Source organism: Rhinopithecus roxellana, chromosome 3, assembly GCF_007565055.1.
Source record: "Rhinopithecus roxellana isolate Shanxi Qingling chromosome 3, ASM756505v1, whole genome shotgun sequence".
Lineage (NCBI taxonomy): Eukaryota > Metazoa > Chordata > Mammalia > Primates > Cercopithecidae > Rhinopithecus > Rhinopithecus roxellana.
In genome coordinates, this window is record NC_044551.1 from 37,379,263 (window position 1) to 37,523,441 (window position 144,179).

Here is a 144,179-nt window from a genome sequence, read left to right on the forward strand (position 1 = left end):
CTCATCTATATATAAAATGGAGGATTAGAATAGTTCTTACCCCATGTATTTGTTGTGATGATTAAATAAAATTACCTGTAATGGGTTTAAGTGCCTATGGCAAAGGCTCCATAAATTTTAGCTCTTATTATTAATAATATTATTATTCTTTCTTTTTTTTCCTTTTTTTTTGAGACAGAGTCTTACTCTGTCACACAGGCTGTAGTGCAGTGGCATGATCTTGGCTCACTGCAACCTCCACCTCCTTGTCCAGGCAATTCTCCTGTCTCAGCCTCCCGAGTAGTTGAGATTACAGGCTCCCACCACCACACCCAGCTAATTTTTGTATTTTTAGTAGAGACGGGGTTTTGCCATGTCTCGAATTCCTGACCTCAGGTGATCCACCCGCCTCAGCCTCCCAAATTGCTGGGATTACAGGCGTGAGCCACCGCACTTGGTCAATAATATTATTATTCTTAAACTGTATGCAAACAACATACAAATAAATCCTGTGGCTCCCCTGGATTTGTGGTTGGATGGGGTCTTCCGATAAATTCCTGGTGGCTTCAAGTGCCACTAGTGAAAGCTAATAAGTCATCCCACCATCATCAGAAAAACCATCCTGACCCCAGCATTTTGGGAAGCCAAGGTAGGAAGTGAGCCCAGGAGTATGAGACCAGCCTGGACAACATAGTGAAACCCTGTCTACACACATGCATGCACTCACTCATGTGCGCGTGCCCCCACACCCACACACACAATTAGCTGGGTATGGTGGTATACACCTGTGGCTCCATCTACTTGGGAGGCTGAGGTGGGAGAATTTCTTGAGTCCAGGAGGTAAAGGCTGCAGTGAGCTGTGATTATGCCACTCACTCCAGTCTGGGCAACAGAGCAAGATCCTCTCTCTCTTTGACTCTCTCTCTCTCTCTCTCTCTCACACACACACACACACACACACACACACACAAAAGAAAAACCATCCTGACATTTCCACAATTCACAAGGAAGGTTTATAATATTTCATCATTTGATCAATACCCATGAAGTAGGGAACACAGAAATGCTGACTACCTTCTTCATATGTAAATCTTGAGTCACAGATAGAAGTGGGACAGAAATCTTAAAAATTTTTGTAGAGATAGGGTCTTGCTGTGTTGCCCAGGCTAATCTCAAACTCCTGGCCTCAAGTGATCCTCCCGCCTCAGTCTCCCAAATTGTTGGGATTATAGGTGTGAGCCACTATGCCTGGCTCCCTTTAAAAAAAAAAAATTTCCAAGCCCAGACCTTTTATCTACTGTGTCATGGAGAATAAAAGTGGGTGAGTTTTATGGAGAACTGTGTCTCAGTTTTATATATATGTTATATATATGTGTGCATATGTGTGAATACATGCACATATATACATATATATGCATATGAATATGTAGATGGCTATATTAATGAGGAAAGGGCAAAGAATAGGCCCTGGAACTTTCCTATTGCAGGAAGGGATGCATTCAAGCTAGGCTCCATGCTTGTCCCCTCTGCAATTTTTAGAAATTTAATTTCTGGACTACAACTCAGAGTGACTCCCCAACTCTATCTATTTCAGCTCCTGGGCTGTATGTACCAGGACCAGGCCAAATTCATTCCTCTCCTGCAGGCTTTCTCCAGGAACTGGCGTCCATCAAACCCCATTGTGGATTTATTGAAATGCTCTCACCTTGGTGTGTTCCCTTCAAAAAGCTTACTCAATATGGGCTGCAGCTGATGTCTAGGAGCCAACAGGGTTGGTGTTAAGCATGAGGCTCTGGGGGGAGATAATAAACATGTTTCCACGCCCCAGTTGTCCGCCTTGCCACCTAGGTGCCGGCCTGCTGTTCCCACTCAAAACTCTGCTAGGCCTGCTGGCTGTGGAAGAGCAGCTGCCCACTCTCCTGTCCATTCCACGATACAACAGCGGCCTCTTGTGGCCATCACCAGCTCTACAGGGACTATTGTCTGGTGTGTCAGTGAGTTTCAGGGTTTTCTTCACTCTTTCCATTTATACTTAGTGAGCTCTACTGTGTGCCAGGCATGGTCCTAGACACTATGGACAAAGCAGTAAGCAGAACAAAGTCTTTGTTCTCCTAAGGGTGGGCCAGGTGGGCCTCAGAGGTGCCTCATGGCCAGTGTGGGGGCTTTGGCTTTTATTCTGAGAAGCGATTGGAAGTTTCTGGCTAGAAGAGTAGCACAATGTGACTTAAGAAAAGAAAAAAAAAAAAAAAAAAAAACCATGCTTGTGCCTGAGTCCTATCCCCAGAGATTTGGATTACACTGGTCTGAGATATGGCCTGGGGATTAGAATTTCTAAAACTCTCCAGGTGTTTCTAATGTGCAGCCAAGGGTGGGATCACTCTGGCTTCTGGAATACTGAACGGACTAAAGGGGCCAAGGGAAGAAGCAGGAAGTATAGTTGGGAGGCTATTGCTGTAACAGAGGTGAGACGTGTGACTGGCTCAGACCTCAGTGAAAGCAGTGAAGGTGAAGAGAAGCGGTTAGATTCTTGATTTATCTTAAAGGTAGAACTCTTAAGGTTTGCTGGTGGATTGGATGCAGGGTGTAAGAGAAAGTGAAAAGTCAGGATGACTTCCAGAGTTTTACTCTAAGCAACTCGAAGGAGGCAGTTTCCATTTGCTAAGGTGGGGAAGACTGCGCGAGGACCAGGTTTCACCAGAGAGGGGAATCAGGAGTTTGACTTCGTGCATGTTAATTTAGAGATGTCTATTTGAGATCCAAATAGAGATGCTAAAACAGTGTGTTCAGGAGAAATGTTCAGGCTGGATATCTAAGTTTATGTGCCATCAGAGATGGTATTTAAAGCCTTATGGCTGGATGGGATCAGTTAGGGAGGAAGCAAAGATAAAAGAGAGAAGTCCAGGGGAGCCCCCAGGGCACTCCAGTATAGGAAGGAAATAGGTAGAGAGCCAAGGGTGAGTGGTGCTCCAGGAACCCAAGTGAAAAAGTGTTTTAAGAATGAAGGAGTTATCAATAATCATGAGCTGCTGACTGGCCAAGTGAGATGAGTACTGAGAACTGACCACTGGAATTAGCAGCATGGAGGTCACAGAAGACCACAACACCATGGGAGGGTTTGGGAGAGGGGCAAGGGCCTCTTTGTAGAATGGGAGGAGAAGATTTGGGGACAGAGAGAATAAAAATTCTTTTGCAAAATTTCACTGTAAAGGGAGGGTGTTAGAGAACAGAATCAAGAAAGGTGTTTTTTTGTGTGTCTTTTAATATCAGAGAATTAACATGTTTATATTTTTGTTGGAAGAGATCCTCCAGCACAGGAAAAAATGAGTAGATACTTTAATAGAAACAGACATTTATTAAGCACATTTTTATGTTCCTGGCACTGTGTTTAATGCTGCACATAAATTATTTTTCCTCACATTTCTTTCTCACTACAATCCTATGAAGAGGTTTTATTATTATTATTTTTAACTTTTAATTTTTGTGGGTACATAATAAGTGTATATATTTATGGGTTACATGAAATATTTTGATTCAGGCATGCAATATGTAGCAATCATATCAGGATAAGTCCCCTCAAGCATTTATCCTTTGTGTTACAAACAAGTCAATCATACTCTTTTAGTTATTAAAAAAATGTACAACTAAATTATTTTTGATGGCAGTCACCCTGTTGTGCTAGCAAATACTAGGTCTTATTCATTCTTTCTTTGTTTTTTGGAGATGAGTCTAGCTCTGTCACCACCCAGGGTGGAGTGCAGTGGTGTGATCTCAGCTCACTGCATCTTCTGCCTCCCGGGTTCAAGCAATTCTCCTGCCTCATCCTCCCAAGTAGCTGGGACTATAGGTGCACACCACCACACCTGGCTAATTTTTTGTATTTTAGTAGAGACAGGGTTTCACAGTATTGCCCAGGCTGGCCTTGAACTCCTGAGCTCAGGCAATCTGCCTGCCTCTGCTAGGATTACAGTCATGAGCCACCATGCCTGGCCTCATTCTTTCTATTTTATTTTTTAATACTCATTAGCCATCCTCACTTCCCTCCCTCCCCCACTACCCTTCCCAGCCCCTGGTAATTATCCTTCTTCTCTCTTTTTTTGTTTTTGCTTTTTTTTTGTTTTCTGTTTCTGAAACAGTCTTGCTCTGTAGGAGATGGGTCAGACTGGTGGGAGAAACTACAGGGAAAGGAGCAAGCCTTCTGAAAGGTCGGAGGCTCTGCATAGCTTCCCGGGAGAATAGCTGAAGGCAGCTGTTCTCTGACCCTGAGGCAGAAGGCAAGGAGTAGGTACAAAGGAGTGTAGGGGAATTTATCTTGATCAAACTTGTTTACTTATGTTGACCAGGAACTGACCTTTGATCATCCACACAAGATGTTCCCTGAAAGGGGAACAATAAATGTTAATTACCTACAGGTTGTGTTGGCTCCAGGTTTTTGGCATTGTGCCTACACTGAATAAAAGCAAGCAGCTCCAGCTTCTCGGGACTGTTCTCTGGTCACTAGAGCCAGGCAGTCACCTAGTTGCTTATACTGCATACCTGTGTCTGAGTACTCATTTATTCCATCAGCAAGGGTCTGCAGGACAGACCTGGCATTGCTGTTGCCCAGGCTGGAGTGCAGTGGCATGATCTTGGCTCATTGCAACCTCTCCCTCCTGGGTTCAAGTGATTCTCATGCCTCAGCCTCCCAAGTAGCTGGAATTACAGGCATATACCACCATGCCCAGGTCATTTTTGTATTTTTAGCAGAGACATGGTTTTGCTACATTGGCCAGGCTGGTCTTAAACTCCTGGCCTCAAGTGATCCACCCACCTTGGCCTTCCAAAGTGCTGGGAGTACAGGTGTGAGTCACCACCCCTGGCCCATCCTCCTAATCTCTATCTCCATGAGTTCGATTGTTTTAATTTTCGGCTTCCACAAATAAGTGAGAACATGAAAAATTTGTCTTTCTGTGCCTGGCTTATTTTACTTAACATAATGATTGAGGAGGCTCTATTACTATCTTCAACTTATAGACAAGGGAGCCTGAGCTTTGAGAAAGAAATGAACATTTCCATAGACACATAGCCAATAAAATGGGAGAGCAGAGGTTCCGCCCTGGAATCCCCTTCAGAGCTAGAGTCCTTAACACTTGCTCTGCACAGCTCAGCCATCAGCCTTCCAGTATGTGGGATACCCTTTTAAATGCTTGAATTTTTAGTGTTCAGTTAGAAGGGACGAAATGACTCAAACGACCATCAAAGAAATTGACAACCAAAAGTAATCATGACTACGGCACTATCTTACAAGTCTCCAAGTGTCTAGAAAAGCTTCCGCAATTATATTACTCTTTACTCTATCATCCCAAACACAGTGTTGCTGTTGCACAGAGCTGTTTACTGCCTGGAACATCCTGGGCACTCAACCTGACCATGCTTGTAGTGATGTACATGTCTGCAGGGCACAGCCGGACCGATTCCATTAAACACACCCGCTCCTTTGTTGCCAGCCTTGATGCTCAGATGTACTCCCTTCCTCTTCCTCAGACCCATCCCTCTCTGCACTAGGCAGCATGACCTTCCCAGCACAGTGTCTGTGGATGAACACTGTTGGAATAGTCCATATCCTTGGTAAGAAGCCAAAAGAAACAGTAGCTAAACTAAGTTGAATAGTGTCCCCCTATCCAAATTTCATGTCCATCTGGAACCTCAGAATGTGACTTTATTTAGAAATAGGATCTTTGTAGGTATAATTAGTTGAGGTGAGGTTATACTGGATTAGAGTGAACCCTACTTTTGAACCTCAGAATGTGACTTTATTTAGAAATAGGATCTTTGTAGGTATAATTAGCTGAGGTGAAGTTATACTGGATTAGGGTGAACCCTACTCCAGTGACTGTCCATTCTTATAACAAGAGAAAACAGACACAGACACACAGGGAGAACACTATCCATGTGACAATGAAGACAGAGACTGGAGTAATCCAGTTACAAGCCAAGACATGCCAAGGATTGTTAGCAACACCAGAAACTAGGAAGAAGTGAGAAAGGATCCTTCCCTAGAGCCTTCAGAGAGAACATGACCCCTGTCAATGCCTTGATTTCAAAAGTCCAGCCTCCAGAACTGTGACAGAATACATTTCTATTGTCTTGAGCAATCAATTTTGTGGTAATTTGGTATGGTAGCTCAAGGAAATTAACATAGTACCCATTGGTCAGAACTTGGCAATACATCTGTGAAGAATTTTGTGGTACCCTCATGTGCCATGTACATAAATCAGTGCTGCACTGGATTGAGATCACCATTAAGAATGCATTAAGAGGCTCGGAGTAGTGGCTCACACCTGTAATCTCAGCACTTTGGGAGGCCGACATAGGTGAATCATCTGAGGTCAGGAGTTCGAGCCCAGCCTGGCCAACATGGTGAAACCCCATCTCTATAAAAATACAAAAATTAGCTGGGTATGATGGCAGGTGCCTGTAATCCCAGCTACTCAAGAGGCTGAGGTAGAGGTTTCAGTGAGCTGAGATCATGCCATTGCACTCCAGCCTGGGCAACTGATGGAGACTCCATCTCAAAAACAAACAAACAAAAAACACACCAAAAAAACCCAAAAAAGAATGCATTAAGGAGAGGCATAACAATGATACATCTGGGGGGGATCTTTGGAGATAATGTAGTTCAGCCAGCTTATTTTAAAGATGTGGAGAGTAAAGTCCAGGTAGGGCAAGGGGCTTGTCCAAGGTCACACGGCTATTTGATTGCAGGCCCCACATAGGTTTGGTTCATACTGGATCCTCTGTAACCTGGAATCCTGCTTGGCACTTAGCAGGTGCTCAATAAACATTTGTTGACTAAATGAATGAACAGAATGCAAATACACTATCTCCAGCTCAGGATTCCTTCAAATAATGTTCTCATGATACTTGCTAAGAGTAAAATTAACATTACTTGGTTTAAGTTGGCAATCACTTTTCTTTACATACTCAGGCTAATACCTACCAGCTACAAATTGATTTCATTTTGTTGAAAATGTGAAGGCTTCTTGGAGACTTAGCCAGAGAAAATGTCTAATATTGAAGCATAATGTTTTGTAGTTTTCCCTTTACCATCTAAAAAGGACTTTCTCGTTCCATTTGGACATTCCTCTTAATTGCTGAGTTTCCTAAAATAAAGTGCCACCTAAAATTAACTAATATTATACCAGTCCATTGACTGTAGTTATATTTAGCCTCAGGACTTGAAGATAAAATTTGACTGGTTGTTCACAAGGATAAAGGCAACATAACTAATAGCTACCATTTATTTGGCAACAATGATATGCCAGATATTCATTAAGCACTTTGTTATATTATCACAAATCTTCACAATAAAGATTAATAACTTTTACAGTATTGATTTTTCCCTTGTTGTCCAATAAGGCAGCCACTAGCCTTGTAAGAAGCTTTTTGGAGGCTGACATTAGCAGTGATATGTTCATGGTTTGGCAAACATATAGGAGGATGCTCTTCAGAGTTTTGAAACTTTGAAGAACGTATCTTGCAGATAAAGTCCTTCAAGTGTGCAGTGACATATCTCCAGAGATGTTTGTAAAAGCAAAAGATTGGAAACAAACATCCAAAATGTCCATCAAGAGGGGTTGGCTAAAGGGTACATTCCATTACAAGAATGCCGGCAAGTCACTCAAAAGACTCAAAAGAATGAGGCAGATCTATGGGTACTGGTATGTAAAAATGTCCAAGATATAGGATCTGTGGAGTATAGTCATATTTGTATAAAAATACAATTATACAGAATGTATATAGGAAGGGAGGTGGGAAGTAAGGATGGTATATTATTTGTGTAAAGTAAAGACAGGGAGCATATATATAGAAAGGAAGGAAGGAAGGGAGGGAGAAAATTCCTGGAAGGAAGCATAAAATACCAAATATATGGGTAGTATAACTAGGGAGCCGGAGGTGGGAGGCAAAGAAAAGAGTGTTTCTTTTTTAACCTAAAAACCTTCTACACTATTCATATTTTTAAACAATGTGCATGGATTAAATTTATAATTTAAAACTGAGTTATTTAAAAATAATAAGAATTTAGAGGGTATGTGACTTGTCATTAATATCCCTGGGGGCTGCAAAGAGACCACAAAGAAACCACCCAAGCTTATTTCTGCACTGATGCTCAGAAATGTTTAAGAAGTTGGCTCTTAGCATAATGTATACTGATACATGAAAGCTCAGGTTAATAACATGCTCAGAATAGACCAGGGATAGCAGCAGTGAACACATTCAAAGTGGAGTTGGCCAAGCTGTTAGAGGAAAGATATTCCAGAGAGCAAATGTTGGGCAGATGGATGGTGCAAGATGTTTCCCAAAATGTTACCAAGTCTCAAAAGGATACAGAAAAATGTAATATGTAACATGAATTCTTAATTTGCAAGGGGCCTCTTTTTCTCTTAAGGAAACATTCATTTCCAAATACTCTCTCCTGACTTAGTGTGTGTGAGCCACTAGATAGTAAGCTATACAATCACAGAGTGATCCTAATGTTTACTGATTGCTTTCTGAGCCCTCACAACAACCTGACGAGATAGGATTTTCACAAATAAGTGAAGTGATAAAAGTAATAAAAACTTGTCTAAGGTCACTTGGTGAGCAAGTGGGGGAGTCCTCTTTCGACCCTCCTACCTGCTAATAAAGTACGTGCATTTCAGCATTCTAGAGAGGTGAGGGTCCCCTGGGCATCATCTTAGTCTACCAGTAGTGGCCAAGGTGAGCCTAGGACTCAGGTGTCCATTCCCAGTGCGACTTCTTTCACCCTAACCATCTTCCCCTTAGATCTCCCAATATGTATATAGGTGTCTTGGACAACGTTGAGTGGAATTTAATTGAGGATATTACATGTCCAGTAATGTAACAGAACTCCAATAATGAGGTTCCTTTCTGAAAATGGCATTCCCCTAACCTGAATACCCACTTTTATTTTTGCCCTTTTCCCATGTCCTTGAGCACCACCTGTTAGTTCCATAGTCTATGAAAGGTGGGTTACTGAGGCACCACTTACTTTAACTTCATCTAAACCAAAAATATATATGAAAGTAAAGGTTCTTTAGTTATTTAGCTTTCTTCTAACATATATTTTGAAGTGTAACACTGATCATGTCACTCCTCTCTTTAAAACCATTTAATTTGTTCTTAGAATGAAGATAAATTCCTAGCCTCAACTTATGAGGGGGCTCTGCAATTGGCTTTGGCCATCTCTGAAATATCGGGAGCCATGCTGGTCTTCTTTTGTCTGCTCAAATGCACCTGCACCTTGGCTCTTCTCTTCTATGGCCTTTGTACATGCTTTTACATCTGTCTGGAACATTCTTCCCCTGAGCATCTCCTTCACAGCAATCAGCTAAAAGACTGCTGCTTTGCAGAGGCCTTCTGCAAGACGCTGGGTAGACATTTGAGACTCTTGTAACATTCGTACTTACTTGATCATGACATGTCTTCCCCAGGAGATTCTGGCCTCCAGAAGGGCAGGGACTACTACATTTATCACTCTGGGTTTAGCTGTCAGCAACCAGCCTGGTATGTGCTAGGTGCCCTATTAATAGTTGTTGATTAAATAAACGAGAGGAGAGGAAAACCTATACAACACACATAAGACAGCTTAGAAAGCCTAACAGTTTTACACATCTGTGATTGCAGAGCTTCTCACTATTTTATACCCAGACATAATAACATTGTTTATAATGATGTCACCGAGTTACTGACAACAGCTCTGTTCAGTATGTTGCCAGAGAAGGTGGTACTGAAATTCATTGGAAAACTATTTCTGTTAAAATGTTCAAATTGAAAAATGTCTTCTTCCAATGGGAATATTAACTATCTGAAAAAACAAAACATTTAGCAAAATACCTACTGATGCCAGATGAAGTGTTACTGTATTTGAATTAATGTAAGCTGTATTTATAAATTTTTATATTGCAGATGGGTACATTTTATTTTTCTCCACTTTACTCAGTCCCCAGGAGGTTCATGGATAAGAAAATAAATGAAGCCAGGTATGGTGACTCATGCCTGTAATCTCAGCTCTTTGGGAGGCTGAGGTGGGGAGATCAACTGAGGTCCAGCCTGGCCAACATGGTGAAACCCTGTCTCTACTAAAAATATAAAAATCAGCGAGGTGTGGTGGTGGGTTCCTGTAATCCCAGCTACTTGGGAGGCTGAGGCACTAGAATCACTTGAACCGGGAGGAGGAGGTTGTAGTGAGCCAAGATCATACTACTGCACTCTAGCCTGGGTGACAGAGTGAAACTCTGTTTCAAAAAAAAAAAAAAAAAAAAAAAAAAAAAGGCTGGACACGGTGGCTCACCTCTGTAATCCCAGGACTTTGGGAGGCCAAGGTGGGTGGATCACAAGGTCAGGAGATTGAGACCATCTTGGCCAATGTGATGAAACCCGTCTCTACTAAAATACAAACAAACAAAAACAAAACAAAAAAACCATTAGCTGGGTGTGGTGGCATGTGCCTGTAATCCCAGCTACTTGGGAGGCTGAGGCAGGAGAATCACTTGAACCCAGGAGGCGGAGGTTGCAATGAGCTGAGATTGCACCATTGTACTCCAGCCTGGCGACAGAGCAAGAGTCAGTCTCAAAAAAACAAAACAAAACAAAACACACAAACAAAAAACAAAAAAAAGAAAAAGAAAAAAAGAAAATAAATGAAATTCTTTCTCCATTAGCTTGTCATTGCCATTTTCAAATGGCTTGCCCATAAATTCCAATATTTTTCTCAAAATAAAGTGGTAAAATCTTTAGTCTTTTATTTTCTTACCCACTTCCTTTGTGTTCCAGAACAGCTAAGTAGATTACCTTCATCTTCATCAAGTAAAAAGGTACATTGAGGCCTAGGTGCTAAATGATTTCCTTAATGTCACATAATTTATCAGTATTGACCCATCCACTACATCTGATGATGCAACAAGTATTTAGTGATTGCCACCTTGGTGCCAGGCTCTGTTTTAGCTGCAGGGAATATAAGATAGGTAAGGTCTCTGTTTTAATGGAGCTCACGTTTTAGATGGGGGAAATAGAGAATAAACAATAAATTAAAAAATTAATATCAAATACTGACAAATACTATGATAAAAATAAAGGAAAAAAAAAAGAAAAAGAGGGTATTAAAACCTCATCCTAACCCCAACCTAGGAACACCTACTTTAGTATGGTCAGGGAGGCCTCTAATGGTGATAAGTAAGCTGAGATCTGAATTCTGAATGCTCAGAAACATCTGGGGAAGATCATTCTAGGCAGACGGGCAGCATGAAAAAGGTGGGGTTTTTTTTGTTTGTTTTTGTTATTTTTTGAGATGGAGTCTTGCTCTCTCTCCAGGCTGGAGGGCAGTGGCGCAATCTCGGCTCACTGCAACCTCCACCTCCTGGGTTCAGGCAATTCTCCTGCCTCAGCCTCCTTAGTAGCTGGGACTACTAAGTCCATGGTGCGTGCCACCATGCCCAGCTTTTGTATTTTTTAGTAGAGATGGGGTTTCACCATGTTGGCCAGGATGGTCTCGCTCTCTTGACCTTGTGATTCTCCCGCCTTGGCCTCCCAAAGTGCTGGGATTACAGGTGTGAGCCACTATGCCCAGCCCTGAAAAAGGTTTTAAGGTGGGAGCAGACTTGGTGTGTATGTTAGAGGAACAGCAAGGAGGCCAGGGTGGCTGGGATATAATGGGTGAGGTGGAGAGTGGTGGGCAATGAGTTTGAACCCATAGGAGACAGCCAGTTCATATTAGCATCCTGTAGGCCATGGCAAGGAGGATGGATTTTCTTCTGAATTTTTTTTCAGTGAGGATAAATACTGTGACATGACATGATTTATTACTTTGACAATTCATTCCGGTGGCAGTGTGGGGAATGGATGACCTGGGGACAAAAGTGGAAGCAGGAAGCTCAGTAAGGACCATCAAATGGTACATGTGAGAGATGGCAGGGTCTTGGGCTAGAATGCTATCAGTGGAGGTAGGGAGAAATGGATAGATTGCGTATGTTTTTTGAAGTGAGACAACAGGACTTGGGGACATAACAGATGTGGAGAGTAAAGCAAATAGAGTCAAAGATGGTGGTTTTGCTTGAACAAACGAAATGATGGTGTCATTTACTGAGAGAAGACAGCACGCGTGATAAAGGAAAGGAATAAAGAATTCTATATTTGACATATTAATTTTGAGATTCCATGAGATGTCTGGCCAAGTGGAGATGTCAAGTAGGAAGGGATTAGATCTACAAGTCTGAAAGGCTACATTTGGAGCTGCAATATACCTTTGGGAGTCATCAGTGTGAGGATGGCATTTAAAACTTTGGAAGTAGGTAATGCCACCAAGGAAGAGTGCTATGGAGAAGGGGTGGCCATACCTCCCAAGCCTTCATTCTTAATTCTCACATCAACTGATGGACATAGTTATAGACCACAGGATAAGTTCACTCCTTCTGTTCCATTAAATGCAGCAAACATTGTCTTTTCTGTATGAAAGGTGCCCTAAGATACAGAAGCTACAAAAATAGGTGCTAATATATTATGCCATCTGTCAAGTTGCTAAAAAAATTGGTAAGGAGAGAAAATTCTAATGGAAAAGGTAGAATACGTTAACGTATTTGCAAGGGAGTGGGGAGGATCTTCAAAAGATAAATTTGGTAAGACAGGATCAGAACAGATCTTGGAGCGTCAAAGAATTAGATTTTTCCTGCTTACAGAACAGGGCACCATTGAAAATTTCTGATTTCCATGATCCCATTAACACTTTTCCTTCTGCATCCATGAATAATTCATCCTTCCATGTCTAGCTCAAATCTCACCTAGTCCATAAAGCATTGCCTATTCTCTGCTCACATACTCTTTTCATCTTTAAGTCCTCCTGCACTTATTGTCTAGTGCTAATCCATTTAGCACTTGATACACTGACTCTTTCAGATGGTTTATGACAGGAGCATCTTATTTTCTCAACCGGTCTGTAAATTCCTTCTAGGCAGGATTTGACTTAAATCCATAGCTCGGGCTCATGGCTAGGAACACAAGCCCTCAAATAATCCCTGTTGTGGTAAGTATCACCTCTTCAGGGAATTCTTCTCTGACCTAGATGAAGCTCTTTTGTTCTAGGAGTCTATAGAATAATTTCCTTTAGCACACTGCTCAGTTTTAAACTATACACTCCCATATGTCACTATGTGAATTGGATCTGCTTTCCCATAGGATGTAAGTCCCCAAAGAGCAGAGGTCATGTTTAGTTTTGCTTGTGGTTAGTGTTCCCAGTTTGGCTGCAACAAACATCTGCTAAAAATTAAATGAATACGCGTGAGCTTAGGTGTTCAAAGGATGAAAGGGCTTTAGAAGAGTGACCTCAGGAATGGTCCAATTGTCTGTTTATAGTTTCTGAAAGACTGAAATCCACAATGAAAAACTGCTACATGAGTGGGAGTGTCTTCTGATGAACTCCCTTCTGTTTACGGACAAACTATTTCCCAGAGGGTGGCCTTCTATCTGAATGAGGCCCCTTAAAGGCTGATTTATCCTCACTTAGGACACTTGAGTCCTCCCTATGGCATAGCTGAGTTGGAGGCAAAGCAGAGTGTTCCCAACTGTCAGGAAGAATAAGCATGCTGGCAGCAGCCTCAGATCCTCTAGGCAGATGGAGTGACATATGTGTATTTACATATATATATTTCCTAATCAATAGGTTCCAGCAAAAACATGAAAACTCAAGAAAATGATTGGAATTTAAGGGACTCTGAAGGAGTTTAACTCCTTAAAGAAAATTAGGGCCAGGTGCAGTGGCCTTCATGCCTATAATCCCAGCACTTAGGAAGGCCGAGGCGGGTGGATCACTTGAGGTCTGGAGTTCGAGACCAGCCTGTCTCTGCTAAAAATATAAAAATTAGCTGGGCATGGTGGTATGCACCTATAGTCCCAGCCACCCGGGAGGCTGAGGCAGGAGGATTGTTTGAACTGGAGGTCAAGGTTGCAATGAGCCAAGATCGCGCCATTGCACTCCAGTCTGGGCAACACAGCAAGACTCCATCTCAAAAAAAAAAAAAAAAAAAAAAAGAAATCAGCGTAATTTTTTTTTTAAGCTGCAGATGACTTTAGGAATAAAAACTAAGAGTATGCTTGAATGATCAAACTTTCCCCACCAAATATGTAAATCTTCTTTTCCAAATGATGTACTTCTAGCATTTCTTCTAAGAAATGCATTTCCCGGGCCAGCCAAAAGGAGCTTTGAAATCTTCTAACCGTATTTTTGCTCCCCCTGCCTGCTTCTGTGACTGTCTCCCTTCACTAGACACACAGGCCTACTTCTTCTGTTTCTCCAACAGGCTGACCTTGCCACTGCTCTTTCCTCTGCCTGGAGTACCCTCCTAACTTTTGAATGTCTTGGTCCTCATAATTTGGGTCTCAGCACAATGCCCTTTTTGAAGGCGGTTTTCTGACCCCAGTGAATGGATATACACTGCCAGTCACTCTCTGTACACTGTGGAGTCCCTGGCTCATGGAAGAACACTTGGCATATAGCAGGTGGTCAGTAAATACCTGTTAATGAATAAATAGGTTAAGAAGAGCCAATTATGCCCCAGCAGAATCTGATAACCTGTCTGCCGTTTGAGCTACGTGTACTGGAGACAACAGAAATGATGACTTGAAGATTTAGCTTAGCATTTATTGCTTCTGATTGTTGTTTTGCGCATGCATGTGATCATCTTCAAGGAACATGGTTTGCAATTTCATCCACCACAGAACCACATTTTGCTCCTGTCATTCATGTGAAGCTGACCTTGTCACACACTGCTTATTGCCCACAACCTCCCTTTTTCCTCCTTTCTTAATTACGGAAGCCCAAACTTTGTGACAATGTGTCCAGTTAAAAATAAACACACTCCTCTCCGCAGGCTTTCTTACAGTACAGCAGGTAGCCACGTCTCCTAGTTCTGGCTGCTGCACAGCAGAAGTTGGGTGAGGCTTCGGGAAAGCTATCACTTTCTCGTTAAAAAGGTACAAACTCAGCTGCTGTGTCCTTTGTCCTTTGACCTTCTACCCTTCTGTCTGGAATGTAGATGCGATGCTGAAGGTAAAAGAGTCATCCTATGTAGCAGGTGCTGTCAGTGCTCTGCCCATAATTTGTTGACACTCACCATTCTATTTACCACAGGCTTCCTGTTGAAAACTCCTGTTCTCTACCCGAGGGTTTTTGCTAGCTGCAGAATCATGCTGAGCCTGTAGACGGCAGCCTGAAAGTGCCGGGGGTTAGTGACCCTGGGAGCAGCCTTTAACTAATGACAGATGGTAGTTGGTGGATAAATATCCCAGCTCTTTGGCCTTGAGGTGGGATAACTCTGAGGCATTAGCTACATACACCTGGGGCAGAAAGAGCTCCCTGAGGTCCCGAGTGGGAATGAACACTAGTTGCCCACAGCAGTAATCCACTCATTAACACACCCTGTGTGGGCTTTCTTCCTTTGCCTGTCTCACTTCCCCATTTCCCTACCTTCCTGGGATCACTTCCCAAATAAACTACCTGCATGTGAATCCTTTTCTCAGGAACTCCTTCTGGGGGAACCCAAATTAAGACATCTTGTGACCTTGAGGATGAAAGCCACATGCTAAGGACAGAGAGTGGTCTAGAAAGAGCCGAGTCCCTCATGCCAGTTCTTACGCCCCTGCACCAGCCTTGGACTGCCTCTCTCTGGATTTGAGAAAAATAAATCTCTTAGCTATTACAATAAGCCACCACAATCAGGTTTCTATGGCATGCAGCCAAATGCAATTCTGAGAGGTGTGGAGGAATTTTTAGTTGACCACAAATGCAAATATAGTCATCAGTTGGACAAGGCAAGGCTACTAACAAAGCTGACACCGGCTGCATAACTAGCCCATTACAGTGTGGTAGATCAGAGCTAACAGTGTTTGCTTACCGGTTGCTATATTTAATCCTTGTGTTAATTCTGTGAGGTAGACATTATCAATTCCATTTTACTGAAGCCGAGAAAGGCTGAAGCCCTTGTCCATGGTTACAAGGCTAGGGGTGAAATCAGGATTTAAAGTCCAGCAATGTTTTGCCATAGGGAGATAAAGGCTAGATTTTCATTCTAAGGAGTCTGTGGCATTTAAGTAATGAGTTTCACCTCCCATCTGTTGCCTTTGCGTTCTCCTAACCTTGTGCTTTTCCATGCATTAACCATCACCACTCTTCATCCTGATGGGACTGCAGACTTTTGCTTCTACCAGAACTAACCCTCCTGCCCGCCAAATCTCACCATAAACTACACACTATAATCACAAGCTCTTTTAAAATGTACCAAATCCTCTTTTTTTCCTCAAGCTCTTGCCTTTGCCAAGAATGCTTTACTTCAGAAGAGTAAATTGCTGTATTTAGGCCTAGGGAGGATAGTCTGGTATCTGCAGGCCCGTTGTGGGCAGGATATCCATCTCAGTGTAGCTCATAGCACTGAAAACATACACAGTGCTTAGGTGTAAATATTAGTAAGGTCAAAGTAGATTCCAGCCATACTGGCTCCTATGCTGCGGGCTGTGGCTCATGATTGCAAACTCAGCAGTTTGGGAGGTCCAGGCAGGAGGATTACTTGAGATCAGGAGATAGAAACCAGTCTGGGCAACATAACGAAACCCATTTCTACATACACACACACACACACACACACACACACACACACACACACATAAATTAGCCATATGCATTAGCGTGCACCTATAATCCTAGCTACTCAGGAGGCTGAGGCAGAATTGCTGAGCCCAGGTTGACACTGCAGTGAGCCATGATCATGCCATCATACTCTGGCCTGGGTGACACAGTGAGACCACCCTCCCCCCCAAAAATTACCCATTTAAAATCATTAACATCAAATTTCATCAAACATACAAATTTCATCAAACATACAAATGAAACATACTCTATAGAAAATTTCAAATAGACTATATACTCCATTGAACGTTTAATAAATTATATTCAAGTATGACTTTTTTTAAAAAAAGAGACAAAATTATAATGCAAATATTTATTAAAATGCCGACAATTTAAATATCATCTGAATCATATGAAATACTTTCGTGAAATGCATTAATGAAAATCTAGGAGTTTCTATGTAAGGCTGAGCATTTTCAACATTCCTGCCCTAGATAAGAAAAGAATGCATTCTCTTACTGGTACTCAGGAAGTATTTATGCAATACACTTGGGTTCTACTTGCTGGTGTGTGGAGACAAGGCTAGCACCCATGACTGGCTGGGCTCTAGAAAACAAGCATGCAGTGCTCCTGTGCCATCTGGGACCCAAGAGACAAAAGTCTATCTAGGGTGATGCTACATGCAGAGGGTGAAGAGGACTATACCAACAGGCTCACGTGTCTGGAAGAGCAAAAGGAAAGCCGTGCACAGATATTGCTTTGACCTTAAGATATTTGTTAAGTGAGGCAAAAAAGAAGCCAGGAGTCTTCTCAAAACTGTTCCAGGTCTGCAATTTCCAAGATATTTCTATCAAGGTACTTGGTAGAAAGTACAAGGTACTTTCTAATACAAGGTACTTGTATTAGAAAATACAAATGCGTGTTGGCCCTTACTCAAGAATTAAACCATCATAACATATACCTACACAATTTGGAGGACAGGCAGTTATCAAACAGCCTATAAACTCAAGTGGGGCATCACCTCAATTGATACCTGTCTATCTGGCTTCAGCTGGTAAGGAATCATAAAGATGTTCAAATGTTGATTTTTAGTGAATGTATTTCACAAAGCTACCATTTCATAAGGACAATAATGTTCACTATATTACAATACATGACAAAATTTACAAATGAGATGACAGAGTTATTTTAAATACATTTTGTAAAGGCATTTTCCACTAACTATAAAATCCAGTGGGACAAAAAGATAATTACACTATAGTTACCATCAAGACTTTCAGACTGTAGTTGAAGTTCAAAAGGTTAAGGATTTTACAAAAAGATAACATGAGGCTTAATTATATGTGAAGAGTATTTGATTAGATACAGAAAATATTAGTGTGGTTTTCTTCCTCTTGAAAACTAGCTTTATGAAGTAATATCAACTCCATTTAAATTTTGACCTACTTTAATTCCTCATCAATGGCACCATAAGCTGGTACACTCAAAGTAAACCAGTTACTTTGGCCACCAAATTAGGCCACCTCTATGTTTCTAAAATAACCAGGATACAATGGCGTAGCCTGCATTTAGTTACTATACAGTATTATGCAAACTTACAGATTTTAAAAACATTTCCTCCATTTTTCCAAAGTTCTGTTTCTTAGGACTTTGATTTTAAACATGTCTACCTTAAGGTTCCAAATAATAATGTCTCCTACGAGAACACGTGGGGTAAAACCATTCTCTAATCTGACAAGCTATATTCTAAGAGATTACCGCAAACCTGCTACGTTAGGACAGGGTTGAAAGTACTATCTGAAATCTGAGGGATGTTTAGAAGACTGACCCCAGACAAGGGATTTAAAATTTCTTCTGGCCAGGCACAGTGGCTCATGCCTGTAATCTCAACACTTTGGGACGTGAGGCAGGAGGATCATTTGAAGCCACAAGCTCAAGGTCAGCCTGGGCAACAAAGTGAGACCCCCATCTCTACAAAAAATAACAAAAATTAGCCAGAAAAGGTGGTACACACCTGTAGTCCTAGCTGCTTGGGAGCCTGAAGCAGGAGGATCGCTTGACCCCAGGAGTTGGAGGCTGCAGTGAGCTATGATCTTGCCACTGCACTCCAGTCTGGGTGGACAGAAAAAAAAATTTAATTTTTCAAGAGAAGCACTGTGGGAAGGGAAAAATGTGTTCCATAATCTAGGATATGTTCAAGAGCCTTTGCTCTCATAGCCAAATATATAAAAACAATTTTCCTTAAAGAAATATCAGTCTATGAGCCAAGGCAAGCTTTGGCTAAATGATTGGTTAGCTTTTATTTGGCTCTAGAGGTTCCCATGGAAACAGCCTGAGAGACAGAAAAGGCAGCATTATCATCTTTATCCATGATGCCATCTGATAAAACTGCACATTGATTCATTCATGTTATTCAGAGCAGATGTATTACTTCTGATAAGCCTGGACAAAGGGAGGCATGAGTTTTATCTGGTCACACTTTGAATTTCCTGCCTCTGTCTGAAACCTTAAATTAAAATCCCAATAAAAGCTCCTCTGAACATTCCCTCAGAAGCCTGTAGCTGAAGTAATGCTTCAATAATCAGAAGTCAAATGAAGAAACGTGAAGCCCCAAATGGAGCTCCACTGCCAAGTTCTTAAAATTATATGGCACCATGCTTCCTGTAGCTGAAGAAATTGTTCTGAAGAGTATTTACAATTCCATTATATCAGATCTCAGGCAGGCAAGAAATGTCATCTTAAGTGTTTATTATATACAGTTGAACCAGGTGGCATCATCCATCATTTTTCTTCCTCTTGATGTCTAGATCAGTTGTATGTGTATTTTAATATAGTAACACACCCTCACAATTATCCAATCTTATTTCAGGTTAGTGCTTCTCGGAAAGGCTACAAAAGCAGCCATAGCTCAGAATTATGTATCTGAAGTAAACAAAAACCTCAACAACAAAATATTAACCAAACAAACACGATAAAGAGGCATGCAACCTATAGCACCATACTTAAGACCACAGAGGGCAGGAGGGTTGACAGAGGTCTTAGGAGGAATCCAGTTCTGGGTTTTCTCCTAGGATGAGATCCCAAATATAGAACCTATTTGTAGAGTCCAAAACTTTTAAAAAGGGAAAGCCTGAGAAATTCTATTAAAAGAAATATCAAAATCCATGAGTTTCCAGAAGACAGATGATTTGACACTGTTCTTATTCTAAAAGCATCAAAGACGTTATTCCTTAGAAATAAACTGCTCACTTTGGAAGATCAGCTGGGAAATCCCTGCCAACCTCAATGAACTAAAATGACGTCTCAGTAAGTTAAAAAGATGATACACCCCCAACAAGGACCAATTTACTCATGGAAAGTAGTTTACAAATGAGCAATTAGCTACCTGACATCTGTATAACCATACAGACATGTGCTACATTGAACAGATTCACCCTTACACATATCATCATATGCTCCACATGGCAAAACATCTGAAAAACACCCAGATGTTTATCAAAAACCTCTATGCATTATGACATTGGTGTGGAAATTCAGATCTCAGCTTAATCCTTTCCAAAAGAAGGGAGTAAAAGTCCAGGGAAAGGTTTACTTAGAGAGATGAGTGAAGATTCTGGTAATTTAAAGGTGATGGGTTAAGAAGCTATAGAGCTAGAAACAACCTCAGATCTCATCTAATCCCTCATCTTATTGATGGAAAAACTGAAGTCCCAAGATATGTATCAGATCCAACCAATGGAAGAACTGTGACCAGAAGAGAAACCATGGGACTCTTAGTTCAGTGCTTTTCCCATCATATTTATCTGAGGCTTCTTTAAATCTTAGCATGCATAATTTAATCAAGCTCTAAGGAAAATGACTGAAAAGTATCAGATAGGAAAAACGCTGCCTTCTAATGAAGACTTTGGCAATTCACGTTCTGAAGTGCTTAATATTAACAAAGGGAAACCCCCAAAACTTTTGGCAAAATGTTACTTCTTCTAAGAAACAGGTTCCTTTTCTGAGAGCTGATTTTGTAGGTACTGGGTTACAGCACTGTAGGTTATAGCTGACAGTTTTCATATGCCCCATCTTTGTAGTTAGAGTTAGATTCTGCAGATCCTATATCATCAGGCGGACTGAAATGACTGCTGCCTTGAGACTCTGTATCAATACTTTTGGTTTCTGATTGAAGGTGGACAGAAACCTGAACTGCTATTTCCTGGCCTTGTTCATTCAGAGAGCCATCATCTGAATCTCCTCCTGGTGAATTACTCCGTCCCATCTCTGGGTTAATGACATAGATGCCACCTTGAGCATTCAGGGCAGGTCTCTCTTTAATTCTTTCACCCAGGTCATCAGGGTCATCCACTCGCACAGCCTCAAACATCTCCTCAACAAAGGCTCGACAGTTTAGAATAAGAGGTGGAAGAGGGACACTTCTTGCCAGTTCTTCAATATAACGAGCAAACTCCATGGTCTTAAATTGTGTGACTTTGGCGAGCTCCAGAGTTTTGGCTGAGGTAATGATGGGGATACGTTTTGCAATCTCAAAGGCCTTCTGAAGTTTCTCAGCCCCTTCAGTTCTAAAGAACTCATTGATGGCCTTCTCAGTCTTGCGAAGATGGCTGCTCATCATGCACAGCCGTGTGACATTCAAGATGAGTGTGATTGTAAAGGCAATCAAGCAAACAATCATGTAATAGACACTCATGTCTCCTGAGGTGAAGATAACACGTAGGGTGACAGAGTAGGAGGCACGAATTGGAGAGGTGACAAAACAGGTATAGAGCCCACGGTCATCAAAAGCTACATTGGTGATGTTTAGGAAGTTATCAGAAACCAACCACTTTCCACCTGATAATCGAACAGAAATGAAAAAAAAATTATAGCAAAAAGAAGATTACTAAATATGGCCGCTGCCTTATCAATATTCCTCCACTTCATTAAAGTACTTTAACTCAACTGATTTGTTAGATTCTACCGTCTGTTTAAATCATGTAAAAAACAGGGCAGATTGTGATGTCCAGAATCAGAATTTAATTAGTTTGGATCTTAAAAGGAAATCAAGATCTTCCTTCATGACACTAATAATTAACATAGCTTCCTTTTCACTGTTAAGACTTCAAAAGCCTTTCTGTGAAACAGGTATGTGTACAAAATGCTAAATGACTAATCATAAAAAAAGCTTATAGTTTATACACATCTGTGTGTCTACATCACATTGCAACCAATACATTTTCATATATTATGAGGGTATGTCTCAGAAATATAAAACAATGATTTAAAATAATGATATTTTAAATTTTTATGAGTAATTTTTATTTTCTTCTAACTGTGTTTACTCACTTTCCATAGTGAACTTATATAACAAGAAGAAATTATTAAAAAAAAAAAAAAACCCTAGCAATTTAATGCATTTGTTCAATTAACTGCCCAATCTGGTATGCCTTGCACATATCCATTTTTTTTGTTGTTAAGAAACGTTTGTTGATGGTGATATCTTGATTTTCTGGCAAGAGTAACTGAAACACAGGCCAAAAAATACATCTCACAAGTCATGGTAAATGAAAAGCTTGGCAAAAAGAATAAAGTTACCCTTAAGATGCCTATGCTTCCTTCTATTTTCAACCTAAAACATACTGCCTCTCTTACACATGTGAAGGTATTTTCATTCAGGGAACATGTATATAGAAATACACAAGTGTAAGAAAAGCAAAGCATATTGATTACCCATCTTGATTCAACATCCTTCAATAACTTGGCTCTGCTTGCATAATTCCTACTTTTGTGATACATTCCCAAAGCACTCTGTGCTTTAACTATGAAAGCCATTCAAAGTTGGAATGCATGGGCTAACCTGCAGTGTGGGGATGCATTCCAATGACTAGAGGTGGTGTCCCAGGGGAGGTTAGCGGACTGCTTGTTAAGCACTGACTTGAGTGCCCAACCTTCAAAATCTCTTTCATCCCCAAGATTCTATGGTTCTGGATTATTTTAGTGGCACATAAATTAGTAAGGACTCTGGATTTTGTCCATTTTCATCATCATCCAAACTTACCTCAATCCTACAGCTATTAATATATTTAAGAGCCATCACTTCACTAATACAAGAAGACGAAAACATGTAGTTATGAATATAGCCATTTTCTATAAGCTTCTGTTCTATGAACTTGGAGCTATGGAAACGACACCATTTGAATCCAAGGTATGATGAACTACAAAGACTCCATTCATCAACCATTGCACTACAACCACAATCTAAACTCTCTAGTTCACTTGCTGATAATAGCTCAAGATTTATGAACCTTATACTAGACTGACATGCTCTTTAAACTCCTCTCACTTGAGATTCATAAAATTAAATACAATTTTCCAGAGCTGCTGCTGAAAGCATCAATGATAGATGTTAGCGGTTTTCAAAGTAAAGGCAAAATAGAAAAATAAAACTGCCATTCCACTCGGCTGGTCTTGTCTTAACCTAAGGCTTTGTTTATGCAGTCAGTCTACAGTGATGACACTGAATGAATAATTCAAATCTCAGAGGTGTTTGGTCAGGATATCACAGAGCCCAGAGAAGATAGGAGTCTGGTTCAGTGGGTCCAAATATGGAACCCCAAATCATGTTCAAAGTACACATTCCAGGTATCACTCTAGATATTCTAATTCAATAGTTATGTATTTTAAACATGCTGATTAAAAATACTCTAACAATTCACACTCTTCAATTCCTTGGTGACTAGTCACTCAGTCTATAGATGAAAATATTTAGTGCATATGTCTGAAGGAAGTATCACCTGTCTCCTTTTGTATTTTCCAGCCTAATATGAATAATCAATATCCTTTTATATTTCAAAAGGCTACAGTATCTTCCTAACAAAAAAATTTCTTAAAGTATAGCTTGTGGGGATCTTAGAATTTAATCTTCATCCCTTTGGCTTTTCATGGTGATTTCTTTTTGAGATCCATTATAACTCAAGTACTCATCAAAAAGATCTTTAAAACAGAACACTGGTTAGGAGTAGTCTGGATTAAGATATATTCACAGATCCATGAATAGCAAAATTAAATAAAAATCTGTCAAAAAGTAGACCTTGAACACATTATCACTACGTTTATGTGATTTTTAAGACAGAAACAAAAAAATGCAAAAAAAATTTCTCTTTTCCAATAAATTAAGGTATAGCATAGAAAAAAAATGAGCTGGAAGGGCTTACACGTTCCATAGTGCCGTTCTAATTCTCTGAGACCTGACGTCAAAGTTTTACACACAGATTGATACTCATTTTCAAAAATGTCCTGGATTTCCTCTAAAGTTTACAGTAACTCATTTCAGAGCAAAACTTTTTTATTTATAACAAATTTTCTTAAGTCTAGCCAAAACCCTTCTGGATGTATTCACAAAGGGCCACCACACTGCACTACTGACATAGTAGTCTAGGTGAAGGGTGCTCCTAGAGTTGTGTTGTATACCCTCTGTACAGTTGTATGCAGCAGCCCTGATTTACTCTATCTTCAATGAAGAAGAAAACCAACTGATCAGAAGGAGAGAAAATAGTTCATTGCCATCATGTGAACATCTTTTAAATTTACAAGGATTCTTTTTTTTCTTCTTCTGGTTAAATAATTATAATTATTTTGCTTTTTCTGATAGGTGCAACACTCTAGACCTTTCAAATGTTTTAAACTATTCACTTTGGCACCTTATCTTTGAGACTTCTTGTTTAACTTGTTAAAAAATAAGAAGACAGAACAGGAAATGAGTAACCTTGATTCATTATATCCTGACCAGTTACCTCTGCCTCTGCCATCCAGTTGCTGTCCTTTTGAATTGTGCCAATGGACATCTTCATAGTGACTGGCTGTGAGAAGACACTCAATTGAAACGCTAGTTCCCTCTTTGGCTATGATGACATCATCATCCGAGTGGGAACTTGCTGACAGTTCAAAGCTTGAGGGAAAGGATGCATTGTAAGAACTACGATTTGCTTCCAGTGAAACCATTTGGTTGAAGTCCACATCTTCCAAAACAAAAGCAGCTGGCACAATACTTGCCACTAAAGTGAATAAGCAACAATGTAGCTTCATGGGAAAATGGAAGAAAATCTTGTTTAGATTTGGAGAACTCAAAAACTTCTACACTACAACAAGAGCACAGCGGGTAATTTATTGCTTGGTAGAGAAATTTTCCACAAAAATGGTAGATCCAGTTATATTTTCTAGTCTTCAAGATTAAAAGATGTGAGTGGAGAACAACCTAAAAGAAAGCCAAATACAAAGTTTAACCAACTGAGATTCATAATGGGGTGAAACTCTGTATGTTCCAGAAATGAATAGATGTGAATTAGAATAATTGGTGCTGACACTGGAGAGTAATTAGATGGAACAGGACCTAAAAATCTCAGAGACAGCAGAAAAAGCAATAAACTGGGAAATAGCAGACCTAGATTTTGGTCCTAACTTTGCTGCTAACTAGCTGTACGACCTTGGCAAGCAGCATTCTCTCTGGGCTTCTGTTTTCTCATCTGTCAAATAAGGGACTGGATGAGATAATCTCTAAGGACTCTTCCAGTTCTGAAATGCCATGATTCTATTTCATTCTGACAAATTTTATGCAACAGGGAGCCAATGAAGGCTAAAATATTTATCTTAATGATCTTTTATTTCAACATGCACCATTACCATCTGTTGTTATATCAATAATGTAAATCAACTCACATATCATAACCACAACCATGGAGCTCAAAATTTGAGTACTTCAAGTATAAAGATATGTTACATATAAATAATGCAGGGACACTTGAGGTGGGTTGTTTTAACATTGGAAAGAAAAGTGCATTTACTGCATACATATAAATAGAATTATTGACCTCTAAAGCTATGGAACCTCCTTCATGGACAAGAACGCTAGACAACAGAATTTTCTTTTAATAGTTTCTCCAATACCAAGAGACAAAATACACTGTATTTAATAGTTTGTAAAAATTTCTAGCTCAAACTCTGTAAACTAGCTAAGGGAGGAATTGACATCTTAAGTGTCTAGTTAGTAGAAATGCAAATATAAAACTACAGGGACAGATTGTTAGAAAAATTTAAAAGAAGAGCAAAATATCATGAATAAAAGGCAAAATAACATCCTACTCCAAAAGTCTTTGTATTTATGATCACCTTCCTGGTAATCTGATGCCCCCTTTAAGCCACCGACTCTCAAAGAAAAATTTCAACTTTTATTTCTATAAAATATGGGATGAAATGCCTAGCTTCATGTCTTATAAAGCCCCAAGATAATTAGTTTTGGAAATCACATTTACTCTCCTTTATACTTATATGAAGGCTGCTTGATCACAGAACATAAAAAGCAATGAATCACTGTATTTTGCCATTAAATATCTCAAAGTCAAATTACAGTATGGTGCAAATGTCATTTAATTTTCATTAGCCCTTTAAAGGATGGCTGAATGGTGACAAATACGTTTCTAAATCTTTAAAATTTAAGGATGGAGTATATAGAGTAAAATAAAAAAACTTCAGACTTTGGCTATACATGACATACTCAATGTGTTTATTTCCATTTCCTCCTAAAGCCGTACTAAAAGGACACTAAAGGAAACAAAGACTTAGGCAGAGAGGGGATTTTAGAAGTAATATAATCTAATTGATTCAGTGCACAGTGATTTGCTTCTTATGATATGCTACAAGTTAGCAGGAGAATCTAGCTTAGAATATGGTCTCTTTTATAGGAGAGGGTGATGGGTAGAAACAATGGAAATAACATTTATTGAATGACTGCCATAAGCCAACCACTGTGCTAGGGGCTTGACATGTAAGTTTCCAAGTTCTTTTTCACTACAAGATATACAGCAATTGGAGGACATAATTCTGTACTTTATTCTAGATCAGTGGTTCTCAATGGTTATAGGCTATGAGTGTGCTGAAAAAATGCTCCAAGCTTTCCCCAGAACTTTGATTAGGAGTTCCTATAGCTTCATCCATGGCAGCATTTTCCAAACTTCATTCATTCCTTCTCCTGCCATTTTTGTTTGTTTGTTTTTACTATATCCATGAACCAAATTATCATCATTTCTGCTTTTCTTTTAAATCAACTCATTTTATCTTTACTTTCATATTTATTTAAAAAGGAAATTCTATATTGGTTCTGTGGACAAAAGTAACCGTACACATAAACATAATGAAAACAAAGAAGTGTTATTAGCTTCCAGAGATACTACTCCCTGCTTAAGGCTCTGAGCTGGAGGCTTGCTCTCTCTGTAGTAAAACCAAAACCAAAACCAAAACCAAAACCAAAACCAAAAGCCCCCCACAACTCCAGTTTATTTTAATGCCATTTTGTTTCTTATCCTGCCATCTCCTTCCTTTCTACTCTTCCCCACCACTGAGTTTTAGATTGGAGGGATACATTTTCATATATTCAACAGTATCTACTGAGCACCTACCATGTGCCTACCTACTGCCCCACAGTCTCGTCCTCCATGAAGCTCAGTCTGGCAGACGATGGACACTAACTACATATATACAAAACATACTCAATGTTACCCAAGGGAAAATACAGATGCTACAGGAGGACCCGACCTGGGGAGTTAATCTCATCATGGAAAGCCTCTGAGAAAGAGAGGTGTACAGCACCAATATTCTTCAGGTGCAGGACCTGAAGAATAAAGAGGAATAAAAATTGGAAGGAAAGCACTCAAGGTAGAGGGCCAAGGGACAGGGAAAAAGGAGAGGGGTCACTGGTCAGGAGTTGTTCACGAAAAAGAGCTAAAAAAATTGTGGTAAAGAGAGGCAGTGGCCAAAAATGCTGCGTCTGATTCCTGATTCTGGAGGGGAACTAACTGGGCCAATGGCGAAACTGGAGATGGACTCCGGAAGCCGCAGTGGCTGAAGTGAGTGAGGGAGATATTTGTCCATGATGAAGAGGTCAAAGAACTGACAGGCTCAAACGTGGGCAGATCACCTGGGAGTATTGTCACATTCCCCTAGTGTAGAAGAAACTGGAAAGAAAGGAAATGGACTCGGTCATCCTGCTCTGATATTCAGGAACTTCAGCAGAATGAACAGCTGTTACAGGCGAGGGCTGCAGGGCAATCAGTGTCCTCACCAACACAAGGCTTGGCAAAGCATAACTGCCACATGGAATTCTGCCTTCCCACAAACTTCCTGAACCTCCTATCAAGGCCTTAGCTATTCCTCCTACATAAATTCAGAGTATAGCTGTATAAAGGATGGCTTCTCCTTTACCCCAGAGCCCTCCCCACCTACCCTACTCATCTGGTGCTGGTATATGCTGCTCTGCACTGCCAGGCAGTCTATCCCATCTCACCTACCCCTTAAGAACAAGGCCTATATTTTTTATTGCTATACGTCATAACTAGCACATGCTCAATAAATATTGATGGAGATTAGTTTAAATTTGATTCAGTATGTGACGGATCTTTATAAACTGAATAATGTTATGTAACAGGGATTATAATTGTTCAAACTGACATACAGTTACTTATTATAAATTCTCTGAAACAAAACCAGTCAATGCTAACAATCTTGAAAGACCGTAAAAGCACCTAATTAAAGGCATTCTTCTGACTCCCAATCTGTTATCTTCATTTACCATCTTGTCCTAGAGGATAATGGTAGGAATAAAAGATGAGCAAGTGCAGTTTCCAAACCAGGTTGAGTGTCACAATTGCCAGAAGAGCTTTTCAAAAACATGAATTCCCGGGTCCTACCCCAGAACGAGTAAGAAACTCTGCGTTTGCGCCTTGGAATTTATGACTTTTAATTGGCTCCTTGGGTGTTTTTGAGGCGTTGGATTCATGTACCGCATCTAAGGGCCGCTAATACAGTTCCTCAATTTCCTCTACAACTGACCTGCAGAATGGTGTTTCAGGCTGTTTGAATATTTCCAGTGAGAGATATAATCACTCACATTACATTCTAGATTTAGATTACTCTGGATCAGCATAATTGAAGGTCTCTAATAAAAGCTGCGTAGCAGAGAGGTTCAGAGTATAGGATTCAAATACTATCTCTGACTAACCAGCCTTGCAACTTTTATAAATGACTTAATCTCCCTGCCTCAGCCCCTCATCTTTAAAATAGGCAAAATAACAGAATCTATTCTCACAGGATTATTGCAAAGTCTGAATGAGGGAGTACATATAAAACACAGAGTCTGGCAATGGTAATCACTGAATAAGCTCTATTATTATTGTTCATGGTTCTTTCAGATACTGTACTAAAATTTACATTTGACAGTTACATCATTATAAAACACTCAGAATACCATGCAACCATTTAAAAATCTTGGGGGTTGGGGGGAAAGGGACACCATTATGCAATTTTAATCTTAAATTTAAAATTTCACATTTTTCTTTTTCTCAATGCAAACATTTTGCAATATTATGGAGCATACAGGCATTGTAAACTGAGCTTGGATACCAACCATGATATGACATTGTATGTGTTCTCAGTTTGTGGTAGAGAAGCTTTGTTGTGATCTACTTACCCCATGGCTCCCCTCTTTGATCCCTATCCCTATCTTCTTGGGCCTAGGAGGAAGACAATCCATTGGCAAAGTAAGGTAATAGAATCTTTGTTCTTGGAACTTGGAATTGAGACCCTTGTGGGTCAGGGTCATTTGAGGAAAAGAAGGCATGTGGGGGCTGAGGCAGTCAGGTTTGGACCACATACAAGCAGAAGCTGTGAGAAAGGACAAGAGGAATAGGGAAGGGAGAGAGTGGGAAGACAGGAAGAGAAGCAGGGGAAAGAGAGAAGCTCAAACATGCTGCTTTGGTGCCTGATAGAATTCAACTTCCTGGCTCTCCTATGACTCTTAAAAAAGAAACACCTTTATTAAATTTTACTCAAAATTAAAACCACAAAAGTGAAGACGAATGTGCAAACAATGCAATAAATGGGGAAATGGTAACGCAGGAGAAAAAAGATTAAGTTCACAAAAAGTGATTGACCTGTATCTGTGGCTGCCAGGCAATCTTCATCATAGATCTCTATTCTCTTCCTTACACAGTGGAGTGTGGCAAGCAAACTGCCCATGTGGCCAAGATTTGCGGTTCCTGTGTTGTACAGACACAGCCATTTGCCTCTACTAGAAGTTTACAGAAACCTACCAGACAGGATTTAGGAAAACACTATAAACTCCCTTAAATTGCTCTCAGGCCAAACATGGCAGAAGTAGCCTGATACACTGATTTTGAGTCACAAGAGAAAGAGGTTGCACAATAGCCTTACACATCTAGTTAATACTGGGCACTTCACTCATACCATGTACATCCTGAACACAGAGGACTTCTGATTTGAGAGACTAACAGATATAACCCATTTGCAGGTAACAGGCTGTTCAGCAGCTGTGAGAGAAACACTGGCAAAGATACGTGTCCAAGGAGGTGACAAAGCAGAAAAAACAGTGAGGGAAGAACAAATCATCCTTGGTATCAGGGTACTATTATTTCCTCACACTAAGTCTCCTTTTTGCTAAGTCAGCTTGAATAGGTTTCTGCTTCTTGCAACACAAATCGCATTGACTATGACCATTCTGCTCATTCTAGACTAATGACTTTAAAACAACAGCTCAACTAGGTCAAGGACCCATCGTGGAAGATGAAGTAGAGTAGGTGGTGCAAGAATTGCTAAGGAGAATTAGGATACTGTCCTAGACCCTCAAGAATTTACAAACCAGCTTGAAAGACAGCACAGAAACAACTAACTATATCTAAGACGATGTGACTGAAAAGTAATTATGCTGTGAATGCAACAGAGAAAAGACAAATTTTAAGTTTTAGGAATGCAATTCACTTACATGTTTGGGACCTCCTATAATAATATTAGGCCTGCATGCTTTGAACATATGATACTTTATACTACAGTTATTTACTTTCATTTCCAATCCTTTAATTTTTCCTCACATATAGATCCCCAGATGCAGAATTGTTCACCAAATCAGTTAAGTGGGCTGAGGTCACTAAGGCAGGTATATTAGATGCCATGGGAGACACAAGAGTACATGCATTTGTATTTGGAAAAAAAAAAAATTGATATATATATCATGCCTGCTATTTTTAATGCAGCAACTGACATCTGAAACCCAAGAATAGATTTCAAAAAGGAAAACCAAAGTGTCACCTTCTTGTTATCAGTTAAAAAGGGCTATACGATGTTTGTGGATGAAGTTACTTGGTAAAATTTTTTATTACCTTTCTTTCCTTTTTTTTTTTTGAGACGGAGTTTCGGTCTTGTTGCCCAGGCTGGAGTGCAATGGTGAGATCTCGGCTCACTGCAACCTCTGCCTCCTGGGTTCAAGCGATTCTCCTGCCTCAGCCTCCCGAGTAGCTAGGATTACAGGCATGCGTCACCATGCCTGGCTAATTTTTTGTATTTTTAGTAGAGACAGGGTTTCTCCATGTTGGTCAGGCTAGTCTTGAACTCCCAACCTCAGGTGATCTGCCCGCCTCGGCCTCCCAAAGTGCTGGGATGACAGGCGTGAGCCACTGCACCCAGCCTATATTACCTTTCTTCAGCATTAATAAATAAAAATGTAATAGATAAGTGTAAGACTCAAGTTTAATCCAACTCCTTTTTCATTTTTCAGGTATACAGAATGTAAGCTTTGCTAGGATCATAAAGAATCAGAAATGTAGATGATTTTACCCCAGAAAACCATGTAAAATATCGACTATATTATTTTAAAAAGAGAAAGAGAAGAGCCTATAGCTGTCGCCCCTAACAGATTGTCTTGTTGCTGTTCCTGCCAACTTCTGAGGGAAGAAATATTTCCATTCTGTTCCAATTTTCAACATAAATAAGGAAGTAATATGGCTGATTTCCGTTCTGGTGACTCAATATTAAGTTGGCTGAGGAAACCGATGTTTGCAGAAATAGTTCTGAGAAAATGCAAAGCAGGGAAACACATTGATGCCCAGGTGGTATTTTTTTTTTAACCTCCAATTACATTGGGATATTAGTACTTCATTCTCTATAATCAAATGTGTTCTAGGCTGCATTTACAGCTCATCCACTCTTTGCCTGCACTGTCACACTTGGAAAATGGACCAGTTCCTACACCAGGCACACAAATTGACAAAGCAGCATTCTGAATTGGCAAAGAGGAGAAAACGCAAATCAAGAGCAGATTGTTAGCACTACCCTATCCTTTGCAAAGAACAAACACAAAGTTGTTCTGCCTAGATGCAAGCATTATTATAGGGATCTGTAACATAACAAAGGTTAGTGATATTCAAACAGTAATCACTACTTTGAGGGCCATTTACTTAAAAGTTTCTAATTAAAATAGCCTTTATATTCCTAGTAGTATCTTGGAGCCATCATATGCCTCATAACTAGCATTTGGTCAGTCTGAGCTCAAACTTCAACATATCTTCTGGCACCCAGAGAAACATCTTCCGTATTTATCAGAGCTTTGCTTTAAATCCAGGATTATTTCAGTTATACCCATAACTTATATCCTTTTTTGCCATAGGTATTTGCTCAATAGCTACAGTATGCAAATGACAAAAACATCAATGAAACAGGCTTAGATTTATGACTTTCCAGGCCATTTTTCCCCTTCTATAGTCTGAAACATCTCTATTTGAAACTCAGTCTAATTAAGACAAAACTCCTCTTAGCCTCAGATCTACTTGTTCAGCTTATGAACAGCTTAGATAATAGCCAGACAATTCTTCCAGTTTTGCAGTATCAAAATTGTAAGACAATCATGGTTCAGTGGTTAGGAGAATGAGCTCTAGAGTTAAGGTGGCTGATCCTACCCCTGGGTGAAGCCATAGGCTTGCAAGGCCTTAGTTTTCACACTTATTAAATAAAATAATATTAACAGTAACTGTCTCATAAGGTAGTTGTGAGGATAAGATGAACTAATGTGGGTAAATTATAAATATATGCTATTGCTATTATTCCACTTTCTACATGTTTTTCAGCTAAGTCCTATTGTTCCTCTCCTACATCATACCCTTTTATCTCACCTGGGTATACCACACTATCCCTTTAATTTCAGAATGGATCTCCTTAACTCCATTCTTACCTCTATGATCCATCCAAACACTGTGGCACTCAGAATTGGTCCTAAACACAAATCTGAGCAATTCAGGATAATTTTACAATCTACTGGTGATTTCTCACTGCCCATGAGATAAGCTTAAAATTCCAATCTGGCATTATAATTCTCCAAGAATAGATTCAGGCAGCAGAACAGAAAGTCATGAGAAGCCCAGTGGTGCCTCTATGTACAATAATTGCTTGCAGGAGGAATGAATGGATTTAAACATTAAGTCTGGTCTTTAGTTGCACCTCTATCACAAATTAGCTATGATGTGCTCCAGTGGTCTTAGTTTCCTCACCTACAGGCTGATTATCATTATCATTCGTTTATTTGCTTAAATCCTATAATCTATCCTGCTTTCCTCCTATGGCTCAAAGCCTAAACTACGCTTGTTTTACTCTATTCTCTCTAACTTTTCACCTTAAAGTTCTGGTTCTAGTTGTTCCTTTTGCTTAAAAATCTTTCTGCCCATGGCTGGGCGCGGTGGCTCACGCCTGTAATCCCAGCACTTTGGGAGGCCAAGGCGGGTGGATCACGAGGTCAGGAGATCGAGACCATCCTGGCTAACATGGTGAAACCCAGTCTCTACTAAAAATGCAAAAAATTAGCCAGGTGCGGTGGCGGGCGCCTGTAGTCCCAGCTACTTGGGAGGCTGAGGCAGGAGAATGGCGTGAACCCGGGAGGCGGAGCTTGCAGTGAGCCGAGATCACACCACCACACTGCAGCCTGGGCAACTGAGACTCTGCCTCAACAACAACAACAACAACAACAACAACAACAACCACCACAACCACAAAAAGGCTTTCTGCCCCTTCCCATCAATATCTTTCTGAGGGAAACTGTACCCTCTCTATAATACAATATTCAACTCTAATTTCACCTTACTCAGGAAGCCCTCTCACGCCCGCCCTCTTGTCAGATGAGTTTTTTTGTTTTTTCCTCTGTCAGTCCCATAGCACATTGAGAGTATGCTATTGTAAGACTTACCAGTTTTCCTCTTAGCAGTTAGTTATCCGTTCAAAAGACTGTAAGATTATGAATGACAGAGTCTAAAAACCTTCTGTCCTTAGCACAGGGCCACTGCCTGTGGCAAGTGCTCAAAATTTTGACTTCAGACATTCATCGACTTGGTAGTCTGAAAGGTGTCTGCTACAAACTTACTAACTTTCCAGAGCTTCAGACTCTGGAAACCATTGATGGAGAGAGATGAAGATAAGGAAAGACACCTATCTTGAGTTTTAGTAGGCAGAACACTGTAGAGAATCATTTGACTGGTTTTCTCACTCTGTAATTTTTAGACCATTTATATCAAATTAATCTGTGGTGCTTGTTAAAGATGCAGATTTCTTGACACCACTGACTTATTGAATTGGGATCTCTAGGGGATGCCTGGGCATCTGCATTTTTAAAGTGCATAAAGGTTTATTGATTTACAAATCAAACTAATATTTCTTTTACTGGCATGACAATCACTGTAATTCAGTGTAATTCTTAAAGTGTGGTACAGGAACTCCTGGGTGTCCCTGAGACTTTTTCAAAACAATTTACATAATATTAGGACATACTGCTTTTTCACTTACATTCTCACACAATATGGTGTAAGTTTCTAGAGGTTACATGATGATTGATATTGTTAAGAGAATGAAGGTAGAAGTTACGAAAATCTGTCTTTTATTCAGCCATACATTAAAGAGATTTTTAAAAATGTAAAACAATGCCATTCTCAATAATTTTTTATTTTGGAAAATATCCTTTATATTTTTGTTATATATTTATTCACATATATAAAACATATATACACACATGTATAACAATATATATTGTTATATATTTATGTTAACATGAATTTATTTTAAAATGAATTTTTAAAAGTTGTTTTCTGAAATAGTAAATATTGATAGCTATTATAAACAAAAACCCTTTGAAGTTCTCAATAAATTTTAAAAGTATAAAGACATTCTAAGATCAAAAAGTTTGAGAACTGCTGCTATACTTATCAGCAGCATTTAAAAGATAAGTGGCTTCTCAAGATTCCATACTTTGGCCCCAAATTCTATCCATTTTCCATTACAAGAGAAAATCAGAGGAAATGATCCATTTTATATTTAAACAGGTTTTTTCGTTTTGGTTTTTGGACTTTTAACTAGCTTCCAGGTGATACAGATGAACCTAAATTTAGAGAACTACTGTCAAAAGCAAAGGAAAACATCTGCAGAGTTTTGCCAGTGACAATTACTCTTATCTGGGAATTAAGATGATAATTCCGAGGGCATTAAATGGAGTTGGAAAACATGAGTTCTTAAAAGGCTAAGTCCCTTCACCTCTCTGGGATTCAGTTTTTCCTATCTGTACAATAAGATTGATTTTAATATCTTCCTAGCTCTGTCAGTCTGGATTTCAAGCATTTTCACTGCTCAAGGGCAACAGAGGAGCTGCATTTTTCTGATGAGGGCCCAGGAGTAATCTTAAAGTCATAAATCAGATCATGTCACTCATCTGCTTAGAAACCTTCGATGGTTTTTCACTGGTTTCCAAATAAAAATCAAACTCTTTATCCTTGCTCATCAGCCTTACAAGATTTGGGCTCAAGTCCCTGGCCTCATGTCTCTCCATTCTCATCTTGCTCCTTTTGCTCTAGCCAGTGACCTTTGTCTTTTCCTTGACTTTGCTAAGTTTGTTCCCACTATATGGCCTTTGCACGCGCTATTCTCTCTGCCTGGAATGCTCTATTCCAGATTTTCTTACGGCTTATTACTCTCCCAGTTCGTTCCATCACATCCAGTCTAAATTTCTTTACAGCACTTACTACCACCTTAGATAATCCTGTTTGTTGACTTGTTTATAATCTGCTTCTCGCACTGCTTGAGAGCAGGGCCCTTCCGTTCGCTGACTGATGTATCCCTGGAGCCCAGAGTAGTGCCTGGCAGGTATTTGGCTCTCAGTAAGTGTTCGATGACCGAACTCCCGTACCCAGGCCAGACTTTCAAAAGGATGGCAGACATTTTCGCCTCCTGCACTCCCGACCCCAAGCCACAGCAATCCACGCCTAGGCGCTCCTAGCAGCCCCCTCGCAGCGACCCCAAACAAGCAGTCACTTACCCGACAGCCGTTCAGCTCCTTCCGGCCCCAGCGGCAGCTTAACCCGGAAGTTTTCTCGGACAGCCCGTCCCGCCTCTGCGCAGAAGGAGCACTTCCGGGGCAGTAGGAACGCCGAGTCGGCTGCGGTGGCTGTTCTGAGGGTGGCGGCCGGATAGGTGCGGAACTTCCTGGACGAGGCAGTAGGGATGCGAGGTTCAGGGGCCGGGCCCGGGCAGCCGAAGTCGTTAGTGATGCGGTGACTTGACGGTGGGCGGCTTACATCTCGCGGGAGGGTCGAGGGCTGTGAAGGCGCTTTAGTGATTGAAGCGCTACGTTTGTGTGAGGGAATTCTTGTTGTCAGCACCTGAGAACTTAGTTGGGAGCGGACGTTTACACCGGATCTCTCGTTTGGGACCCATTCTTGGATGTGGGAAGAAGTGAGAGCGCGTGTTTGCTCATCTAGAGACAGCCGTATTAATAACGATAATAAGGATACAAACTACCACCACACCAACTAATAGCAGCTGTCAACCTTTGGGCGGTTACGTGCCGTTCGCTGTTCTAAGCCCCTCACATATCATGTCACTGAATCTTTATAGGGACCCAGAACCCCATTTGACGGAACGGAGAGGCAGACAGGTGACCTGACTTCCCCACAATCGCTGCAGGACAGGAAGAAAGTTAACTCCAGAGCCCGTGCTTTTAGCTACTAAGCTGTACTGCTCTCTATTTTGGTAAATGGGGTGGGGGGAGTGTATATAATATATATATGTGTGTGTGTGTGTAGGCGTATGCGTTTTTATTTCTTAGAGATATGGCTCAGCCATTTAATTTTTGGTGTTCCAGTTATTGGAATCTTTCTCCTCCAACTGGGAAAATAACTGGAGAAGAAACTACAATTATTTCTACACGCTTACTACACAATGCCTGGAAGACTTACAAAACACTAAATAGTGCAGTTCCACGTACTTGGTGTTTATTGCTTTTTATTGTTTTACCTTTCTCCTAGATTATGAATGAGTTGAGAACAGAGATGGTACAGTCATTCTAATAACGATAGTAATGATAATATAAACAGCCATCACCATAAAAAATTCTCTTCTGGCTTAGCTCAAGTATCTGGCACAAATGAAAGAATAGAAATAACCAGTGTTTAATATTTTAGTAAAGGGACTGTTTTGGCCGGGCATGGTGGCTCGCTTGTGTAATTTTAGCACTTTGGGAGGCTGAGGCAGGGGAGGATTGCTTGAGGCCAGGCCTAGGGTTCAAGACCAACCTGGCCAACATAGCAAGACCCTGTCTTTAAAAATATATTTTGGAGTATGTCCTTCCAGTCTTTCATGGAATTATATAAATTTATGTAATATGTATATTATATATTCTACATATAGTATACTATATATATTTATGATGATGATAATGATGTGTTGCAACCTGGAGAGAGCGTAAGGAAAAGATAGGAAACATTTATTCATATACACAGAACATTAATTGAACTTTGTGCAAAAACTGTCTAGTCTTTCCTATTAGGCCCTTGGAGTGAATGGCTACATTAGTTCTCTATCTCCACAGGTATTATGGTACGTAGTAGGTATGCAAAAAATGTTTGCAAGTGAATGAATGGCTACTTCTAAGTTTGTTTGTATGTCAGTGAGTAGTTGTATCTGGATTTTTTCTCTGTGTGTTTTGGAAATGTATAATGTATTTATATTATATACCCATATATTCTGAACTCCATAGTGTTGTCTTAATCTACCTTTCTAGCTTCATGCCTTCCTATTGTTCTTCTCCCTGCCATGGTAACTACTCCCTACTGTAACTGTCCATATTCCATACTGTCAGACCTCAGGCCTTTGGCTGTACCCACATGTTGTTTCCATATCCTTGAATCCTGTCATTGGCATCATCGTCTGTCAAAATCGTATGCTTCTTTTAAGGCAGGTGTTGCCAACTCAGATGCCTACAGAGGTTAATCAGGTAGCATAATAGCATAATTTGAGTGAAGTGGATTTGCATGGGGGATTGTAGGGAGCTGGAGAGCAACTGCCCCAGCTAAAAGGGCCCAGCAGCTATTTGGCACAAGCTGGTTATTAGAAACTTGAATGTGGGCCCTGTGTTGCTAGATCTTTCAGTTTTACAAGTGAAAAGTTGGAAGCCTATATTTTTATATGAAGTCTGATTTTTAAATGTTGGCAACTAGTTTTTGCAAAGTTTATCAGGCCAAATAAAAACATCTTTAGGCTGGATTTGGCACTCGAATTCCCAGTTTGTGACTATTGCTCTAGGCTTATTTCAGGTACTTTGTTCATGAATTACATTGTCTGATTCTAATGGAGTTCTGTCTTTTTCAGCATTTTGTGTGTTGGATGGTCGGTCAGGGATGTTTCAGCATTTTGTGTGTTGGACTGAATGCAGCACCTCAGTTATAGTGCTGCATCCAGTCTGCCTTAGTTTTAATATGCGTTTCTTTTCTAATACATTAGAAACATTTTGATGGCATGGGTTGGGTCTAATTCTGCACTTAGTATATATCAGTACATACCTACGGCGTGTGTGTACATATATGTGAGATGTATTGATTTTCTACCCTGATAATCCTTGATTATCCTGGAAACTAGTGTCTGTTCTTTGTAGAAACACCAATAGTTTGTTGGCTTTAATTGCCGAAGAGCTCTACATCTGGAAGGAATTGAATTGAGTAACATTGGTATTCAGAAGTTGATCTGACATAAATCCTATCTGATGGCTTAAATTTAATAATGTCCTGAAAAAATTGAGGTAGGAATGATTAATAACTAAAAAGATTTTTAAGGACAATCAATAAAAGGAAAAATTGATAAATTATACCTCATTAAAATTAAAGACTTGTCTGAAAGGCCCTATGAAGACAATTAAAAGATAAGCTACAGAGTGGAAAAAAAAATTTATAAACCACATATACAGAATATATGAAGAGCTCTCAAAACTCAAACAGTAAAAAAAAAAAAAAATCTCATTAGAAAATGGGCAAAAGATACAAAGATATTTCACTGACAAGGCTATACAGATGGCATATAAGCACATGAAAAGATGTTCAACCTTATTAGGTCTTAGAGAAATGCAACTGAAATCCACAATGAGATATCACCACATAACTGTCAGAGTGGCTCAATTAAAAAAGGGCGACAGCGTCAAATGCTGGCAAGAATGCAGAAAAACTTGATCACTCATACATTGCTAGTGGAAATGTAAAATGGTGTTGCTAGTCTGGGAAAAGAGTATGGCAGTTTCTCGTAAAACTAAACATGAACTTAACCATATGACTCAGCAATTGTACTCTTGGTCATTTACCCCAGAGAAATCTTATGTTCCCCCAAAAACCTATACATGAACTTTCATGGCTGTTTTATTTATAATAGTCCCAAACTGGAAACAATACAGATATCCTTCAATGGATAAATGGGTAAACTGTGATACATTTTTCTATGGAATACTACCCAGAAATAAAAAGGAAGGAATATTGATACACACAACTTAAATGGATCTTGAGGGGCTTATGCTGAGTGAAAAAAGTCAATCTCAATAGATAACATGCTGTATGATTTCGTTTATATAACATCTTGAAATGACAAAATTACAGAGATGGAGAACACCTGTCCATCAGAGCGATCAGTAGTTGCTTTGAGTTGGAAGGAGTGTGGCAAGTGGTTATGGCTAAAAAAGGATAGCACAAGGGAATCCTTGTGATTGAACTGTTCTGTATCTTGATTGTGATGATAGTCGCACAAAGCTATACATGTGATAAAATTTTATAGAACTAAATACAAATAAGTGCATGTAAAACTGATGAAATCTGAATGAGATCAGTGGATTGAATTGATATCAGTTTCCTGGTTGTGATATTATATTTGTGTAAGTTTTACAATTTGGGGAAACTGGGTGTAGGTGTGTGGGATCTCTGCATTATTTCTTGTACTTGTATGTGAATCTATGATAATCTCAAACTAAAAAGTTTAAACAAATACTTTATACCAAAGAAGCCTATATAAATTTTTTTTTTTATCGGGGGTGGCTTTAATTTTACCAGGTGATGTTCTAATCATGTCAGATAAAGATGATATTGAGACTCCACTGCTAACTGAAGCAGACCCCATCCTTGAAGATGGAAACTGTGAGCCAGCCAAGAATTCTGAGTTTGTTGACCAAGGTGCCAAGCCAGAGAGTAAATCAGAACCTGTAGTTTCCACTCGGAAAAGGCCAGAGACCAAACCTTCCAGTGACCTTGAGACTTCAAAAGTTCTCCCTATTCAGGTATCACAGACCACAGACAAAATAGGGTATCTCTGAAAATACTAGGATTAAAAAGTGTTGGGGCTAAAAAAAATTTGGCATAAATACCAATTTAGAATTGCTCTTATTTTTTTCTCTTGACAACCCTAAAATATAGTCTTTTCCATGCTATAAATGCCTTTATGAGTAATTGCTTTTGCTACATGGTACTTACATACTGATAACATATATCTGCCAGTCAAGCAATACATTTTTTTAGCTAAATAATATATATTTGTTCACCCATGCTTTTGGCTAATAATTAGATACCTTGTCTGTACATTCTCATTTTCCTCTAATTTTTTTCATTTTTCTTTGCCTTTTGTTTTTCTGCCTACTGGGAAATTAGGATAATGTTTCCAAAGATGTACCCCAAACCAGGTGGGGTTATTGGGGGAGCTGGGGCAAGTCCATACTCTCTTCAGCCTCGGCTACGGTGGCCACAGTAGGTAAGATCATCAGTCATTTAGTTATTTTTATGTGTGTATTTTATATGATCTGTGTTGCATATGACTTTGTTAAAAATCTTTTTCCTTCCATGTTTACTCAAAGGCTTTATAGTTGGAGGATGCATTAGTAATGATGGGCTGATATATACTGCCACTAGAGTTTGTAGCATTTCCTTGTTAGAATATTGAAGTCTAGGAATGATTACTGTGAACTTACTCTTTGGTGATGATGAATCAATTTTTTTTTAGGGAAATAGTGTCAAGATTAGTTATGTATTGTCAAAATAACATGTCTTGTGGTCATAAATGACTTTATTTATATTTAAATCATTTAAGTCAACTTGATTTAAATCTTCAAGTTTGAATTTTGGTTTGTTTCTTCAGTTTTGGTGACAAATAGCAAAAAAAAGTTATCATTTTTCTCATTAGGACAAGGTATTTCAAATGTCATCGAGAAGGCAGAGACTTCCCTTGGAATCCCTAGTCCCAGTGAAATTTCAACTGAGGTCAAGTATGTAGCAGGTCAGTATATGGAAACATAAAGACCTAGAATTATGAATTGAAATGGAACAGTTGAACTAATTTTTCAGTAGGTATTTATTGGACATCTGATACTCAGGGCATCATGGGACTGTAGTGAGAAAGGATTTAGAATCTTTAGCTCCCAGTTAGACATCTATGTCCTTTAATTGCTTATGTGTCCCTTCACTTCACTTTCCACATCTGAAATAGAATGATATTTTATATCTCAAGTGATTGTTATAAACATTTAACAAATAAGGCCATGAATATACAATATAAAAATTGCTTAGCATTTTGCTTGGCTTAACTGAATGAGAGACCAGTAACAGCTGAATCTGAGTCTGTTGTGACACAAGAAAAATATTTTAATGTACTGTTTTGGGGGTGTATTCTTTTTGTGTTCAGATTTTTATGAAGACTAAGTTTAATTCTAGAGGCTGGCCTTGATCAGACAGAAACCTGCTCTCGAACCATGAAGGCTAGAATTATAACCAGAAATCTAGAGGGCCTGGGACCAGAAAATAGGAATCTTTTCAAGGCCTTGTTTGTATTCTTCATCTCTCATGGGCTTTATTGTCTTTCTTGTTTCTTTTTGTTGATCTGTCTGTCTTTTTCTTGAAGCAGACTGACTTTCGCTGTTTATTTTCCTCAGCTCCAGCTTTATATTGAATTCTGGCAACAGTTATTTCCACTTCTGAATTCCTAGGTAAAATAATTAGGTCAGTCTAAATTTGGGTCATGTGTCCATGTACTGCTTATGGCTAGGAGACAAGTTACATTGTATAAACATGGCTGCAAAGGACTATGTATGTGAATTGAAGGCACTGTTCTTAGTGATGCCTGCATCAGTTAAACTATTTTAGCTGCAAGTAACAGAACGTGTGAATGAAAGTCAGTGTATTTTTCTTCCACACGGACTCTAGAAGTAGGCTGTTCCAGAGTTAGTTTAGTGGCTCAATGATGTCAAGGTTTTGGGCTGGCTTCTCTACAGTATTCTCTGTTGATTTCTGTATAGTTTCTTTATGGTTGCCTGATAATACTGCAACTCCAAGTACAGTGTTCTAAAACAACCATGCTCAAAGTCAGGAATGAAGTAGATGGGAAGTGTCATTTCTCCTCATGCATCCCTCTTTCTTTAAAGGGGGGAAATGTTTTCCAGCAGTCCCAAGCATGTTTATTCTCCAATGCCATTGCCTGGAACAGGATCTCATGTTCTTGATGTAGCAGCAAGAGGTGCTGAGTGAGTGAGTTGTGGGCATTATCAGAAACCTCAAGATCAGGATATGGGTTTAGCAGGCAAGGAAAAAGGGGGTTAGAAGTGGCTTTGAATATGTTAACAGCATCTTCATGACACTGAAAGATACCTACCACAGAGGGCCATGTTTTAAGAAGGACTTTGAAAAACTGGGTGAATCCTGAAAAGAGTAAGCTAGATAGTGTAAATCAGAAAGTATCTGAGATAGGTCTCAATCAAGTTAGAGGTTTATTTTGCTAAGTTTGAGGATACACCTGGGAAAAAGGAACACAAACCACAGAAACAAACTATCTTCCATACTTTTTTTGAAGAGGGTCTGGAGACTTCAATATTTAAAGGAGAAGGAGTGGGCTGTAGGCGAAAGAGGAAGAAAAGAAAGGGGAGGGTAGGTAAGAGGGGCAAGTGGTTGCCTTCTTTTGAATCTTTGGTCAGTGTTCACTGAATCCACATTTTGTGTGTAAAAGGAAAGAGCAGAGGTAGAGTAAATTATGTATGTGTCTTATGCTCAGTAAATTGGCAGTTTACATGAGATAAAGTAAACGTTCAGTAGCTACCTGTGGAAACATCTGGCCTTCTGTCTGGCCTTTCTGCTTAGGAACAAAAGGAAAGGCAGTTTTTGTGTAACTGAGCTTTCAGCTTAACTTTATCTTTTGGGATAGTAAATTTGGGGTCCTGAGATTTTATTTTCTTTCACAATAGTGAAATGTCTAGAATTAAAGTCTTATGAGAGAAAGTCTTATAAGAGATATTGAATCTGGTAATCTGGAGAAGGGAGATTGGGAGAATATGCTGGTCTTTTTCTGAAGAATACCATGGAGAAGAGGATTAGGTTTATTATTCATAGTTTATTGGGAGAGAACTAGTAACTAGTACTACTCAGTGGAAGTTGTATGGAGTTAAGTTTTAGTTTAATAAAGAGTTTAACAGGGAGAACTTTTCAAAATTACAATGGACTGCCTTTTGATACTAAACGCCTTCTATCTTCTAAAGTTCCTGAGGAAGGGGGTTAATTCCTCTGCCAGGGATATGTCTTATAGTCAACATGTATCTTTTCAGAATTTTGAGATAAGTGTAGGCCACTGATGGAAGTCATTGATCATCTGTTAGGGATTTTGTTGTCTTCCTTTTAAGGGTGCTATCTTCTGCTTTCCTTTTGTCAGTGGGCAGTTAAGGTATTTGCAACTTAAATTGATGCTTTTAAGGCTTTTGTGTGTGTGTGTGTGTGTGTGTGTGTGTGTGTGTGTGTGAGACAGAGTCTCACTCTGTCGTCCAGGCTGTAGTGCAGTGGTACCATCTCAGCTCACTGCAACCTCTGCCTCCTGGGTTCAAGCTCTTCTCCTGCCTTAGCCTCCCAAGTGGCTGAGATTGCAAGCATGAGCCACCATGCCCGGCTAATTTTAGTATTTTTAGTAGAGGTGAGGTTTTGCCATGTTGGCCAGGCTGGTCTCAAACTCCTGACCTCAAGTGATTCTCCTGCCTTGGCCTCCCAAAGTACTGGGATTACAGGTGTGAGCTGCCATTCCAGGCCAAGGCTTTTTGTAAAGCTTGTTTAGGGTGAGTCTAGAGTGGCCTTTACCCCAACTAAGTACTATTTATCTTTACTGCTAAGGCTTGACTCTTCTGAAGTCTCTACCTTAATTCCCAGGTGTTTAATAAAGTCTCTGCTTTGGTGGTTGGAAGTCAGATGTTTCTCAGCATGATCTCTGGGGATTGCTTAGCTTATAGCTCTGTGGTAGTTCTTGGTACAGACTTGTGGAGTCTCCCAGTGCCTGAGCTGTGCAGTGTTTAAGCAAAGACACCTAAAGTTGTCTTTGGGCACGCCTATGCGGATTCTTAGAACTCTTTAGCTATGTAGCTTCCTTCTCTGTGGTTTTCTGACCTGCAAATTTCGATTGCTTCAGCATTCCCAGATTCCAGTCTCCGTTTCTTCCACTCATACTGGTTGCCATGCCCTACTTGGGTTTCTCCTCCCTCTGTCATGGCCTGGAAAGCTCTTCTATACAGAAAGCCAAGCCAGTTGTAAGGTTTACTTTTTTTTTTCTTGTGTGAACCAAAGTCTTGTACTGCCTATTGTCCTATGTCTGAAGACAGTTGCTTCTTATATGTTGTCCAGTTTTTCAGTTGTTGTGGCAGGAGGGCATATCTAATACCAGTTAATCTATTATGGCTGGAAGTGGAAGTCCTCTCTATAATATTTAATAATACTTAAATTATTTGGTATAATGGTTGTTTTCCTATGTGAAATTTTTAAAGTTAATAGATTTTTTTTGAAATATACTCATTTTTGTAATGTATGTCTATTTGATTTCTACTAATCATAATTTTCCAGAACAAAATTTAAAATAGACTGGATTTTTAAAAATCAGGTTTATTGAGTTATAATTTACACACAGTAAAATTTATTCTTTTTAGAAGTACAGTTTTACATGTTTTGACCAGTATATATACTTCTGTTTATACTGTGTAATCATAGTACACTGTGATTATGCAGATATAGAAAATATTCTTTATAGAATGATCAATACAGATATATAGAATGTTTCCTATATCTGTATTGATAATTGAGACATAAGAATATTTTTATTACCCCAAAAAAGTTCTTTCATGCCCTTTTGTAGTCACTCTGTTCCACTTACTGTCAGTTCTTAGCAATTACTGATCTGTTTTCTGACCTTATAGTTTGACTTTGTCCCGAAGATTATATAATTGGAATCATACAACATGTAGTCTGTTGTATATGTCAGCTGTTTGTTTACAAAACAGGATTTTATTTTTGAAATGAAATGAAAATGAAAACTGCCTATCTTAGCTTTCATTTTAAAATAAGCAAATGGTTTAAAATGATAAAAAGGGCTAAAGCCTTGTGTGTAGTAAGCAGGGTCTAGTTTTAAAAAATTCACATAGATGCTAATAAAGCATAAGAGTTAAGAGACCTGTGCTTCGTGTTTACACATCCCCTCCCTCTTGTAGGAGAGACAAATGCCAAAGAGAATGAAAACTTCTCCCCGGTGGCTGGGGCATTTGGTGTATTCTCAACTATCTCTACTGCTGTTCAGAGCACAGTAAGTAAAAAAGTGCAAGGTGGCCCATTCCTTTCCATAATTATAATGAACTTGCACATCTTTCTCTCTCTTTTCTTCGAACATACATGTGGACTGATTACTTTTAAAGGAGTCCAGGCCACTGAAGACCAGTCACTTTGATCTTATGGGTGGAGTGAATGCTACTTGAAAACTTTCAGTAAAGCAATAAGGATGAAAGTAGGAAATAAAGGAGTATCAATAAGGGAGTAGGAGTTACAGAGAGGCAATATATGTATTATGAATTCTTAATTTGGTGGCCCTAAAAAAATGTCTGTTTTACAAAAATACTTTTCTCATAGTTGCATCTTTTAGGCAAAGGGGAAATGTGATCTTTATGACAGATATTTGCGAAGCTATATATGATTAAAAACATTTGTGAAAGGATTGTCTAGGAAGCTAAATATCTTTGCTACATGAGGATAGATAGCTAGTATTTTTTTAAATTTTAACTTTTTATTGAAATATACATACAGAAGAATGAAACAATAAGTGTTGTTTGAATTTTCAGTGTGAAACACCCAGAGTAAGAAACAGTATTACCGTACAGCAGATCCCCCCACCATCTTGTGTCCTCTCCCAGTTTCCTGTGTCTTCCCCTCTCCTGCACCAAGATAACCATAATCCTGACTTCTACCATCATAGGTTAATTTTGCCTGCATTTCAGCTTTACATAAGTGGAATCACATATAGTAGCTAACTTCTTTCACACAACATTATGTTTGTATAATGTATCTATGATGGAGTTTGTGTGGAAGATTTGATTTTCTTTGTTGTATTTCATTGTGAAGCTTTGTCACATTTTATTTATTCATTTCATAGTTGGTGAGCGTTGGGGTAGTTTTCAGTTTGTAGCTATTACAAACAGATGTTATGAACATTTTTGTACATGTCTTCTGATGAACCTCTGTACTTATTTCTGCTAGGATGTAACCGTGAGTGGAATTGCTGGGTCATGCAGCTGTAGTAGATGTTGGCAAACAGTTTTCCAATGTGGTTATACCTATTTACATTCCCACAAGCAGTGTGCGATTGTTTTATTTGCCTTACATTCTTGCCAATGCTTGGTATTGTTAGCCACTATTTTTATATAATAATAAAAATATGCATACAATTATGTTTTCTCAATATTGTTGTAATGAGGTTTCATGTATTTTCTAGGGAAAGAGTGTTATCAGTGGGGGTTTGGATGCCTTAGAATTCATTGGAAAAAAGACAATGGATGTGATAGCTGAAGGGGATCCTGGATTTAAAAGAACCAAGGGTCTGATGAACCGAAATGCTACACTATCTCAGGTACTGATTATCTTTACGTGTTTACTTCCTGTTTCTGTTTTGATCTGTATTTTTGCCTTTGTTTACTTGAAACCTTGTTAGTGTTTTCTTTTCAAGAATTTTCAATAATATTTTTATTAAGGTGTTTTTTGGGGGGTCAGGGATTGGTGAGAGCTCTACTGTTTATAGAAATACGCAGCTGTTTTTTCCTCCTCTTTCCTTTCTCCTTTCACAGGATCCTCCCATCAGTGCAGTAGAAAATGCTAAACCTTGTCAGGGTTTTTTTTTTTTTTTTTTTTTTTTTTTAATGTTTAAATCACTTGCAGAGAAACACCTGGTTCCTTGGGTGTTATTTGCACTTTCTAGGATCAAATTATGTGACCAGGCCCGGTGGCTCACAGCTGTAATCCCAGCACTTTGGGAGGCCGAGTGGGTCAGTTGAGGTCAGGAGTTCAAGATCAACCTGACCAACATAATGAAACCCCGTCTCTTCTAAAAATACAAAACATTAGCTGGGCATGGTGGCGTAGGCCTATAATCCCAACTACTCGGGAGGCTGAAACACGAGAATAGCTTAAACTCAGGAGGCAGAGGTTGCAGTGAGCAGAGACGTGCCACTGCACTCCAGCCTGGGTGACAGTGAAACGCCGTCTCAAATTGTGTGTGATCATCTTTCTTTCTGTAGCTCCTTAGTCTACCAGATTTGAATTGCAATGCCAAGAATGAAAGGGCAATCCTCTGTACTGTAATATGTCTAAGCTTTGCTTCCTTCAATTCTCAGAACTCACCCTTGAGCTCTCATTGTTTGCTACAGTGTAATGCCTCCATCTCTTTTTAGGTTTTACGAGAGGCTAAGGAGAAAGAAGAGATATGGAACTCCAATGAGGTTACTATGGAAACAGACAAGAAAACTCATTATGGGTTACTCTTTGATGAATTTCAAGGCCTTTCACATCTAGAAGCTCTGGAGATGCTTTCCCGAGAAAGTGAAATAAAGGTAATTCCAAGCCAAAATCTCAACTGGAGAAAGTCTTCAAGTAAAAGAACGCTGCGTAGTTTCTTTTCTCTTTGTACATTTGGAAGATGAAATGTATTTTTGATAGCGGCTTGAGATGCCTTGGAAATACTACCACAAAATAAATTTAAAAACTGATGTTTGAACTAATTGCTAGAAATAGAATTAGTCAAGTATTATTTCTTTAAATTTAGACAAAAAAGGCAGATTAACAAAGAGGTCTTAATATGACATTTGTTGTTTTTTCTTCGCTTTGGTTTCTGTTTTGTTTTGTTTTTAGTTTTTTTGACCTAGGCTGCCAAGAAACCTGTTGACTTGAGCTGCCAATTTGTACAGTTACCTGTTAGCTTTTAATTGATTTAAGATTATCTCATTTTTCTGTGATTTCTAAGCCGTTGTTAAACACTGATAATTTCCAGAAATTTCTGGCTGGTATTACTTTTAGAAGTACAGAGTCTCCCTACCTTTCTGTCATAACCAGCCTCTTGTGTTAAGGTTCTTAAGGAATAACTTGTGCTGACTGGTGAGCTCGTAATTTTGACTTCAATATGGTCTATATATAGTCTCTTCCCTATCTGTGAATGTTTTTCTTTTCTTTCATACTCCTATAACATTTTATTCTTATATCCATTCAGGTGAAATCTATCCTTAATTCTCTGAGTGGAGAAGAATTAGAAACTCTAAAAGTTGAATTAGAGCAACTCAAAGAAGCGTTTTCTCTAGCAGAATTTTGTGAAGAAGAAGAAGAAGAGAAAAAAGGTAATATTGAAATTTAGTATCTGAGTGGAGATGATGCAGTGTGTTTGAATGCAGTGCATTGCCCTTGAAATAAATTATTTACTCTCTTATTACACTGGCTTGATTTTACTTTTTCAGTGAAAATTTAATGCAGATTCTCTGTGTAAAATTCTCTGCAGCCTTGCACCTGACTACGCATTGATGGGGGCAGTTGGCCTTATGCCCATGTCTCCCTACCTCCTTCCAACCAAACTCTTTGTGACTTCTCAAGGTCTAATCTTGCAACTCATGTCTTTGCCTGTTTTTGCGGTTAGAAAGCTATTCTCTTCAGGTTGTTGCCTCAGTTTGACTGGTCATTCTTATGAGCTTTTATATTCCTAGGTACTTTACCTCTGCCTCTGACTCTCGTAACCCCTGACTCTGTCTTGAATTGAGGCATGCAGGGTGGCAGTTATCCATAATGTGGGTGATAGTTTGTCTTTTTTTATTTTGAAAACCCTTATACCATATTTTAATATCTTCATTTCTCAGAAAATGTAAATGTAAATACTATGTGTATTAGCAAAATTATCAGGAAATGAGATGGGTAAGGAAATGAGATGACTGACATAAAGCATAATTGCCAGGCAACTGAATATTAAGTTCTAAGGGTTGTTTTATTAACATTTTAGCAGGAAATGTTTCTAAGATATACACTAACTGATCTTTTTTTAAAAAGTGGAATCTAACGAATACAGTTTTGCCTTTTGTTGATGAAATAATCAGTTATAAACTTTAAAAGTGAATGGAAAAATTCTCTTAGGTTTCATTAAGACGTAGAGACAATCACCCATGTAGTAGGTTAAATCAATGATGAACAAAGTGTGGTCTGTAGACCCTTGAATTCCCAAAATCCTTTCAGGGCGTCTATGAGTTAAAACTCTGCATCATAATACTAAGATGTTGTCTACTTAGGAATTTTTAAAAAATTATTATGATTTTTTTTTCTGCTTTGGCATTTGTGCTGATGGTGAATAACAATCATGCATAAAATTGCTGGTGCCATAACATGGATCAAGATGTTAGCAAAGTCTACTAGTGTCATTGCATTTTTATTGCCATTCATTGGCAGTTAAAAAAAAAAAAGTGCCAGTTTTATTTAATCTTGTCCTTGATGAAGCAGTAAACATTATTAATTTTATTAAATCTTGACCTTTAAGTATGCATCTTACAAATATTCTGTGTGATGCCTACTGAAGTATGATGTTTGTCTCAGGAAAAGCACTTACATTATTTGAGTTGTGAGCTGAACTACATGCTTTTTTCGTGGAATAACATTTTTACTTGAAAGGATAACAGTCACGGAGACTATTCAGAATAGGATAATTGGTACACATTTTCCTGAAAATGAATGAAGTGAGCCTTTTCTTCAAGGAAAGCAACTCATTTATTTGTGACTCATGATAAAAATGTACATGTCATGATAAAAATGTATGTGAAGGTTGAAACTTTGTAAAACATATTTGCTGCCGTGGTGAGCTTGACAGCTTCCCAGTGCTTATAGACTCTTCTGATGAAATTTGTGGTGATCATATTTGTTAAAATATCACTTTTTTATATTTTACAAGGAAATGTATTGGCATTTGGAAAACCTGCATGACTCAGAGAACCAATATTTTCTAAATGTCAAATCACCATGGGTAAAAGACCTAATGGATTTTAATTTAGTGTACAAAATTTTATGATATGGTTTCAGGTATATTGCAATATAGTTCATTGCAACTAATTTTTAAGAAACGACCACTTGTTGAGTTTTGGTGTGGTATTAAAGAATATTAATTATTTGAAAAGGCTATTAAAATACTTCTTCCCTTTCCAACTATATATCTTTGTAAAGTTGAATTTTCTTCATATACTTAAAGCAACATAACAGACTGAATATAAAAGTAGATAAGAGAATTTACCTATCATCTGTTAAGCTAGATATTAAAGAGATTCAACCATGATATTAAATGATGGCACTATTCTCACTGAAATTTTTCTTTTTTGAAAAATACAGTTTTTTAAAATAAAAAGTATGTTATTTATGTTAATAACTAGTGTGGGTTTACTGTTTTGAATGAATTAATGAACACTTAGTTTTGTATAAATATTTATAACTTTTTATATGTATATGTATATGTATAAAACTTACACTAAAAAAGCTCTTTAATGTTCTCAGAAAGTTTTACAAGTACAACAAGGTCCTGAGACCAACAAGTTTGAGAATTAGCAGATTAAATAACCTAAACTGCAATGCTTTTTAAAAATGTCTCTGATTGCTTTTTAGAATTGTACGTCTTTATTTCTTTCTGTTCATTTATCTGTTCATCTTTTACTTCACTGTTAGTGAGCTGACTTCTGATATTCCATGAATCTCATTTGGTTTTCTATTTCTAATCTGTGGCTGAGAAACAAGGTAACTAGTTTTATTCAAGATGTCTGTTAAAAGCAAAGAGCTCTGAGTGAGAGTCTTAGAGGTTTTCCCGTGACAGGAAACATAAAGTTAAGTGTGTGGATTCTCTACAAACAGGGACTTTTTTTTCTTTTTCTTTTAAAATCACTTAAGGAGAAGAAATATACATTTATATCATTTATAATTACATAGGTATCTTTACCAGTGCTGTTTGTCTTTTGTTGTTTTTTTTCAATGTTTTTATTTCCATAGGTTATCAGGGAACAGGTGGTGTTTGGTTACATGAGTAAGTTCTTTAGAGGTGATTTGTGAGAATTTGGTGTACCCATCACCCGAGCAGTATACACTGCACCCAATTTGTGCACCTGAGCAGTATACACCACACTCCCTTCCCATCCTTTCCCCCCCGAGTCCCCAAAGCCCATTGTGTCAGTCTTAAGCCTTCACATCCTCATAGCTTAGCTCCTACTTATTAATGAGAACATATGGTGTTTGGTTTTCCATTCCTGAGTTACTTCACTTAGAATAATAGCCTTCAGTCTCATCCAGGTCACTGCTAATGTGTTAATTCATTCCTTTTTATGGCTGAGTAGTATTCTATCTCATATATATATATATATAGTATGTCACAGTTTCTTTATCTACTCATTGATTGATGGACATTTGAGTTGGTTCCACATTTTTGCAAGTGTGAATTGTGCTGCTGTAAACATGTGTGTGCAAGTATCTTTTTCTTTTATTTTTTCTTTTATTATTATACTTTTAAGTTCTAGGGTACATGTGCACAACGTGCAGGCCTGTAACATATGTATACATGTGCCATGTTGGTTTGATGCACCCATCAACTCGTCATTTACATTAGGCACTTCTTCCAACGCTATCCCTCCCCCATTCCCCCACTCCCTGACAGGCCCCAGTGTGTGATGTTCCCCACCCTGTGTCCAAGCGTTCTCATTGTTCAGTTCCCACCTAGGAGTGAGAACATGTGGTGTTTGGTTTTCTGTCCTTGCGATAGTTTGCTCAGAATGATGGTTTCCAGCTTTATCCATATCGCTACAAAGGACATGAACTCATCCTTTTTTATGACTGCATAGTATTCCACGGTGTTTATGTGCCACATTTTCTTAATCCAGTCTATCATTGATGGACATTTGGATTGGTTCCAAGTCTGCTATTGTAAATAGTGCCACAATAAACATATGTGTGCATTTGTCCTTATAGCAGCATGATTTATCAACCTTTGGGTATATACCCAGTAATGGGATCACTGGATCAAATGGTATTTCTAGTTCTAGATCCTTGAGGAATCACCACACTGTCTTCCACAATGATTGAACTAGTTTACACTCCCACCAACATTGTAAAAGCATTCCTATTTCTCCACATCCTCTCCAGCATCTGTTGTTTCCTGACCTTTTAATGATCACCATTCTAACTGGTGTGCAATGGTATCTCATTGTAGTTTTGATTTGCATTTCTCTGATGACAGGTGATGATGAGCATTTTTTCATGTGTCCGTTGGCTCCATAAATGTCGTCTTTTGAGAAGTGTCTGTTCATATCGTTTGCCCACTTTTTGATGGGGTTGTTTGATTTTGTCTTGTAAATTTGTTTAAGTTCTTTGTAAATTCTGGATATTAGCCCTTTGTCAGATGGGTAGATTGCAAAAATGTTCTCCCATTCTGTAGGTTGCCTGTTCACTCTGATGGTAGTTTCTTTTGCTGTGCAGAAGCTCTTTAGTTTAATTAGATCCCATTTGTCAATTTTGGCTTTTGTTGCCATTGCTTTTGGTGTTTTAGTCATGAAGTCCTTGCCTGTGCCTAGGTCCTGAATGGTATTGACTAGGTTTTCTTCTAGGGTTTTTATGGGTTTAAGTCTAATATTTAAGTCTTTAATCTTAATTTTTGTGTAAGGCATAAGGAAGGGATCCAGTTTCAGCTTTCTACATATGGCTAGCCAGTTTTCCCAGCACCATGTATTAAATAGGGAATCCTTTCCCCATTTCTTGTTTTTGTCACGTTTGTCAAAGATCAGATGGTTGTAGATGTGTGGTGTTATTTCTGAGGCCTCTGTTCTGTTCCATTGGTCTGTATTTCTGTTTTGGTACCAGTACCGTGCTGTTTTGGTTACTGTAGACTTGTATAGTATACAAATACTGTGCTATATATACTATACTGTATATATATAGTATAGTTTGAAGTCAGGTAGCGTGATGCCTCCAACTTTGTTCTTTTTGCTTAGGATTGTCTTGGCAATGTGGGCTCTTTTTTGGTTTCGTGTGAACTTTAAAGTAGTTTTTTCCAATTCTGTGAAGAAAGTAATTGGTAGCTTAATGGGGATGGCATTGAATCTATAAATTACCTTGGGCAGTATGGCCATTTTCACGATATTGATTCTTCCTCTCTATGAGCATGGAATGTTCTTCCATTTGTTTGTGTCCTCTCTCTTTTATTTCATTGAGCAGTGGTTTGTAGTTCTCTTTGAAGAGGTCCTTCTCATCCCTTGTAAGTTGGATTCTTAGGTATTTTATTCTCTTTGTAGCAATTGTGAATGGGAGTTCACTCATGATTTGGCTCTCTGTCTGTCATTGGTGTATAAGAATGCTTGTGATTTTTGCATATTGATTTTGTATCCTGAGACTTTGCTGAAGTTGCTTATCAGCTTAAGGAGATTTTGGGCTGAGACAATGGGGTTTTTTAAATATACAATCATGTCATCTGCAAACAGGGACAATTTGACTTCTTCTTTTCCTAATTGAAAACCCTTTATTTGTTTCTTCTGCCTGATTGCCTTAGTCTGAACTTCCAACACTATGTTGAATAGGAGTGGTGAGAGAGGGCATCCCTGTCTTGTGCCCGTTTTCAAAGGGAATGCTTCCAGATTTTGCCCGTTCAGTATGATACTGGCTGTGGGTTTGTCATAAATAGCTCTTAATTTTGAGATACGTTCCATCAGTACCGAATTTATTGAGAGTTTTTAGCATGAAGGGTTGTTGAATTTTGTTGAAGATCTTTTCTGCATCTATTGAGATAATCTTGTGGTTTTTGTCTTTGGTTCTGTTTCTGTGATGGATTACATTTATTAATTTGCATATGTTGAACCAGCCTTGCATCCTAGGGATAAAGCCAACTTGATCTTGGTGAATAAGCTTTTTGATGTGCTGCTGGATTCAGTTTGCCAGTATTTTATTGAGGATTTTTGCATTGATGTTCATCAGGGATATTGGTCTGAAATTCTCGTTTTTTGTTGTGTCTCTGCCAGGCTTTGGTATCAGGATGATGCTGGCCTCATAAAATGAGTTAGGGTGGATTCCCTCTTTTTTTTGTTGATAGGAATAGTTTCAGAAGGAATGGTACCAGCTCCTCTTTGTACCTCCAGTAGAATTCGGCTGTGAATCCGTCTGGTCCTGGACTTTTTTTGGTTGGTAGGCTATTAATTATTGCTTCAATTTCAGAGCCTGTTATTGCTCTATTCAGCGATTCAGCTTTTTCCTGGTTTAGTCTTGGGAGAGTGTGTGTGTCCAGGAATTTGTCCATTTCTTCTAGATTTTCTAGTTTGTTTGTGTAGAGGTGTTTATAGTATTCTCTGATGGTAGTCTGTATTTCTGTGGGATTGGTGATGATATCCCCTTTATCATTTTTTTATTGCATCTATTTGATTCTTCTCTCTTTTCTTCATTAGTCTTGCCAGCAGTCTATCAGTTTTGTTGATCTTTTCAAAAAAACAGCTCCTGGATTCATTGGTTTTTTTGAAGTGTTTTTTATGTCTTTATCTCCTTCAGTTCTGCTCTGATCTTAGTTATTTCTTGCTTTCTGCTAGCTTTTGAATTTATTTGCTCTTGCTTCTCTAGTTCTTTTAATTGTGGTGTCAGGGTGTTGATTTTAGATCTTTCCTGCTTTCCCTTGTGGGCATTTAATGCTATAAATTTACCTCCACACACTGCTTTAAATGTGTCCCAGAGTTTCTGGTACGTTGTGTGTTTGTTCTCATTGGTTTCAAAGAACATCTTTATTTCTGCCTGCATTTTGTTAATGTACCCAGTAGTCATTCAGGAACAGGTTGTTCAGTTTCCATGTAGTTGTGTGGTTTTTAGTGAGTTTCTTAATCCTGAGTTCTAATTTGATCGCACTGTGGTCTGAGAGACAGTTTGTTGTGATTTCTCTTCTTTTACAATTGCTGAGGAGTGCTTTACTTCCAACTATGTGGTTGATTTTGGAGTAAGTGCAATGTGGTGCTGAGAAGAATGTATATTCTGTTGATTTTGGGTGGAGAGTTCTCTAGCTGTCTATTAGGTCTGCTTGGTGCAGAGTTGAGTTCAATTCCTGGATATCCTTCTTAACTTTCTTTCTCGTTGACCTGTCTAATGTTGACAGTGGGATGTTAAAGTCTCCCATTATTATTGTGTGGGAGTATAAGTCTCTTTGTAAGTCTCTAAGGACTTGCTTTATGAATCTGGGTGCTCCTGTATTGGGTTCATATATATTTAGGATAGTTAGTTCTTCTTGTTGAAGTGATGCCTTTACCATTATATAATAGCCTTCTTTGTCTCTTTTGAACTTTGTTGGTTTAAAATCTGTTTTATCGAGACTAGTATTGCAATCCCTGCTTTTTTTTTTTGCTTTGCATTTGCTTGGTAGATCTTCCTCCATTCCTTTATGTTGAGCCTATGTGTGTCTCTGCACGTGAGATGGATCTCCTGAATATAGCACCCTGATGGGTCTTGACTCTTTATCCAATTTGCCAGTCTGTGTCTTTTAATTGGGGTATGTAGCCCCTTTACGTTAAGGTTAATATTGTTATGTATGAATTTGATCCTGTCATTATGATGTTAGCTAGTTAGTTGATGCAGTTTCTTCCTAGCATCTATGGTCTTTACAATTTGGCATGTTTTTGCTGTAGCTGGTACCAGTTGTTCCTTTCCGTGTTTAGCACTTCTTTCAGGATCACTCTTGTAAGGCAGGCCTTGTGGTGACAAAATCCCTCAGCATTTGCTTGTCTGTAAAGGATTTTATTTCTCCTTCACTTATGAAGCTGAGTTTGGCTGGATATGAAATTCTGGGTTGAAAATTCTTTTCTTTAAGAATGTTAAATATTGGACCCCACTCTCTTCTGGCTTGTAGAGTTTCTGCCGAGAGATCCGCTGTTGGTCTGATGGGCTTCCCTTTGTGGGTAACCTGACCTTTCTCTCTGGCTGCCCTTAAGATTTTTCCTTCATTTCAACCTTGGTGAATCTGACAATTATGTGTCTTGGGGTTGTTCTTCTTGAGGAGTATCTTTGTGGTGGTCTCTGTATTTCTTGAATGTACATGTTGACCTGCCCTGCTAGGTTAGGGAAGTTCTCCTGGATAATATCCTGAAGAGTGTTTTCCAGCTTGGTTCCATTCTCCCCGTCACTTTCAGGATCCACCAGTCAAACGTAGATTTGGTCTTTTCACATAGACTCATATTTCTTGGAAGCTTTGTTCTTTTGTTTTTACTATTTTTTCTCTAAACTTCTCTTCTCACTTTATTTCATTAATTTGATCTTCAATCACTGATACCCTTTCTTCCACTTGTTCGAATTAGCTACTGAAGCTTGTGCATGTGCCACGTAGTTCTCGTGCCATGGTTTTCAGCTCCATCAGGTCATTTAAGGTCTTCTCTACACTGTTTATTTCTAGTTAGACATTCGTCTAATCTTTTTTCAATGTTTTTAGCTTCCTTGCGATGGGTTCAAACATCCTCCTTTAGCTCGGAGTAGTTTGTTATTACCGACTTTCTGAAGTCTACTTCTGCCAACTTGTCAAAATCATTCTCTGTCCCATTTTGTTCTGTTGCTGGCGAGGAGCTGTGTTCCTTTGGAGGAGAAGGGGCATTCTGGTTTTTAGAATTTTCACCTTTTCTGCTCTGGTTTCTCCCCATCTTTGTGGTTTTATCTACCTTTGGTCTTTGATGATGGTAACCTACAGATGGGGTTTTGGTGTGGATGTCCTTTTTGTTGATGTTATTCCTTTCTGTTTGTTAGTTTTCCTTCTAACAGTCAGGTCCCTCAGCTGCAGATCTGTTGGAGTTTGCTAGAGGTCCACTCCAGACCCTGTTTGCCTGGGTATCACCAGCAGAGGCTGCAGAACAGCAAATATTGCTGAACAGGAAGTGTTGCTGCCTGATCCTTCTTCTGGAAGCTTTGTCTCAGAGTGGCACCCAGCTGTATGAAGTGTCAGTCAGCCCCTACTGGGAGGTGTCTCCAAGTTAGGCTACATGGGAGTCAGGGACCCACTTGAGGCAGTCTGTCCATTCTCAGAGCTCAAACACCGTGCTGGGAGAACCACTGCTCTTTTCAGAGCTGTCAGACAGGGACGTTTAAGTCTGCAGAAGTTTCTTCTGTCTTTTGTTCAGCTATGCCCTGCCCCTAGAGGTGGAGTCTACAGAGGCAGGGGGACCTCCTTGAGCTTCAGTGGGCTCCTCCCAGTTCGAGCTTCCTGGAGGCTTTGTTTACCAACTCAAGCCTCAGCAATGGCGGACGCCCCTCCCCCAGCCAGGCTTGCCACCTGGTAGTTCGATCTTAGACCAGCAGTGAGCAAGGCTCCGTGGGAGTGGGCCCCACTGAGCTAGGCACAGGATATAATCTCCTGGTGTGCCGTTTGCTAAGATTGTTGGAAAAGCGCAGTGTTTAGGTGGCAGTGTCCTGATTTTCCCGGTATAGTCTGTCACAGTTTCTCTTGGCTAGGAAAGGGAACTCCCCCGACCCCTTGCACTTCCCAGGTGAGGCGATGCCCTACCCTGCTTTGGCTTGGACTCCGTGGGCTGCACCCACTGTCTGACCAGTCCCAGTGAGATGAACCAGGTACCTCAGTTGGAAATGCAGAAATCACCCGTCTTCTGTGTCGATCACACTGGGAGCCACTGACCAGAGCTGTTTCTATTCAGCCATCTTGGAATGGACCCCTCCAAGGATCTTTTTCATATAATGACTTCTTTTCCTCTGGGTAGATACCCAGTAGTGGGATTGCTGGATCAAATGGTAGTTCTACTTTTAGTTCTTTAAGGTAAATCCACACAGTTTTCCATAGTGGTTGTACTAGTTTACATTCCCACCAGCTGTGTAGAAGTGTTCCCTATTCACTGCATCCATGCCAGCATCTATTATTTTTTGGTTTTTTGATTATGGCCATTCTTGCAGGAGTAAGGTGGTATCGCATTGTGGTTTTGATTTGCATTTACCTGATCATTAGTGATGTTGAGCATTTTTTCATATGTTTAGAGCCATTTGTTTATCTTCTTTTGAGAATTGTCAGTTCATGTCCTTAGCCCACTTTTTGATTGGATTGTTTTTTTCTTATAGATTTGTTTGAGTTCATTGTGGATTCTGGATGTTAGTCATTCGTCAGATGTATAGATTGTGAAGATTTTCTCCCACCCTGTGGATTGTCTGTTTACTCTGCTGACCTTTTTGCCATGCAAAAGCTCTTTAGTTTAATTAAGTTCCAGCTACTTTGCTTTGTTTTTGTTGCATTTGCTTTTGGGTTCTTGGTCAGGAAATCCTAGCCTAAGCCAATGTCTAGAAGGATTTTTCCAATGTTACCTTCTAGAATTTTTATAGTTTCAGGTCTTAGTTGATTATTGTGTAAGGTAAGAGATGAGGATCCAGTTTGATTCTCCTACATGTGGCTAGCCAATTATCCTAGCATCATTTGTTTAACAGGGTGTCCTTTCCCTACTTTATGTTTTTGTTTGCTTTGTCAAAGATCAGTTGGCTTTAAGTATTTGGGTTTATTTCTGGGTTCTCTATTCTGTTCTATTGGTCTATGTGCCTATTTTTATACCAATACCATGCTGTTTTGGTGACTGTGGCCTTATAGTGTAGTTTGAAATCAGGTAATATGATGCTTCCAGATTTATTCTTTTTGCTTAGTCTTGCTTTGGCTGTGTGGGCTCTTTTTTGGTTCCATACAAATTTTAGGATTTTTTTTAGTTCAATGAATAATGGTAGTGGTATTTTGATGGGGGTAGTGTTGAATTTGTAGATTGCTTTGGGCAGTGTGGTCATTTTCAAAATATTGATTCTACCATCCATGAGCATGGGATGTGTTTTCATTTGTTTGTATCGTGTATGATTTCTTTCAGCATTGTTTTGTAGTTTTCCTTGTTGAGGTGTTTTACCTTCTTGGTTGGGTATATTTCTAAGTGTTTTATTTTTTTTTTTGCAGCTTTTGTAAAAGAGGTTGAGTTCTTGATTTGATTCTCTGCTTGGTCGCTGTTATTGTATTGAAGAGCTACTGATTTGTGTGCATTAATTTTGTATCCAGAAACACTGCTGAATTCTTTTATAAGTTCTAGGAGCTTTCTGGAGGAGAGTTTAGGGTTCTCTAGGTAAACAATTGTCAGCAAACAGTGACAGTTTGACTTCCTCTTTACCGATTTGGATGCCCTTTATTTCTTTCTCTTGTCTGATTGCTCAGGCTGGGACTTCCAGTACTGTGTTGAAGAGGAGTAGTGAGAGTGGGCATCCTTGTCTTTTAGTTCTCAGAGGGAATGCTTTCAGCTTCTCTCCATTCAGTATTGTGTTGGCTGTGGGTTTGTCAGATGGCTTTTATTACATTGAGGTGTATGTCCTTTGTATGCTGATTTTGTTGAGAGTTTTAATCATAAAGGGATGCTGCATTTTGTTGAATGCTTTTTCTGCATCAATTGAGATGATTGTATGATTTTTGTTTTTAATTCTGCTTATGTGGTATATCACATTTATTGCCTTTCATGTGTTAAACCATCCCTGCATCCCTGGTATGAAACCCACTTGATCATGGTGGATTATCTTTTTGATGTGTTGTTGGATTTGGTTAGCTAGTACTTTGTTAAGGATTTTAGCATCTATGCTTATGAGGGATATTGGTTTGTAGTTTTCTTTTTTGGTTGTGTTCTTTCCTGGTTTTGGAATTAGGGTGATACTGGCTTCATGGAAAGATTTAGGGAGGGTTCCCTCTTTCTTTTGTGAGAAATAGTGTCAATAGGATTGGTATGAATTCTTTTTTGAATGGTAGAATTCTGCTGTGAATCCATCTGGTCCTGGACTTTTTTTTGTTGGTAATTTTTAAAATTACCATTTCGGTCTCACTGCTTGTTATTGGTCTATTCAGGGTATCTGATTCTTCTTGATTTAAGCTAGGAAGGTTGTATCTTTCCAGAAATGTATCCATCTCCTGTAGGTTTTCTAGTTTATGTGCATAAAGGTGTTCATAGCAGACGTGAATGATCTTTTGTATTTCTGTGTTGTCAGTTGTAATGTCTCCCATTTCATTTCTAATTGAGATTATTTGGATTTTCTCTCTTGCTTAATCTTGCTAATGGTCTATCAATTTTATTCATCTTTTCAAAGAATTAACTTTTTGTTTCGATTATCTTTTGTATTTTTGTTTGTTTCAACTTCATTTAGTTCTGTTCTGATTGTGGTTATTTCCTTTCTTCTGCTGGGTTTGGGTTTGGTTTGTCCTTACTTCTCTAGTTCCTTGAGGTGTGACCTTAGATTGTCTGTTAGTGCTCGTTCAGACTTTTTGATGTAGGTGTTTCGGGCTATGAACTTTCCTCCTAGCACCACCTTTGCTGTATCCCAGAGGTTTTGATAGGTTGTGTCACTATTGTCATTCAGTTTGAAGAATTTAATTTCCATCTTGATTTCATTTTTGACCCAGTGATCATTCAGGAGCAGGTTATTTAATTTCCATGTATTCGCATGGTTTTGAAGAGTTGATTTCTAGTTTTATTCACACTGTGATCTGAGAGAGTACATGATATAATTTCAATTTTTTTAATATATAGATGCCCCTTTTGTGGCCTATCATATGGTCTACCTTGGAGAAAGTTTCATGCACTGTTGAATAGAATGTATATTCAGCAGTTGTTGGGTAGAATGTTCTGTATATATCTGTTACGTCAATTTGTTCCAGGGTATGGTTTAAATCCATTGTTTCTTTGTTGTCTGTTTTGATGACCTGTCAGGTGCTGTTAGTGTGGTATTAAAGTCCCCCACTATTATTGTGTTGCTGTCTATCTCATTTTTATTTTATTTATTTATTTATTTATTTTTGAGACGGAGTTTTGCTCTTGTTGCCCAGGCTGGAGTGCAATGGTGCAGTCTCGGCTCACCCCAACCTCCGCCTCCCAGGTTCAAGCGATTCTTCTGCCTCAGCCTCCTGAGTAGCTGGGATTACAGGCATGTGCTACCACGCCTGGCTAATTTTGTATTTTTAGTAGAGATGGGGTTTCTCCATGTTGGTCAGGCTGGTCTCGAACTGCCGACCTCAGGTGATCCGCCCACCTTGGCCTCCCAAAATGCTGGGATTACAGGCGTGAGCCACTGCCCCCAGCCTGTCTCATTTCTTAGGTCTGTTGGCAATTGTTTTATAAATTTGGCACCTCCAGTGTTAGGTGCATATATGTTTAGGATTGTGATATGTTCCTGCTGGGCACTGCCTTTTACCATTATATGGTGTACCTCTTTGTCTTTTTTAACTGCTGATGCTTTAAAGTTTGTTTTGTCTGATACAAGAATAGCCACCTCTGATTGCTTTTGGTGTCCTTTTGCATGGAATGTCTTTCCACCCCTTTACCTTAAGCTTATGTAAGTCCTTATGTGTTAGGTGAATCTCTTGAAGGCAGTAGATGGTTGGTGAGTTCTCCTTTCTGCAATTCTGTGTCTTTTAAGTGGAGCATTTAGGCCATTTACATTCAACATTAGCATTGAGATGTGAGGCACCATTCCATTCATTGTGCTGTGTTGCCTGTACATCATTTTTTTTTTAATTGTATTTTTGTTTTATAGGTCACGAGATTTATGTTTTAAGTAAGTTCTGTTTTGATGTGTTTCCAGGATTTGTTTCAAGATTTAGAGCTCCTTTTAGCTTGGTAGTGGCAAATTCTCTCAGCATTTGTTTGTTTGAAAAAGACTATCTTTCCTTCATTTATGAAGCTTAGTTTCACTGGATACAAAATTCTTGGCTGATAATTGTTTTGTTTGAGGAGGCTGAAGATAGGGCTCCAATCCCTTCTAGCTTGTAGGGTTTTTGCTGAGAAATCTGCGGTTAATCTGATAGGTTTTTCTTTATAGGTTACCTGGTGCTTTTGTCTCACAGCTCTTGAGATTCTTTCCCTTGTCTTAACTTCCAGTGACCTGATTACAATGTGCCTAGGCAATGGTCTTTTTGTGATGAATTTCCCAGATGTTCTTTGAGCTTCTTGTATTGGATGCCTAAGTCTCTAACAAGGCTGGGGAAGTTTTCCTTGAAATTTCCTCGATTTCCAAATGCGTTTTCCAAACTTTTACATTTCTCTTCTTCAGGAACGCTGATTATTCTTAGGTTTGGTCATTTAACATAATCCCAGACTTCTTGGATGCTTTGCTCATATTTTCTTATTCTTTTTCTTTTGTCTTTTTTGGAATGGGTTAATTTGAAGACCTTGTCTATGAGCTCTGAAGTTCTTTCTTCTGCTTGTTCAATTCTGTTGTTGAGACTTTCTACAACATTTTGCATTTCTGTAAGTGCATCCATTGTTTCCTGAAGTTTTGGTTGTTTTTTATTTATGCTATCTATTTCATTGTATATTTCTCTCGTCACTTCTCATATCATTTTTTTGATTTCCTTTAATTGGGCTTTGCCTTTTCTCTGGTGCCTCCTTAATTACCCTAATAACTAACCTTCTGAATTCTTTTTCAGTTGAATCAGGGATTTCTTCTTGGTTTGGATCCATTGCTGGTGAGCTAGTGTGGTTTTGGGGGGTGTTAAAGAACCTTGTTTTGTCATATTACCAGAGTTGGTTTTCTAGTTCCTTCTCATTTGGGTAGGCTCTGTCAGAGGAAAGGTCTAGGGCACAAGGGTGTTCAGATTCTTTTGTCCCACGGGGTATTTGCTTGACGTAGCACTCTTCCCCCTTTTCCTAGGGATGTTACTTCCTGAGAGCTGAGCTGTAGTGATTGTTATCTCTCTTCTGGATCTAGCCACCCAGCAAGTCTCCCAGGCTCCAGTCTGGTACTGGTGGTTGTCTGTACAGAGTCTTGTGAACCATCTGTGTGGGTCTCTCAGCTGTGGATACCAGCACCTGTTCTGGTGGAGGTGGCAGGGGCGTGATGTGGACTCCGTGAGTGTCCTTGGCTTTGGTTGCTTAATGCACTATTTTTATTCTGGTTGGCCTCCTGCCAGGAGGTGGCACTTTTAAGAGAGCATCAGCTGTGGTAGTGTGGAGAAGAACAGGCAGTGAGCAGGGCCCTAGAACTCCCAAGAGTATATGTTCTTTGTCTTCAGTTATCAGGGTGGGAAGGGCAGGGTTGGGCTCAGACTCTCCTTGGGCAGGTCTTGCTGTGGCTGCTGTGGGGAATGGGGATGAGGTTCCAGGTCAATGGAGTTATGTTCCTAGGAGGATTATGGCTACCTCTGCTGTGTCATGCAGGTTGTCAGGGAAGTGGGGGAAAGCCAGCAGTCACAGGCCTCACCCAGCTCCCATGCAACCCAAAGGGCTGGTCTCACTCCCACTGTGCCCACCCCCCAACCACACTGAGTCTATTTCCAGGCAGTGAGCAAGCAGGGCTGAGAACTTGACCCAGACTACCCACCTCCCAGCTGTGAAAGCAAGTAGAGCTTTCGTTCTTCCCCTGCCCGTGGAGTCCACACACTGGATTCATGCCCTCTCCTGAGTTCTGTTAAGGAGAGTTCTCCATCAGTTCAAATTGTTACGAAGTTCACCTGGAGGTTTCCTTCTCCCTGTGGCCTTTTCCCAGTGCCTCTGGCCGTCCTCCTGAAGAACCCCTGTGAGGCAAGGTGGAAATTGCTTGCTAGAGAACCCAGCGAGCCCACAGGGGTTTTCCTACTGCTTCCTCTACCCCTGTATTTCACTTGGCTCTCTAAGTTGACTCAGCTCCAATGAGGTCAGATTTGTCTCCTGTAATCTAGACCTTCAGGTTCCCTAATGGGTTGTGTGTTCTGGGGCGGATGATCTCCCTTTCCCACTTCCACACTCACAGTATTTGGGAGGTCTCCCAGGTCCTGCAGGAGCAATCCACTTCCTTCAGAGGGTATATGGGTTCTCTCGGCTTTCCTAATGTGTTCCTGCAGTCATTCTGGAGCAGAAGTTTACAATGTGAGCCTCCACGTGCTGCTCTGTCCATCCGAGTGGGAGCTGCAGTCTATTCCTGCCTCCTTTCTGCCGTGATCTCTCCTACTTTTAGGGCTTTTTCTTTTTTGTTTCCATTTGTGTTCTGCATTGTGTCCTAACTAAGAAGTCAAACTGGCTGGCTATATAGCATCTTGCTAAATGATACCTTATTCTATGTAAAGGTACTTGTCCTGATTAGAAAATGGTTCTTGAATACAAGTTTCTAAAGCTGCCTTGAGATATTGAGAAGGCAGTATAGCATGGTGAATAAAAGGATGGGTTTTGGAATTAGACTTGGATTCAAAATCAAGATCTGCCATTTACTAAGCCATGTGACTTTGGGAAGTTACTTAACATTGAGCTTCTGTTTCCTCACCTGTAAGAAGAGTATGCTAATTCCTCTCAAGTTATAAGGATTAAATGAAATACTGTATTTAATATGTGGCACATAGTAAGCACTCAACAAATGTGGCTATTATTTTCGTTGTTAGGAGGGCATAAAGAAATAGGTAAAAATATGCATTTTAAAAGTCTTAGCAGGAAACTGATAAATTAATTTTGATTTTCATAAGTTGCTCCATTGTTCCTAATTTCCTAATCAAGCCCTACATGACAATCCTCAGTTATTTATAAACTTAAATTATTTGCTTGTAGTGCCATTAACAGTATTTGTTCAATTTACTCAACATCTGGCTTTCCATAGTAATCAGAAATCCCAGTCTTTAAATACCGTTCAGAGAACTCCAAGCAGTTTTCTAAACAGATGGTTTTGTGTCTGTGATATTTTTTTTTCCTACGTGTTCTCCAGAGATCAGAACTCTGAAAAGATAGCACCGGATTCCCCCCACCACTCACTGTGCCCCAGCCTTTCCCAGTGATTTTGGTTGAGAATGCAATAGTGACCTTAGTATTTACTTATGTCTCTATGAAGCTGTTTTTTAAAAAAGTGGTGATTTTCAGAGGGGAGAGACTACCACAGAACCAGTGATGATGTTGGTTATCTTCATTTTCCATCAGCATCCTGGGCTCTTGCCTCTCTACCATATATACCTGATTCCTTTTTTCAGAAGGAGTCTTCCTGCTTGGAAGATTTATATAAATTTAATTTATATAAATTATATGTACTACCATAATTATAATTTACATTCTAAAACATACCCTAAAATAGAATTTTTTAGTAGAATGAGATAAATTTCTATAAATAAAAAGTCAATTTTATTTCCTGCCCTCCATTGAATTATTTTGTGAACCCGTTTGGGTATATGCATCCCACTATGGATTCAGATTCATCCCTTGTATCCAAATTACAAATTATTTGAGAAAACAAAGTGTCTACCTAAATCGTAGAATGTTATTAGCAGTTGTTTAAATGTCTTACGTAGGAAGAGTTGTGTCAATTAGTGAGATCAGCTTTTCCCAAACCTTATTATACCTGAGATCACGAAATCATTTAATTCTCTGCCTTAAATATCAAGAGAGAAGGACGAAAGGATAGTGGATAGAGACAGAAGAGCCAAGATACACTTTTTTGTTCCTGGGAATATTAAGCAAGATGCTGAGTATGAAGCAGTAATGATTTGCCCTGGCAAACTATAGTGAATTAAGAAATATTCTATAGACTGTAAGTAGATCGCTAGAAGGTTTCTATGTACAAGAGTTCTCTTCTGCATTCCATGTTGCAGGGAAGCCGTGGGCTAGACCACAAAGCAGGGAGTGTATAGGATTCAGATGAGTAGGGAGGGAAAGAGAGCCTTTCCCACTGTTTGTTTGGATTTGCTAATTGCTTTTTGATTTTGAGTCACCCATTTGCTTGTTTGTTTCTTTGTAAGTGTTCCTGGTTCTCCATCATCTTTCACAAGACTAACTCCAACAGCTTCCTTACCATCCTTCCAACGTTCTGGAATCCCCTTTGCTTCTCTTCTTTTTATTTTTAATTATGATGGATGCGTAATGATTGATCCTCTTTTCTTCTTATCCACCATTTTCTCTTACCTGGATCCTGGATTATTGCCTCAGCCTGCCTCCCTTCTTTTCCCCCTTCTAATCTATTCTCCACCCAGCCATCAAAGTGATCTTTCCAAAATTTAAATGTAATTCTGTTTCTGCTTAAAACCATTCAGTGGTTCCTCACTTCCTCATTATAAAGTTTGAATTCTTCACCATCGATTATATGGCCTTTATTATCTGGATCTTACCTTTCTAGAAGGCTTATCACTTCTCCCCGTTATGTTAGATACTCTCAATCATATTAAACTCCTTGGCATACTTTCTTTCACCTTTGGCTCTTTGCGTTTGTTTCTCTGCCTGAAACACTTCATGTTCTCCTGGCTAACTTGTACTCAAGTTTGATGTCCCAACTTAAATTCCACTTTCTTGGAAGTGCATGCACAGTACTTGCTTAGTCTATGCTGTCACCATTTCTACATTCATGCTCTGGATGTAATGCAAAAAGCACAGCACAGGATTTGGACTTGGAGTAGGAAGACTAAGGTTTGACCAGTAATCTTTACTATGCAATCTTGGGGAAGTCACTTAATGTCTTCAAGCCTTAATCACTTCATCTCTAACATGGAATAATGTCACTTTTCTCTCAAGCCCATTGAAGCATTTATTGATATAATATACATAAAAGGATACTATAAGCACTAAAGCACCATGCTCATGTACATTACTACTGCTGCTCTTGTTATTACTACTACTGCTGCTGCTATTACCACTCCTCTCCTCTTCCTCCTTGCCTGCCACCTCATGATCCTCAGCAGTCTTTCTGGAGTGTTTTATATGGGACTTGGTTTTTTAGGGGATGAAGATTTTACCAAGGACATAACAGAGCTGTTTTCCCAGCTGCACGTTTCCTCCAAACCAGAGAAACTTGCCAGGGTAAGTTATTGCTTCTTGGTGATTTTCATTATGTTACTTGTAAGAATGTAGTGGATAAAGACCATAAGATTATAAATTCCTGGCAGAGGAGTCACCAAAATCGACGGTATATTCTGGTTATACCCAGAATTGGGTTCTGCATCTACTTGCCTTCTGCTCCTCTAGGTTAGTGTGTTGAACCCACATCTGCCCTCCAACACGTGTCCCATCTTCACCTGTTCTCAGTTGGGATGCTTTGCTTATCTGAAAGCTTAATTTAGGCTACAATGTTGGTCATTAAAAGTTGGCAGTGCTGACCAGCCTCACGATTCCAGTGGGTGAGCCTCTGTTGAGGACTCACTGTTCTCAGGGGTCTGAATGATTTAGAAATGATATGTGGCCTTGCCCATAGGGATTAGAGGTTGTCATTACCCAGAGCCCAGTGACTCAGATAATGACTATTTGGCATATGGAAGTAAGAGAGTATTATGACCAAGGCCTTTATTTTTGGTGCTGATTCTGGAACTATTTTCTTGTATCTGAAATGTGGAGAGACTTTAATCAAAGCTCAGAGTGGTTAGGGAGGTTCTGTGGCAAATATAAGCCAGTGCCTGCTCATGGGACACTGTTCACTGGGTCATGGACTGCTTGCTACCTCTTTACCCACCTCTACCAATCTTGAGAAGCATTTCAAGACCAGTCAGCTGCAGGTGCACATTATTTCCTGGCCAGGGAGAGGTGAGAGCTATTGCATAGTCGACCCAGTCACCTTGTCTCCATCCCCCAGGGCAAGGAGTATGATGTTTGGTGTGTTATCCCACTCTCCTATGCCCATCGAAAATGCTGTATTCTCTGAGAAAGCTTTTTTAGGTCATTCCCAGGCAGCTCATCTCCCTTACCTGTACTGTAACACTTTACTACAGCACTTTTGATCTTGTATTATAATGCTTTTTATTTTGGAAATAATATCAAACTTAGAGAAAAGTTACAAGAGTAGCACAAACAATATTTGTATACCTTTTATGCAAATCCAATACTATTAATATTTACCTCATTTGCTTAAACATTTGTGTTTTCACGTATATTCTTTCTCTCTGTGTGTAAATACACGTATACACATATAGATAAACATACTATTTTTGTAACTATTTGAGAGTAAATTGTAAACATTGCTCTTCTAAATTTTTCAATATGTGTCTCCTAAGGATGGGGATATTCCCTTACATAACCACAGTATAGCTATCAACTTCAGTAAATTTAACATTAGTACTTTCGTTGTACTAATTTGTTGTAATCTGTTTTCCGTATTTCAGTTACATCAGTTGACCCAATAATATCCAATAATATCAAACTTTTTCCTTCAACACTGGAGCCAGTACATGATCACAAATTTAGCTGCCGTGTACTTTTAGTTTCCTTTAATCTAGAACAGTTCTTCAGCCTTTCTTTGTCTTTTATGACACTGGCGTTTTTGAAAAACAAGCTTTGGAGTTTGTCTGATGCTTTCTCATGATTAATGTCAGTTTATACATTCCTGGCCAAAATACTCTGTAAGTGATGGTGTGTCCTGCCCAAGGTATCACATCTAAAAGTACATGATATTCATCTACCCCTTACTGGTAATGTGTTGTCTGATTTCTTTCTGTAGAGCTACAGTTTATTTTCCTATCTTGCTAATAAACGTTCTGTGAGGAGATACTGTAAGACCATACAAATATCCTGCTACTCATCGTCATTTCTCTCCTAAATCTAGCATCTATTTATGATTCTTGCACCAATATCTAGTGTGAAGATTTACCAGTTGGCTTTAAACATTCCAGTGTAGTCATGAGCTCTCCTTTTCTCCTTTTTCTTTTGAATTTGAACAAAATTCAAAAAAGAATTTTATTCATTCTTTTTTTATTTGTTGTCAGTATGCTTTCATGGAGTTCTGCTTTTTCCCCATTGGCTTGTAATTCATCACTGTCCTTAATATTTTGATGTTCAGATTTGTCTTTCAAGCTGGCTACTAGGTGGCATGCCTCCATCATTTTGGGGTGCTTCCTTACTTTCTGGCATAACAAGATATTCTTATATCTTATACCTTCTGTGCCCCAGCCCCACAACCAGACATTTCTTTGAGAAAGCATGATTCATTGATTTTTGGTTTCGTAAACCAAGACCTGGGTACTAAGTGTACTCATTGCCACTGGCATGACTTTGATTCTAGGCTGTCAGCAGAGCTAGAAAATATACTCAGGTACGTATACACCTATATGTGTTATGTATGTAGATACATATGTGCACATGTACACCTATATGTATTTTAGAAGTCATGACTTCACACATAATGTAACTCCAATTTTAATCCATCCCTACAGGGTTTTTCCTTGCCTTTCCCTGTTACACATTTGTATCTCTCTTCTACAGTAGGAACCTTGTCTCCCAACAATATTAGCACATTTCCTTAATTATGAGATGTGTCTGAAATGATTTTATTGCTTTGCCTATACTATAGATTGAGTATCCCTTATCCAAAATGCTTGGAACAGAGAACTGTTTCAGATTTCAGATTTTTGTTTGCATTTTGGAATATTTGCCCACGTGCACACACACACACATATACACACAGTACTGTATCTTGAGGATGCAATCTAAGTCTGAACACAGAATTTATTTATATTCATGTATGCCTTGTACACATAGCCTGAAGATAATTTTATACAATATTTTAAAAAATTTTGTGCATGGAGGCCGGGCGCAGTAGTTCACGCCTGTGATCCCAGCACTTTGGGAGGCCGAGGCGGGCAGATCACGAGGTCAGGAGATCGAGACCATCCTGGCTAACACGGTGGAACCCCATCTCTACTAAAAATACAGAAAATTAGGCAAGCCGGGCGTGGTGGTGGGTGCCTGTAGTCCCAGCTACTCAGGAGGCTGAGGCAGGAGAATGGCATGAACCCGGGAGACGGAGTTTGCAGTGAGCCGAAATCGCACCACTGTACTCCAGCCTGGGTGACAAAGTGAGACTCTGTTTCAAAAAAAAAAAAAAATTGTGCATGAAACAAAATTTTGAATTCATTTTGACTGCAACCCATCACATGAGGTCAGGTGTGGAATTTTTCACTTGTGGCATCATATTGGCACTCAAAAAATTTCAAATTTTGGAGAATTTTGGATTTTCGTATAAGTGATATTTAATCTGTACTATAAAAGTGATCTACAAAAAATTGTTTTATTTACTGCCTATGTGATAATTTTGTTTTTGAATATGTAGGGTATTAACACGCTTCCAAAAATCAAACTGCACAAAAAATATACTCAGGTCTTTCCCTCCCACTTGCCTTCCACTCCATTCTCCTGTTTTTGTAGGTATTCATCTTTCTTGTTTTTGGCTTATCTTTCCTGAGTTTCTTTTTGTAAAGATAAGCAGATATATTTTCTTATCTCCTCTGATGGAAAAGTCAACATACTGTATTTGTTCTTTAGCACTCTGCCTTTTTCACTTAACCTAGTGCATAAGTATTTTTATACATTTATCACAGTTTTTAAAAAATACGTATATCTTACCTCCTATCCTGAAGCTTAAATTTCTCGAAGGCAGGATCTGTACATACCTATTCCTTAAAATTCCAGCTCTACTACCTATTACTTTCTGTGTGACCTTTAGCAAGTTGCTTGACCTCTGTGAGCCTCATTTTTTTGTCTCTGTGTGGTGAGTGATAATAATGTAGGGTTCCTGTGAGGTTTAAATGTGTTCACACACACAAAGCTCTTACAAACTGCCTGGCTCATAATAAATAAATGCTCACTGTTGATGGCTCCACAGAAGATAGCCCGATGTCCTCTACATGTAGCTGTTCAATAAATATACATATATGTTCAATAAACCTTTATTGTGCTTAGTAATTTGCTAGGTGCTAGGGAAATAATCATGAGAAAGACATAGTTTACATGCTTAATGAGAGATCACATTAATAATTATTTTTGGAAGACCAGTAGCTCCTTATCTATCTGGCAGTTCTAGCCATTCTCTGAAAGCAGTCTTCAGATTGTTTAAATTTTAGGCATTGAGACTTAAGTTGTAGATTGATTAAGGATCAAGGCCTTAACCATTGACCCTCAAAAGATTTATATGGCAGGCTGTGATGTAGGGGAAAGAGCACTGAATTAGGAGTCTGGGAATATGATTCTGTGATTCTGATTCTTGTTCTGATACTCACATGTGATGTGGCCTTGGGCAAATTCATTTTCTTCTCTAGGCCTTATTATTTTTCTGTTGGAAATAAATAAGCTTTTGGAGAAGCCAAGTTCAAAGGTACCTTTTGAGATCTGCAGATCTCAACAACTGGAAAGTTCCAGACTGAATTGTGGGCGTGGGTGACATTAATAATTTTGGAAAAGGATAATAAATTACCTTGAGTTGGCACAATAGTTCGTGATGATTTCACTTAATATATTTATTACAAGAGAGGTCACTTTGGGTAAGCTCTATGCGTACTAAAATATCTCCTGGCCAGGGGCGGGGGTGGCTCACGCCTGTAATCCCAGCACTTTGGGAGGCCGAGGTGGGTAGATCACGAAGTCAGGAGTTCAAGACCAGCCTGGCCAAGATGGTGAAACCCCATCTCTACTAAAACTACAAAAATTAGTTGGGCACAGTGGCAGGTGCCTATAATCCCAGCTACTCGAGAGGCTGAGCTTGAACCTGGGTGGCAGAGGTTGCAGTGAGCTGAGATCATGCCACTTCCCTTCAGCCTGGGCAACAGAGTGAAACTCTATCTCAAAAAAAAAAAAAAAAAAAAAAAAAAAAACTCCTTCAAGTATATTAAATTTATGGTATCAATTTTTTCTTTTATGTGGTCTATCACTTTCCATTTTTCTTTTTTAATCTCAGATAAATTAATCCTTCATTTTTTACTCATTTTGTCTCTTCAAAGATATTGCAAAGAATTTAACGTATTGTTTGTATTATTAATCAACTGTTAGGATTCTTTCCAGCCTCATCTCTCACTGTTCTCTTCTATAAATCTCACTACTCCAACCTAATTTTCTGTCACACTCCCCATCCTCTATATTCTTCCTTACTGGCCTTTGTTCTGTTTCTCAGGTGTATCACACTGATTTCCCTGTGCTTAAAACTCTTGTTGCCTAAATATTTGTATGGCCAATTCCTTCAGGTTTCAGCTGAAACATAACTTTTCAGAGACCCTTTCTGACCACCCAAACTCAAGCCGCCTTCTACCCATACTCATCATTACTCCCTTTTATTTTCTTTATGTATGTATTTGTTTGTTTGCTTGTTAATTGCCTTATTAGGAGAGAGAAGAGCAGGCTCCTAGTTTGTATTATTCACCATTGAGTCCCCAGCACTGGCACAGTGTTAGTATGTATTTGCAATAAATGAATGAATGAGTAAAATGCCTGTATCTTATATTTTGGTCTTGCTAGATATCTCACAGTTTGCCTAAACACTTTGCATTTTTCTGTTTCCAAGCCTTTTTATAGTTCATGCTATTTGGTGTTTTGAATTTGAGAGGTTAATGCTTAAGTAATGGGAAGGTATAGATCAGAGCTAGATTGTTCCTGAATGTTTTTGTGGGGGAATGTAGGGAAAGAACCCTACAGTGAAATTCTGGGAACACAGGTCTGCTTTAGCTCATTCAGGTGGCCTTGGGTGTAGCCCCACTTACTGATCCTTCAAGATCTAACTCCAGTACCGTGCATGTAATAAAACCTGTGTTTCTCATTTAGAATCACTCTCAAAGTCTTCTCTGGATTCCTATTACCTCATAACAGCTTTGAACACATTCTGTGTATGTAAAGTTAATAAAGTAGATGGTAATAAACAGTTTCTGAGAAACCAGGACTCTCACTTGCAAATGATAGAAACTCAAGTTAAGAAACTTAAAAAAATAACAAACTAATTTAAAAGAGGGGAATTCAGTAGCTCAAGAAAACAGAAAATCAAGGAGGAGAACTGGCTTCAGGCATGCTTTATTCAGGAGCCTATCTCTATCCCTATCTGTGTCTTTTGGCTTGCTTCCTTTTGTTTTAGCTTCATTCTTAGGGAAGCTTTTCCATATGGTGGTAAAATGACCATTGGCAGCTTCAGGGTGGGTGACTTTTTTCCATTTCAGTAACGCCAACTAAAAGAACACTTCTTTTTGTTGATAATTTTACCAGATGTCCTGGGACTGATGTCCATTGATTCTGGCTGGGGTTACTTTTTAATCTATGAACCACTTACTCTGTGGACACGGGTATTAATATTCTCAGTAGCTAAATCTGAATGGTTTGCCAACTTTTGGAGCCAAAAGATGGAAGCAGCTCCACGCAGATCACATGAACTAAGGAGAATCTAGAACCTGCCACCAGAAGAAAGGAGATGTGGATGCTGGTCATATCCATACCCAAAACAGTAGATGTTCTTCCCAGTGTTCTGGACACTGGGTATGCAAAGCCAAATAAAACACACTCTAGCTATCCTATAATACACAGTTTAGTTAAGTAACAGATAATTCTATTATATTTGGTTAAGTACTAAATTTAAGTTACTTGAAAGAGATGATATCTGGGTAGAGGATTGAAAGAACAAGTACAGTAGAGGTCATTCTTACCGAACATAAAGTGGAAAATGTTAAGAGATGAGGCTGGAAAAGTAGGTAGGGTCTAGGTCATGGAGACTTGTTACATCATGTAAAGAACGTGATCTAGTTGATGAGGAGCCATTGAAGGAAAGAGGAATGGTCAGCCCTGGGCTTAAGAGCGATCACTGGTAGCATTATGGAAGATAGATTTAAGATAAACAGATCAGAAGCAGGGAGACCAGTCATGAAGTGGCTCTGAACTCAAGAAGTGGTAATAGGAAGGAGGAAGACGGGAAGGAAGAGGGTGACAAGGGACTTGGATAAAATCAGACCATCTTGGTGATTATTGGAGAGGAAAAAAATTTAAGATAGCACCTATATTTTGGCTCAGGTGACTGGTACATGGTGGCACTTCTGAAACTTTGGGAAATGAAAGAGGTTGAAAAATTTGGGGGTAGGAAGAGAAAGACAATGAGTTCAAAGTTTTTACTTGTTATATGTGTGATGCCTGCAGAGTGTTTTGTCTAGCAGGCATTTGGAATAAATTTTCAGGAGAGGTCAGGGCTAGAAATAAGGATCGAAGAGTCAACAGTAGGCTGAGGATAGTTAAAACCACTGGCATAGGATGGATGGAGAGGGAATAGGATGAGACAAGTAAAGAGTGAAGGCTAAACCTCCAAATAATACTGGTGTTTAAGAGACTGGCCAACTAGGATCAATATGTAAAAGAGACTGAGGAGGAATGATCATAAAGTTCAGAGGAGAACAGAAAAAAGTGGGGTTACAAAAACCGAAGAAAACTAGATTCATTACCAGGAGAATGGATAAACTGTGATATATACAATCATGCATTGTTTATTGATGAGGATATGTTATGAGAACTGCATCATTAGGCAGTTTTGTCATTGGGCGAATATCAGAGAGTGTACTTACACAAATCTAGCTGATATAGCCTGTTATATACCTAGGCTATATCGTTTAACCTATTGCTTCTGTACAAAACTGTACAGCATGCTACAGTACTGAATACTGTAGGCAGTTGCAACACAATGGTATAGAAAAGATAGAGTAAAAATATAGTATTCCAATCTTACAAGACCACCATTATATATGTGGTCTGTTGTTAACCTAAACATCATTGTGTGATGCATGACTGTATATAAAATGAAATACTACACAGCAGTTAATATGAATGAACTAATATATGCAACAACATGGATGAATCTAACAGACATTATGTTGTGCTTAAGCCAGACACAAATTAGAATGAACTTATATTTCTATTTTTATGCATTTTAAGATCAGGAAAAATTATTTATAGTGAGCAGAAGAGGGGTTGCCTTTGGGCAGGAGGAGGGAGACATGGTTGGAACAGTATTGGCGAGGAAGGGACATGAAGGGACCTTCTAGGGATGAGGAAATATTCTATATCTTCATCACAGTTTCACAGGCATATACACATATAAACATTTCTTAAGCCATACTCTGAAGATTTGTGCACTTTACTGTATGTAAATTATACCTTGGTTTTTTGAAAAGCTGATTAGAGGCCAAGTGCAGTGGCTCACGCCTGTAATCCCAGCACTTTGGGAGGCCGAGGCAGGGGGATCACCTGAGGTCAGGAGTTCAAGACCAGCTTGGGCAACCTGGCGAAACCCCATCTCTACTAAAAATACAAAAATTAGCCAGGCATGGTGGCGGGTGCCTGTAATCCCAGCTACTCGAGAGGCTGAGGCAGGAGAATCTTTTGGACTCAGGAGGTGGAGGTTGCAGTGAGCCAAGATTGTGCCATTGCACTCCAGCCTGGGCAACAAGAGTGAAATTCTGTCTCAAAAAAAAAAAAAAAAAAAAAAAAACCACCAATTAGACAATTTAAAAAAGGAATGATGGACAGCAGTGATAAGTGTTGCTGAGACTAGTAGGATAAGGACTGAAAAGCTAGATGGTATGTTCAGGTAAGAACAAGTGCCCTTACTTCTAGGATGCTATTGTGTTCCTGGTAGGTGCACAGTAATTTTGGTGAACTGAATTGAATTGTTGATGGCCAATATTTTTCTTATTTAGGCAAGAAATACCGCCCACGAATGGATCAGGAAGTCTCTGACCAAGCCATTAGCAGAGAATGAAGAAGGAGAAAAACAGTTGGAAGCAGAAAATACTGAGCAAGTCAACAAAAATTCAATAGAGGTAGCCAAAGCAACTAAGCCTTTTTTGTTTGTTTTAGTAGATTTGAGATGTATCACAATCAAGGACCCAGGCTCCTAGTTTTTACACTGCTATCCATAATTTCAACCTTGTGATCTAGGATTGTAGCATCTTAGATCCAGACTATAAGATTAAAGGAGGAGTGAAGAAAAAAGAGAGAAAGGATGCATGTGTGTTTTGTCATGAGGAAGGTTCCCAGAAACTGCTGCCTGACGCTTGTTATCTAAATCATTTGGCCAAAACTTAGTTACTTGGTCACACCTGACTACAGGGGAACCTTTGTGTTTGTAGCTTTGAGCCCAGCTGTAAAATTACATCACTGTGGAAGAAGAAGACACTATTGGAAGGCAACTATTAGTCTCTGCTACAAATCCTGTAGTATGAGAGAAGGAAGATGGTATCATTTCCACCAATTGTTATGCTATGCTTTGTTTTGTTTTTCCATCCAGGATATCCATGTGTTTGCAATCCGGAGCCTAGCTGAACTGACTGCTTGCTCAATTGAACTGTTCCACAAAACAGCTGCATTGGTTCTGCATGGCAGGAAGCAGGAAGTGACAGCCATAGAAAGGAGCCAAACTCTTTCCCAGTAAGTGTAATGAGAATTCCTCTAAATGATGCAAATTGCAGGAGTTTTCTTGGCCTATTTCCAAAGTTTTATAAACATCTCTCTCAAGAAACCATTCACCTCACACCCATCCACATGTTAGATGGTTTGTTTATTTTGGTTGTTTTTTCCTTTTCATTGAACCATGATAAATCAGCATTATAAATCTGCTCTTTTTATGAAGAGCTCATGTTCTGAAAACTATTTCTTTTTTTTTTTTTTTTTTTTTGAGACGGAGTCTCGCTCTGTTGCCCAGGCTGGAGTGCAGTGGCCGGATCTCAGCTCACTGCAAGCTCCGCCTCCCGGGTTTACGCCATTCTCCTGCCTCAGCCTCCCAAGTAGCTGGGACTACAAGCGCCCGCCACCTCACCCGGCTAGTTTTTTGTATTTTTTAGTAGAGACGGGGTTTCACCGTGTTAGCCAGGATGGTCTCGATCTCCTGACCTCGTGATCCGCCCGTCTCGGCCTCCCAAAGTGCTGGGATTACAGGCTTGAGCCACCGTGCGCGGCCTGAAAACTATTTCTTTACAGGTTATTAGCTTTAATAGGAATGGAATTTGGTGTAAATGAAAACAGAGAAGAGTTCTAAGAACCTCAGTTCTTAATAGTAGTTATTATTGAGTGCTAATTATATACCATGCCAAGTGCCATGCTAAGGGATTTGCATGTATAACTTCTAATTTGTATAACCCAAAAAGTAAGTGATTAGTCCAGTTTTAATCATGAGGAAATGCAAACTAGAGGAGTTAAGTAATCTGTCTGTGTTGTGTGACCTGGGATTTAGACCCAGGTCTAACTGAGTGTCCTGAACCCATTCTTTTTTTCTCATTATATTGCTGATTTATACAAAAATTTTTCAAAAATAGTATAGATAATCATAGGTGGGGAAGAAAAAGCCCAGTAGTTTCTAAGTAAATCTCCTGATTGAAATAATGAGAATTTTAATTAGAAACAAATATATGAGAGTGCCCATTGTTAGAACTGGGAGGGGCTGTCAGTCTTCTGCAGACTTCCTCTTTACTTGCACCATCACCATCCCACTACACTATCCCATAAGAGGGGGCTTATTTGTCTTCTTGAACATCCTTAAGGATGAGAGACTCACAACCCTAAAAGGAGCCTGTTCTGTGGAAAAGAGGCTATTTCTGCTGCTTGAAATATTCTTTGAAATGTGGTTCACTCCCTCTCTGAATTCAAGTCTACTCAAGTGCCACCTTTTTAGAAAAGCCTTCCCTCACCACAAAGTCTGGAATAGCATCTCCAACCATTCTCTGTCCTTTTACTCTGCTTTATTTTCTTAGCTTATATCACCACATAACACTTATATGTATATGAATATATATGTGTGTATATGTATACATATTTGTGTATGTGTATATATATGTATATGTATATAGTCTCCCCCTTAATTTAGCAAGTAAGTTGGAATCCATGAAAACTGGGACTTTTCTTGTTCACTGATATGTTCCCATTGTTTGAAAGACTTTAAGTAAATAAAATCTGGCACATACAAGACTTTAGGTAAATATTATTAAAGATGGACTAATCACTTACTTTTGGAGTTGTTGTAAAAATTAGAAATCCCTTAGCATGGTGCCTGGCATGTAATTAGCACCCAGTAACTAATAACTGTTATTAAGAACTGAGGTTCTTAGAATTAATGAATACATATTTTAACTTTTCTAAATGGAATGTAGGGTCTTTTGAGTATGATGTTGTCTCCTTAAAATATATTTTAATTATTTTCTATTTGATTTAACTTGAACATATACTGCTTTCTAGAGGATTTTATAGAGAAATGTTTTTCTAAGGACTGAACTTCCTTTTTCTGTAGCATGAGTGCCTGCTCAGATGGATCTTCTTATACATTGGCGGGCTGATTTAGGCATACAGTAGTACCCCCTTATCTGTGTGGTTTATGTTCTAAGCCCCTAGTGGATTCCTGAAACAGTTGATAGTACCACACTTGATTGCCATCATTTGGAACACATTTCCATGCATGTCTTCCACCCACAAATTTAATGCCTTTTCCATCTTTTTAAAAAATATTTTATTGGTATATATTATATATATTTATATATAATTCATATATTTATAATATATTCATATAAATATATTCATACATATTTGTATGAATATAGTTATATATAATACATAATTTACATATGTATAGTATATATATATATTATAATATATAATACATAAAAATATATAATTTATAATAAAGATATATTTTTATATATAAATACATATATTAATGTGTGATAAATTATATAAATATGTATTTATATATTCTATATATTATACATAATTTTATATATTAAAATTTAGATTATTATATATAAAATATACATTATATAAATATATAAATATATATAAATATATAAAATATGTATTATATAATTTTATTATAGTTTATTTTTAATATGTTATATTATCTATTATTATTACAATCTATAAAAATATTAAATCATCTTATAATATTTATCATACATATATATATATTATTTATTTATGATATTATTATCTTATGTAATCATTTCATTATACCTATATAATATATGTCTTTATGTCTCTATATTAGATACATGACATTTATATATGATTTATATATTTATAGTATATGTTTATATATAATTTATATATTGATATATAATTTATATATTATATATTTTTATATATGGGTCTGTGTGAGTGTTACATGCATAGAATGTATAATGATCAAGTCAGAGTATTCGGGGTATTCATCACCTTGAGTGTTTATCATGTCTATATGTTGGTATCATTTCAAGTGCTCTACGTTACTTTGAAATACACAAAATATTATTGCTAAATATAGTCACCCTATTCTGCTATCAAACATTAGAATTTAGTTTTTCTATCTAACCGTATGTTTGTACTCATTAACCAACTTCTCTTCATCTCCACCCACTCACCTACCCACCTTTCCCCATTTCTGGTGTCACAGTTGTTCTATTCTCTGTTTTCGTAAGAGCATGTTTTTCTAGCTCCCACATATGAGTGAGAACATGAGGTGTTTGTCTTTCTGTGCTTGGCTGATTTCACTTAACCTCATGACCTGTAGTTCTATCCGTGTTGCTGCAAATGACATTTTCTTTAATAGCTGAATAGTATTCCATTATGTATGTGTGTGCATGTATGTATATATACACACACATATATGTATACACACACGCACCACATTTTCTTTATCCATTTGTCAACTAACTTAGGTTAATTCCATATCTTTGCTGTTGTGAATAGTGCTGGAATAAATATGCAGGTGCAGGTATCCCTTTGATATATATATTTATTTATTTTTCTTTGGCTAAATACCCAGTAGTTTGGTAGTTCCATTTTATTTTTTGAGAAATCTTCATACTCTTTTTCATAGTGGTTGTACTAATTTAGGTTCTAACAATGTATAGGAATTCTTTTTCTTGGAATTGTTGCCAGCATCTATTTTTTTTTGTCTTTTTTTTTTTTTTTTTTTGAGATGGAGTCTTGCTGTGTCACTCAGGCTGGAGTGCAGTAGCGCAATCTTGGTTCACTGCAATCTCTGCCTCCCATGTTCAAGTGATTCTCCTGCCTTAGCCTCCTGAGTAGCTGTGATTACAGGTGTGCACCACCATGCCCAGCAAATTTTTGTATTTTAGTAGAGATGGGGTTTCACCATGTTGGCCAGGCTTGTCTCAAACTCCTGACCTCAAGTGGTCCACCTGCCTTGACTTCCCAAAGTGCTGGGAGTATAGGCATGAGCCACCATGCCCAGCCATTTTTTTGTCTTTTTAATAATGATAGCCATTCTAACTGGGGTGATATGATAGCTCACTGGGGTCTTGATTTGCATTTTCTTGATTATTGATACATCAGTGATATTGAGCATTTTTTCATGTATCTGTTGGTCGTTTGTATGTCTTCTTTTGAGAAATGTCTATTCATGTCCTTTGCCCATTTTTTAATGAGTGTTTTTTACTTTTACTGTTGAGTTCCTTGTATATTCTGGATATTAGTCCCCTGTCAGATGAGTAGTTTGCTTTTTTCATCTTACTCAGTACGTATCACCCACTGTGACTAGAACTTTTGCAGTTAGTGGTGCAACAGCAAAAGTGGCATGATTTCTTTCTCCTTCTCACAGTTTTATGGGTAGAAGATTCATTCTTATTGTAGATTTAGCTGCCTCAGCATATAATTTTATTTTTTCTTACAAAGTGAGGATCTCGTACCTTTTCACTTCAAGGAAGCACTTTATGGCTTCTCTTTGGCATGTCTGAATTGCCAGCATTACAACTCTTGGGCTTTGGGGCTGCCTTAGCCCATTTAGTATTACTGTAACAGAATATCTGAGGCTGGGTAATTTACAAAGAAAAGAGCCTTATTTGGCTCATGATTCTGGTGACTGGAAAGTCCAAGAGCATAGCACTGGCATCTACTTGACTTCTGGTGAGGGCCGTGTACTGCTCCACAACATGGTAAAGAAGCAGGAAGATGAGTGGGTATGTGCAAAGAGACCTGCATGAGAGACTGGACTTGCTTTATAACTACATGCTCTCTGGGACCTAATTTATTCCCACCAGAGTGAGAACTCACTGACTACTGTGATAATTTCATTAATATGTTCATGAGGGCAGTGCCCCCATCATCCAAATAGCTCCCATCCGGTCCCACCTCCTAATACTGCCATGTCGGGAATAAAATTTCAACATGAGTTTTGGAGGGGACATATCAAAACCATAGCAGGGGCCATTATTAAGTAAAATAAGGGTTACTTGAACATAAGCACTGTGACAACACAGCGCTCAGTCTGATCACTGAGATGGCTACTATTAATAGCTGACTCATGAATGGGTTCTGTGGGTATGCTGGACAAAGGGATGATTCATGTCCTGGGTGGGATGGAGCAGACAATGAGAGATTTCATCACACTGCTCAAAACAATGTGCAATAAAAAACTTATGAATTACTTATTTCTGGAATTTTAAAAATTATTATTTTCAGGTCATTGTTGACCATGAGTAACTGAAACTGCGGAAAGTGAAACCACTGATAAGGGGGGCTACTGTATTTACTCCCTTGAAAAGCTTTATTCTTTCACATTTAGTACCAGGAGTGATTTGTTCTGTTCTGACAGCTGTTAAATACAGCTTATTAAAAAAATAAAAAAAGAGAAAAGAACATTTCTGACTTTCCCTTTCTTTCCTAGGATGACAATTGTGTTGTGTAAAGAGTTGTCCTCTTTGTCTAAAGAGTTCACCACCTGCCTAACAAATGCTGGGGTAAGAATTCATGCCTCTTATTGCAATAATGTTTGTCTGGTTTCTTTAGCAGTTTAAATATCATAAAATTTGCTCACTTTAAGTATACAATTCAATAGTTTTAAGTTTTTAGTATATTTACAGAGTTGTGCAGCCATTTTCATAGTCTAATTTTAAAACACTTTCATCAGCCTTCCCCAAAACTCGTACAATCCCCATTCCCTTTCACTCCATATTTTCCCAGCCCTAAGCACCATGAATCTACTTTCTCTTTCTATAGATTTGGTTGCTTTGCATCTTTCACATAAATGGGATTAAACAATATGTGGTATTTTGTGTTTGGTTTCACTCATTTAGCATAGTGTTTTTGAGGCTTATCCACGTTGTAGCATGTATTAATGCTTCCTTTTTATTACCAAATAATAATCTGTCTTATGGATATATATCACATTTAATTTGTTCATCAGTTGATAGACATTTGGATTATTTCTGCTTTTTGGCTATAATGAATAATGTTGCTGTGAACATGCATGTATGTTTTTATGTGAATATGTTTTCATTTCTCTAGGGTAGATAGCTAGGAGTGGAATGCTGGGTCATATGGGCGATATAGTCATTAAGGAATTACCAAACTGTTTTCCAAAGTGGCTGCACAATTTTACATTCTCACTAGCAATATATAAGGGTTCTAGTTTCTCCATATCCTTGCTAATACTTATTGTTGTTTGTTTTTATTTTAGCCATCCTAGTGGGTATGAAATGGTATCTCATTATGGTTTTGATTTACATTTCTCTAATGGCTAAAGATGTTGAACATGTTTTTTTTTTTTTTTTTTTTTTTTTTTTGAGGCGGAATTTCGCTCTTGTCGCCCAGGCTTGAGTGCAATGGCATGATCTCAGCTCACTGCAACCTCCACCTCCTGGTCCAAGTGATTTTCCTGACTCTGAGTCCCGAGTGGCTGGGATTACAGGCACCCGTCACCATGCCCAGCCAACTTTTGTATTTTTGGTAGAGACGGGGTTTCACCGTGTTGGCCAAGCTGGTCTCGAACTCCCGACCTCAGGTGATCCACCCACCTTGGCCTCCCAAAGTGCTGGGATTACAGGCATGAGCCACTGTGCCCAGCCAGTGTTGAACATCTTTTAATGTGCTGATTGGCTGTTTGACTTCTCTGGAGAAATATCTATTTCAGCACTTTGCTTGTTTTAAAACGTGGGTTGTTTGTGTTTTTATTATTACTTGTAGGAGTTTTTTTTTTTTTTTTTTTTTTTTTCCCCTCAATACACGTTTCTTATCAGATTTTTGATGGGAATGTATTTCTCCAAGTTCATGAGTTATCATTTCACTTTTTTGATAGTGTCCTTTGCAGTGAAGTTTTACTTCTCTGTTTTCTTCTAAAAGTTTTGTTGTAGCCCTTATATTTATGTCTGTGATCCATTTTCAGTTAATTTTTGTGTATCGTGTAAGGTAGGGGGCCCTACTTCATGCTTTTGCATATGGATATCCATTTGTTCCAGTACTATGTGTTGAAAAGACTGTTCTTTCCTCCATTAAATTGTCTTGGCTCCTTTGTTGAAAATCATTTAGGCATAGATATATGGGTTTATTTCTGGACTCTGATTTTCAGTCCATTAATCTGTATGTTTATCCTAATGCCAGTATCATATTGTCTTGCTTATTGTAGTTTTGTAGTAGGTTTGGAATCAAGAAGTGTACGTCATCCAACTTTGTTTTTATTTTCAAGATTTTTTGACTGTTTAGGGCCTTGTGCATTTCCATATGAATTTTAGAATCAACTTGTCTATGTCTAATTCTAATTAATTTTTGTTCATTTCTATTTATGAAGTTTTCAGTGTTTTTTATGCTATCTTCTGAGACCTGTAATGGAAATACAGACCTTGATAAAATTCAAACTTTAGATTTTGACTCAGGTTTTAAAGAGCAACTCTGTACTTAGACTATGGCAGTGCTCACAGTATGCAGTTGCTAGTCAGTGGGAAAGATGTAGTTAAAGCTAAAGTCTTTTGGGGATTTTCAAAATTGGAATTGTAAAAATTTATGAAGATGTGTGAGTTATGGACGATGATTGAGAAACCAGTAATAATGAGTTAGGATAAAATCAAGGGCATTTTAAACAAGCAAATGAAAATCACTTTATAGTAAGTATATCAGTGTCAGTGTAGCAGCAAAATTAATATGGGTTCTTAAATTTTATTTATTTATTTGTTTATTTAAAAGCCCTAGTCATGAACATTCTATTTGTTTTAATTAAGACCATGGCCTAAGTTAATTTTTTAAAATTTGAGTTTAGATTATTCCTGTAAAGGATAATCTTTTGGTACAGCTTCACTTTTCCCTGTAGTATTTGTTTCCTGAAGTTAATCTTATAAGGCCAAATCTTTCTGTGTGTTCCATAAAGATACTTTAAGGTAGCGTATCAACTATAAGATGCTGACACATACAAGTATTAAATTACATTATTTATTTATAAGACTTTTCTAAACAGCCTGTGTTAAAGACCCTTGAGTTTTTTGAGCACATGTTCCATATCTACATATTTTGTTTTAAAATGGTTCTAAGATTTTGTGGTCAAATGATACTTTTTAAAGTCAATAAAAAGGTATAAAGCAACACACTCTCAATATGGATAGCACAGAAAGATATTAAGAAGGAAGTTTAAAACACAATTTCACTTTCTGAAGATGACATTTTGCTGTCAGTCCAGACTTTTATGCTTATATTTAATATTTATGTACGTGTGTGTGTGTGTGTGTTAAAGTGTGATTGTACTCCACTTACTGTTATTTAACCTACTCTGCTCACATAAAAATGTATTCTTTATTCCAGGTCAAAGAAATGGCAGATGTCCTTAACCCATTAATCACTGCAGTATTTCTAGAGGTTAGTAGTAATTGTTTTTTAAGTCTCTGACTCCAAAGGTATTATGTACTAATTAATTAACTCTTCTGAAGCCTTTTGTTTTTGGCTTTTTTATTTTTTTCACCATATTGGTAATTTAACCATATTTATGTAGACATGACCAAAATAGTATATATTTGATATGTATTCCTTCCTTATTAATTACAAAGCATACAGTTGAAGCTGCAGGGTAAAGTACAATGGAAGAAGCAGTAGATTATCATTACTTAGTACTAATCCTTGACAGCTTAATAGACGGTTCACAGTAATGAAACACCTTCTGAATACCAGCTGGTAAACATGAAGGGCTGAAAATTACAAACAGGTAAGCGCTGCTTCCTAAAGGACTAAAGTTTATGCAGCGGTTTGTTATAAAACAAAACATTTTGTCATTTCCTTGCTAGGAAATCATGCTTTGTTTTGTCAGAAAGGTAGTATTTACATTATCCTCATCATTCCATTAGATTTGAGAAAGTAGATGGTTTAAGTCAATGGAGAAGAGGATCTTGTGACTGATTATATTACCTCCTTATGTGATGTTTTCTGGATTCCATGTTTTAAGAAGTCTACCTTGAAATTAACTGTGCAAACAATATAGACTTTTTGATGATTTTTTAAAAACATGTTTATGTAAGTCTGGAGGGAAAAATATATATTTGATAGTTAAGTTTTAGATGTTAATTGAAAAAATGTTTTAACTACCAAACTTTTACTTCTCTAGTTTTAAATTCTTTTGACATTACCATCAAGGAAATGATTTTAATTCTTTAATTACACAGTTTTAATTGAGTTGTCAGGGAAGCTATTTTGATCACTTAAGTAAGTTTTAAAAATACAAGTTTGTGATTTAGTAAATGGCAGAGTGGTGCAGTAGAAAGGACTTTGTAAACCAGGAGCCCAGTGTTGCTCTGGTTCTTCCTTGATTTGTTGTGTGACTCTGACAAACTTCGTTATTTTCATGCGCAACATAAGAGATTTAACTAGATGATATCTGAGGTCTCTTGTGTGTGGGAAATTGAGTATTAAAGGTCACACTGAATTTTAGTTAGGAATACTTGCCAATGATAAATTTTAAAAAGGTAATCTCACTTGATATGGGCTCCCTATTATTTTTAGTTGTTTTTTTTTTTTTTGCATACAGATTTGAAACGCTCTTGTCTTTGAAATTATACATTTTGTCTTAATGTAATGAAGTCTTTGTTGATATTCTTTTGAAAGGTGAGGGCTTTTCAGTATAAATGAATTACCCTCAGCAAACTGAGGGTAATGATTCTCTAACACTTCTGAAAAATGTTGTTCAAGGTAGAAATATATCTACACTGTCATCTTTGAAAGCAATATTCTTTGTTTATGTGTGTGAGCAGTTATTGTGCTCAGTGATTGCATTGAGTCCATGGAAGAAGAGCTATCATAATGGGCTAGAAATTCTATAGGTGTAGGATTTATAGCCTTCTGAAAGCCTCTTTCAGTAATTGACCACAATATTGTGACAGAATCTTTCCCACTCAATAAAGGAATAAATAAGCTTTGAATGCCAAGTCTGAGCAGGTTGCCAAAGAACAGCTACCATTTCTGATGGGCAAGTTGGACAAAAATGCTGACATTCTCTTTTGGTGTTCATATCATCTTAAAAGCTGGATCCTTTTCCCTATAGTAGAGTTTACCAAAATGGCCAAGTCACTGCTCTTATTTGCCAGGCTATGAATTCAGTTAGATTACAAAAATTAATCTGTTCCCCTTGTTGTCTTACAGTATATCTTCTCTTTTAAATAACTAATGTTTTCTCTTTTTTTGTTTTTTCAATCCTGGCAGGCATCAAACAGTGCCTCCTACATCCAGGACGCCTTTCAGCTACTCTTACCTGTGCTAGAGATCTCTCTCATTGAGAACAAGATTGAATCACACAGGCATGAGCTGCAGGGCCAGAAGCCTTTGTTAGAAGATTGAAGAACGGAGCCGTTTTGACCTGGGACTTGTGATGGCCAAGGAATGCCACCTTATCTGGCTACTCCTACAGAAATGAAGGAGTGGGGTTATTTTAGTATATAAAAATTCAGGCAGGAGAGATGGTTTAAAGAGAAAGATTGTTGCCTTCAGTGTTTGATTGAAGTATTCAGGTCCTCACAGTATTCTTTCCAGTTGTTGTAATTCATAAATTATTTGAAAAGAAACTTCTGTAGAAAGTCCAAGAACAGTAACTCTAGATAAAGGTTAGTGGGATACTCAGGCAAGAATGTTGGTCTTTCTTTGACATGTTGCAAGATGTTATCAATTTTGTCATGGATATAATTTGCAGCCCATGGATACAACTGGTTGATAAGCCAGAGAAAAATAATTTAGTGTTCTAAACTTCATGGCATGTGTGGTTTATTAATGCCATGTACTTTCTCCTTTCTGGAATAAAATCTATGGCTGTAAAAAAAACTGAGCATATGTAAACTCTGTGATGATTACCCTTTATCACATGAATTCTTGGAAATAGAAAATTTCATCTGCATTTTTAAATTCTTAGTAGATATTTGGCATTGAGGAGAAACTTGTAGACTATACAGCCACATGAATTAACTATAGCAAAGTGCCCTTTTTCTTCAAATTGCTCCCCCATCCTCAGGATGACACATTTCATGTCATAGCTGAACCCTACTCTACTGGATTCAAGGCCAGTAAATGCCGTTTAGAGAACCAGTTTTATGTGTGCAGATATTCTGAGTCTCTTCAAGATGTGTTTCGTGTCTACCCTATATGCAGGATAAATTCTTTACAGCAAACTCCAAAGGAATGTTGAAGCTGTTTTAGCAATGAGGTTTTTTTTGTTTGAGTGTTGAAGTGGGCCATAGTCCTTTAGAAATTATGTTCATTTATAACAGGATTTAACTTCTAAGGCACAATTTATTTTTTCCTCATTCTTTGTTTGTTTTGATGTATTCTTTAGCATGTTTTTGAATATAACTTTTATCCTCCAGATCTTAAGCCTTCTTCTGCTCTGTTCAACAACTTAAACTATTAAGCTGTCATCTTCCTAAAAGCTGTTTTGGTATCCACTCTTCTTAAAAAAATTCTCCAACTTTGTGGTTTTTAATGATTAAGGTAATTTGTTAGCTCTGCCCCTCATCTTCTAAAACCTTTGTAATAAAATGTATCAATCATGTTATTTGATCCTTTCATTTACTTTTGTAAACACGAGCCCTAATATCTTACTCAGACCAAAAAAAAATAGGAATGCAAAGCCATAACATAGATTAGTATAAAGACTGTTTCCATGTAGTATCTTTCTTTGGGGCAGGAGTCAGTAAGCAAGGAAGATAAATAAATTTGGTTTAAAAACGTATACCAACAGCACTACAATGTTACTCTGCCTATATTCTGTCTTAATATGATCAGAGAGTTTTTGAATATTCCTTTTTAAAGACAAATTTCACCCTTCCCAGCTTGAATATTTCTGAAGTTTGAGAAAAACAGTTGCCTTCTGGTTACAAAGGCTGGTGTCTCCAGTTTTGAAGTGTTGCCTCAAGCTTGGTTGATGTGTCTGAACCTGTATTCCTTGAGGGCAAAGTTTAGAAACTGGTCACTTTGCCTGCTGTCTGTTCAGCCTTTTGTACAATGGCAGTGTAGCAACTTTAAATCCTTAACCTAGAAACGTATTTAATGTTTTTCTTTCAAGAAATGGGGTATAAATATGAAGGAGAGAGTGACAACTCTTTATACACCTGTTCAGATTTCAGCACTGAATTTGGCAAATTTTAGATTAGGTCTCACATAAGGTAAATATGACTCACTAACTCTTTTTTTCTCATCATCCCCATTAGCTTCCCCACCTCCCATATATATGTGTGTGTGTGTATATATATATATTTTAATGGAGTTAGGGACCACTAGTGAAATGATGAAAGGCCCAATTCTGAGTAACAATTGTCTACTCTTCACATAAAATATACTGAAAAAGAATTAAGGTTCCTTGATCCAGTAGATATAGAGAAAAATAAACATGACAGATGAATAGGTAAATTCAGGGATCACTTTGGAACCTGCTGGATTATGGTGATGGTTTTTGGATAGTATGTGCTTCATTATTGTATTTGGGGTAGTTACAGTCTTGTAGTTTTTTGGTAACAGCTACACTTTTGGTACTATTTTCCTTTTAAATTTTTGGTGTCTAAGATTTACCACTAATTACTAATATATGCCTTTCCAATTCACTTAAAACTTTAATAAGTGAAATGTTCAAGTTTTGCTAGGGTAAATTTGTCTTTTCCTGCTATTGAGATTTTTAAAGGCTGTGATTAAGAGAGATTATTAATTTGATCTAAAAGAAGTAGAAACCTCTATGAAACTATTTTCCTTTACATAATACCTTAGAAATGTGTTAAAGACAAGCTATATTTTCCTTACTTGTTTTGATAGTTTTTTTTTAAGCATAGATCTTCAGGTTGGCAGGCCTCTGAAATGTGAAATTATAATTTTTATAGATGGCATTACATCGAATCTGAAATCAGTGCTAGGCGTACAAATGTGATTTTTTCAATCCTATAACCGAAGAACAAGATCTCGTGGGTTCCTACTGCTGAAAAAAGATGCTCTCTTTTGTACTTGTTTTTAATGAAAGACTTTTTTGAGGGAGAGCTATTTTATAGGTAGTTGCTATTGATGTCTCCATTTGAGAAATAGACATTTTTCTGTATTTCTAGAGGTGTTCTGAATTTAAGCCTGAATTCTTCAGTTTAGAAAAACCCAGAATAAAATTATATCCACAGTGGGCACTCAACAAGTGTGATATTTCACAATGTCAGATACTAAGATGTTTTATTATCTCTTCGTGTGTGCGTGTGTGTGTGTGACGGAGTTTTGCTATTGTTGCCCAGGCTGGAGTGCAGTGGCGTGATCTTGGCTCACCGCAACCTCTGCTTCCTGGGTTCAAGTGATTGTCCTGCCTCAGCCTCCCAACTAGCTGGGATTACAGGCATGCGCCACCACACCTAGCTAATTTTGTATTTTTAGTAGAGATGGGGTTTCTCCATGTTGGTCAGGCTGATCTCGAACTCCCAACCTCAGGTGATCCACCTGCCTCGGCCTCCCAAAGCGCTGGGATTACAGGCATGAACCACTGCGCCTGGCCCTTTTATTGTCTCTTAACAACACAACATGATGTCTCTTTTCATAAAAGACTTAAAAAGCATTTGAGAAATGAGTAAGTTCTAAAACTAATAAGCCTCTTAGTTAACATGTCATAAAGGCCTCTGGCAACTGTATGAAGAGAATTTTGAAAACTTGCCCACTGGTCTGACTTTCTGACTATATCCTTGATGTTCCTCAAACACTAGTTCATTCGGTCCTCCCTGCTTCACTTGAAGCCCATCCTTCCCTGTTACTGTATCGTCCAGCCAAATCCCAAAAGCCCTTCATGTTTAATTATAATTTCCCCAATCAAGTCCTAAGGACAATTTAAAAAAAAACCTGAATATTCTCTCAATTCATTTGTCCTTTGAGCTAAAAGCAAAGGAAGATAGATTATAGTTATCATTTCACCCTCACAAGTCAATGTTGAACTTGCCAGAATGTAAGTATCTGACTGACCTACCCTTATAAGAACAGATAGAGAAACTGCAAATTGAGTGAAGCCATCATCTATTTCTACTTGTGTTGTCCCACATTTGTCTCTCTCTGTATACATTAGCCATTCTGTGCTCCCAAGCTAATTATAAAGCTGTTCTATATAGTGGAAATAGGTGATCAAAGTATGATTTCACAAATCACCTAGGTTATTTCCATAGAAAGTGAACGTTGTAGCTTCACAATGCTTAAAGAGGGGGAGAATAATGAGAACAAACCTCACAGGGAATATACTCTATAGAACAGGTACGTTAACCATATAGTAAGTAAGTTCCAAAATTATTAAAAGTCCAGTTGCTCAGTTAGGATAGGAGCAGACCTCTGTGAAGGGTAAGTCTAGTTAATGTTTGAGATATACCTTTCTACAAGTGGTTTTAGGGGGAAGCTGGCTTGACCACCACAGTGGAGACACATGCGACAGGTGAGGTCCCTCTAGGGCCGGTCTTCAGATATTAGCACGAAGGCTACAGGGTGTCATCCTGTCACAGGATGACGGAGCACATAGTCTGAGCTTTCTGTATTTGGGGAAGCGTCTGACAAGAGCGTAGCTCTGCCTAAGCTCTCCTGGTGTCTGTTAAACTCTTGAGTGTATATGTATTTTTGAAGTCCAGTAGTTGAGGTCGGTAACTTGGTAATTTGCATATGGGGAGTCTGATAAGGTTTAATGTAACAGTGCCAAGGGGAGAGGGGCTCACGCCAAGTTCTTACATATGGAATCTGATAAAGCATCATACTCTTGAAGGGAGAGGGAATTTCACTCCAAAACATCAAACTATGTAAGACGCTATATTACAAAAGAAGTTGTTTTCCCAACTTGACTGTGAATGTACCAATATGTTTAATTTTTTTTTTTTTTTTGAGACGGAGTCTGCCTCTGTCGCCCAGGCTGGAGTGCGGTGGCGCGATCTCAGCTCACTGCAAGCTCCTCCTCCCGGGTTACACCATTCTCCTGCCTCAGCCTCCCGAGTAGCTGGGACTACAGGCGCCCGCCACCACGCCTGACTAATTTTTTGTATTTTTAGTAGAGACGGGGTTTCACCGTGTTAGCCAGGATGGTCTCGATCTCCTGACCTCGTGATCCGCCCGCCTCAGCCTCCCAAAGTGTTGGGATTACAGGCGTGAGCCACTGTGCCCGGCCTATGTTTAATTTTTTAAAGCGCATTTGTAAGTTGGAATGGAGGTAGTTGGCTACAGAGTTGCTACCAGCCATCCTCACCTGGGTAACTTGCAGTGACCTTGGCAATTTCAGCCAAACCTGTTTAAACCTGAAGTGTCTACACACTGTAGCTGCTTATGTCAGAATTGTAGGACTTCTCTTAAGTATTTAATATAATTGGGTCTTCCTTTACTTCTCACAGGCATGTCTTTAAGAGCAATAGAAACCACACAATTAGCTTGTATGTTGAAGCAAACGTTCAAAATAAGAATTGAATAGTATGCAGTTATAGTATTCAGTAGATCAACAAACACTTAAGTACTTTTTTTCCTGCATTTATCTTGCTTACCATTGAGTTCCCAGCTTCTGACACAGGGTCTGGAATGTAGTAGGAAATGTTTGTTGACTGACTAAAAGAAAAGGAAAACATAAAGGAAGAAAATGAAGGAGGCGGCAGGGGAAAAGGAACTAAAGATAAAAGCAAAAAACAAAGAGTGGCCTACTGTTTTGCTACCAGCAGAGAATATAAAGCTGGAAGGGACTCCAGAGTGTATATGGTTGAAACTTATCATTTCACAGCTAGGGATGTGGATGCCTCATAGGAGGAAGTGACTCTCCCAAAGTCACACCATTGGTAGGAGGCTTGGTTGGACCTGAGCCCAGGTCTTCTGATCCCTGGCCTGGGGTTCTCTATGTTATACCAGAATCTTACTGGGGTTCTGCACCTATATTGAGAGGTTACTCCTTCCCAGACAACTGGGTTAAGGGCTGGGAGAACAAAATGCAGAATACGTGATTCCTGTCCCAGAGGAGCTCACACTCGTGCCAATGGCTGAGCAATCTCAGCTTTGTAGCTGCAAAGCCCTCTGAGAAAGTGAAGTAAGAAACCAGCAGGACTTGTTTTCTGGTCACCACCCTGCTGTCCTATTCTGGACAGGAACTGATCCAGATAGGGTGAAGTTTAAAAAACCAGCAGAAACCAGCAGATGGTGACAAAGGTGATCCCTAGTTGCCCTCATTGCTTATTGGCATAAGACGCTCCCACCAACGCCATGACAATTTACAAATGCCATGGTAACAACTCAGTTATTACCACCTCCTTTCTAGAAATTTCTGAATAATCTGCCCCTTAATTTGCATGTAATTAAAAATGGATATAAATACAGCTAGCCAGCAGCCCACAAGTACCAACTCTGAGCACACTGCCCATGAACCCTGCCCTGCAAGGAGCAGTACCATTCAATAAACGATCACTGTCTAACACCACTGGCTCACCCTTGAGTTCTTTTCTGGGTGAAGCAAAAAATCCTCCTGGGCTAAGCCCCAATTTTGGGGCTTGCCTGTCCTGCAACATGTAGCAACCACAAAGGGATGAATACAGCAATCAGGAGGCAGTGACTAATTCAGCAATAAGACAGTGGAGACAGTGGCAACAGAGATTGGTGGAAAGTCAAGATGAAAGACAGTGAGAGATGGTCACTGACAAGGAAGTGAGAGGCAGCAGTTGGCGGTCAGTTGGATAGTAGGACAGCAAAATGGAGAAATGATCGTCAGCACTATGGTGATCAAAGCTGCAGAGCCAAGGGGTCTTTTAAGAGCTGTCTTTCCTGGGGAAAGCCAAAAATGCTCCTGGACAATTTTGGGGCTTGTCCTGCCACAAAAAGAAGGGAGACAGCTGCTTTGTTGTAATGAATTGTGGCTGAGTTGGGTGGACATGTCCCAAATCTGGTTGTGATTGTTGAGTCAGGTAAGCATTGCAAATGTTTGCAGATGCATCTGTCAATACCTTCAAATTGCTACTTTTGTTTTGGTGATTTACGTCTTAAGGGGCCAATTTCTGCTTTGTATGGAACTACAGAATCATCTACTGTACATGAGCCACTGGTTGTTAAAAGAGGAAACTAGCATGTATGGAGCAGTTTGAATACCAAGCACCATGGGACACATTTTTCCTCACAACTGCTCTGTGATGCCAGGCAATGGCACTTCCAGTTTATGAGCTGCCAGGAGGGTGTAGAAGTTAAGAGCAAAGACAGGCTCAAAAAGGAATCTCAGCTCCCTCATCTTCCAGGCCTATGACCATGAGCAAGTGACTTACTCCCTTAATTCAATTTTGTTATCTGTAAAATCAATCTCATAACAACACTTGCTTTATAGTTATTGATAGGATTGAACAAATAATTTATGTAAAGTGCCTGCCACATAACAAGTTGAGCTTATGCTCATGAATTCATAAGCACTATGCCAGGCATTGTTCTGAACATGTATTACATGTATTAATTCAGTCCTCACGACAACCCCATGAGACAGGTACTGTTGACATGCCTATTTATAGATGGAAAAACTGAGGCACAGAGAGGTTAAGTAACTTACCTGGGGTCACAGTGCCAACAAGTGGTAGAACCAGGATTTAAAGTTAGGCAGCTTGGTACCAGAGTTCCTGCTTTTCACCATTTCATTGCACTGTCACTATAAACTGTTAGTAAAGAAACCTCAACAACTATTAGTTACTTTTTTATGATGAATATGAAAGAGATTCAGGGGGTTACGTGACTTGCACAAGATTTCACAAGTGTACATGGCAGAGCCCTTGCAGTGTGAGCCAAGGTTGTCTGGTTCCCTAACTCATGCTTGTTCTGTTGTATTTCTTTAATAGGAAAGGCCTGGGAGGTGCCTACTTAAGAGATAAATGTCCACAGGAGAGCATCTGGACAGAGTATCTACAGCCACTAGGAGCTGGCATAGAAAGGACAGTGTGATGACAAGTCATGCTTGCCACAGCAGGAACAGGGGCTTCAGTCAGGTAGTAGCGTCTGTATCAATTCGTGATCAGAAAGAAAAGTACACAAATGTTCTTAGCAGCTTTATTTGTAATAAATAGAAGATACTTTAGTAAAAGATGCTTTATTTGTAAGAGCCCCAGGCTGGAACCAACACAGATATCTTTCAGCTGGTGAATTAAACAAACTTTAGTACATCTGTACCGTGGATTGCTCTCAGCAACGGAAAGGAATAAACCATCAATACATGCAAAAACTTGGGTGAATCTCAAGGGAATTGTGCTGAGTGAAAAGATCCAATTCTAAAAGATTACTTACAGTATAATTCTATTTATATGGCATTAAAATGACAAAAGTTTAGAAATGGAGAACAGATGAATAATTGCCAGGTGTTAGGGATAGGGGAGGAGGTAGGATAGGTGTGGTTTTAGAAGGGCAATCCCAGCACTTTGGGAGGCCAAGACTGGCGGATCACGAGGTCAGGAGATCGAGACCATCCTGGCTAACACAGTGAAACCCCGTCTCTACTAAAAATATACAAAAAACTAGCCGGGCGAGGTGGCAGGCGCCTGTAGTCCCAGCTACTCGGGAGGCTGAGGCAGGAGAATGGCGTAAACTCGGGAGGCGTAGCTTGCAGTGAGCCGAGATCCGGCCACTGCGCTCCAGCCTGGGCGACAGAGCCAGACTCCATCTCAAAAAAAAAAAAACAAAAAAAAACAAAAGGGCAACAGGAGGGATCTTTGTGGTGATGCAGAGTATCTTGACTGGTGGTGGTTGGTAAGTGGACACATGAGCCTACACATGTGATAAATGTATAGAACGAAATGTGTGTGTGCCATGCACACACACACACAACATATAAATAAGTACTATTTATATTTATATGGTATGTGTGTACACGTGCGTGCATGTGCATGCATGTAAGAAAACTGAGGAATCAGTGTAAGAGATGGATTGTATCAATGTCAATATCCTAGTTGTGAAAGGATACTTAGTTTTGCAAGCTGTTATCATTGGGGGAAACTGAATAAAAGATACACAGGATTTCTCTGTTTCTAATAACTGTACGTGAATCTGTAGTTATCTCAATAAATATTTCAATTATTTTTAAAGGAAGAGGAGGTCTTTTGTGCCAGGGAGCCAAAAAGTCAAGCAATGTGGCCCACTCCCCAGGAGTGGAAACAAAGACCTAGTGGGTCCTCTGGCCCTTGTGAGTATCCCTGTCATGAGCACCCGGAAGCAGGAATGGTGGCAAGTGTGGCTCAGACTGGCTCCTCTCAAAAAGCAGTTATATTGGTAGCCAAAGTGGGATGAAAGGAGTGCAAGAGTTTGAGAAGCTTCCCTGAGGGATTCTATCATTCTTCATTGAAATCCACCAATTTAGTAGAAAAGATGGTTATGAAATTCTGCTTCCAGCATCATTAATGCCATATGCTGCATTAAACAGATGAAGGAAGCTCTACAAATTAAATGAAAGCTGCCCAAGACAGTTGGATACTAATTCTGGCTCCACCCCTACTTCACAGGATTTATACTGAGATACTTTCTATCTATTAATCATGATAACGACTAATATCAAGTGAGTAGTTACTACATGCCAGGTCACTGTGCTGAAGGTTTTAAATACATTATCCTATTTATCTTCAAAATAGTCCCACAAAGATGGAACTGTTCTTATCTCTGTCTATAGATGAAGATACTGTGGCCTGCAGAAGTTAAGACATCAGCCTGAGGTAATGTGGTGCGAGGGTGGTAGCGTGGATTCAACCCCTGTCCTGCCTGTGTACATAACCACTGCACTAACTGCTTCTCAATTCTCAGCCATAAAAAGAAGAGACTGAGTTAAAGCGTTTGGATTCTTCATGGTTAGAGTGATGTTGAGCCAGTTAGCTAATTCCGACCTGAACTTAACAGGAGACAGTAAAGAAATAATTTAAAAATCCCCCCATCTTGCCCTACGGGGAAGAAGAAAAACCTGGGCAGGTTGAGGGATAGAGGCAGCCAGTACAGACAGGGTAACGGAATGGTTGTCACCCTTTGAAGAGATGTGACTTACTGAGGATATCCTATTATATTCTGATTGGATGTGAAAAGCCCACTCTCTCCAGTAGAGTTTAGGGTCTCTAAAGAGTCCCATTGGTTGAATGTATGCCTGTCTCTTCATTACCGAAAATACAGGAAGTGGGAAGACAAAATATCTATGAGCTTGCTCAGTCAAGTTCACCAAGAGCCTACCTGGAAAGGCAGCTGGTCCTGTTAGGAAGTCACAGGAAGGAAACCAGGACAGGATGCACCAAAAGTGGAAGGTGGAAAAGAGATGCCAAGACCCAAATTAAGAGGATAGAGAACCAACAAACACAACAACAAATAAAAACAAATAAATATTGCCAAAGTTTTTCTGTTTTCCTGCATTTTGTAGTTCTTTGGGATTTAAGGAGGAGATTGGGTGGTTCTTGCTGCTTCTATATCTTCAGAGTTGCATGACCACTCAAATGGAATTGGGTAAGGGACCACTGCCATCTAGCATAGGCAGCCCCATTAGCTGTCAGTGATCATGTAGAATCCACTTTGGCTTGTAAGCTTCTTCCTGCTCATTTTCCCTTAGGAAGCAGAAGAACAATATGTTTAAGAGCAAGAGTGAGCTCTGGAGCCAGAGAGTCTCAGTTCAAGTCCCAGTTCCACTTTTTATTGCCTATGTGCCCTGCTCATCCAACCTCTCTGCACCTCTGTTTGACAATCTGTAAAACGGGATGGTACCCACTTCACAGGGTTGGGTAAGGCGAATGCACTCCACCCTATCAATGTTAGCTATAATTGACTATGGCTATAAGATGGCAGAGGATATTCTGAGACCCCAAAGACTTCCTCATATTCTGCCAGGCAAATTTGTTTCTGTCTTAATTATATGACTCTGGGCCTCCTGAAGGATGAGAGGAGAAGTTGGGCTTCTTGCCTTAGTTTTTTAGCTTTTCTTTCTAAGCCTCAGTTTCCTAATCCATAAATGAGAATGATAACATCCACCTCTATTTGCCTTGTGATATCTTGTGCACCACTTAACATAATGTATATGGAAGTACTTTATGGAGAATAAGACTTGGTGGTGAGGACTAAAATTTTGAGAGATATTCTTGACTAAATGATGACCACTCTGAGGCTGTGTTCTCCACTTTAAAATGTAAATAATAATACCTCCTTCCAAGAGTGAGGATTAAGATGATAAAGCCCTTGGAACATGGGACCGGTACAGAATCTGCTTCTCCCACCCTTTGCAGTCCCCTACCTTTGGTCATGTTTCCTAGTTAAGGAATCCTCTTTTGGATTTCTGGGTTGGCAGCGTGAGAGGGGAGTGTGGTTGTCGGGTGAAGTAAGCCCATGACTAAGCCTCATTCTAGCCACCTCAGCCAGTTTGAACCTGCAATATTATGGTTATTTCCTTCATCCTAGAGTCAGAGCTACTGGTTGGATCCTATCCTCCTTTCTCCCCCACCTCCCATACTTTGTGAATAGTGAGTTTTGCTTACATATTTGATTTACAGAATGGCAGGAAAAGATCTGGGATCCTGAATAAAGCATTTGGAGGCCAAATGATATTCCTGTGATCACTAGGCTTCTCTCAAGTCTCTTTCTTGCTACCTCCTCAAAGAAGATGCAGTCGCTCATATTTCCAGTACCCAGTGCATTTGCTCATGCATAGACTAATAATGAATACAGTGAAAACAGCCAGCTTCTGGCCAGTTCCTGCTGATGCAGGCAAGGTCAGATGGTGTCTAATAGCCATGGTACCACCTTTGATTTGTACCAGATTTGTAAAGAACTTGCACATAAGCATTTCCACTTCTATTTTAACACAAGGCAATTGAGGTCCCTAGGAGTCAAGATAGGGACCAAAGTCACTCAGCTAGTAGGCGACGGTGCTGAAATGTGCACCTTGTGGGTTTTTTTTTTTATGAGGCCCACTCAGCTTCCTTCAGAGAGTGGAATCTCACACAGCAGATGAAACCCTTGTTTTAGTGGACCAGGCAATAACTTCTTAGCAGACAGAAAAGATGTTTCTTGGTGTGAGGGCTTTGCCTTCTTCACCCAGGTGAGAAGCTGACCCTGGTGTGAATAGCGATGACCTTGATTGTGGTTACAGGGCTTTGGAGGGACTCCTCACATATGCAGTTGCCAGACTTCTTATTCATAGTGCAGTGTTAAGATCATGAACTCTGGGATCAAATTGACCTGGTTTCAAATTCTGGGTAAGCTACTGCTAGCCGTGTTACCTTGGGCAATATACTCTCAAAGCTGTACTTCTTCACTTATAAAATGGAATAAAATGAACACATATCTTACAGGAATGTTATGGCTGGCTAATCAATTTGTAGGCTCCAGAGCCAACCAAAAATATGGGGTTTTTAATTCAAAAAGAGAAGAAGGCAGAGTCTGGTGGCTCATGCCTATAATCCCAGCACTTTGGGAAGCTGAGATAGGTGGATTGCTTGAGCTCAGGAGTTGGAGATCAGCCTGGGCAACATGGTGAAACCCTGTGTCTACAAAAAATAGAAATTACCTGGGCATGGTGGTGCATGCCTATAGTCCCAGCTACTGGGTCGCGTGGTGGGGATGCTGAGGTGGAAGGATCCCTTGAGCCCAGGGAAGTCCAGGCTGCAGTGAGCCATGATGGCACCACTGCACTCCATCCTGGGTGAGAGAATGAGACCTTGTCTTAAAAAAAAAGAAAAAGAAAAAGCTTTTTCCTTTTGTCCACAGTGTCATTGGCCTGCCATGGTGTTTTTATTTGCTATTTAATGTTTTGCTCCCTCAGACATGGGGGTAGTTGCCAGGTAAGTGCAGGCTCTTATAGGTACCTGGGCCCAACCTAAGTGCACTGGGCCATGGGGGAACCGAGGCTCCATGTCCCAGCACGTGTTTCATTGTCCCATTGGACTTCCCTTAACAAGTTGGAATTCAAAGATGAAATTATTAAACACTTCAAGATGGGACCACAGAGATTAAACCCCCAAATGTTGGCCTTTCTAAGTGTGGTCTTGAATGCCTGTACTGGTTGCATATTCATGAAGGCAGATCTGAATATTCCTGCAAAACATTTAGCACAGTCTCTTCCCATAGTAAGGACTCAGTAAGTGGTCGGTAGAGAGAGTCAATTTTGCTCGCTCACTGGTCACCTTAGGAATCTCATAGCTCAAGCCTTCACTTGAGCTTTGCACCTCCAGCCTGGCTCAAGGAAGAGGCAGGGAAGGTATCATTATTGCCTTTGTACAAATGGGAAAATAGATCCGGAGAGGGAATGGGTCTTGGCTACATTCAATCTGCAGTTTGTAACAGAGGCAGAACTGAATGGTGATTTCTAGACTCTCAGTCAGTGCTAAGCATCTCAAACTGAGGACCTATTCTGGACTTCAACAGTGGGTAATTCTGAGTGGCCACAGCATCTGTCAGGGACTCCCTCCTCTGCCCAAGCCCCTAATGTAGCTTTCCAAACCCTGGCTCAATACCAGCCTCCTCCAGAAAGACTTCCCCGCCAAGAACCTCCCCAGAGTATTTTTTCCTTCATATGCACCTTTATCCAAAATTTATTCATATGGAATATAGTTTTATTCCCTGTGTTTTTTACATTACCAAACATTATGAGCATATTTGTCTAATAAGACAATAATATTTTTAACCTTATTTTTAGTAGCTTTATATTTCATTTTTAGAGAAGCTCTACTTTATTTGACCAATCCTTTTGTAGGATACTCAGGTAGTTTCTAATTTTTGGTTCTTATTTTTCAGTTGGTTCTTATTTTTCAGTTACTAAAGGGAAATGTACCAAGTTCTTAAGAGCATGTGCTCTAGAGGCAAACTGTTTGGGTATAAATCTAGGTTAGATGTGTGAACTTGAGCAAGTAGTTCACTTCTTGGAGCCTCGATGTCTTTGCCTATAAACTCAGAATATTAGTGAGGATTAAATAAGTTAACATATAAATAGCATTTAGGAAATGAAATGAGTAAGTGTCATATATGTGTTAGCTAATATTCTGTTATCTCTTATACTTTGATAATGCTCTAGTTGATACCATTTTACATACATCTTTGAACATATAAGTGATTATTTCCCAGAAGTTGCATTACAGGATCTGAGGAATGAGTGTTCTAAAGGTTGGCATGAAATGTCTCCACAATTTACGAAAGCTCCCTGAAGCTGACAGGGAGATCAAAGGGGCTGAGGTTGGGGTGGGGTTTAAGATTAAGCCCCAGGCTTTGGCTGGGAACATTTGTCATGATGTGAGTGTGATGCATGGGACATTTGTACATTCAGTTTTTCCACTTCAGGGCTGAAAACAGGAAGGATAGAGAGTATAAAATCCTTCCAGAGCACCCGAGAAAGCATCTAGTAGGCTAGCAGAGAAAGCAGTTTGCTCTCTAGCTTCAGAATGGTTAAGTGGGTATTTTTCTCTCTAGTCTTCCTTGGTTCCTGCCATGCTAAGGAATTTGGGCCGTGGATCCATGGGAGTTGAGATGATATTGAATGGGATCATTGAGTCGCAGACAGCCAAGGATCTGTGATAGGGCTGCCACTTCGGGTATAGGAACAGGGAGGATTAACGGCTGCTTTTGTGGTTTGCCTGCCCCCTAGTATCTCCTTTGTCAACAGCCGTCCATGATGAATTTATGGCTTAAAAAAGCAATTTGTTTTTATGATGTCCTTTGTACAATGCAAATACCCAGGGAAGATATATATTTCTCAGAATGAGAGAGTCATAGAATTTGACAGATGGAAGGGAACAAATTCCATCCAATAATTATTTTAGAGCAGACATTCTCAAACATTCCTTGGTGGGTCAGAATCCTACATGAGAATCACCTAAGGGCTTAAAAAGGTAGGTTCTTAGGCCCACACTTAGTCTGATTTAGGGTCTTGGGTGGGTCCCAGGAATCTGCCTCTTTAAGAATCTGCCCAGGACACACTAAAGCAAGTGGGTTACACTTCGAGGAACTTTGTTTTATAACATCCCCAGCAGTTGGTTACTTCTAGTGTTGGAGGCTCACTACTTTGGGAGACAGCCTATTCCATTTTAGAATAGGTCTGACTATAATAAAGTTATACTTTATATGGAGCTGGAGTCTGCCTCTATATAAATTCCACCCACTGGTCCCAATTCTACATACTAGGGCCACACAGAGAAGGTCCAATTCCTCTACCCTTGGATGGGCAGTGAGACCTGATATTTATACACCATGAGAGTTTGTGAGTCAAAGGCAAGTTAGAAGAAAGCACCTATACCTCTGAGTTGGCTGAGCTGTGAGAAACTCATCTCCCTTTCTGTTCTTTTTTTTTTGAGATGAGGTCTCACTCTGCCGCCCAGGCCGGAGGGCTTTGGCACCATCTCGGCTCACTGCAGCCTGAACCTTCTGGGCTCAAGCCATCCTCACATCTCAGCCTCCTGAGAAGCTGGGACTATGGGCATATAAGACTGAGCCTGGCTAATTTTTGTGTTTTTTGGAGAGACAGGTTTTACCATGTCATCCAGGCTGGTCTTAAACTCCTGGATTCAAGTAATCCACCCATGTTGGCCTCCCAGTGTTGGGATTACAGGCATGAGCCACTGCACCGGGCCGTATGTCACCTTCTCACTAGGCATGGATGCCTCCTTCCAAACTCGGGCTGAGTGGTCTTCAGATCAGAGGGCAGACTCCCTGTGGAGGAGGAAAGGAGTGATTGGGAGAGTCAAGGGGGCTATGAACTGATTCCTATGATCCAGGGATGCCGGGGAGCTGAGCAGATGCACAGCCAAGTGCGGAACCTGGGTTCTTCCCTGAGTTCTCCAACTCCCTAACAGATTTTGAGCACCTCCCTACCTCCTTGGGCCTCAGTTTTCCCTTACATAACTGTTCTTCCAGTCCTCACCATCTGCTGTCACATTTTTAATGCCCTGTGCTCTCTACTCTGGGCAAGTTTTCTGGTGAAGGTGGCAGGGGGAGGTGTCGGCGTTCTTAGGAAAGAGTAAAACAATTCAGGCTGAGAAGGAACACACTCATCCAGCAGAGCTGTGCTTGTGGAGTTCGGGGCTGGGTGGATGTATGAGGAATGGAGGTGCAGACTCTAGATGGCTGTCATTCCTCCTCTGAAATAAGGTATCAGGGCTGCGGTCCCTGGAGCCTGTGCTCCCCGGGCTGGAGTGACCCTCCCTGCGGGGGGTCTGTCTGTGGAGCACCATGGCGAAGCCTTCCCTATGGAGGGGAGCCCTTCAGACTTGTGGGCTCTTTGAGGCCAAGGCCTTGATGAGGGAGACACAGGATAGGAGAACAAGGAGGTATAGGCAGCTTCAAAGGGGCCTGATTCTGTACCCCACCCTGGGCCTGACCCAACTCTGTCTTTTGTCGGGAGACTCTGCAGAACTCTGTGAGGCCACCGACTCCCTGTGAGTACTTGGGAAATTCCTCTAACCTCTCTGAGCCTCCATTTCTTCATTTATCAAATGGGCTAACAATGTGTATCTCGTAGGACTGATGTGCTCCTCAGGTAAGATAATGTTCATGAACCAGCTCTCTATATTAGAATGTCCCAGGAAGAGGTCAGCTGCTATTATTCTTTGTTCTCAGGTTGATGTACACAGAAGCAATACATCTCAGTTGAGACAAACTCTGTCCTAAAGTGTGAGTTCATGTGTTCCTGCTTACATGAGATTTTTTTCTCTGTATCCTAGGCATGTGCTTCAGGGGGCTGTGACTTGGGGTGCAGTGGGAGAAGGGGCCTTATCAGCAGGAAACTATCTCCAGAGTTTCCAGAAATCTGGATTAGGATCTACAGAAAATGTGGTCTATCAGGTAGTCTGGAACTACAGATAAACAGTTCTGGGGTCAGAGGCCATGTCAGCTATGAGCAGAAATAAATGGTCACTGGGGAAGTTACATCTGTAAATTGCTGAATTTCAGATGCGCTAGCTCATGTATGCCATATGTACATGCATCATCTGGTTATGCTCATGTCATTTCATTATACCAGGTGGCCACGCATCCATTCCAATAGCCCACAGGAGCCCCAAAGGCTGACCCCAGGCTGTGCAGTGTTTAGCAGGGGCTCCGGGTCTTTCCTGGGATGTTTTTTACTATAGCGCCACCAGTCAATGTTGATGTGTGAGCTGGGATGTTTCCCTCATTCATAGTCCTGCCCTACTTGGCAGGACTGGGAGGGAGTCTGAGGTTCTAGTCCAATGGCACCAATTTTCTTGTATCATTTTAGAAGTGTCTCCCTCCTTCTGTGGACCTCAGTTTCTTCTTCTGTAAAATGGGTTCCTAATCCCTTCCCTGCCCACCTTGGAAAGTGGCAGTGAGGCTCTAATTGAATAATATAATAGATGTGAAATTGCTTTGAGAAAGCTGAAAAAACCCTATACAGTATAAGAGAGAGGAGAGGGAGGATGGGAGGTGGATAAAGAGGAAGCAGATCCTGGTCACTGCAGGTCGTGTTGTCAAGCCAGCCTCTCACCTGAGCCTGTTTTCTCTCCACCATCCCCTCCAGGGTTTGGCAACGATGATTACAAGAAGGTGCAACAGAAAGAGAAGGGAAAGCTGAAGAGTGACCTCCATGAGGACCAGCAGAGGTGGAGCATGTGGTGAGTCTCCTGGACCCCCACTGGGGTCAGAACAGTCAGGAGGTGAGGCTTACTGGTCATAGCCAGCAGCCCGTGTGGATGTCTTGCTGGAGTGATTGCGCTGCCCAGGTTGGGCTGATCCTGGTAAGCAGGTGTCCTGGGAGGAGGAGAAGCTGGCTTTGCTCAGGAATTAAGAGGACCCAGGAACAGTGCTGTTGGCCATCTGTGAAGTGACTTTGGTGCTTCATGAATAAGCCAATCAACCTTAAATGGCTATAGGGATGGTTTTAAAACCTACCTATAGAAATTAACAAGTTGGGCTGAGAGGCCTGGGAAAAGGGACTGTGGCTTCACAGGGCAGTGGTGACTTTATCGCCACTGTTCCTTTCTCCAGAGCTGAGGAACTCGGCTGCTGATTCCGAGCGGAGTTGGGGAAAGAGTCCCTGCTCCATCAGAGTCATTTGTCTAAGTCCGGTGTCTAAGAAGTGGTATTCCCAGATAACATTCTCCTTTCTGTCTGGACACGTATCTTCCAAGGAAACATCTCTTTAACTTGTGTCATTGCCTTCTGGTTAGAGCAGCTTTGGAGATGTCCTGAAGCAGGAAAAGTTAGTTTGCCTGTCCACTCCCATGCGTTTTCTCTGGTTGCTTCTCTCTCCTCTCTCCTCTCCTTTCAGCTCCCCAGTGCCTGGGGCCCTTTCCCTCCTTCGACCTTTATCACGCTCTCTGGAAAGTATCTGATAGCAGCTGTTTATATTTTAGGGTGAATTAGATTAAGACCATAGGCTTCTAAAAGCTATTGTCGGAATTTGGACTAAAGTATCTGTTTCCCCAGTGCCGTGTTCCCTTCACTGCCCCAGGTCATACTTCTCTGTCATTGCTTCTCAGTGTAGCTCCCATAATGACTTGTTTTCCTGTTTAGTGCCCTGTGCATGTTCCATACCTAGCTGGGTCTGGAGAAGGGGGAGGTCCTCTGAATGCAGTGGGGGCTCCAGATATGGTGGGAGAACATGGCGTAGCCCCAGGACCCTCATGTGGACATGGTGTCTCCCTGGCAGAAGGACAAAGGCAGTGAGAGGGACGGCAGCAGCAGTGACAAGGAGCTGGCAGGAGTGCTGGTAAAAGGCACCAGACTGTGGTCTTGGACCCAGTACTCAGAGCACACAGGGAAATTGAGTCCTGAAGGGTGAAGGAACTTGCCAGAGGTCATGTCAGGAGTCATAGCAGAGCTGGGTTGGGCCCCAGAGCCGCTAAATCCCAGGGCAGAAGTGAACTGAGTGGGGAGGCATAGGATAAGCTCTGGCCAAAGGGCTGATGCCACCCCAGGGTGGGTGGAGGGAGTGCTCAGTGTCACACAGGGAATCAGAGCAGGGTCAGACTCAGACCAGGGTCCCTTGACTGCCAGCACAGTGCTCCTTCCACTGCCCTACACAGCCTGAGTTTTCTGACCTTGAGTCTGGAACCTCTGTCTAGAAGGAAGCTTTGGGTCTCTCTAGAGAACCATCTATACCTTTGAAACAGACACTGTAGAATTACTTGTGGGACCACAGGGATTGGCGTGGTCTACAGGGAGGTGGAAAACTCCCTGGCTGGGAACTGAAGCTGGGTCTTGAGAAGTCTGCAGAAGAGGGCCAGGGGCATTAAGGTACAAGGGGAATGGAAATGGCATGGGAATGGAAACTAAATTCTGGAGACATTCAGGGTGTGAAGAAGTAGACTTGGAGGCCAGGGCCTGGGACTCCCATGACCTCCCTGGGAACCTCCACATGCCTTGGCCATGTAACCTCCACCAGTCCCCTCTGGCCTCATCTTGGTAAAGTTTGATTTTTTTTCTGCTTGTCATAGAAAAATAGAAAGTGATCATCAAGAAAAAGAAGGAATGCTTCCATTCACTGCTGGAAGCAGTTGACAGGGGGGTTGGAGCTCAGGAGGGATTGGAGAAGGGGCAGTGAGGGGGAGAGGGAGTACAAGAGGAATGGTTACACAACAAAACTGTCCACTTACACTAGCCATGCCTTTCGTGTCCATTTTTGTTTTATCACTTCATTTAGATCATTTTGACACATATCTCAGTAACAACAAAACACCAATGTTTGTTGAGCACCTACTATATGACAGTCATGATGCTCAGAGCTTTAATCTCAATTATTTAATGTAACCCTCAAAACAACCCAGCAGGTCTGTAGTATCATCATTCTACATTACAGATGAGCCAATAGGTTTGGAGAGCTTAAGAGACTTACTGGAAGTCAACACAGCTGTGGGGTGGGTGAGGGGAGAGGAGAGCTTCAGATCTGGCTGTTTGACCATGTTGCACATCCACACTCCCACCTGGTTCACTTCCAGGTCCACTGAGTCTTGCTCAGGGTCCTCCATAAAGGCAGGTGATTTTGAGCCATTATCTCAGAGCTGCAGTTTTATGAAAAGCCGGGGAAGGACTTGGGGTGTGTGAAGCCATTTACAGGAACCCAGGTGTTCTGATTGACTAACCTGGCTCTTCTAACTGGTGGCTCCCTTCCCCAGTCCCCACCAACCTAATATAAATGAGTTATAACTGGATCCCAGCATTTTGGTATGAACTCAGCTCGACCACAATCCTGCAGCATAAGCAGAGTAGAGCAGGGTAGAAAGACACTGTCTGGTCTCAGGGGCAGGAGATGAGTTCTGGTTCCCAGCCCTGCCCCTGAGCAGATGGGGGACCTTGAGTACATCTCTTACTGCCTTTGTGGCTTTAGTTTCTGCACTGTAGCCCTAAGATTAAAAATTCTACAAATAAAACTGTTTCGGATTCCAGGGCATTTGGCTCCATCTTCTGGTCAGTTTTTGTCACTGTAGCTTTTTGCAGCATTGCCTGCCATCCACTGTGACCTGAGATTTTTGAGGCTTCTAGGAAACTTTCTAGCTGTGGTGGGTGGGAGGTGGAATAGGACAGCAACAGAGTTATCCTAAAAATTTAGGGAATTTCTGTGGTCTTTAAGTCATATTGGCTCAAGTTATTCAGCCTTCTGCTGATAATGGCTCAGCAGAGAGTCAGGGAGGCAGCCAGTGATGGACAAGCCCAAGTGTTAGAGGAGGAAGGTACATTGGAGACCAGTGAATGTAACCTCCCCAATGTACAGATGGGGAAACTGAGGCAATCTTCACCTGTGGAGAAGCCAAGTCTTGCTCCAGGTCACACATGTAGGTTCCAGGTTTCCTGACACCGAAATCCATACTGTCCCCGACTCTGTCTTGCTGCCTCCTCTTTCTCCCAGATTTCTATCCCTGCTGATTACCTCTTCCCCTTGCTTCTGAGACAGTGCCATCTGCCTAACAAGCACACTGCTCCATCCACTTGCTACCACAACCCACTTCCTCCTGGTCCCAGCTCCAGCCCTGGTGAGGTGGAGTGCTCCCCTCCCGCCCGCCCCTCTCTCCAAGTCACAGCTTTCCTGGAGGAATGAGGACATGGAAGGAAACGGGAGGCAGAGGCCTGCATTCTCCTCCAGCTCTGCCCTTTTTCCAGCCTAGCCTCTTGGATCTTTAGTCTCTCCATCAGATACACAATCAACTCCATGAGATTACTGAGATTAAATGGATGGTTGGTGTGAATTCTTGAGCCCCCTGTTAAAGTAGGAATTTCAGATATGTCTGGGTTCTTCTCAAGCCACATAAAACTCCAGGTGCTGATTGGTACAGACCTAGCCCAAGTGCTATGGATCCTTAGAGGCGGGAGATGCATGGAAGCTGGAGGAATTTGAAGGCTTCAATGAGAGGGTAGTACTTTATCTTCCAGCCCAGAAAGTATCTTGGAGCATTCCCATTAACCCAGAGTCCAGTCTTTAAAAGCTCAGCTGTAATGGAAGAGGCAGAGGAAGATTAATTGACCCTTGTATTCTCCCTTCTCTTCTCTGGAGATAAGATGTATGGCCTGTAGTTTAAAGAGTGAGACCCAGAGAAGGAGGCAGACATTGAAACCTTTCCCCACTTGGATCTTGAGCTCCCAATGCAGTCTTGTTTCTGTTAGAACTTCAGAATGCTGGACAAATAGAGAACGAGAAGGGTAGCCCTGCCTTTCTTGTGTGCCCTCAAAGGTGGGAGAAGACTGCCCTCCACAGAAAGCCCAGTTCCTAGTAAGGCAGCTCTAATCCTTTGAAAAGTCTCACTCAGCATTTCTCAAAGGTGGTTCTGAGACCCCTTGCACCAGGGTCACTGGGGGTGACTTACTGAATCAGACCATCTGGGATGGACCTGGGAATCTACACCTAAAACAGCCTCTGCGGATGAGGCACGTTGAACTTCAGGAACCACAGATCCCCTTCTCTGGCATCCCAGGGGTAACAGCCCACTGCCCTAGAGACAGTTCTTATCAACTCTCGCTTACAGGACATGATTTTCTCTTTTTTAAATGTTCTACTCCATTGCCATTTTCCACGTTCTTTGTTTTTCCCAGTCTCCATGCCTTTTTTTTGTTTTTTTTTTTGTTTTTTGTTTTTTTTTTTTGAGACAGAGTCTCGCTCTGTCACCCAGGCTGGAGTACAATGGTGAGATCTTGGCTCACCGCAACCTCTGCCACCCAGGTTCAAGCAATTCTCCTACCTCAGCCTCCCGAGTAGCTGGGATTACAGGCGCCTGCCACCATGGCTGGCTAATTTTTGTATTTTTAGTAGAGACAGGATTTCACCATTTTGGCCAGGCTGGTCTTGAACTCCTGACCTCAGATGATTCAGCCCTTGGCCTCCTGAAGTGCTGGGATTACAAGCGTGAGCCACTGTACCCAGTCTCTATACCTGTTTCGTAAGTAGATCATCATAGAATTTGGGGGGCTAGAAGTATTTGTAATAGAGCACCTTATCCAGTTCCTCACTTTCTAGCTGGAATATTTTAGACACAGCAGGGTAGCCCCTGGCCTCAGACCACACAGTGCTAATAGGAGACCTAATCACCTGACTTTGAATTGAGTACTCTTTTCACCATGCAGTTCTGTCCTGCTGTAGGAGCCACACTTTAGGGTGAGTGTCCATCCCAGACCCCTTCTTAGATGAAGGAATTGTCCCCTGAAGCTACCTTGGTGTCACATGACTCTCCTTGGCTGAAACTGTTAGACCAGGAATGGTCATCTTGAAAGGGAGTTATCACTGGGCATTGGAACTAAGAGGTCAAGTCGACTCCAGGGTTGAGGTGGTAATTTTCTTTCTCTCACCACCTTGAGGGTTGAGGTGGTGACAGAAAGGATGAGGATGGAGAGAGACAGGGAGAAAATCACACACATTCAACAGAGAGAAAGACACAGAGACACACACACAGAAATACAGACACACACACATAAGAGGGGAGGAAGAGAGAGACACAGAGGAAGCAAGAGACTGAATAAAGATGAGGGGAGGAGGCAAAAAGGGAAAACACATTCACAAAGAGATGGAGAGAGACAAAGCAATATAAGCACAGACACACAGGGAGAGAGAGACTGGAATAGAGAATCCAGATTGATTCAGAGAGAAAAAGATAATGAAAGAGAAAAAGTCAGAGAGCCAGAGACAGAGCACCTGCCCTGGCACTGGGTGTTTTTCCAGCTTTTCCCAAGGCCCAGCTGACCTTCCTGCTTTTGCCTTCTCCAAGATACCCCCAAATCTTCCCAAGAAACTCTTTGACTCTTGAGCGGCCTCAGTAGGCTTCTTTCTCTTGCAAAACCATAGTTCTCAACCAACCCAGCCTTGGAGGGACTTTGAGGAGAGGCTCTCACAGATACACCAGGGAAGCAAATGTTGCAAGCTGGGGAAGCAAACGCTCCATTCTGCTCAACAGATCGTCTGTCACTTCTCGTTACCTCCAGGATCTGGAGATGACTCTATTCCTCGGCCAAACATCAACAAAGCCGCCAACTCCCAGTGGTTGGTTTGGTGACTTGTCAACAGCAATCTTCTTGGAACAAACTCTCTGCTCACATGGAGCAGAGTTAATTAGGCTTGGACTGTGCTCATGGGCACCTGCAGGCCTTTGCTGACTGATGCTCTTCCTGCCCCAGGACTGCACTCACCTTCCTCTCTGCTCATGCTTGGCCCAGCTAACCTTCCCACTCTCAGTGACCCTGCGCGGCCCACATGAGTCCTTCCCTTTCCAAACTTTCCTAGTGCCTACTGTCTCTCTTCTGTCCTTTGTCCATTTTGCTCCATAATTATGCGCATAAAGGACTGTATTACTAAGTCATAAGATCATCAAGTTACTAAGTCAAGTTACTAAGAGCAAGCAGAAGTTACTAAGCAAGCAGAGCTAAGTTACTACTTAGTAACTTGACCTGTTCTTCTGCTTTCCCATGTCGCTGTCCAGAGCCTCAAAATCTGCCATTGTAATTTTGTCCCTTTACTTTAAGGCTGCAATTCCTATAAGTATAGATTTGTTTTTATTTCATTATTTATTTATTTATTATTTTTTCTGGCAGAAGGATAGCTGAGGAAAAGAAGGAAGGAAAGGCTTCCCAGATCATCGTTAATTACCTCCTTTAGAGCTAAAATGTCTGAAAAACTAGTTCCCTCCCATTTTCTCATTGTGGCCACTGGAACACTAGTTTCTTGAGATGTCAAATAGGTTTTATTAAAGAAAAATAAAGCTGTCAAGTAAGTGTGAGAAACTGGAAGTTAAACAGTTGCCTTGCAGCATGACCTCACAGAGCCTTAAGATGCTGGAGGCACTGTTGGGCCTATAATAAGGAGAGAATTGTATTCAGTGCACACATTTCACCACAGGCTCTGTTCTTGCAGATCACCTCTCAAAATTAGTTCCTTTTTCATGAAAGTTTCTTTGAGAAAGCACTGTCTGAACCCATTAGATAACCAAGTCAGCACTGCCCACAATCGCTCAGGGTTTTTAGGGCTCCCTGAGGATGGATACCTGGCTCCCTTTCACTGGCATTTGTTGGGCTTGCCTGCTGCTGGTGTCTCAGGTAGACAAGTCTGACTGACCCAAGCCACCCGCATGCTGTGGCTTGGATGGCTTGTCGCCAACCAGCTGCTTTTACAGGGTCAGGACCGTGGAGCTTGTCCTTGCTTGACTTCCCTGACTCACTCAATGACTCACTCATTGTTTTAGAAACTGTTATTAGCACCTACAAGGTGCTAGACCCTGGAGGGATCCCCGAGGGAATCAGAACCTACTCCTGGACTGGGATCTGTTTGGGTGGACAAGATGAAGACACAGGGAAGGGGGAGAGGACAAAGGGAGGATGCAACCACAGAGACGGGAAAGCTCATTTCCAGCGGTGGGGATGGGGGGAAAGGTTGGATGCTGGAGGGGGTGGGGGTGGTCACCGAGGAAAGGTCACTCACAGCTGGATTTGGCAGGGTGACAAGTGGTAACAGGTAGAGCTTGTGGCTGAGAGTGGGCAGGACTCTCCAGGGCAGTGGCAGCAGGTGAGCCCTTGGCAGGTGCCTTGGCCCCCTTGGCCCCTCTCCAGTGGTGAAGAGTGGTGGAGCCTATGGCAGCTGCTGAGATTCTCAGAGCTTGGACGTGCCCACTCATTTGACCATCAGGACTCAAGGGAGGAAGTGCTCTTCTGTGCTCTCCTCCATGGCCACTCTGCAAACTGGTGAGGAAGGAGGCATTTGCGTCTGGGCATCCGGGAGGCGGGAGGGGTTGGGGGTGGGGGGCTGTCCGTTCTCACCGTACCCTCAACTGCGGAGGGACTCACAGCCCTCTGTTGAATGAATGGGTGTTCAATCCTGTTCTGAGCCCTTTTCTCCCTGCTCTGCTTTCTTTTTATCCAGCGCCTGGTTTTGGCATCTATCCATGGATCTACTGAAAGGTGAGCTACTCTAGACATCACTTTATTTTCACATGAAGCTCTTGAAGATCAAAAAAAATGTGAAGATCCACAAGCCGCTTTTCACACAATTGAGAGTCGTGGAATGTCAGAGTTCAATAAGCATTGAGAGGGTGCATTGACATGCAGAATGGTGGCTTCTCAGGCCCCGTAACAAACAGAGGATGAACCAGGAGCGGAGGCAGCCTTCTATACAAACATTTCTAGGCAATGTTGTAAATAATACAATTGTGGATCAGAAAGAACACAGATTCTGAAATCCAGCTTGCTTCATGTTCCAGTCTCACTTATGGACTGTGTGAGCTTGGTTAGGATTTTCTCAAGCCTTTGATTCTGTCTCTGTAGAATGATGATGTTGTTGTCTATCTAAAAAGATGATTGTTTTAAATGAGATAAAGCAGATGAAGGTGCTGTGTGAATTAACACGTTGCTGTTGCATGAGGGAAACGACTCTCCCATCTGGTGTTTTAGACCTGGAGCTTTCTGACCACACGTTCTCAAGGATTTTTAGTTTCTTGCTTGCTCCACATTCTTTCTCATGTTGCTCTGAAACCTGCCTCCCGGTCACACCCCCACCCTCTCCTACACTGGCTTTTAATATTTTCTTCCTGAGCCTTTCTCTGATACCACAGCCTTCCAGATAACCTTAAGTGAGCCACATAAGCTCTCTGAGATCTGGTTTCCACATCTGTAAGACAGGCTTACTCTTTGTTCTCAACTATTTGTTGAGATCTTGCAGATGAAATGAGATAATACATACACATGTACATCATGCACAGGTGACCCTTCACCACCCGGGGTGGAACTGTGCAGGTCCACTTCCACTCAGATGTTCTTTCACCTCCGATACTTCTTAGACAGCAAGACCAGTCCCTCTTCCTCCTCTTCCTCCTCCTCCTCCTCAGCCTACTCAGTGTGAAGATGTGGATGAAGACTTTTGTGATGATCCACTTCCACATAATAAATAGTAAATATTTTTTTTCTTCCTCAGCTCACTTTAGAGTAAGAGTACAGTATATAATACATGTAACACATAAAAATGTGTATTAGTTGGCCAGGCACGGTGGCTCATGCCTGTAATCTCAGCATTTTGGGAGGCCAAGGCAGTGGGATCATGAGGTCAGGAGTTCGAGACCATCCTGACCAACATGGCGAAATCCTGTCTGTACTAAAAATACAAAAATTATCTGAGTGTGGTGGCACATGCCTGTAGTCCCAGCTGCTTGGGAGGTTGAGGCAGGAGAATCGCTTGAACCAAGCAGACGCAGGTTGCAGAGAGCCGAGATCGTGCCAATGCACTCCAGCCTGGGTGACAGAGAGAGACTCCATCAAAAAAAAAAAAAAAAAAAAGTATTAATTGACTGTTTATGTTATCCGTACGACTTCCAGTGAACAGCAGGGTATGAGTAGTTAAGTTTTGGGGGGAGTCAAAAGTTAGAGATTTTTGACTGTTCCTGGGGTTGGCTCCCTAAACCCCACGATGTTCAAGGGTTAACTGTACTGCAAATAATGTACATGTATAGAAGGCATATAATACAGGTATATGTGTTTCATAGCACAGTGCCATAGTAGGGCTGCTCATTAAATAGCTTGTATTTCTGATTCCATTTCCCTGCTCACACAAGTCGATATTATTTTTCACTGGGGGGATTGGAAAAGGTTTCCTGGAGCAGGTGAGAATTCAGCTGGGCTTTGAAGGACTGGAGAATGTTCACAAGTATGGAAGAATGGGGGTGTAATTGGGTGTGGTGAGGGGAGGTTTGGAACAGAAAAATAAGTGGGAAGTCTCAGGTTTGTTTAGGGAATCAAGAAGAGGCCATTTTGGTTTGAGCTGTTGGTTCACTGGGGGAACCAGAAAGACATAAATTTGAAAGAATAGATTGCAGTCCTGGAATTAGAAAATAGAGAGTTGGAAGTGACCCAGGGGGTCACTGGCCCAATCTTTTACCTGCAGCAGGAATGAATATGCGTGACATGGCAGTAATGATAGCCTAGTCTGAGGCTCAACTCTGCTCTGTGTTCCTGGATAAATTACATGTCATTTCTGATCTGGATTTCTCCTCCGTGTGACAGAAATAATCCTTGACCAGCCTTCTCTGTTATTGTCATGAAACTTTAGGGAGGTTTGGGCTGAGGATTCATTAAGAAGTTGGGCAAGGGACTCCTTTCTCTTCTCCGAGCCTTGATTTTAGTGTACACACACACACATGCAAAACAAAAACCCCATCTGCCTCCAGGATGTAGAGGTTGCGAGTGTAGCCAGGTTACAGGCACCCAGGAGGGGAGAGGAAGGCAACCTGGGAGGGCCCCAGGGGAGTGGAGGGGCTGCCATTCTAGGCACAGCCAGGATTCTTTCCCACTCTCCCCCCTGGCTTCTACTGTGGGGGCTCCTGTGGGTCTCACAGCTGGAATTCTCCCCTTGCTGCCTGCCTCTTCTTCTTGCTGGGATGGGTCACACAGCGCATGGGTGACCAGCTCCTGATCATCCATCCCTGCACAGCCAGCCCCTGGATGCCCTGAAGGAGCTATGCCAGCTTCCCCTCTTCTCTCCATCATCTCCCTCCATCTCCACCCTGACTTTGGTGGCTTCATCTCTCCTAAGCTCATTCTCAAGGAGAGAGCCCATGAGGGCAAGTGCCCTATTATTCTGGACACTCCTGCTTTTTCATGTCAGCATTAGCATCACAGTTTCCAAAGCACCCTCCCTGTTGAGAAGCATGCCAGGCAGGACTCCTGGTCACACTTAGTGGGTGGGAAAATGGAGACAGAGAGGCCGACTGAATGCCCCTGGGAGAGCCAAAGCTAGACTCCTAGCCTGGTGCTCTCACACGATTCTGGAGGCCCTCAAACTTGGAGGGGCGTAAGGATTGGGAGTTTGCTACAACGCAGACACCTTGGCTGTCATCCCTAGAGAGCTGATCCACAGCAACATCAGGGGAGCCTAAGCATTTGTGTTTTTGATAGGCACTTGGGGATGGTGACATAAATAAGTTTGAGGACCCCTGCAAGGTACTTCACCTTAGAGATTCCAGGAGTGAGGTGGAGACATCCAGAGGGAAAAATAACCTTGACGGAGTCACCAACTCTGTCAAGCACTTTATGTGCAGTTTCACCGTAGAATGAGACAATATTATTCCCGTTTCATACATAAGCAAACTGAGACATGGGAAGGTCTCAGTCTCACAGCTGGTAAGTAGAAAAGCTGAGATTTGAACTTGGGTCTCTTAGCTCCACAGCAGCCTAAATTCCTTCTACCTAAACCTTTCCAATGCAAACATCCCCAGACCCCTTCAACCTCATATCTAAGGTTTCCACCTGTCTTTTCTCTCTCGGGTTGAACATTGCTTTCATATCCCCCAGCCAGTGGGAAAGGTCTCTTTTCTTTGCAATGCTCCTCTTCAGCCAGCAGGTGTCAGCCCTGGACTGAGTATGTGGCTAAGGGGCGTGCAACGCTAATGGGAGGAACATAATCTTTTGTTTTCCTCTCCTGGTTTTACAGCCCCTCTCCCCCTCCCAAACTCTACCTATCCTGTTAGGCATGCTTTTGCTGAGCTGGTGCTGTTTGTTACCTCACAGTCTTCCAGGTTGGGATGCCCCAGGAATTCCGAATCATCTGGAGCCATCGGCGTAGACTTGGAAGTAAGCTGCAGCTGTAGTTTACATTTACCAAGTATATGCTTGACACCCTGTTCCGAGCTTTCTATGCTTTACCTTGTTCAGTCCTCCCCATCCCCACAAACCTCTCTGGGTTAGGTGCTAGCAATTCACCCATTTTCTCAGAAGAGGAAACTGGAGCTTTCAGAGGCTAAGAAAGTTGGCTGAGGTCAAGTTGCTGGGTAGGTAGCAGAGCCAGGCTTGAAGCTAGAAGCTCTGGCTACAAAGCTGCAGCAGCGCATGACCATTACACTCTCGTTTATGCAGATGAAGAAACTGATGTCTGGGCAAGGAAGGGACTTACTCCTGTGGAACCAGGGCCAGCATGAGAACCCAGGCCTGGTTGTAATTCTGAGCCTTCTCTAATTCTTGCCCTTGCCCAGCTGTGGATGAGGGCTTGGGCAGCCGGGAGTCCCTGAGGAGGCTCCCCACCATCTCACCCTCCCCAGGCACCAGCACACCGACCAGACAAAGGATAATTGGTGCATGCTGTGCTCAGAGCCAAGCTGAAGGCGGCAGGGTCTCGACACCCCTTCATGCCCAGGGAGTGTGGCATCGCAGAGCAGGGACCTTGTCGGTCCTGTCACCATGCATCGCCAGCTCCTTGCAGGGTCTGGCATGGAGGTGGTGCTCAGTTAATATTTATGAGTATGTGGACATTCCTCCTCTTTGGCTATCTCCCCAGGCCCTGCTCCAGGCTTGCCGCAGGAGAGCATTCCTGGCCCTGAGCTAGCACATTCCTCCTCTTTGGGGCCCTCTAGCCTTGCTGGGGACAACTCATTTGGTTTCTTTTTTTTTTTTTTCTGTTCTAAATTTTACTTTATTTTTTGATGTAGGGATGTTTCTTTTCTTTCTTTTTTTATTATTATTATACTTTAAGTTCTAGGGTACATGTGCATAACGTGCAGGTTTGTTACATATGTATACTTGTGCCATTTTGGTGTGCTGCACCCATCAACTCGTCAGCACCCATCAACTCGACATTTACATCAGGTATAACTCCCAATGCAAACCCTCCCCCCTCCACCCTCCCCATAATAGGCCCCGGTGTGTGATGTTCCCCTTCCCGAGTCCAAGTGATCTCATTGTTCAGTTCCCACCTATGAGTGAGAACATACGGTGTTTGGTTTTCTCTTCTTGTGATAGTTTGCTAAGAATGATGGTTTCCAGCTGCATCCATGTCCCTACAAAGGACACAAACTCATCCTTTTTTATGGCTGCATAGTATTCCATGGTGTATATGTGCCATATTTTCTTAATCCAGTCTGTCACAGATGGACATTTGGGTTGATTCCAAGTCTTTGCTATTGTGAATAGTGCCGCAATAAACATACGTGTGCATGTGTCTTTATAGCAGCATGATTTATAATCCTTTGGGTATATACCCAGTAGTGGGATGGCTGGGTCATATGGTACATCTAGTTTTAGATCCTTGAGGAATTGCCATACTGTTTTCCATAATGGTTGAACCAGTTTACAATCCCACCAACAGTGTAAAAGTGTTCCTGTTTCTCCACATCCTCTCCAGCACCTGTTGTTTCCTGACTTTTTAATGATTGCCATTCTAACTGGTGTGAGATGGTATCTCATTGTGGTTTAGATTTGCATTTCTCTGATGGCGGGTGATGATGAGCATTTTTTCATGTGTCTGTTGGCTGTATGAATGTCTTCTTTTGAGAAATGTCTGTTCATATCCTTTGCCCACTTTTTGATGGGGTTGTTTGTTTTTTTCTTGTAAATTTGTTTGAGTTCTTTGTAGGTTCTGGATATTAGCCCTTTGTCAGATGAGTAGATTGCAAAAATTTTCTCCCATGCTGTAGGTTGCCTGTTCACTCTGATGGTAGTTTCTTTTGCTGTGCAGAAGCTCTTTAGTTTAATTAGATCCCATTTGTCAATTTTGGCTTTTGCTGCCGTTGCTTTTGGTGTTTTAGACGTGAAGTCCTTGCCCATGCCTATGTCCTGAATGGTACTACCTAGAAGCTTCCAAAGTAAGACTCAGACAGGTACACTCGCTGTTCAGCAATATTCTATCTTCTGCAACCTCTGCTGTTTATACCCAGGCGAACAGGGTCTGGAGTGGACCTCAAGCAATCTCCAACAGACCTACAGCTGAGGGTCCTGACTATTAGAAGGAAAACTATCAAACAGGAAGAACACCTATACCAAAACCCATCAGTACGTCACCATCATCAAAGACCAGAGGCAGATAAAACCATAAGGATGGGGAAAAAGCAGGGCAGAAAATCTGGAAATTCAAAAAAGAAGAGCGCATCTCCCCCTGCAAAGGAGCGCAGCTCATCGCCAGCAACGGATCAAAGCTGGTCAGAGAATGACTTTGACGAGATGAGAGAAGAAGCTTCAGTCCATCAAACTTCTCAGAGCTAAAGGAGGAATTACGTACCCAGTGCAAAGAAACTAAAAATCTTGAAAAAAGAGTGGAAGAATTGACAGCTAGAATAATTAATGCAGAGAAGGTCATAAACGAAATGACTGAGATGAAAACCATGACACGAGAAATACGTGACAAATCCACAAGCTTCAGTAACCAACTCAATCAACTGGAAGAAAGAGTATCATTTGGTTTCTTAGCATGAACTGCTTGTTCTCCAACTTTTCAGATCAGTCCTTTGTCTGTTCTGCCTCCACTCTACACGGCAAGACTTTAGGGGGTAACCTCTCAGATCACCTTATATGCTGCCTGGTGTCTAGCACAAGATGGAATATAACATAAGCTATTTATGAAAAACTATAATCCACTATTTTATCCAAGCAGTACACATTCATTGTTGCAAAATGGAAAATAAGCCGAGGGAGGAAAATTAAAATCATTCCCATGATAATAGGATCCTTTCCTTCCATGATATTTTAATGGAATTGATTTTTTCCCTTTATCTTTTTATTGTATAAGAAATACATCTCTTGTACAAGTGTAAAAATTACAGGTAAGCATAAGCAAAAATGTTTTAATTTATTGGGAATACCACTTTCTAAATTGTTAATAATTCCATTAACAATTGTAATAGTAATAACCACTTCTATTTGTTAAGGGCCTACTATTTAATAGCAGTTTTACATAATTTTTTAGAAGTTTATTGAGGTATAATTTCTATGCATAAAGTCCATCCATTTTAATTCCTTAATCATTTCAATTCACAGATTTTTTTAGTGAGTTTAAAAAGTTGTGCAACCATCAGCATAGTCCAGTTTTAGAATATTTCTATCATCCTAGTAAAACCCCTTAGGCTCATTTACAGTTAATCCCAGTTCCTACACTCAGCCCCAGGTGGCCATTAATCTATTTTCTGTCTCTTCAGTTTTGCCTTTTCTGGACATTTCATATGAATGGAATAACACACTAGATGGTCCTTTGTGTTTGACCTGCACACTGATGATTTTAGGTTCAGCCTCTCATTTACAGGCGAGGAAACTGAGGCTTAGTGAGGGCAAGTGATTGCTGGAAATAGCTACACAGGGAGAGAGTGGGGCTTCCTGGATTCAGCTGAGGTCTGTCTGACTCTGAAGTGTATACTTGTAGCCACTCTCCTCCACCACCTTGTCACAGTACATTACTTTTTATGTTCTAGCTGTTGCAATTATATGTTCATATATATATATATATTTTTTCTCCCAAAGGGATCAAACTGTTACACATTCTTTTGCCACTTCTTTTTCATTCAATAATAGATTGATAATAATAACAATGAGTAAGTTGTCTCCATGTGAATTAATATACATCTGCAATACCTAGAGTAGATTTTTGATAAGTACAAGGTGGCAGTTAAGGGTATGGGCTTTGTAACCAGATGGACCGAATTTAGATACCAATTCTGTCACTTATCAGTCATGTGCTGTAGACAGAATGTTTCTGTCCCCCCAAAATCCATATATTAAAACTGAATCCCCAATGTGAGAGTACTTGTGGGGTTTTGGGTAGGTAATTGGTTTACGAGGGCCAAGCCCTCATGGATGGGATGAAAACTCTCATAAAAGAGGCTCCAGAGAGATCTCTCCTGTCTTCCCTTTCTCATGTGAAGACACAGCAAGAAGTCGGGTGTCTATGAATCAGGAAACTGGCCTTCACGACACACTGAATTTGCTGATGCCTTGGTCTTGGGCTTCTCAGCCTCGAGAACTGTGAGAAAGAAATCTCTGTTGTTGATGCTGGAGAGGATGTGGAGAAATAGGAACGCTTTTACACTGTTGTTGGGAGTGTAAATTAGTTCAACCATTGTGGAAGACAGTGTGGCAATTCCTCAAGGATCTAGAACCAGAAATACCATTTGACCCAGCCATCCCATTACTGGGTATATACCTAAAAGATTTTAAATCATTCTGCTATAAAGACACATGCACATGTATATTTATTGCAGCACTATTTACAGTAGCAAAGACTTGGAACCAACCCAAATGCCCATCAATGATAGACTGGATAAAGAATATGTGGCATATATACACCATGGAATACTATGCAGCCATAAAAAAAAAAAAAGAGTTCATGTCCTTTGCAGGGACATGGATGAAGCTGGAAGCCATCATTCTCAGCAAACTAACACAGGAACAGAAAACTAAACACTGCATGTTCTCATTCATAAGTGGGAGCTGAGCAATGAGAACACATGGACACAGGGAGGGGAACATCACACACCGGGCCTGTTAGGGGGTGGGGGGCAAGGGGAGGGAGAGCGCTAGGACAAATACCTAATGCATGTGGGGCTTAAAACCTAGATGATGGGTTGATGGGTGCAGCAAACAACCATGGTACATGTATACCTATGTAACAAATCTGCATGTTCAGCGCATGTATCCCAGAACTCAAAAGTAAAATAAAAAAGAAAAGAAATCTCTGTTTTTGATAAGCAACTCAGTGTTTTGTTATAGCAGCCCAAATGGACTAAGAGACCATGTGACTTTAAGACAGTTACTTAACTGCTCTGTGCCTCAGTTTCCTTATCTATAAAAAGCAGATGTGAATGCCAATCTCATAAGGCTGCTGTGAGAATTAAATGAACTAATATGTAGAGAGCATCTGGCGCCTGGGAACCACTCAGCCCATGTCAGCAGTGTTCGTTGCAACTGTTGAACTCATGAACAAACCCCCGAATTTGCACATCAATTTCAGCCTGGAAGCAGGCATCGAGGTGGGGGCACCAGTTTATCTGACTAATCAGTGAAGAAGGTCATGTGATCTCCCTCCCACCTCCCCACAGCTGGAATCTCAGCTGTCTCTGGATTGTCGGAGGAGGCCTGGTGAGGTCAGGAGATTGACAGCCTTGTTCTAACTGCAAGTCCCTTCCTGGGGAATTTAGGAGCTGAGCTCCAGAGCTGAGTAGGATGTTAGGATCAGTTCTAGTCTATGTGGTAAAGGGCCCCAGGGTCATGGAACTGGGGAGGTGTCAGCTCGCATTCGGGTCCAGGCAGTACCTTGCCGAGGCTCCAGCCTGGCTTCTGATTGCCCGTACCCAGAAGCCAGAATGCTGTTACAGCCCCATCAGTCAGCCTGCAATTAGTGAAATGGAGGCACACATGCTGGTTTGCAGATTGTGGGTGGGAGGACAGGATGTGGTGGGAAATAGCTCTCACCAACTCAAGGGGCGGGGGTGGCATTTGTCTGTGTTCCCTGGTGATTTGGCAGTAGAGGCTGCTGGGCACTCATATGGGGTTGGCAGCCTTTGAAACCCTCTTGGGGTCCTGGGCTCTTTCCTTCTTTTGGGTTACAGGTGGGGACATTAGGCCCTTATGTCGGTAAGGCCAGAGCCAGGACAATCAGGCGCATGCTCGGCATGGGGCACAGGGCTGAGGACAGGGGTGAGAGGAGCAAGGCCTGGCTGTGCAGGGCTGAGGACAGGGGTGAGAGGAGCAAGGCCTGGCTGTGCAGGGCTGAGGACAGGGGTGAGAGGAGCAAGGCCTGGCTGTGCAGGGCTGAGGACAGGGGTGAGAGGAGCAAGGCCTGGCTGTGCAGGGCTGAGGACAGGGGTGAGAGGGGCAAGGCCTGGCTGTGCAGGGCTGAGGACAGGGGTGAGAGGGGCAAGGCCTGGCTGTGCAGGGCTGAGGACAGGGGTGAGAGGGGCAAGGCCTGGCTGTGCAGGGCTGAGGACAGGGGTGAGAGGGGCAAGGCCTGGCTGTGCAGGGCTGAGGACAGGGGTGAGAGGGGCAAGGCCTGGCTGTGCAGGGCTGAGGACAGGGGTGAGAGGGGCAAGGCCTGGCTGTGCAGGGCTGAGGACAGGGGTGAGAGGGGAAAGGCCTGGCTGTGCAGGGCTGAGGACAGGTGTGAGAGGAGTAAGACCTGGCCTTGGGTGTGGGGTGAGGGACCAGGAGCTGCCGGGGTGAGGGGGAGCTCAGGCTGGGGTGTCAGAGCTCACCCCAGGGAAGCAATCTTTGTAGGTGCCTATGGCATGCATGCATGCGTGGAGGTATTCAACAGATATAAACAACCTAAAGAATTCTCATGGAGATCCAGGTTTCTGACTTCTCTTCCCTGTGCGAACTGAAGGTTCAGCCACACAGTTTATATTTCTACAAGGCAGCATCCAAGCTGTGCCGTGCAGCGACTTCCCTTTTTGGATGGGGCACCTGCTTTCCGGCTTGATACAGTCCCCGCTACTTCCCTTCATCATCCAGCCCATGAGTCCAGTGCCAGTGACCATTTGTCCACCTACACTGGGCCAGTTTCCTTCTTTTGAGTTTGGGACCTTTGGTTGGGGAATGCTGTGCTGCAGACCTGGCTCTCTACTCAGGGTGGTCAGGAGGCTCTGGAGGAGTGACTTCAAGCTGACACAAGGATGCCCAGCTCATCCCATGAAGAGTATTTCAGGCAGAGGGTATAGCAAGTGCAAAGCCCCCAGGAGGCAGGAATTCCTGGAATGGAGCCCCTTGGGCTCTTGGAATTCCTGGAATGGAGAGTTCAAGACAGACTACACATTGAGAAGTAGAGAGAGCAACTTTCATTACAAGTTAGAAAGATATCCCAGCCAGGAGAGGGAAGAGGCTTCTGGACAGTGCAACAGAGGGGAGGGCTCTCCAGGGTAAATGGGATGGTGGGGGGCAAAACTTCCCAAGGCGTTTCTGCCTAGAGAATCTACAATCTGCAGAGGCTGATCTGGATTCTCAGGAATGTCCACACATGTTTCTGATCACCAGGGAAATTTCTGTGCTCCCCTTTTGAGGGAGCTCTCAGCAGGATGTCCTCTCTCAGCAGAGTCTCAGGTTCTTTTCCCAGTTCTAGTCCAGGCAGGGGTCTGTCTCCTTGGCTGGAGCCTGATACTAGGGTCACGGCCTACTGCCTCTCAGCCATGGGTCTCAGAGGGACGCTCCTGCACAGCTGACAGTCCCCAGGAGCCTGCCCACACCATGAGAGAGCAGATTCTGGGTTGCGGGTGGTGATGGGGGAGACGAAATGCCTGTGAGGAGCTGCCTTTTGCATTCCCTTTTAGGCTCTCCCAAGAGAGAGAGAAGGCTACTCAGCTAAGCTCTCTATCTATGTGGCTGTCTTCTCCAGGCCCCAAAGAGGCAACTAGCCTCAATCCTGCTGGATTGTGTCCAGCCTGGACACAAGGGGCAGGAGCCCAGCAAGGGAACCAAATCCTGAGCGGGCTGGGGCTGAGCTGTAGGAGGATTCACTCCCCGCTGGGGGCCATACTGACCTTTGGGAGCATCTTGAGGTCTCAGAGAATACAAAGGCCTTTCTGTTCTGTTTTAAATACAATGGATTTTTCTCTAATTGTGAAAATAAGTCATATTTATTTAATAGAAAATGTAGAGAAGAACACAGAGAGAAATTAATACTTCCTGTAATTTCACCACCAAGGTTGTAGTAGGAACCCTTTACTGTCTATGCTTCTGGGAGTTTAATCTGCAGAGGGGCACTCACACCGGGGTGACACCGACAGAGGGGGCTGTAGGAGGTGAGGGGCGCCCTAGAGTCAGAAGACCTGAGTTCATAACCTCTTTCTGACACTTGTTGGTTTCACAGCCCTAAGTGAATGACTTGGTTTCCTTGTGCCTCAGTTTCCTGATCTGCAAAATGAGGATAATGGCATTGTCCCTCACAGGGCTGTCTAGAGAGTTAGGGCAGTGAGTGGACTCTGCTCAGCACCTCGTAAACAGTCAGTACATCTCAGCCAGTATGTTATGTCTATATAAATATACATCTATACATATACATCCATTTAAACAATACAAGATGAGGAAGATACAGACCATACCTGTCCGTGCACTTAGCTTTTATCGTTGGTATGAATTTTATGCCACATGTAAGAAGAGGCAGGTTAGTTCTTTACACCAGATATTTTCTGACTGTGTGCACCTCCCCTATCTCACTGGTGGGTTCTCCATGTTCACCCTTTGAGTCTCCCTAGAACTGGCCTGGAAATAGTGCAAGTCTTGTCTTGGGCCCTTGGTGTGTATCATGATGTGGGGTCATTGCCATATGGGCAAAGTCCCTTGCAGTTGGGCATGCTGCAGGTTCTGTGCCAGGCTTGCCAAGAGAATCTTTGCCAGGATGGGGAGAGGGGGCTGGGACTTAGGATCGAATGCCCCAGGACATACTGCCACCATTCCCCTGAGGACCATCATCTGGCTGTGGCACAGAGGGGATTGGATGGTAAGAGAGGCAAGGGGACAGTCCCGCAATTCTTTCTCCTGCCCTCTCTTCTCTCCCCTCAGTCTCTCCCCATCAACAGCTTCTTCCTATCCTCTGCAAATTGCCCCAGTGAATTTAGAATTTGGAACAAAAACCCAGAGGGCAGGTTTCCCTGCAACACGTATCTCCCCTGAGACCAGTGAGCGCAGTCTTAGCTTGTGTAGGAGAGAAGAAAACTCAGGGAGAACAAAATACAACAGCTCCCATTTCCCCTGATTTTTCTACATAATAAAAACAAACACCAGCTAATATCTCAACTTATTATTATATAGTGCCATTGCACAGTGATTGTATTTAAATGCCATTAAGAAATCTTTTATAAGGCAACCTTTATTAGCTGCAAGAGATTCCAATGTGTCAATATTTCCCATTTTCCCAAAACTATATATATAACTGTAATGAACATCGTGATACCTAAATTGTGGATGGATCTCTGATGTTTTTAAAGAATTTTTAGAATTGACCTCACTGGGTCAAAGGCTTTGGCTTGTGTTTAAGGCATTTGGTCTTTTTTGTCCTCCAGACTGCTGTGCAAACACCAAGTCAATCAGCAATCTACAAGGTCCTAAGTTCTTCTCACGAAGAGGAGAGAACTTCTTATCCGGCATGAGGGACTTTGTCAGGCTTGGCTTTGGGGCACGAGTGGCCTTCTATTTGCAACACGTCCTGAAAACTTTGTGGACTCCAGCGTTGAAGCTCCCGTGGTTACTTTGCACCAGGCAGAACATGCATCCTTCCTTGGCTGGCTTCCCCAGCAATAGGGGAATCGATGTGGAGGTCACCTTACCTGGACCTACAGATGAGGCACAGAGACATTTTAGGTCTTAGGAAGTGATGCTGCTTGCACAGCCCTGAGGTAGCTCTCTGGGTGGGTGAGAGGGTCTTGAAGAATGTGGGCATATGCACAGGACCACACACACCATAGGCCATCTGGTGAGGCTGGCAGGTGGGGAGTGACAGGAACTGAAATGGCAAAGGCCTCTTGGACTTTGTATCAGTGCCACAGGAGGGAAGGTCTTGCAAGAGGCAGAAGTGGGCAGAGATTGAGTTGGTCAGAGGGAAGGAGGAAGTCGGGAAGGCAGAGATAAGAAGGAGGGGTTCAGGTTGTTTATTATCAGCAAGTCTCATGCCACAGCGGGCATCTCTCAAGAGGCTCCCTTGTGTTCACTCTTAGTGGGTCCTGGTAGAAGGCTGCAGTGGCTGTGTTATGGGCAGGGAAAGGGTCATAGGATAATGCCTTGGAGTTCTGATGGCCATTGGGGCATCTAGGGGAGGGGGAGACTCTCCCAATGACATATGCTGTTTTCCTTATTACTAGAATCAGGTGGCTTTTTCCCTTCCAACCTTTTTTTCCCTGCAGTTGCTTTCAAATGCCCATTTGCAAACTGGTGTAGGTCTGTGATGGAATTTTCATTTGTGGCAAACTGAGAAAAAAAAAGGACTGCAAAGTCAATTTTTAATGAGGCTGGATTTATTTAATTTTAAACACTGTCCTTTATTCTAAAGGAATGACCTTCCTTTTGGTGCTAAAATGCTCTTTCTTTTATGAAATGATCATTAAAGTAAATGCTATTTTCTTTTACTATCCTCACTTGGCAATTGAAAAGCTGGGAGTTGTATGTGGATACCTGGATATGCATACCCCACCTCCAATCTCTGCTTTGTGCTTGTGTGTAAGTTAATCTAGTCAAAAAGAATATAAAAGTTTGGGTTCTACTGGGTGAAGTCCTCTCGAGGGTAAGCCCAGTTGATAGCTCTAGTTCTCATCATATTGGCCCTTATCCAACAAAGTCTTCATTTCACAAACGTTAAGAGCCTACTGTGTGGCAGGCCTCATACTAGGGGCTGTGGTGGTGGACTTGTCTGTTGGTGGAATGAGCCCCACTTGGCTAAGCTACCCATGGTCTCGACTCTCCTGTGGTCTGCTGAAAATACCAGCCCCTCACCAAGATGTCCATGCCAGCTTCCTAGAATCTGTGAATGTTACCTTATTTTGCAAAAGTTGTGATTAAGTTAAGGATCCCAAGAGAGGCAGCTTATCTTGGATTGTCTGGATGGACTCTAAATGCAATCATAGGTGTCCTTATAAGGGAGAGGCAGAGGAAATTTTGAGACAGACACACAGAAGAGGAGAAGGTGTTGTGAAAACAGAGACTGTGAAAACAGAGACAGGGATGCAGCCCTAAGCCAAGGAATGCTGGCAGCCACCAGAATCTGGAAGAGGCAAAGAACAGAGCTCCCTACAAGAGTCTCTGGCAGGAGTACATGCCTGCTAATACCTTGATCTTGGACGTCTGGCCTCCAAAACTGTGAGAAAATAAGTTTCTGTTGTTTTCAGCCATCAACGTTGTGATATTTTGTTATAGCCACCACAAGAAACTAAAATACCTCTCATCAAATCAACAAGTGGGGCAAAACAGGGTGAATTACTGGGGCCTGGTTGTCCTGAAGGGGTCAGATCCGACTGCATTGCTTATCAATACAAATCCTGTCTAATAACTTTTAGCTGGCTCTCCCTTACTTGGAATCTGCCAAATCGTTTTCACCAATATCTGGACTGGTTCTTAGTGGCCTGGCCTCCTACCCATCCTGCTTACAACTAGTGTCATCAGAGTGTCAACTGTAAAATTTCCTCCAAAATGCAAAGTGTGGGCCATGTTTATTTTATTTCTCTAAAACAAATTTAATCTGCTGCAAGATTTCATCATTATGGATGGTGGGAAAATAAACTTCTGTCATTTCTGGGCTCTTTCTTATTCCACAGCGTGGGAAAATGTCCTGAGGTCTTGTGCACTTGGTGGGCAGCCTGGACTTTGTGTCCACACAAGTCATTCCTTGTCCAAATCTATGTGACCTCGTTGCAGGTGGCTTTGCCCTTCTGTGCCAAGCTGGCCCAGGGAGTCATGCATGGTGTCAGGGCACAGCTTCTCCAGATGTGTCACAACCTCCCCCTTGATGTACTAGCACTTCCCAGGGCTCTGCGAGGAGCAGGATATACCTGCAGAATACAGTCATTCATCCACTTAGCCCTTGAAGACATTTCTGCTGCTTCTTCCTCTCTTACTGCTTCTTAAACTCCCAAACTCACATCTCTCCCTCCCTCTCTGTAGCAATCCAGAGGAATCTCCCTGTTAAGGACTGAATTGTGTCTCATCCACATTTCTACATTGAAGCCCTAATCCCCTAAGGTGACTGTATTTGAAGATAGGGCGTTTAAGGAGATCATTAAGGGTAAATGAGGTTATGGTGAGACCCTAATCCAATAGTATTAGTGTCCTTATAGAAAAGGAAGAGATACCAAAGGTCTCTCTCTCACCCATGCACAGAGGAAAGTTCATGTGAGGACACAGTCAGAAGAAGGCTCTCTACAAGCCAGAAAGAGAGGCCTCACCAGAAACAAGCCCCGGTGGCACCTTGATCTTGAACTTCTAGCCTCCAGAACTGAGAAAATGAATTTCTGTTGTTTAAGGCACCCAGTCTGTGGTATTTTATCATGGCAGCCTGAGAAGACTAAGACAGCCCCTCAGTGAAGTTAGGTTTTTCCAAAATAGCAGCCCAGTGGGTAGTTGTTATTCTGATGGTCTTGCTGCTCTTTTGATTTGTCCAGAAACACCTGAGCCCCTGAGGAAAGGCAGCGTGCTGCAGGGGCCTCTATAGTGATGTTCAGGGAGAGGGATGTACCTGCAGTCTCTCCATAGCATGAAGGGCAAAACATCAATACACAGTGATCTCATCATTCTGCCATCTTAGCCCTGGTTCTGTTTGCAAACACAGATAGCCCACGTCTGCCTCTGCCTGCCCACTGTCTGACTTGCTCCTTTATGCTCCTTTAATTAAGGGCAGAATCCTCAGGGTCTCTCATGCCAAATGGAGCTCTCCAGGTTCTGATATGGTGGGGAGGAGAGATACCATTGATGACAAAACCCCAGAGGTGAGAAGGGAGGAAGGATGGACTTTTACTGTCAGTGTTTCCCAAAATACATTTCACAGGGTAATAGTACCTTTAAAAAAAGAGTGTCATGGTATAAGATTTGGGAACTCATGGGTTGAATTAAGTTAAGCTTTTTAAATCTCAAGGGGAAGCTCACATATGCAGGCTTTACCAGCATATGGGAACCCTGAACTGCTTTTCCACTGAGCATCTTGTAGGATCAGTGCTTGGTGGAAGCCATGTTGGAAGCTGTTGATATTCATTGGAGAACTATGAAATATAAGACTTAGAGAGGACCATTGAGATCATGTAGTCTCAAGCCCTTGGGTTTAAACTTGGAGAAATGGAGGGCCAGGAAGATCCAGGGCCCAGGACTTGCCAAGGTCATCTGGTTGAACTGGGGTTTGATTTCCAGCCTGGAATTCTTGCTTCTACACCCCTGCTGTTTCTTATGCCGATTAACATGGCAAGCCACTGGAAAATGCCAGCTCTGGAGGGACTCAGCCAGGCATCCAGCTTTAACCTGACTCTGACTCACGGGCAATGGCTGCCTGGTGGTGCTTGATTTTGATAGTGAGAGGGCTTGGAGTATACTCACACTCTTACCCACTTTTTTAAAAAGAAAAAACATTTTGCATTTGATAAATCAAATCCAAATCTATTTTATCCAGCACATTTCCTGCTAAATTGGAGGCCTCAGAAAAATTTAATCCTGTGCTTCTGATTCATCTTTATTTGAATTCATCTATTTTAAGTCTCAAAGTTATTTTCCTGGCCCCAGCCCTCTGAGCTTTCCTCTAATCTCTCTTCCCTCAGAAACAAGTCATTTTATTTGGATAGATGGAAAGGTTTCCTATCCCTGACCAGCATGCCTCTCCAAGTCCCTTGGAAAAAAAATAAAAAGCCCAAAACAACTCTGGAAATTCTTAAGGACCTTTCAAAATGGAGAGTGCATGTCAGAGGGCTGCAGAGAATGAGAAGAGTGTTCAGGAGAAGAGAATGGAAACGATTAACGGCTCAAAATATGAGGCCTAGGAAGATCTAGAATGATTCATCCTGAAAGATGGCCAAAGAGTGATTTAACAATTCTGGCAAAAGAGCGATTGCTTCCAAGCCTGGGGACCAGTTCCTCCAAGAAGACAACAGGAAGAAAGGGTGTGAAGCTGCGACATGCAGGAATTAGGTTAGATGTCAGGATGGAGTTCTTGACTGAGATGGTCACTGTGAAGGATTTACAGAAAGCCCCATGGGGTGGTGCTTTGCAGGCAGAGGCTCTGCATCTGGCCCCGCTACTTAGAAGGTATGCAACCTTGAGTGAGATACTGACCTTGAGACCCTGTGTCTCTATCTGAAAAAGTGGAGATGATATACTCACCTCACAGCATTGTCACATGGATTGGATAATTCATATCACATTCCTGGCCCACATGAGCAGCTCAAAACTGGTGCTTATATGTTATGATGGTGACCCTAATGGTTATGGCAAGTGATCAAAAAGCATTGGTTCCCATTCCCTTACCCTTACAGTCTTGCTGAGGGTGAAGCCCTATGGTTGTAAATGGTGGCTAACCAAGGGAGGGGCCATGGCTACCTGGGATGCTTAAAAGAGCTACACTCCTCAGAAACTCCTGGGCACACACTCTACTTTTCTGCCTCCTAGGGGAAGATGTGGCTTCACTGAGGCTGCAATTGTTTCAAGAACCAGGAGAGTCTAACATCTAGAAATATCTCCTCACAGGGGATTATTACATACACAGACTATTGGGTAAATCCTTTCTGAATGGTAAGGTGGGCTTGGGTACAAAAGGGCTCTACCACTGTAGTCTCTGCTTAACAGCAGTTTCAGTTTCCAGTAGTCAACTGCAGGCTGAAAATAGGGGAGTACAGTAAAACAAGATATTTTGAGAGAGGGAGCACATTCACACAACTGTTTTACATCATATTGTCATGACTGTTGTAGTTTATTAGTAGCTATTATTAATTTCTTACTATGTCTAATTTATAAATTCAGCTTTATCATAGGTATGTATGTGTAGAAAAAAACATAGTAAAATATAGGATTTGGTACTATCCGCAGTTTTAGACATCCACCGGCGGTCTTGGAATATATTCGCTGCAGATAAGGGAGGACCACTGTACAGCTAACACTGAACCTTGGAGATAGGGAAGATCATACTTGTGGTGGAGGAAGCACAGGGTTCCTCCACCCTACCGAGCAGCTGCTGCTTCCCTACTAGGAGACTTGGGGGAACATTTGAAAGGTGATGCCATGGTTTTTGCTCTGCAAAGGCTACTTTGCTCTGCCTTATGTTTCTGATTTATTTTAGCAAGTAGACAGAAAATGTTAGTAGGTGCTCATGTGTAGCGTCTCTTCCTGCCAATACACAATCCACCTGAAAAATACTGTTCCAATTAGCTACAGAGGGCAGTGTAAGGCAAAGGTCAAAGTGAGCTGTTAAATAATAGAGACTGAGTTAGAGAAGGGTGAGATCAGGACAGCCAGAGTAATCATGGGAAGCTTCCCAAAGGAGTGGGGTTGGTCTGAGTCTCATAAGGAGAGAGAGCTCTTGGAGAGGCAGAGGTCATGGCGAGGGGCCATTCGGGTGGGGAGACAGCCTGGATCGAAACTAGGAATGAAAATGGTCAGAAATGAGCATGCAGGTGCCATTTAGGAGAAGAGTGAAAAATGAGGCTAGGCTGGGGGCAGCTTATTGAGTTTTTGAAAGTCATGCCAACAAGGCATTTGAACTTGGTATCTTAGGCAATGGGGAACTACAGGAGGTTTGAGAAGGGTATGATATGATAAAAATGAGCTATTGGGCATGACTATATATGGCAAACTGAATATTTAAGTGCTGTAGCTTCATGGAGTAGAAAAGCTACCAAGCCTAGAGAAGAAAATTGGGAGAAAAATTCAATTATAAAAATAATCTATATTCATGATTTAACATTTAGAAAATACAGAAAAGTATAAGAAGAAAAAATTACGCTTAGTCCTACAACTCATAGACATTTTTAAGAACTTGGTATAGTTTTTCTTTTTCTTATTTATTTTCTTTTACTTAGGTTTTACATATACATATGTAATATGCCTATGTAAATTATATATATTTAACTTTATATATTTAAAAAATGTAAGTGCTTTTGCATTATCATGAACTCTTTATAAACATAATATCCAGTGTCTCATGATACATTACATATATATATATATTTCTTTTTGAGACAGAGTCTTGCTCTGTCACCCAGGCTGGAATGCAGCGGTATCATTTTGACTCACTGCAACCTCTGCTTCCCTGGTACAAGCGATTCTCCTGCTTTAGCCTCCCAAGTAGCTGGGATTACAAGTGTGCGCCAACATGCCCAGCTAATTTTTGTAGTTTTAGTAGAGATGGGGTTTCACCATTTTGGCCAGGCTGGTCTCGAACTCCTGGCCTCAAGTATCCACCTGCCTTGGTCTCCCAAAGTGCTAGGATTACAGGCATGAGCCACTGTGCTGGGCCATGATATTCTATTGTAAGATACACTAAATCATTCCCTGGTTGATAGATATTTATTTTGTTTAAAAATTTCTGTTTATAATAAACATGATTTGCTAAACATTGCATGTGTATGTTTCTGCATTTAATTTTATTTGTTTTGAAATACTATAAAGTAGAAATATTGTATCAAAGTGTATGAATAAATTAAAGAATTAAAGATTTCTAAAAATATTGGAAAATTGCTTTCCAAAAGGGTGGTACCATTTTATATGTCTATTAACAATGTTTGATCATGCTTGTTTAACTACTCCTTACCTGCACTGCGTATTTTAAAGTTTAAAAAATATTCACTAAAATTAAAGGCATATTTTAGTTTTCATCTTTTTGGTTATTTATAAAGTTGAATATTTTCCCATGTTTGTATGTGATTTAAACTTCTTTAATGAATTGCTAATATATTTTGGCCAATTATTTATATTATAATTATGAAATGTTCTTATTATTGAATGAAATCTTTTTATAATAGTATTTTTAATAGCTATTTTTTTCTGATTGTAAGATTTCTCTTTGGAAAAATCAGAAAATGAAGATGCATTTTAAAAGAGAAAGTCAGCATCAGCCATTATCCAGCCACCCATGACCCTTGTGATATGGTGGTGAACATTCTTTTTTTTTTTTTCAAGAGCTGGGGTCTCACTATGTTTCCCAGGCTGCTCTCGAACTCCTGAGTGCAAGCCATCCTCCTGCCTTGGCCTCCCAAAGTGTTGGAATTACAGGTGTGAGCTACCATGCCTGGCCAGGTGGTGAATTTTCTTCAAATACATGCATGTAAATAGGGACATATGTCAAAAACGAGAAAAACGGGGCCTCTATTTTCAAACTATTTTGTAACTGCTTTGTTTCATGTAGTAGGTTGTGAACATCTTTTCCATACCAATGAATGTTATACAAACCTATATTATCATCTTTACTAGGTGGCTAGTATTTCATTGTATGGGTAGATATGCCTAGTTTATTTGATCAATTCCCATATTAACTGATGTGTTGAAATGTTTCCATTTTTTTTCTATTGTAAGCATATCTGCAGTGAATATAATGTCATTAAACTATATTCCATTGTATTCCTATTTCCTAAAGAAAACTTCTGAGCGGTAGAACTGCTGGGCCATGGAGTGAACATATTTAATGTTTTGGCGTGTATCACCAAACTGCTCTCTGTGAAGTGTGAAGAATCCTCTCTTCCGTCCACCACAGTTTTTTACCTGCTATATATATGCCGTTTTTTTTTTCAACACTGACAATCTGACAGGTGAAAAATAAGTTTTATATTTTGATTTACATTTATTTGATTATTGGAGAGATTGATAGGCTTTTAATTTACCAATTACCTGTACCTATTTTGTATTTGCTTGTCCCTATGTGATCTAATTTTCCCTTGGGTATGTTTATACTGAGATATTTATCTTTTTATATGACCTCCATATATATTTTTCTTTTCTCTTCTTTTTTTTTTTTTTTTTGAGACAGAGTCTTGCTCTATCACCCATGCTGGAGTGCAGTGACATGATCTCGGCTCACTACAACCTCTGCCTCCCCAGTTCAAGTGATTCTCCTGCCTCAGCCTCCCAAGTAGCTGGAATTACAGGCGCCTGCCACCATGGCCAGCTAATTTTTGTATTTTTAGTTCATGGCCAGCTAATTTTTATATTTTTAGTAGAGATGGGGTTTCACCATGTTGGCCAGACTGATCTTAAACTGACCTCAAGTGATCCTCATGCCTCAGTCTCTGAAAGTGCTGGGATTACAGGTGTGAGTCACCTTGCCTGGCCTATTTTCCTTTTTTAATAGTCATTTCTATCAGTTTTTATCTCTATTAATATTTTCTCTGATTTTATGATTAGCAAGTCTGTAGTGATAGTTTTTGAATTACCTTTTTTAAATATAGGGAGAACATAGGTTAGTTGAAAGAATGAGGAAGGCTGATAATTTGGAAAAAATGGTAAAACAATCATACTGTACACAGAGCCCAGCAGAAGACTAGTTTAAGTTTTTCCTCACTTGTAGTTTTTCTTTTTGTTAAGTGGCACCTTCATTCTCCTGGGCAATAGACATAAATATAATATTTTCTTCATTCCATGTATTTAATGGGGCAACAATTCTTTCAATGTCTTCTGTTGAAACGTATCTTGGATTTGAATTTTCTTTCCTGTTTTTTCCAACATCATCTTGTTCTGGATTACTGCCCCACTGTGTGTGTGTTTGCGTGTGTGTGTGTGTGTGTGTGTGTGTGTGTGTATGTGTGTGTGTGTACATATAGTTCTGGGAAGGCAGACCTTTGGTCAACTTACTGACTACTGCATCCCAGCACCCCAAAAAGATCCTGAAACAGAGCAAGTGCTCAATGGACATCTTGCAGAATAAATTGATGGATTTAGTAGAACAGGATGGGTGATTTGGCTGCTTTGCCCATCAGTGACTGCACTCTCAGGAAGAAGTCAATCTGTCTGTCTTCTATCCATCTGGCTATCCATCTTTTATTCATGGGTGTCTGAAATCCCTTGTGAAAAGAGGCAGGTTAAAAAAATAAATTATTTGCAGTACTAACTGATATTATAGAAACTGACCTGAATTGGATCAAGTAAGAGGGGGGATCTTATTAAGGATGTAGCTTGTTTTCATGGAAACTGCAGGCAGAAATACAGCTGGACTCTGAGAAGGGGCTAAAATGAAGATGATGAGACTTTTCATTCTCTTTACTTTTTGTCCCTTTCTGAATATCTGATATGGTTTGGCTGTGTCCCCATTCAAAGCGCAACTTGAATTGTATCTCCAGAATTCCCAACTTGTTGTGGGACAGACCTAGGTAATGGGATCACGGGGGCCGATCTTTCCCGTGATATTCTCATGAGAGTGAATAAGTCTCACGAGATCTGATGGGTTTATCAGGGGTTTACACTTCTGCTTCTTCCTCATTTCCTCTTGCTGCTGAGATGTAAGAAATGCCTTTCACCTCCTGCCATGATTCTGAGGCCTCCCTAGCCATGTGGAACTGTAAGTCCAATTAAACCTCTTTTTCTTCCCAGTCTTGGATATGTCTTTATCTGCAGCATGAAAACAGACTAATACAGTAAATTGGTATCAGTAGAGTGGGGCGTTGCTGAAAAGATACCCAAAAATGTGGAAGCAACTTTGGAACTGGGTAACAGGCAGCAGCTGGAACAGTTTGGAGGGCTCAGAAGAAGACAGGAAAATGTGGGAATGTTTGGAACCTCTTAGAGATTTGTTGAATGGCTTTAACAAAAATGCTGATAGTGATATGCACAATAATGTCCAGGATGAGGTGGTCTCAGAGGGACATGAGGAACTTGTTGGGAATTGCAGCAAAGGTGACTCTTGCTATGGTTTAGCAAAGAGACTGGTGGCATTTTGCCCCTGCCCTAGACATTGGTGGAACTTTGAACCTGAGGGAGATGATTTAGGGTATCTGGTGAAAGAAATTTCTAACCAGAAAAGCATTCAAGAAGTGACTTAGGTACTGCTAACGGCATTCAGTTTTAAAAGGAAAACAGGCATAAAAGGAAAATTTGCAGCCTGATGATGCAATAGAAAAGAAAAACCCATTTTTTGAGGAGAAATTCAAGTCGCTGCAGAAATTTGCATAAGTAGCAAGGAGCCTAATGTTAATCCCCAAGACCATGGGGAAAATGTCTCCAGGCCATGTCAGAGACCTTCATGGAAGTCCCTCCCATTACAGGTGCAGAGGTGCAGGAGGAAAAAGTGGTTTCATGGGCCAGGCCCGGGATCCCTGTGCTATGTGCAGCCTAGGGATTTGGTGCCCTGTGTCTCAGCTGCTCTAGCCATGGCAGAAAGGGGCCAACAAACAGCTTAGGCTGTGGCTTCAGAGGGTGAGCCCCAAGCCTTGGCAGCAGTGGTGTTGAGCCTGCAAGTGCGCAGAAGTCAAGAATTGAGATTTGGGAACCTCTGCCTAGATTTCAGAAGATGTATGGAAATGCCTGGATGCCCAGGCAAAAGTTTACTGCAGGGGTGGAGCTCTCATGGAGAACCTCTGCTAGGGCAGTGTGGAAGGAAAATGTGGGGTTGGAGCCCCCAAACAGAGTCCCTACTGGGGCACTGCCTAAGTGGAGCTGTGAGAAGAGGGCCGCCATCGTCAAGCCCCAGAATGGCAGATCCACCAACAGCTTGCACCGTACACCTGAAAAAGCCACAGACACTCAACACTAGCCCATGAAAGCAGCCGAGAGGGAGATACCTTGCATAGCCACAGGAGTGGAGCTACCCAGGATGTGAGACCTGGAGTCAAAGGAGATCATTTTGGAGCTTTAAAATTTGACTGCCCTGCTGGATTTCAGACTTGCATGGGCTCTGTAACCCCTTTGTTTTGGCCAATTTCTCCCATTTGGAATGGCTGTACTTACCCAATACCTGTACCCCCATTGTATCTAAGAAGTAACTAGCTGCTTTTGATTTTATAGGCTCGTAGGCAGAAAGGACTTGCCTTGTCTCAGATAAGACTTTGGACCGTGGACTTTGGGGTGAATGCTGAAATAAGTTTAGACTTTGGGGAACTGTTGGGAAGGCATTATTGGTTTTGAAATATAAGGACATGAAATTTGGAGGGGCCGGGGCAGAATGATATAGTTTGGCTGTGTCCCCATTCAAATCTCAAGTTGAATTATGTCTCCCAGAATTCCCATGTGTTGTGGGAGGGACCCAGGAGAGGTAATGGAATCATGGGGGTCCGTCTTTCCCATGCTATTCTCGTGATAGTGAATACGTCTCACGAGATCTGATGGGTTTATCAGGGGTTTCTGCTTTTGCTTCTTCCTCATTTTCTTTTGTTGCCATGATGTAAGAAGTGCCTTTCACCTCCTGCCATGATTCTGAGGCCTCCCCAGCCATGTGGAACTGTAAGTCCACTTAAACCTCTTTTTCTTCCCAGTCTTGGGTATGTCTTTATCAGCAGCATGAAAACGGACTAATACACTCCTCTTGTCTATTATTTTTTATTAACCCTTAACACCAGTTTTCTCTTCTTCTTAGATCACAGGGATGCTAGTATATAACCATGTTACAGCTTTTGAATTTGTATCTACCCCATTGAGGAGACTAGCCTAGACTGAACAAGAATCTCTCAGCCTCACTTCCACATTCTCCAAAGAAAGGTCCAGGCAACTGTCTTAGGGGCAGGCAGGATCATGTTGTATATGTATGGCTTGTGGAGCTGTTGGGCTGAGGAATTCAGAGGACCTTGGGGAACTTTGCAGACACCATGAAGGAATCTACAGTTACTATCATTAGCCCGGCCTTGGGGTGGGTGGAACAGGCTGTCTTTATCGGGTAAGCTCTATTGCGCTTTCTTCCTTAGAATATCCTATCTGGGCTCAATTCATTTTGGTCAAGGATTTTATAAGAATACCTAGAAGAGAGCAAATGTTTGCAGGACTAATGGAGTTCCAAGGAAACAGGACTATATGGGAAAGTTTGAAACTGATTCTAACACCTGAACTTTGGATTTAGTGGCAATTTTTATTTTATTTTTATTTTTTATTTTATTTATTTGTGTATTTATTTATTTTTAATTATGCTTTAAGTTCTAGGGTACATGTGCACAGTGTGCAGGTTTGTTGCATAGGTATACATGTGCTATGTTGGTTTGCTGCACCCATTAACTTGTCGTTTATGTTAGGTATTTCTCCTAATGCTATCCCTCCCCCTGCCCTCCACCCCCCAACAGGCCCCCATGTGTGATGTTCCCCACCCTGTGTACAAGTGTTCTCATTGTTCAATTCCCACCTATGGGTGAGAACATGTGGTGTTTGGTTTTCTGTCCTTGTGATAGTTTGCTCAGAATGATGGTTTCCAGCTTCATTCATGTCCCTGCAAAGGACATGAACTCATCCTTTTTTATGGCTGCATGGTATTCCATGGTGTATATGTGTCACATTTTGTTAATCCATTCTATCATTGATGAACATTTGGATTGGTTCCAAGTTTTTGCTATTGTGAATAGTTCCGCAATAAACATATGTGTGCATGTGTCTTTACAGTAGCATGATTTATAATCCTTTGGGTGTATACCCAGTAATGGGATGGTTGGGTCAAATGGTATTTCTAGTTCTAGATCCTTGAGGAATCACCACACTGTCTTCCACAATGGTTGAACTAGTTTACACTCCCACAAACAGTGTAAAAGCATTCCTATTTCTCCACATCCTCTCCAGCATCTGTTGTTCCCTGACTTTTTGATGATCACCATTCTAACTGGTATATGATGGTATTTTACTGTGGTTTTTATTTGCATTTCTCTGATGACTAGTGATGATCAGCATTTTTTTATGTCTCTGTTGGCCGCATAAGTGTCTTCTTTTGAGAAGTGTCTGTTCATATCCTTTGTCCACTTTTTGATGGGGTTGTGTGTTTTTTTCTTGTACATTTGTTTAAGTTCTTTGTAGATTCTGGATATTAGCCCTTTGTCAGATGGGTAGATTGCATAAATGTTCTCCCATTCTGTAGGTTGCCTGTTCACTCCGATGGTAGTTTCTTTTGCTGTGCAGAAGCTCTTTAGTTTAATTAGATCCCATTTGTCTGTTTTGGCTTTTGTGGTGGCAAATTTTATTAAGGACATACCTCTTTGCTCTGTTTACCTTAATTCTTCTCCCTCCAGCTAGGGCTGCCACATTTTACATGTGTCTAGGGTTATGTATGTTCTATGCAATGCTGAGGACACACTTACACTAAAAAATTATTTACTGTTTGTCTGGAATTTCAATTTAACTAGTATCCAGTATTTTATCTGGTAATTCTATTCCCAGCCCCATTAATTATAAGTGGAGAGGAAGGTTTGAAATATGTTAATTATACTTTTTGAGGTTCTAGTGTTTTGGCACCCCTCAATTAAACTAGTGAGCTTGGGTGTTAAATTATAAATCACTTATTGCCTTGGTGCATATTGCTGGAAGGCAGGAGGGATGGCAATGCAAAAAAGGCAGTAATAATCAGAACTGAGACTGAACATTTCAGTGTACCCATTTCTACCTAAAACCTAAACAAATCAACCCTGAGAAACCTCATTTGGTTATGTCTAGTATTTTAACATCAGAGATTTATTCCCTTAACTGAAAGTTTTCTGTATCCTGGTAAGATGAACAAATTCCTAGAAAGAAGAGCAACAAGTGGCATCAGGCATTTCATAGCTTATCAGAGTCTTCCTGTGAACAAATGGTACAGCTTCAATTGCTTTCTCCCCCACCCACAACCCAGTGAAAACTAACTGCTTTCCCTCCTACATTTCCATAAGTTTATTTATTCATTTTACAAATCTTTATTGAGCATGTGCTATGTTACTGAAGTTTTGTTAGGCACTAAGTAAAGAATAATGCCCAAGACATTCCTGCCCTCAGTGATCAGAGTCCTCAGCATTATACATTATAGTGGGTATTTTTTTGCCTACCCACAGGCTAAGGGCTTCTTGAACTGGAGACCATGCTTTGCTCACCTCTGTACCCTTGGCTTCTAGCGTAGCATCTCATGCAATTGCCAAATTGATACCTGGCGCTTGAAGAATTTAAGAGAAAGAGACTCCAGAAAGTGTAACTGGATGGCCTGAAGATACTTTTTCTGCCCTGTTAGAAACAAGAGCTCTGAGTCACAAGGGAAAGGAGCACTCAAACAAAGGATTTCTCAGCAAGGCAAATTTACTTCTGCAGAAGGGTGCTGCTTGCACTTCTGGCCACTGCAAGAGCACACTGAACAAAGGAGGGAAGGGGTTTTTATGCCTAATGCAGTTAGTCCCTGCTTCTGTGTCCTGTCCCCATTGGCTGGAGTTGGACTGCACAGTCTAAACGGACCCGATTGGCTACTGTCTAAAATTGAGGATGGACTAATTAGGCCATAATTACATAATTACATACATGTAATTACATAAATAATTACATACATAATTAGGGAAGAGAAAGGCTATCCTTTACGGTACAAGACATGTTTGGGTATGCCAGGGTGTGGCAAAGGCGAGAAGGGTAGTTTTGGTGGGAAGAGCTCTTTTGGTGAGAGGGGCAGTACACAGAATGGATAGCTAGGAGTAAAAGAGGGCTCTTTCCAAATAAGGAAGAGATGTGAGTTACAGATTGGGACTGGTGGGAGAAGTCATTTACAGAGCAGGTAGCTTAGGAGAAGGGACAAGGAAGTTGATCTCAAGAACAAAGAACCAGGAAGTCAGAAATTAAACCTTTGAAGAGGAACTTACTTAAGGAACTTATCTGACAGCCCCATTCATGAATTCCCGATAGGCTGACCTTTTCCAGGGAGCTGGCTGCGAATCAATCCTACATCTTAGCCCATAGTTCCTCTATGTATTCAGGGAGATGCTGAATTTCCTTGCTTATAGTGTACTAGTGCTGGGGACAATAAAGTGTGTATGCATGTGCATGTGAGTCAGGGGAGGTGTACACTGTTGATGAAAAGAGTCAAACTCTGTAAAATCTTTGAAGACATTTATTCTGAGCCAAATATGAGTGACCATGGCTTGTGACACTACCCTCAGCAGGTCCTGTGACCCAGGTGGTTGGGGTGCAACTTGGTTGCATATTAGAGAGACAGGAGACTTCAATCGAATACACTTAAGATGTACATTGGTTCAGTCCAGAAAGGCGGGACAACTCGTGGGTAGGGTGACTTTCAGGTTGTAGGTAGATTTTAAATTTTCTGGTTGACAACTGGTTGAGTTTAAAGAACTGGGGTCAACGGAAAGGAATTGTCTGGGTTGTGATAAGAGATTGTAGAGACCAAAGTTTTATGCAGATGAAGTCTCCAGGTAGCAGGCTTTAGAGAGAATAGATTGTAAATGCTTGTTATCAGACTTAAGGTCTGTGTTGATTTTAATGCAGGAGAGGTATAATGAAGGCTGTCTGACCCCCATTTGCTGTCATGGTCTGAACCAGTCTCTCAGGTTAAATTTTATGAGTGCCCTGGCCAAAGAGAAAGTCCATTCAGATGATTGTGGGGCCTTAGAAGTTTATTTTTGGTTTGCAACAGAAGCAAAGTGAAGCGTTTCTAGGGGGAAAAAAGCAATTATTTTCAATGCAAGATTTGGTCTTCTGTTTTCTATGGCCCAGAAGCTATCTCAGAAAGCATCTGGGGACTGAGACATGGCTTGGAGTGGCATTTTGCCAAGTATTGCGTTTGCTTTAACACAGGAAAAGGCATTTCACCCTTTCCAAAGGTGTTGATGGCCTCTCTGATTTCCAAGGAGAGTTCTGCAGGCTTCTGATAGTTTGACTCCTTCCCTTGAGATACTCCCTTCTCCATCAAAGCATCATGAACTTCCGGAGCTGGAGGGAACTTTGGACAAAGAAAGGCTACCCCTTTTATTTAGCTGATCAGGTTAAAAGGGTTTAGGGGGTGAGGTTACTTGCCTGAGGCCATATAGGAAATTATTTGATTCTTAGTTCACTACTTCATCATCTCCAGCAATAGTTCATAAACTGTTAAATTGTTTTTCTGGGTAACACAATCCTTTTTTTCAGGTCAATCATATGAGCAATACATATATGCACATTCCTATGCATAGACACATGGGTATACACATGTGAACACACTCATGCAGATAAATAAGGAAGGAGCAGCTCTGACCAAAGTAGGGGTAGTGGCTAGCTCTACCCTTGGTTTTCCTTTCACCCAGTTTAGAATTCTCCACAGAATCATGGGCTATGGCCCAATTAGATAACCACTTCATCACTCCATATTGTATCTTAAATCTGATGCTGTAACTTTTTTCACAAAAAATCTAATAGATTTCTGGCCATCATCATTCTAATATGTGAGAGTATACCAGGCTTGTTCCATTTTGTCTCTAAAGCAACTCAGAAATCTGGTGCGGGGGAGAAACTACAGACAGGAAGATGTCTAATACCGTTTGGGAACCAAGGGGGTGATGGGAAAAACTGTCATCCCCCAGCCTAGCTGCAGGATGGAGAGAGCTCGATCAGTGTCTCTGCACCCACCCACTGCTTTTCAGCAGGAGCACAATCTAGTTTTCTTCCTCCGTGTTTTGTGTTTTTACACTTAGATTTATGAAAGATAGAATCATTAAGTGCATTTTAACATAAAAAGATTTTCCCCCAAAGGTACAAATCAAATACAACGATTCCTACCACTGGTTAGTGATAAGGAAGATGGAGGAAGACCCAAGATGCTCACAATGATGTAAGCTTTTAGAGTATCTTTCCCATGAGTGCAGGACACAGCACTATGTATTGGATGATTACATCTCTGGACAGACTCCTTTATTATCCATAGACTCAGGCAGAAATTTCACCTTTTCTTTGCAATTTCCTAGATCCTGTCTAATCCAACAAAGATGGTGGGTCCCCTTGACTTCAGACATTGAACTTTTCAGTCTGTTAAAAAGTAAGTTACTATTATGTAGATGACTATCAGTATAATAGAGTCAGAGAGAGGGAGAAAGATGCTCCTTGGAAGACATTGTTTATGTCCTCCCCAGGCTCTGAGCCTTTCCTATTAAGCTAACAGATGGGCTCATCTTGTTTTTCAGCCTTCCCCTGGGGTTGGTATCTGCAGGATTTTTATGATTATAACAGATATTTTCATGTTTAAAGGGAATGTCCCTTTAGCTAAAATACAATGGAAGGGGCATAAGTGTAGCAAAGCTCTCAGTCTGTGATGGAGAGTTGGTAAGGCCATCCAAAGCATTTTTGCATTTAGGTTCTGCCTTTGTCCTTGGGGTTTTCTAAGATGATGCCAAGAATTGTTAGGCAACCACTTTAAAAATAAAAACAATCGCCTTTTAAATACACACAACTCTAATCCTAAGGCAAGAGCAATTGTTTGCCACCAGGGATCTTTTCTCCTGTGAGATCTCTGCTTTACAGTGCCCTTGTATCTTGTTGATTTAAAGGCAGTTTTCTTTTAACATTTGATACATATTTGTGGTTCTAAGCTCATGACCAAAAAAAGCAAAAATATTTCCGCAAATGTTTCTTGAATCACAGATGAGTTGTTAATTTTTATTTTCTGAGTAACAAAAAGAGAATATTCTATTGCAACTGAAGAAACTCCAGTAACAGCAAATTCTACTTTATTTGGCATCTTTAGAACTTGTGTGCAATGAATAATTAAATAGCAACATCTTGAAGATACATTCATTCAATTGCAAGTGTTCAGTAGTTGTGTTCCTTTCCATGTTACAACCCTGCAACCTTTGTCTACTTGTTTTACCTGTGCAGGAGGCTCAATTTTGCTTCACCAACTGCAGATAGTTTATGTGAGCATTCAGAATTTCACATTTCTGCTGATCCCTTTTGTAAATAGGACTTCTGGATATATTGGGGTACTCAGTGATGACCTTATGATCTCTGTCCATGTGTTCTGGCTGAGTACCCAAATTCTTTGAGAGTTGGTAAATTCTCTTGCCTTCCTTGTGTAACCATTGAAGTAAATGCTCCCACTCTCACCCTCCACTGACTTCTGAACTGGGGACAATACATCTCCAAGTTCCTTCAGTGAGGCCTGCAGGAGAAAGTGGCAGAAAAAAGTCCAGTTCTTGGCCCAACTGATATAGACGGGAGGCAAGGAAATGCTGGGTAGAAGAGAGCAGTTCCCTGGCAAGGCCCCACTCTCAAGACTGGAAACCCTCGGCCCTAAATGGGAACAGGCATTCCTGTTTATGTGCACAAATGTTGTCTTTTCCAAGACCACTCTGGCCCACCATGACCCTATCCTGTGCCTATGTAAACCCCAAACTCCATTGCAGAACAGCACAGCAGAGAAGAGAAGACAAGGAGTGTCTGAACATCGAGAGGAGTTTGGCTGGGGATGGTTAGAGAGGAGATTGGCCATGGGATGACCAACTTCAGGGGCAGATCATCTTCCCACTCCATCCCCTTTCCAGCTCTCCATCTATCCCACTGAGAGCCACCCCATCACTCAATAAAATACCTGCATTCACTATCCTTTGTTTGTGTGACCTGATTTTTCCTGGATGGTGGACAAGGACTTTGGTACCAATAAGGCAGGGTGTAAAAGGCTGTAATTAGAAATTAGCCATCTAGGCCGGGCGTGGTGGCTCAAGCCTGTAATCCCAGCACTTTGGGAGGCTGAGACGGGTGGATCACGAGGTCAGGAGATCGAGACCATCCTGGCGAACACGGTGAAACCCCGTCTCTACTAAAAAAAAAAAATACAAAAAACTAGCCGGGCGAGGTGGCGGGTGCCTGTAGTCCCAGCTACTCGGGAGGCTGAGGCAGGAGAATGGCATAAACCTGGGAGGCGGAGCTTGCAGTGAGCTGAGATCTGGCCACTGCACTCCAGCCGCCTGGGCAACAGAGTGAGACACCATCTCAAAAAAAAAAAAAAAAAAAAAAAAAAAAAAGAAATTAGCCATCTATGGATGGAAATTTCTAAAAGAGCATTAATTGTAACACACCCCTGGATGCTACCATGGGGCTGCAGCCCAAAAGTGCTCACCCTGGCTCTTGCACCTGCCCCTCTGCCTGTTCCCTCTCCCATAAGGGGTTTGAGCCTGTGACAGTTGAGCAAATGAGCAGCACCTCTGTTGCAAGTCCCATGAGGGGGTCAGGGAACTCTACATTTCACAACCTTTTGTTACTGAATTTCGCTTTTCCCACCTCCCTCTCTGTAACAGTTGCCTTTCCTCCATTCTCACACTCATCCCCAATCCTGTGTCTGTGTGCACGTGTTCTTTCCAGCTTGTGTTAAAAAAATCATATAGTAGGCTTGAGATCACTATTCTTAGAATAGCTTGCTTGCAAGGTTGACTCTTGTCTGGTGTCTGGGAATTTGTTTAAAGGGAATGTCCCTTTAGCTAAAATGCAAAAGAAGGGACATAAGTGTAGTTCTCATCATTTCCTCATTCCTTCCCTGTGCCTAAATTATTTGTGCAAACAATGTGGTTTATGCTGCATGCTTACATTCCCTCTGGGAGTCTGGAATTTTGGTCTGTGCCAAGTAGAGGGTACCTACATGAGCAACCCCTAATAAGAACCCTGGGTGATGAGTCCCCAGTGAGCCTCCCTAGTAGACAGCCTTTCACATATAATGTCACAATTTGATACTGGAGGACTTAAGCATAGAGAAAATGTGGCTCCACTGGGAGATGACTCTTAGAAGCATGTTCCTGG

The 144,179-nt window shown here is 40.8% G+C and overlaps 2 protein-coding genes across 6 annotated transcripts; one reads left to right on the plus strand and one right to left on the minus strand.

Annotated features, from left to right (window-relative positions):
• Positions 1–16,922: 16,922 nt before the first annotated feature.
• On the minus strand, positions 16,923–35,839 carry MFAP3 (microfibril associated protein 3). The gene is made up of 3 exons (XM_010360538.2): positions 35,793–35,839; positions 24,403–24,863; positions 16,923–21,463 (listed from the first exon to the last, which is right to left on the minus strand). The coding sequence occupies exons 2-3, from the start codon at positions 24,692–24,694 to the stop codon at positions 20,670–20,672; spliced, it is 1,086 nt and encodes a 361-aa protein (XP_010358840.1). The 5' UTR covers positions 24,695–24,863; positions 35,793–35,839; the 3' UTR covers positions 16,923–20,669.
• Positions 35,840–35,865: 26 nt separating this feature from the next.
• Positions 35,866–89,127, plus strand: FAM114A2 (family with sequence similarity 114 member A2). 5 transcript variants are annotated; one of them, XM_030927146.1, is made up of 15 exons: positions 35,894–35,947; positions 36,371–36,505; positions 39,838–40,061; positions 40,429–40,528; positions 40,958–41,050; positions 45,276–45,367; positions 46,547–46,681; positions 47,499–47,657; positions 48,311–48,434; positions 66,766–66,845; positions 75,458–75,580; positions 76,048–76,187; positions 81,409–81,481; positions 84,309–84,362; positions 86,193–87,531. In XM_030927146.1, the coding sequence occupies exons 3-15, from the start codon at positions 39,852–39,854 to the stop codon at positions 86,325–86,327; spliced, it is 1,518 nt and encodes a 505-aa protein (XP_030783006.1). In that variant the 5' UTR covers positions 35,894–35,947; positions 36,371–36,505; positions 39,838–39,851; the 3' UTR covers positions 86,328–87,531. The 5 variants fall into 5 exon arrangements, with proteins under 5 accessions (XP_010358836.1, XP_030783006.1, XP_010358837.1 ...); XM_030927147.1 differs by having other exon boundaries at positions 35,923–36,038; XM_010360534.2 differs by lacking the exon at positions 36,371–36,505 and having other exon boundaries at positions 35,866–35,947; positions 86,193–89,127.
• Positions 89,128–144,179: the final 55,052 nt, after the last annotated feature.

What these genes read in the sequence shown, in the direction of transcription:
- FAM114A2 (XM_010360534.2), top strand. Translation starts at nt 39,852, where the DNA reads ATGTCAGATAAAGATGATATTGAGACTCCACTGCTAACTGAAGCAGAC. An exon ending in TCAACAAAAATTCAATAGAG is followed by an intron (nt 75,581 to 76,047) that starts GTAGCCAAAGCA and finishes TTTTCCATCCAG; the next exon opens with GATATCCATGTGTTTGCAAT. An exon ending in AGGAGCCAAACTCTTTCCCA is followed by an intron (nt 76,188 to 81,408) that starts GTAAGTGTAATG and finishes TTTCTTTCCTAG; the next exon opens with GATGACAATTGTGTTGTGTA.
- MFAP3 (XM_010360538.2), bottom strand. Translation starts at nt 24,694, where the DNA reads ATGAAGCTACATTGTTGCTTATTCACTTTAGTGGCAAGTATTGTGCCA. An exon ending in ACTGGATGGCAGAGGCAGAG is followed by an intron (nt 21,464 to 24,402) that starts GTAACTGGTCAG and finishes TTCGATTATCAG; the next exon opens with GTGGAAAGTGGTTGGTTTCT.